The sequence below is a fragment of the Xiphophorus couchianus genome, chromosome 13 (assembly GCF_001444195.1).
Source record: "Xiphophorus couchianus chromosome 13, X_couchianus-1.0, whole genome shotgun sequence".
NCBI lineage: Eukaryota > Metazoa > Chordata > Actinopteri > Cyprinodontiformes > Poeciliidae > Xiphophorus > Xiphophorus couchianus.
Window position 1 is genome coordinate 3,349,926 of NC_040240.1, and position 137,828 is coordinate 3,487,753.

A 137,828-nucleotide genomic window follows, 5' to 3' on the forward strand; every position below is an offset into this window, starting at 1 on the left:
GAAGGGGTAATCTTGAAAGCATCACCACTTTAGTTTGAGATTGGAAAAATTGCTACTGCTAGAAAGTAATGTTTCGTTCTCGGCAGTGGTTATCTAACACGTAAGAAATAGAACTTTTACCTTGAACTTAATAAACCGCGGAGGCGCCTATTAGGTGTGAAGGTGTTTCCCCGTGTCTCCGTGTTTAAGGCCAAGAGGGTCTTTTCTGTGTTTTTTATGCGTTAGTGTTTTAAATGCAATGTGGTCTACTGAACTAAACAAGGCAGTGTTTAAAATGCCAATATGCCCCTCCTGTGCAGTAAACTTTTACAAAGGTTATAAAATGCATGCAAGTGTTAAGAGTCTCATTCTGCCCAGTTATTATGACCCTGATAAACATTTCACAAACCCTGTAATTTCCCCGGAGAGAATAAATACAGCACAGAACATTCACGTTGGTGCTGAACTTTCTGTTTTTAATGAATAGTTTTGTCACCAAATGCTTTCTACTCGTTTAAAATGATATAAATGTTGGCCATAAGATATCATTTTAGGAAATAAATCCAAACTCACAATTTCTCTCTCAGTGTACCCCTACTTAAAATATATTTTATTTCATTTTTGGCAAAACAGCTGGTACAACTGCAGATTCATTCCTTTTTAAACGTTGGTATTAATTATTTGCAAGATTCATCCAAGCCAATTATTTGTGATGTAATTTTGTTTCTTTTTTTTTTACATAAATGTAATTGGACATAATTTGACAAATTGACATTTTTAGATGAAAAAGTTTCCACATAGAATAAAACCCATTTATCATACATTTTTAATTGCATAATCTAACTCAAATGTTATATTGTTGTGTTGCTAATAAAATACAACTAATATTTTGTGGTTTAAACTTAGCATGTTTTAAGTTGCGTTGCCTTACTTTGCAGTAAGCAAAGGAAACTAACTCCAATTCACACACATACAAGCAGTAGCAAACTTATTCAGGCCAAGGCACAAAGGATTATTATATGCTGTATTAGCTTAATACAGCATATATCATATACAGCAAAAAATAATTATACTATCAAAGTCAATAAAAACAGTTTGAGATTTGAATTTCTTAGGATGTCATTTACTCGGCCATAATGTCTTGGAATGGGGGATTGCGAAAATTCAATGCAATATTCTGATTACTTGAGAATATCAGATTATATATTTTAAATTACAGGAAAAATAAAAATAAGCTCACTAATCTCACTGGAACATTTTGGAACATTTCCTAAATGTTTGAGGACATTTTGTAAATGTCCTCAAAAGGTTACAACAATAACAAAAAATAACAAGATATGAAAAACTGCAAACAGAAATTAAGATAGAAATATTTTATAAAGCAAGTAGGATATAGAAACACATCTGAGTTTGATGCAAAAGTTCATGTAAAAGATTATAGAGTACACAATTCTACACAGTTTTCAGTAGGCTGCAATTTTTGTTATAAAGCTCCTTTTTTGATCTTGTGTAACATTTTTATTTTCTAAGAACGTGAGCTTACCTGTAGATAAGTCATAAAAATCAACATTTACAGCATAGAAAACCCGCTGGGGATATATCTTTGTGTGTGGAGTTAAAATATATTTTCAAGCTTCTCAATTCAATTCCTAAAATTCTGATATTACTGAAAGAAATGACTGAAATAAAGGAACTTTTTAATGATAATTTATCGATATGCACCCGTAAAATTAACCTTTTTGTCTTGTATTTTAAATTAAAACGACTTTTTTTTTCGGTGGGGGGCAAAATAGTCTCATAAATAAACACCTTTAAATTAAGTTAAACTTCGTGGAGTTCATACTTTAGGGTAAGTTTATCCTTATATCAGAGTTTTTCCTTCAGGTCTGAACAACGCAGTTCAGAAACTGGCGGCGCTCCTTTAATACGCAGCGACGGGCTGATGACGCCATTAGAGTTCAACAAGCCGCAAAACAAGGAAGCGCACCACTGTCCGATGAAAGTCAATGTTTTCCTTGTAGCACAGGTAAGAAAGTCTCCAAAATGTTCGCTTAACCGCCTTTGGAAAATGACATTTTCTTATTTTGTAGCCGTTTTATGAAAAAAAGTGCAACACGCTTTTTTGATGAAAAAGGCACTAGTGTTTTATAGTGCCTTCAAGCTAGTTTCTAGAAGCTACAAGAGCTCCAGCTTTCACTTTAAAGCTTGTAACGCGACGGCGCTAAGCCGTAATGTATACACGTTAGGTAAACTACAATTTAAATTAAAAAGTGCGTCACCCCAGCGCTGTCAGCGGCGGCATATCAAACTAATGTGGTAGTGTTGCATTTTGGCTCTGAAACAATGTTCCCAATAAGAGTTCCTGTAAGTGTCAGGCTGAGTAACCTGCTGCAGTGTGTAGGCCCTGGCTGGATTTATTACTGGCGGCCGGAAGGAAAACTAAAATGCAGTAAAAGAAGCGAAATATTTCAGATAAATGAAAACATCTGCCCATCTACTTAACGTGTAGAGTAGAAAGTGAGGTGGAACATTTTCTGAAGGTTCTTGGCATGTTTAAACCCGTCTCATTATTCCATGATTGTAATCAGTGATGGTCAACACAGATATTTAAATCCGTGACAATGTAAAGTATAATGTGAAACAGAGGCAACATATGCATCACACCAGATTTTAGCAAATTTTCCACTGTCAACCTGCAGTTAGTGTTCTGGCGGCTTGAACAGTAAGATAGGTACGAAAATCCAATCAGTTCTGTTATTAACAAGTAGTCACAATGATGTAGTATATAAACATTTCTTCACAGGTTGCAGAAAAATAATTTATTTACCCAAAAAAACTCCTGTCACCTTCATAAATACATTTATTTAGTCACGACAAACGATAAAAAGTCTATACATGAAATTAAGTCAGGCAAGATGTGATGTAGGATTATAATCATGAGATATAAATATATATATATGTGTGTGTGTGTGTGTGTGACCTTTAAGGAGTACATTTCTGCCAAATAAATTACAGAAAATCAACATCTTTCCCTGGCAGATTTATTGCCTTTTTTGACTTAAGGCAATATTCAAGTTTTTAATTTTAAATATGTGAAATTAACATAAAATGTTTTCCTGGCTGGATAGAAGGGGATGTACTTCTCCATGGCAACAGTATATTTTATGATTATCCCACATTTTCATCTCCAGCCTCTTTCTTTCCCACCATCACAATGTCCTCAATCAGATCAATATCAGATGTGGGTATAAGACATTGGTCAAAGTCCATCCCGGTGGCCAAATATATTAATCAAAAAACAGAACTTAATGCGTAGCATTTTTCTACTGCAATTTTGCGAAATGATTATTTGATGCATTTTACAGCTGTGACCTTTAAAACAACGAGAAATGGAAATCATGATTACCGTTCAATTAGTGATTAATACATAGTAAGAGAACCGTTTATGTGTGTCTAAAGTTTTAAAGACTAAAATCCAGGGTGTTTTTTAGTTTGTTTAATGCAGAGGTGCCCAAAGTCAGTCCTCCGGGGCCGGCATCCTGCATGTTTTAGTTCTCTCTCTGGTTTAACACACCTGGATCAAATGATGGCTCGCCAGAAGAACACTGACATGCTGAAAAGGTTGTTGGTACTGCCAGGAAGAGAACTAAAACGTGCAGGATGCCGGCCCTCGAGGACCAACTTTGGGAACCCCTGGTTTAATGTAAGTGTTGGTTACCAGGACAACTGGCCTCAACGCCTTCAACTTGCTTTAACCTTATGTCATTTTGGTGGTGAAGATATTTCTGAGAAATGCGCCCAGAAACTTCAATGAAAATGAAGTTTATAAATGGAAAAAATGAAATGAAAATTAAGTTCTTGTAACAACATAAACCTGTATGTATCGATTACAATTCTGATGTCCAATATACAGAAAAAAAACACTGTCAGTTTCTTTATTTTTTTTTTATTTTTTAGTATGTCTGGCAACAACCCAGAGGGCAGGACGGTGGAGGTGCTGGAGCTTCCTGAAAACGTAGACGAGGAGCTGCTCTCCCTCTACTTCGAGAACAGGCGTCGTTCTGGAGGAGGTCCGCTCGAGTCCGTGGAGATCAAGCAGAACCGGGCCGTGTTGTGTTTCGAAGATGCAGAAGGCAAGTGAAGTTTCCTGGAAAACCTGCCTGAAATCATATAATGGCAACTGCACTAGAACTGTGTAAAAACATTCTGTGCAAAATTCATGAGCCACTCATTTAAATGTTCCTTTTCTTGTGCAATTTTTGTTTGTTCTTGGAACACTTAATGACAGATCTTGAAAGAGGATTTTCCAAATTAATATATTTTTTATATTAATCAAATATAAATAATTTTTATATTTTCATATTATAAATTTTTATACTTATATTAAAATATATTATATTTTTATGTTATATAAAAATATATCGCTTTGCACCTTAAAAATACATTAGGCAGCAGCTTTAGTTTTTACATAATGCAATCTTTGTGATGTAAAACTGAATGTGTGACAGTCATTGGAATCACTCCAGAGGATTGGTCTTTTCCATTGGAATCTTCTTAATAAGAGCTGCACAAAACATTTATTAACAATATCATTATTAATGAACTTAAAATTTTATGACAACATTTTGTGATATTGATAAAAGTGATGATTAAGAACTATTTATTACTTCTTTGCGGTCTTTTTTAAGGATAACTGTGACTCTAAGATACAGTGATTATATTAAATATAGAAAGTATTCACGTCCTTGGATATTTTACCCTTTTTATTGCTTTACAAATTAAAAATTACCAGAAAAATGTCTTCTTTGCAAGAATAAAAGACAAATGAACCTTTCAAAATCAAAGTGAAAACTGATTTTTACAGTTGGTTACCAAATAATGACAAATAAAAGCAATAATGACAAATAAAGACATGTAACATGGAATAAATGATTGGCTAAATATCCACCTGCTTTATAGGAAGACTATTTCAACAGAGGTCCAGTCAGTTGGTGCCATTAGTTTCACAATAGCTTTGTCATTATTCCTCTAATGTAAAAAAAAACACACACACAATTTTGCATTTGCATGATGTATCAATTAAATAAGAAGCGCAATTAAAGTCACACACGATGAGTCACTAAGAAGCATGCAGCTCCATTATCCTCCAACTACTTCCTGTTGTCGTCTTCTTCGTGGTTTGTGCCAGTGGCAACATCCAGTTGCTACTATACTTGCAAAAATAAGTTGTTTTCTCTCTAATAAGTTCATTAGCATTAAACATGAGCAGTCCTTACTTCTAGAACCACTTGACTTTAGGCAGTGTCTACATTTGTTACTGACTTACCGTATGCTAATTTCTTTTCCTTCTGCTTTTATCCTGTTGACAGCTGCAGCCAGAGTTCTGTCGAAAAGGCATCACGTAGTGCACAACTCTGAGCTGAGCGTGAGGAAGCCTCCGTCGAAGGACCAGAGCAGGCTTCTGCTGCGGGGGGTCAGTCCCTACACCAGCACCGAGATGATAGAGCTCTACGTGGAAAACATGATGGACCTGAACGTGACGGACTACGCTCTGATCCCATCTCCAGAAAAAGACTTCATCCTCATCCATCTCAGCCAACCCTTGTCTAAAGGTCGAATGGGAGTTTTTTTTACCTCTGTTCAGAAGACGTTTAGAGATGATGCATACAAATAACTAATCTGCAGCTGGCATTTTGTTTTGTCTTGTTTATTCATGGATGACTAAATCTACTTCTGATTTTTTGTTGTTGTTATTTTTAGATTTCCAGACTCTAAAGACCAGGATCTCCAAGAGAAACCTGGATGGGTCAGAGGTGACTCTGGAACAGATTGAGCAAACGGACTCAGTGTTGTTGGAGAACATGCACCCGGGTACATCACCAGATCTGCTCACGTTGTACTTTGAGGGCGAGCGGGGTGGGAACCAGCGGGTGAAGGAGGTCACCATGCTCTCTGAGGGAACGGCCAAGGTGACCTTTGCATATTACGAGTGTAAGTTGTACTCTGCGTCACCTTCTGATGACTATATTTTTTTTCTCACAAAACTGCTCTGTCAGGCAAAAGATTGAATTGTGCGATAACTAACTGGTATAATATGCTAGCTAGCTACCTAGCCAGGGTAAAGCAAGCTAGCTTTACCATAGCTAGTTGGCTTTACAGCTAGCTTTCTATCTAGCAGGTGTAAATTTAGCCAGTTTCCCTCTTGCCTGCTTGACAGCTAGCTAGCTGTCTGGCTAGCAGGGGTAAAGTTAACTAGCTTTTTTTTTTAAAGCTCATCATGGGTCAGTAGAAATGTCTCAAAAGTTGACTGGATGATGTTTGTTATGACCATTGGCTGACTTCTGTTACCAACCCATACGATTTAATTATTTGTGATTTTAGTTTGCACATTTCTGTCGCAACACAGGTCTTAAATTCCATTCTTACTGGTGTTTAAAATTGTCTTAAATTTGAGTTTGTGAAACCTGCAGAAACCTTGTATGAGATGGGAGAAAGTGAAGAGAGCAAGAGCATGTCTACACCCAGGATTGTTTCTGTAGCTTTTCAAATCATTCTTAGCAACGTCTTTATATGAAGTCCGACAGATGAGCAGCTTTCAAATGTTCTTTTTATTAGGATGTTCTGGACTTGCAGGGCTTTATAACATTCAGGAGGCTACATTACGGTACTTTAAGGAGAGTTATTATGTAAAGTTGACCTTTAAGTGCTTTATATCATGTTATATTTCCTCATCAAAAACCTACTTGGAGTGTTGTCTTGACTCTTTCATACATGTTTGAGCAATTCTTGTGTCTCCCATGGCAACTATTCGGGGGTGCCTAAATGCTTGGTCATACAAAGCTCCGCCTATTTAAAGTGGAATGAGTAACTCTAACTTGATGTATAAATATAATTACTATGTTCTCTTGTCAGCTGTGGACCTCGTCCTACGTCTTCAACACAAAGTGAACGACACCGAACTCATAGTGAAGGCCTACTTTGACTTCCTTCAACCTGCGACACAAGACTCTGTAGCTGAGAGCCAGGATGTCACAGACACTGACTCGGTGGTAGTGGAAAATATGGAGATGCAGACCAGTCCGCTCCCAGTTGACTCAGAGCCGTCGTCCCCTGGTGGGACGCCACACAGCAGTCAGGAGCCTCCTGCTGCCAGCGTGGTGGAAGTGGAAGAGGCAGTCATGGAGGATCAAACTGTGGAAATAGAAACACACTTGTGCCATATCCCCGTCACAGACCAAATAAAACTTGCTTGGTATCAAAAGAACAGCATTCAACAAGATGTGCGAAAGGCTCATCCGAGTTTTAGCATCCAAATCAAAGACGACGGCGTTCACGTTTCGGGACCGAACAAACTGGAACTAGAGCAGATAAAACATTCGATCTCAGGCTTTTTCGGGAGCATAGCAGAGTCTCGTTTTACCATCAGTCAGGAGGTGGCTCTGTTCCTCGAAAGAGAAGACGTGAAGAACCATTTACTACAAGCGTTGACTCAAAGGGGACTGCCCGCTTTGTTTGTCGTGTCCGATTCGACCGTGTCCGTAACCTCCCCGAGCCAAAAGGTCGCCGACCAGGCGAGTACCTTTTTAAAATCCCAGGTGTGTGAGTTCAGCGTTCCTCTGGAGTCGGAGCAGGAGGCGCTGCTGTGCTGCAAGGAGTGGTCCGACTTCCTGCAAACACTGGGCTTCACATCGACGAAGTCGCCGCAGCGCCCCAGCAGCATAGACGTCCTGACCCTGAAAGGCATGGAGAACGACAAGCAGGCCGCCATCGTGCTGTTTCTGACCACACCCATCGAAAGGGAGGCGCTCCTCATCATGGAGCCTGGCATGCTCAAGTACGTCCAGATTCACTGTCACCAGCTGCTGGCCGACATGGATCAGGTGTCCATTTTTCCACTGGAGGGCGAAGAGAATTGTGGGCTAAAGGTGCGTAGGGGAACAAGAACGTCAGTAAATTAGAAAAAAAAAAAAAAATTGTTTCATATTTCATTTCCGGTTTTGACGAATTCGCTAGATCCACGGCCAAGCGGTTGCGTGCCAAATGGCGGAGGAAGTCCTGCAGGGTGTGGTGTCGTCAATCTGCACCAGAATCATCACCGTGAACGTCCCGGGCGTGACTCGCTTTTTAGACGAGAAGGAGTGCAGGAGCATTCTGAACGAGATGGAGACGAAGTTTCAGGTGTTCATCAGCCTGAAGTACGTCCCCTGGGAGCCGCTGCCACACCAGGTAACGCCATGAAGCAAAACGTTTTGAACTGTCGTGCTTTTCAAGTTATGCAGCTCCAAGCTCTCCCCCCCCTCAACTGGCTGGTTCTACTGGTTCTCATCCATTCTAACGAGCCTGCAGTCTTTTTTTTTCATGGTACAGCCTGAGGCAACATCTTCCAGCATTCAGAATGAAGACTGCTCAGTTTTCTGAACGAGTCTCACCTTCAGCATAGTGGGTTTTTTCAGTGCAAATTAGAAACTTTGAAACTTTGCCTCTTTTAACTTGAATTGAATATTGACTATTTTTTTAATACCACAAACTGGGGCTGGGCAGTCAATTGATTTTATTGATTAATTTAAATTTTTAGTTTTTGAAGACAATTGTTTTTTAAATCTGGATATTTTTTTTCCCCCACCGGTGTTCTCCTTGGCTTTACATGGTTCAGAGTGATGTCAACTCTTTGATGGAATATTTGAGCCAGACCACATTTTCTTTTCTTGATAACAAGAATAAAGTTATGATATTGCAAAAATACAATCATTTGACAGTAAAATCACAATAATACGAGAATAAAATCATATCACCGGTTTAAGCAAGTTCTAATTCAGAAGTTTGTAATAATCCAGAGGTCTAGAATAATTAAAGCTGGCAAGAATTTTCTTTGAATGAATACCAACATACACATGTGGTGCAGCTTTGACAGTCCTGTTTTTGTGATAAAAATCAAAGTGAGGCTGACTGAACATGGAAATCACAACCAAGACGTTCTAAGAAGTATATGGACTTACCCAAAACAGCAGTTTCTACTCTGGCTTTTTAATAGCTTTACATTGACTCTGATTTTCCAAACAGATCCAATTCGTACACAGTCAGATTATTCCATAGATATCATACAGACTGAATCAAATTGTACTAATGAAGATGAAGGAGAAAATGAGTTGATGTTTCCCTTTATGTTCCAGGACATTTTTGAAAGTGCGTGGAAGATGTTATCTCAGAAAAACATTCAGAAGGGGTGTGTGAACGGCTCTGCCCCTGAGCTGAAGGCAGACTCAATGCAGACAGACTCTAATGGAGCCACAAACACAGGTACTACCTTCCTTCTTCACCAGATCATTTCTTTCACCACGGTGTCACTGAATCCATCGACCTCCTTTCAGGTCTTCTGGAGGAGGCCAAGAGAATCGTCTCAACCGTCAATAAACGCCAAGAAGATGGGATGCCCGCTCCAGACCAATTCGATGACATGGAAAATTTAGATCTGTACACTGCTGAGGAACCGAGCGTGCTAACAGATCAGGACTCTGATGTGACGGACATCCAAAGCCCCCAGCCTTTATCTGATCAAAATGTGCCGAGTGCGTTTCTGCCTAAGGGAGTTCTAGGCAGCAGCCTGGAGGAAGAGGCCCAGCTCTCCTTAGCCATCCAGTACTCTATGGAGGCGAACCAGTGGTCCCAGCAGGACGAAGAGGAACAGCTTAAAAAAGCCTTGGAGCTCTCCAAGAAAGTAATTCAAGAAGAACACTCCAATAGTACTTCAGGCAACAGCCAGCAGGTAGCTCGGCAGCAAAGCGCCGGCCTGTCCTTCGAGAACGCGCTGAAGGCGGCCAACACCCTCCAGCTCCACGTGTTTGCCGGGTACAGCTGCGACCTAATTCGGGTCGACATCGCTTTCAACAAGAAGGTGAACCAGAGGCAGGTCGAGGAGAAGGTGGAGCACAGGACCGTCAAAAACATGACCGATTACCACGCAAAGTGTTTGGAGGTGATCAAGCGTAAGCACGCGGTGGACGTTCAAGTTCAGGGAACCATCATTGCCATTTCTGGGTTTAAGGATTACGTGACCGCAGCGATTTCTGACGTGAAGCTGCTGCTGGAGAATATCTCTAACGCCGTATCGGACAGAGAAATCCTGAAGACTGTTCAGTGGGTTCATCACAACCCAATCACCTCGAAGGCAAAAGCTTACTCTACGGACGCTATAGTATTTATTGAGAATGCCTGGAGGATGAAGCTTAAGAAAGTTGACATTTTGTTCGACAATCAACCCCACATTATCAACTTTGAGAAGATGCAGGAATATAACATCGCTTCTGGGAAGTCGGTGAAAATCTCCAGGAAGCTGCTGGAGTTGGGGGACGTGACCCAGGATGTACCAGGTAACTGTGTGCTATTGTTGCGGTGTCAGGACAAGGCAACACCCAAAACATAAATATAACATTTCTTTGAGTCAAGAGAGATTAGAGAGTTGCCATTTTAAACTGGTATTAGCATTTTATATTGGTGATTAGCTAAGTTAGCATAGCTAGCATTACTAAAACAGCCGTTTTAGTCTGTGTAACCCCAATAAAATATGGTAATAATGATATGATACCTGCATTTAATAGCTCTGTGTCAAGTTCAGAGGACCCCAACATTTTATTCAGTCATTCACACACATACATTCAGACACTGATGCCAAGCTACTACATTTTAGCTGCAGCTGGCCTGAGGCAGTCTGACCCAAGGAAAACTTCCCACCTTCCTCATTTCTTCTGAATGTCTTGCTCTTTCTCGCTGTCCTGCAGCCTGAATGAACTGCAGACATCTTGTTGACGTGTCATAGTAAAGACAGTTTTCTTTTAGATACAGTTGAGCTTCGGTATTCACAGGGGTTAGGGTCCAGAGCCTCCCGTGAATAGCTGACATTCATGAATACTTGACACCCCCTCTATGAGTGCTTATGACTGTTTAATCTAATCGTTCAACACCAAATATACCTTAATATGCATTAATATAACAATGTAGTAGCCATCTTGGCACTACCACAGAAGCTAATATCTGCAGTCTTCCTGATCTCTGCTCAGTGCTAAGGAAAATAAAAAATAATCCTGGATTGGCTGGATACCTCAATATCAAATTTTGATTAAGTTCCACTGAAATGGTTGCGAATACTGAACAGACAGGGAATCTACTGCATGTTCTCCTGATTTCATTTTTAAACACCTTACAGAAACTGAAAATGGGTACGTTGTCTTCCACACTCCATAATATTGTCTACACTGAAGAGAGTTATCAGGACAGTCTCTTAACTCTTGAGTGTGCTCCGTTTGGTGATTGGAAAACAGTGGGATGTTTTTATGTCTTTCTCTAGTCAAAACAGTTTATTGGTAGGTGGTTTGAGTTGCATGTTATGGGCTTTTTTATAATTCTGGATTGATGTTGGGGATTTGAAATCTGTCCCTTTGAGAAAATAAGTAAAAAAAATAATTACTTTGCGTTTAAAGACATAAAAATGTTGTTAAAGTGAATGCTGAAAGGAGGACTGGTACTGCTACTTGTTTTCTATTTTGAACAAACTGATGAAACAACGTAACTAAAACAGCTTAAGTAATCTAATAAAAACACAGACGTATACTTTGAGGTATAATTACTTTAATAGCTTTTATTTTATGTGCTATATTGCTGACGGTAACACCCATCTGGTTGTCCTTGACTGCCTTTTGTCAGGTTTTCCAGCTTTAAGTCCTTGTTGCTAAGTGATGACGGTGATTATCATCCTAAATCTTTTTATAACAGAGGAGGAATATTCTCTCCTGTCCCACCTGCCTGATGCGACCAAAATTGACGAAGAGTCCGAGGAGTTCCAGGAGGTGGTGAAGAATTTCTACAGCACCATACAGGAGTACCACAGCAAAATCCGAATCATACAGGTGACGAAGACGACACCCTGTGGCAAATTTATGTGACGTTTCTGGAATAAAGAGGATTTTTGTTGTTGTTTTTTTTTTGGTCGTCCAGGTGGAAAAACTCATGAACCGACTGCTGTACAATCAGTACAAGCTGAAGAAGGCGAGCGTACTGCAGCATTCCACTCAGCCGGTAGTCGAACGGGTTCTGTACCACGGGACGAGCGAGGGGAGCGTGAAGGAGATCTGCGTTCATGGGTTTAACAGAAGCTTCTGCGGGAAGAACGGTAACGTTTCAAACCTTTCTCGCGATGCGTGTCTGTTCCTGAAGGTCGCACGTGTCATGTATTTTTATCATCTTCTCTTCCCCCGCCCAGCCACGGTTTACGGACAGGGAGTGTACTTCGCCGTCAACTCCGCTCTGTCCGTCCAGGATCAGTACTCGCCCCCGAACCCCGACGGATACAAGTTTATATTCGCCTCCAAGGTTCTGACCGGAGACTTCACCAAAGGCTGCCACTCGATGAAGACCGCACCACTGAAGGAGACGGGAAATATTCCCCTCCGATACGACAGCGTGACCGACGACATCACCAAGCCCACCATGTTCGTCATCTTCAACGACACGCAGGCGTTCCCAGAATACCTCATCACGTGCCAGAGAATCTACCGCTAAGCAGAGGGTGTTTTTGTTGTTTACCGTGACTTAAGAAGTGCATTTTAATGTTTAAATGGCCTTAGTTTTGGAGGTGCACAGCTTAATCAGTGACAATCAACCCTTTATCAAGTCTGAAACCCGTTTTGTTTTTGCCTTCATTGTTTCAGCGATGTATGATTTTAAAAAAAACAAAAAACAACAAGTTGCTGAAACTGAAAGACTTGTAATAATGCAATGCTGGACATGTCCTCTCTGCACACTATGGCTTATTATTGTCTGATCTTTAACGCAACCTTGCACTTATTTCAGTCCGTTTCTATGGGAACTGTTCAACTGACAATGCCGACATAGCTCACCTGAAGAAACAGGTTTCTTTAAAGAAGGGTCATTCATTACTCGCATTTTGCGCTACGAGCATGAAAGTAAAACAATGACTATTCTGAAAATAAATGAACCCAAACTGAAATCCAAGAATGAACTTGTTTCTCTTTAGGAGGTCTATTTGGGGGGAAATGGGCTCAATTGGTGCAGGTGTTTGAGTGTCTTAAATACTACTTTTTAAGTAGTTTTTTTTTTTCTTCTCTTTTATCTGTTTCTGCATCTCTGAGCACAATTCTACTGAGCATAAAGAAAATCCAAAAATTGAGATTGCAATGTTAACTGAATGGCTGAAAGTTTGGCTAAGGCCAAGCACAGTCAGGATGAATCTTTATCATAAAGACACAAATTTTTGTTTTTCAGCAGTTTTACAGGGTGGGATCTGTTCTAACTTTCTGAGCTCTTGCATCTTTTCACCTGCGATCTGAAAGAATGTCTTGATTTTAATAAAACAAAGTCAGTTGAGCTGTGCTTTTTTTTGTGTGTGAAATTAGCAGTACCGTGAATCTTCCGGTTGGCCACTTTGCAGTTCTGACTGTAGCACTGTCGGCATGATTATTACAGTGTTCAAAGTGCCTGTTTAAGGTTTTTAACTGTTCTTGACGAATGCCCTGACTGCAATTCAGATTTTTTTTTTTTAATTTTACATCAGATATTCAGTTGTACTTTTAAAATATGCAAGTGAATATTCTTTGTTCCTGTAGAGCTCTTGATTATTAATGAAAATCTTAAAATTTGAAACTACTAGGACTTTTTTTTTCAGCACTGTTTGACTTTTCTTGAGCATCTCATTTGCAAAGGAAGTCTTAAATAATTGAAGATGTAAAATTTTCATACAGTAATAGCTATAAACTATTGTCTAATAAAGTGTAATAAACTATATTAGAATGTTTTGTGCGTACATGTGTAAATCTAGGAAAAGACATATCCACCTTTTTTTCCATACTGAATTGTATCAGATCAAACTTCTGTTGTTTTACATCAGAATGATCACAAATATTTCTAATGTCACAATCATGACATTAGAAATCGTGGTTATTGCAACCCTGCCGGGACTGCGCACAGGGTAAAAGCTTGCGCGTGGTCCACTTGATCCCTCAGGATAGCAGCATTGTCATGCCAAAATCTACACAATTTTGCAATAGTTATGTTCATCATATTTGGAGGAAGAATGAGGACATGCAAACCTAGGAACATCATTTATCTTTTTTACAAAAAAAGAAATTTATTTCAATTAATTTGTATTTAAAGAAACATGTAACCAAAAACAATCAGCTCAAATGCATAGCTAATTAATGTTTAAATATTTTTCTTTAAAGAAATTCTTCAAATTTTTGGCTGTACGCTTAGAAATAGTGGACAAGTATAGTTTGATTTTCACCAAAACTGGAAAATGGTGAAGATCATATTCACAAATCCACTTTTGAGAATATGATGTTAGATGAGCTGCCAGTCTTCTGTAATTGTAACTAGATTATTATTTTTTTATTATGTCATTATTCAGAAAATGGAAGAACAGAACACAGAATATTAAAAAGTATGCCAGGGCTGCAGGGTTCTATTGTAGGTACATTGATACAAAAGTAAGAAAGCAGATATTACAGATCACAAATAAAAAGTGTTCAATAACCTACAACATTCATATGTGTTTATAGCTTTTTTGCTTGTTCTCTTGAAAATAGTGTAAATTGTGGCTAGATGTCAGATCTCGAGTTTTTTGGCGTCTCTAAAATGTTAAACTGTAGGGGGCAGCAGCGCGACTGCATGCCTTTGCTTTCTTCGCAGAACAAGAACTGGGAGCAACACAACAAAGCTAACTGCCAGGTTACCTGGCAATTAGCAAGAGCGCTGACAGTCATTTTTACACAAAAATATGACTCATTGAATGTATATTAAGAGGCAGTTAATAAAGCGTCAAGCTTAGATAACTTATCGGATATAGGTACGTTAATAAGTTTAATTCAGAATTTCCTAGATAACCTGGACGTAGCGCTGAATATGCTAGCTGCTGAGCTACACGAGCATGATGCTAGCTGAACCGACTGAAACTGTTACTTGCTTTATTTTTGTTACAGACATACTAAGCGTGTAATTATATTAAAAATATCACCAATAACCCATTATCTACTCTTTCAACTTCCTTGCACGCGCTCCTGATGTAGCTCATTGTCTGGCTGTAAATATGCTAACAGAAGAACAATTTAAATTGAACAGCGGGAAAAGAGCTGTAGAGGTGTTGACACATTTGTTGTCTGCTGTCAGATGCTGAAGGGAACCTCTCAGGATGTATGCCGTGTACAGACAGGCCCACACCCCCACCGCTGTGGAGTTTTCCGTCTTCTGCAACTTTATATCCAGTAAGGAGAAAAACCTGGTCATCGCCGGAACGTCGCAGCTTTTCGTCTACAGGATCATCCATGATGTTGAGGTAGCTGTCAGCGCGACCTGTTTGTGAATGTCTGTTGAAAGGGGTTGTTCTATGTCTTTACTTTTTTGTGTGTGACTATTGCAGAGCACGTCCAAGTCTGACAAGCCATCCGGTACGTCCGTGCGTCTGACACTCAACAATACAAGTTTTATGAATGAATAGCAGTAATTAAAGAAAACACTTACAATGATTTTCTGAATGTGTTGCAGATGCTAAAACTCGTAAGGAGAAGCTGGAGCAGGTGGCATCCTTTTCTGTCTTTGGCAACATCATGTCCATGGCCAGCGTGCAGCTAATAGGTGCCAACAGAGATGCGCTCCTTATCAGTTTTAAAGATGCAAAGGTATCTACTGTCTAAGCTAGTGACGCTCAAACAAACTGTAAGCAGCTCAGTTTCAGTGACGTGTGCATGTTTTCTCTCCAGCTGGCTGTAGTGGAGTACGACCCCGGGACTCATGACCTCAAAACCCTCTCACTGCATTACTTTGAGGAGCCAGAACTGAGAGTAAGCACAGCACCTCGCCTAAACCCACAATTTGTCACATAGCAACAATAAATATCAGTGCATTTTAGTGGGATTTAGACCAACACAGATTTGTTATAACTCTGGGGAAGATGCAGAGATTCACAGCTCAGGTGGGAAAATCTGTTGAGCAGACAACTTTTAGTTTAACACTTTGTCAAAAGAATGACTCTAAAGTAACCAGTAATACTTTTTTGTAATCTAATTTTTATGTATTTTTTTATTTTTTTGGTCAACTATGTAGAGCAAAACAGTGTGCCCAAACAATTTAAAGTAAAGAACATTTCATTACATTTTCCACAAATATCAACATCCCATAGAAGAAAATGTTCCCGTCCACTTGATTGCAAATAGGTTGCGTATTTCTTTATTTTAACATCTAAAAACAGAAATGAAATTGTGGCTTTTACACCATCATTTCATTTGGCAGATAAATTTGGTAGATAAATATCCACCAAATTTTATTTGGTGGATATTTATCAAAAATTATAAGCCATCTTTTTTCAAAAGATCATGTAACATTTGCAAGCAAGTTTTTCTTAGCTGGACTGAGTCCAAAATGGCTCTTTTAATTATAAAGGTATCAGACTAGACCAGAGTCTGTTTATAGACTTTGCTAGTAGCTGATATTAACATGTGCTAACCATCCAGTGTTGAAGAACTTAAGCTATTTTAGAAGATAATTAAATCTCTACATATACAAAGCTGATAGACATACCCCTCTACAGCCTTGCAGCTGAAATTGTGCTGGAAGGTGACTCTACAAAGTATTGACTCAAGGGGGATGAAGACAGTTGCCCGCCATGCTTTCAAAAAGAAATGAAAACTGTGCACCATTTTCTCACCAGTTTGCGATTGGTCGGTCTCGTAAATTGCCAGTTGTGTATGAGATACACAAGCTGATGGGTTTCATGTTCATCTCGTCCCGTTGTTGCGCATTTTCAGGACGGCTTCGTACAGAACGTCCACATCCCGATTGTCCGCGTCGACCCAGAGAACCGCTGCGCTGTCATGCTCGTCTACGGCACCAAGCTGGTGGTGCTACCGTTCCGGAAGGACACCCTTACCGACGAGCAGGAGAACGGAGTAGGAGAAGGGTAGGACTGAACTTCCAGCAGAATTCCTCCTCCATGTCTCCAGTTGTGCTCATTGGTTGGAATTGGTTGTGCGAACCATCTGCAGACCCAAATCGAGCTTCCTGCCCAGTTACATCATCGACGTTCGCGAGTTAGATGAGAAGCTGCTCAACATTGTCGACATGAAGTTCCTTCATGGTTACTACGAGCCGACACTGCTCATTCTGTATGAGCCCAACCAGACGTGGCCAGGGTGAGTCTGCGTTGTGACTCCTGGACGTGTTTATAATCTGTTTTTACGCAACGTTCACTTCCTGTGATGTGATCCCTCACCCAGACGCGTGGCTGTTCGTCAGGACACGTGCAGCATTGTGGCTATCTCCCTCAACATCATGCAGAAGGTCCATCCTGTCATCTGGTCTCTTAGCAACCTGCCCTTTGATTGCACACAAGTCATGGCTGTTCCCAAACCCATTGGTGAGCCTTTTCTTTTCACTCGGCTAACAGTTTGTTGTGAAGATACCTTTGTGGGTGTAGGATCTGAATTAACACATGGATGTTGCTGGTAAAGTTATTGTCGCCTATCTGTGTTCTGATCCTGTCACATCTTAGGTGGTGTTGTTGTGTTTGCTGTGAATTCACTGCTGTATCTGAACCAGAGCGTCCCACCTTACGGAGTCTCACTGAATTCTCTCACCAATGGGACCACATCCTTCCCTCTACGTAAGCAAAATCAACCAAGCCGGCCTTTTCTGTTACACAAGACCAGGAGTTCAATGTAGTCTTGTAAAATATGGAATATTTTTAAATGGGAGAAAAAAAAACAAGAGCAAAAAAAAAAATCTGTTCTATGTTATGCTTTCTAAAAAAATAAATATAATAATTAAAAAAAAGGTTGAAATAAGTTGAATACTGATGGACAAAGTCAATGACATCTTCTAGCTAACCTGCAACATCAAGCCTTAAGGTTGACATTTTAGCCATTAGCATCTCTCTTATGGAAAACCTTGAAACACTCACACACACACACAAGTAACTTAAGATGTAGTAGCGGGCACTGCTAAGTAAAAACTTAGTTGCTTTAACCCTAAAGCAGTAATCATAAACATTGGCTCCGCTAATGCTAGAGCACTACACCAACACAGTATTTAGCAACAATACGTTATCTAAGAGAAGCTAATTCTAAATTGTTAACCGACATGAATGATTGCAGAAGCTAAAGCGCTACACCAATAAGTTATTTAACAAAACCTAATTCTGTTAAATGAAGCTAAATTCAACAATTGTATTTGGCTTCAATTGTTGAACTGAAGCTAAATTGTTCAATTCAACAATTGAATATTTGGCACTCAATTGTTCAGTTGTTGACTTCGTGGTGTTTTCTCTATAACTTTGTAATTTTCTGTTTGTTATGTCTCTTATCAGCTGAAATTCCTGCTCTTCGTTTTCTTCTTTCTCTAGCTGCAGGCGGGTTAAAATCCCTTTAACTGAGCCGGAGAAACAAAGACATATTTCTTATAACTTCTCATCTATAATCCTTGACCGTTTGTTTGATCCAAGCAAATGGTCGGTTTTGTACCAACCATTGATACAAGAGATCACTGTAATGTTCTCTCTATGTATTTTTGCATGGAAGTAGAGATTTTCGTTTTCAAAAACAATTGAAAACCTGAACAATTTTAGCTTTAACATGAGTAGTCCGTATAATGCTGTAACTATACCTTTAGATATTCAGTGATTGTCTCTAAACAATGTGTTCGTTACTCACAGGTGTCCAAGAAGAAGTAAAGATCGCCCTGGACTGTTCTCAGTCTGACTTCATCGCCTATGACAAGATGGTGATCTCACTGAGAGGAGGGGAAATGTGAGTTCCCATAGACGTCTTTAGAAAGTACGCGACTTTTGGGATTCTTCACTGACTGTGGTCTCCTTGCAGCTACGTGTTGACACTCATAACAGACGGCATGAGAAGCGTGAGGGCTTTCCACTTCGACAAAGCAGCAGCCAGCGTCCTCACGACATGCGTAGGTTCTCCGGTTTAAATGCCAGCAGCGCTGATTCTCTTCTGTTCTTTTACGAAAGAAAAGGTTCCAACCATTGCGTTCTTTCCCTCGTTCAGATGGTAACCATGGAGCCCGGCTACCTCTTTCTCGGTTCCCGCCTCGGAAACTCGCTGCTGCTGAAGTACACGGAGAAGCTGCAGGAGACGCCCGCGGAGGACAGCAAAGACAAGCAGGACAAAGAGATGGAGAAAGAGGCAGAAAAGCAGGCGAGTTAGGCTTCTGTGATGCACCACGACTTCACAGCTTTCATTCTGACATTAACACTTGGCTGCTGATGACTTCCAGGAGGAACCACCAATCAAAAAGAAGCGTGTGGAGTCTTCCGCCAACTGGACAGGTGAAGCCACTGAAGCCTCGTGTGACGTTGTAGCACTGAGCACTGTACGAGCTGATCAGCTCTACGGCTGACGTCTTTGTGGTTTTCAGATGAAGTGGATGAGATCGAGGTGTACGGAAGTGAGGCCCAGTCAGGCACCCAGCTGGCCACCTACTCGTTTGAGGTGAAAAACAAACTTAATGGGTTTTTTTTGTTTTATGTATAGTAGATGCAGATTTAAACAAGATAAAAGATGGGATTTTTTTTATTTTTATTAAATCGCTCTTTTGAGTTATTAAAACAAAACAACACCCAATTATTGCAAAAAACAATAGAAAAGGCAGAAGGGAGTACAAAATGGAACCACCTAAAAAGTCACTTTCTGTTTAAGTTGGATTGTTTACAGGAAACGTGTGTATTTTCCCGCAGGTGTGTGATAGCATCCTCAACATCGGGCCTTGTGCGAACGCCTCCATGGGCGAGCCCGCCTTCCTGTCGGAGGAGGTAAACACACACTTCCTTATCCTAACGTCAAACTTCGTACTCAGACTACTTTGTAATTGACTATATTTTTTCCCCCTACAGTTTCAGAGTAACCCTGAACCTGACCTGGAGGTCGTCGTGTGCTCCGGTTACGGTAAAAACGGCGCACTGTCTGTCCTCCAGGTAAAACCCTTTGTCTGTGCGTCACTGCGTTGTCGTCGTGTACCAGACCAGCGTTGCCGCGCCGTCCTAAAACCTGCGGTGGCGAGGGCCGTCTGCCGCAGGTCCTGCAACGGTGCTAAAGGGAAGTCTGGGTTTACCAGGGCTGCCTCAGAGATCCATGGAGTAGCCTGTAAACACCCCAGATACAGCATCTATCTGCTGTTTGTTAAACCTGCTTCAATCGTCCCTTTCCTTTTGTTTCCGTTCTCTCCATAGAGGAGCATTCGACCTCAGGTGGTCACTACTTTTGAGCTGCCAGGCTGCCAAGACATGTGGACTGTTGTCTCAAGTGAGGTCAAGGAAGACAAGAAAGTAGGAGTCGTTTCAGAAGGGACTGAGGTTTTCTGGCATGTTAAATTCAGCATTGTCCTAATTTTTCCTTGCCACATTGTGTCGCTTTCCAGGCCTCAAAAAGTGAAGAGTCAGAGGACGGAGGAAAGACCGAAGGTAAAGAGGAGGGTGAGGAGGTCGAGAAAGACAAAGAAGAGCCTGAGAAAGAGGAGGAGAAGACGGAGCCTCCCATGGAGGACGATGCCAAAAAACACGGCTTCCTCATCCTGAGCAGAGAGGATTCCACCATGGTAGGAACGCAGGCTTTTGTACATACAAACCAATAAATGCCGAGGCGCCTTTTTCAAGTTATGTTCGGTTCTACTTCTTTGAGATAATTTTCAAGCAGTATGTTGTCACCTTCCTAGAATAATGACTTAGGCCGTTATTTTAGGAAAGTGACAATATATAACTAGAAAATGCTCTCAAAACAACAATATTATCATTTATTACGATAATTGCTGGGACAATTTATCATCCAGCAAAACTTGTTATTGAGACAAGGCCAGTAATCAGGTGGTATCTTACCTCCAATGCTTGCTTGTAGATCCTTCAAACGGGTCAAGAAATCATGGAGCTGGACACCAGCGGGTTTGCCACTCAAGGCCCAACGGTGTTCGCTGGAAACATCGGCGACGACCAGTACATCATCCAGGTCTCACCCATGGGCCTTCGACTTCTGGAAGGAGGTAAGATCTCCACGTGTAAAGACTCCAGTCATGAATGGAAGATCTTAAGCAAACTTTGGATCTTAATCCTTCCAGTAAAAAGGTTTTTCTCCTGCTTACTATTTTCCGACCTATTTTGCTTTCAGTGAAACAGCTCCACTTCATCCCAGTGGACCTGGGTTCCCCCATCGTGCATTGCTCCGTGGCGGACCCCTACGTGGTCATCATGACGGCCGAGGGCGTGGTCACCATGTTTGTTCTGAAGAGCGACTCCTACATGGGGAAAACTCACCGACTGGCCCTGCAGAAACCTCAGATTTCCACCGTGAGTGAAGCAGTCTCTCTTTTCAGAAGGTTATAGCTTAGAAGTATCTGATTTTTAAAAGTTGCATCAGAATTGCAGACTTCTTTTAGAGCCCTAAAAGCCCTACAACTCTGTCATATCGAAATGTTTATTTCTATTCCAAAGCAATCCCGCGTGATTGCGCTGTGCGCGTACCGAGATGTCAGCGGCATGTTCACCACAGAAAACAAAACGAGCTCCTCCACCAAAGAAGACTTCATCACCAGGAGTCATTCAGAGACAGAGACGGTTTACCAGGACCTCAGGTAGGAACTCCCATCACTTAACCCTCCTGGTTTAACAGGATGTCTGCACATCCTTAAAAAGTCTCTAAAAGTCTTAAAGTCATCTATATATAGCATTATTGGGGTATGTCAGTACCAGCAACTAGCTAGCTAGCTAGCTGGTTAGTTATTTTACACCCCATTGTGGTTATGTGCAAATCGCCACTTGGCTGGACAATATTTGTCTTCACCATTGGCTCGCTTCTGTTGCCAACCCATACAGTTTATTTATTTGCATTATTTTATGCATATTTGTCATGTTACAGGTCTTAATTTCAATTTAGAATGGTCTTAAAAAGACCTAAATTTGAAGTGCTGAAACCCCATAGAAATCCTGAGCATCTTTTTTTTTTACATGCACCCAAATTTGCATCATGGGTCAATGCAAATTTGTTGCCAGTTGGCTGGACGATGTTCAACTTCGCCATTGGCCCACTTCTATTGCCAACGATAAATACGATGTATTTATTTGCGTTTTTCTTTTCTCTCTCTGCATTTCTGTCATGCTAAATGTCTTAAATTCCATTCGCAGTGGCCTTAAAAAGTCTTAAATTTAAGTCAGCAAAACCTGCAGAAACCCTGTTCAATATCATTCGTGTTTGTGAAGCAACACCGTGGATGATGAGGAGGAAATGCTGTACGGAGAGTCCGGCACCAATGCTGCACCTGCTAAAGAGGAAACGAGCCGCGGCTCCGCCGGACCCGGAACTGGTACTAGTGAGGGAACCCCGAGCAAAGCAGAGCCATCCCACTGGTCTGTGATCATCAGGGACAACGGCGTGATGGAGGTATGCTTTTTTTCTTCCAGTTGACAGAGGGAAAGGATATTCCAGAATGCTTCAGGCATGTAGGTCTTACCTTTTAGACCCTTCTTTGGTCTTTCCAAAAACAGATTTTCCAGCTACCAGACTGGCGTTTGGTCTTCCTGGTGAAGAACTTCCCAGTAGGCCAGAGAGTACTGGTGGACAGTTCCTCTGGCCAATCGGCTACTCAGGGAGAGGGTAAAAAGGAGGAAGTGGCTCGACAGGGAGAGTTCCCACTGATCAAAGAAGTCGCTTTGGTTTCACTGGGCAACAATCGCAGCAGACCATACTTGCTGGCGAGTTCCTAACTTTGATTGCACTCAATTTTTAATTTCTAGACTAAAAGAATAACTTCAGCCTCTTTCGATTTTTCTTTTTTTAGGTCTACGTGGAGAACGAGCTTCTGATTTATGAGGCGTTCCCATACGACCAGCAGCAGCCACAAAACAACCTGAAAGTTCGCTTCAAAAAAGTACGAGCTACAAGCAGCGACCATGTCGTCTTTGTAGAAGTCGGCGTTAACAGCGACTGTGTCCGTCTGAGCAGGTTCACCACAACATCAACTTCCGAGAAAAGAAATCCAAGCTGAAGAAAGACAAGAAGACAGAGAGCGGCGGCACGGAGGAGAACCCGGCGGTGAAAAGTCGCATTTCTAGGTTTCGATACTTCGAGGACATCTCCGGTTATTCGGGGGTAGGAATCAGATGCATGAAGAATATTTAGGAACCTCACTTCACGGTGTGAAGACTCAACTTTTTGCCATCCTGGTTGGGACAGGTATTCATCTGCGGCCCGTCTCCTCACTGGATGCTCGTCACCTCACGAGGAGCACTGAGGCTCCATCCCATGAGCATCGACGGACCCATCGAGTCCTTCTCTCCCTTCCACAACATCAACTGTCCGAAAGGTTTCCTGTACTTCAACAAGCAGGTAAAGAGATTACTGTACACTTTAATTCAGCTAAGTCTCAAAGGCTAATTGAAAAGTTTATTTACCTATAAAGTCTAAATGTATGTTCTATTTGTTATTTGGGTAACTGTATTGAATCTAGCGGAATTGTAAGATGTTAGATAAAAAGCACCTTATTTTGAAGCATTATATTCTTTGCATCATATCTTTATTTCAAATGAAACATACAGGAGCAAAGTAAAACATGGATAGTAGAGGACGAGATGTAAATATTAATGCAATACCTAAGGGCATTGTTGAACATGTAAACTGTCAAAATTAAATTGGTGTTTGAGGACTGGCCTTTCAAGGGCAGATGTAATTTGAATTGAAGTTAGCACTTTAGCATAAGCTTCAGCTAAATACCTTCTTGATTTAGCATTTTACCTTTAGCTTTCACTAAATACAGTGGTGGTGTTGGTCTTTAGTATTAGCCTCTGCTAAATTCAATGGGGATTTTGCACTTTAGCATTTCTTCTTCTAAATATCACGTATTAGCTATATTGGTACTATGGTAATACTATATTGGTGTACTATGTTAGCAGAAGCTGATGCTAAAGCTCTATACCAACATAGTAGTTAGCCTAAGCATAAGCTTTGGCTAAATAAATGTGTTGGTATAGTGTTTTAGCATTAGCTTCCGCTAAAAGCTGTAGAGGAATAGTGTTTTAGCATTAGCTTCCGGCAAATACTGTTAGTGTAGTGCAATAGCAACAGCTTCCACTGAATACCGTGGTGGTGTAGCGTTTTAGCATTAGCGGCTGCTTAATATTATGATCTTGCAGTGCTTTCCACTAAATACTATCTTGGTGTTCCGCATTAGTTTTAGCCAGATATGTGTTGGTGTAGCACTTTAGCATTGGCTTCGGTTAAATACCATGTTGGTGTAGTCGTGCTTTAGTGTCAGTGTAAGTTAGTAATGTTTATTATTATTAGTGCTTTCTGGCTAGCATAACTAACGTTTTAGTTAGCAGTGCTGAACAAATGGTATTTGACAATCCTGGTACTGGTGATCCAGCACCATGTAGTTCATGATTTACTTTAGTTTTGATTTTTCCTGAACATTGTCAGAAAAGTTCCTTCAAATAGTTGAAATTGAGTGTTTCAACAGGAAAATGATCCCAAATATATCCTGCTTTTAGTAAAAATGTCACATTGAAAAAACATGTTTAAAATGTGTGTATTTTATATGGCAGTTCTGGTAGAAACAAGTTATACCACAAATGAATATGAAAACTTACATTGGAGTGAATAAAGCCGGCTGACTAATAGCTAACAGAATAAACTCAACAGTATTAACATTTGAAGAAATCTACATCAAAGCCAGGACTGTTCCAGGAAACCAACCAGTTTTTATTCTGCTGAGATGAGGAGTAAAAAATGCCAGCAGCTTATTGATGCTGACATGAGTGTGTGATTTAACAGATATAGCTGGGGGGGTATCTTGCAGCCTGTAGTTAGACTTAGACTTAGACTGACTTTATTGTCATTTTGCATGCACAGGGTGTATACAGAACAAAATTTCGTTGCATACGGCTCAGGACAGTGTTTTGAGGTTCCAATGTTGTGAGGTTACTCCAGAATAAAATAAAATACAGTATAAAATATGAATATAAATATGAATATAAAATATAAAGTGCAGGACTGACAGTAAAATGGAAGTTACTTAGTTGTGCGTGTTAAGAGAAAATCCAATCTAAATCCCAACTTGTGGATTTAATTATGTACTTTTAGCAATTAAAGGTGTTGTTTTTTCAATCGTTTGGCGTTCAAACGCATCATGTTTCACCGTTTCTCCCACAGGGCGAGCTGAGGATCAGCGTCCTCCCCACCTACCTGTCCTACGACGCCCCCTGGCCCGTCAGGAAGATCCCCCTGAGGTGCACGGTGCACTATGTCTCCTACCACGTGGAAAGCAAGGTAAGGCTCCTCAGCGTCGAGCGCTTCGTTGGTGCGCATTCAGCTCATAAAACCCTCCCCAGTCTTTCACGCCTCCGCCTCGGCAACACGAGGCAGAATAAAACCACACGGGTTGAGCTGCTTCAAAAGGTTCGACATGAAAGGCTTCTGGCCTTGACGTTTTCTTAAATCAAAAAAGGGAGGAAGAAAAAAAAAAATCAATGAGAGCGACTCTGAAGGGATTATTCTTTGATGCTACAGTTTTCTTTTTCCTTCTTCCCTTCTGTTGGATTTCAGGTGTACGCCGTGTGCACAAGTGTGAAAGAGCTGTGCACTCGCATCCCCAGGATGACAGGAGAGGAGAAGGAGTTTGAAACCATAGAGAGAGGTCGGAGAAAACACACACTTTCTATTGCTTTAATCATCCAGTGAGCTTTAAGCTTTAAGCTCTTGTGAGCTGGTGTTAAAAACAGAGGAGGAAAGTTTGGAATGTTGGGTAGAAATCAGCGTGTTGATGCGTCTCCTGCCGTTTCTCCCGATCCTCTCTGCAGACGAGCGCCACATTAACCCTCAGCAGGAGAAGTTCTCCATCCAGCTCATCTCTCCTGTTAGCTGGGAGACCATTCCCAACACAAGGTAAAAACATCTCCGCGAGGCTCTGCTGCCTCAGCCAGGCAGAGGACAATTAATTCAGTCTCACTTGGTTGCTTGTCTTTATTTCAGTCAGGGCAGCTGGAACCAGGAAGTAGTTTATCCTGGTCTCGGCTCGTTTAGAAACTCTGCCGACAGTAATTAAAACCGTGACTGCTTCACCTCAAGGTTAATGAAGTAACATTGATTTGCTGTGCCTTCACACTCTACTCTGCAAAAAAGAGGTTAAGTTACACATTTATTTCTCCAGAATCTCTTGTTTTTTATTGTTTGTTCGCTAAGTGACCGAACTTGTCACCTGTAGGTCATGTTGGCCTTGAACTATTCTCCTACGCTCTATACATAAATCCATCTTGTGATTAAACATTTGAGACTTGTAAAGCAGAAAGAAAGATTTGAGTGGTTTTGAATTATTTTCGCTTAACGATTTCTTCCTTTTTTTTTTAACGTCAGTAGCGATGTTCACATGTAAAGCAGAAATACAAAACAAAGTCGCCGCTTTTCCCACCCAACTCCAATCAAGCTGAGCCTAATGGACACCAATCAAAAAGGAGAAAAAAAAGTTTTGAACAAATGAGTGAACTCAAAAAAGAAAAACATATATATGCACATATATACAAAGTGTTTAGAGGGGGACAATGTTTGTGCTGGGCTTCAAGTAAATGTGCATGAAGGCTCTGAGTCCATAGTTTATTCATTCAAGATCACTTTTTTGTCCAAGTAATACAAAATACAGTAAACTAATAGAATGAAATAAGAATGTGAAATAGAGTGTATTTCAGGGTACAATTAGCCAAAGAGGCAGATGTGCAATCTGCCACAGACAGTGCAGTTCATTAGTTACTGACAGCTGGAGTTGTGTATTCTGATGGCTGTAAGGATAAGCAACCAAAACTACACCCTGGCTCAGCTGCTCTCATGCCCAGCCAGGACATAGTGAAGGAGGTGACTATTACAGATCGGGATGCTCTGTGCCAGCCTCCAGCAGAGCCTCTTAAAGACTATTGACGTCCAGGGTTCTCCTTCCAGCTAGTAATGCGAATAAAACTATAATCCTGTGTCTATTCCATAACCGTATGCTTTATGTGTTTTGACAACTACTACACCATATTAATGTTTACACTGTAGTATGATATATAGTATAGTAGCTGGATGATGGAAACCCCTTAAACGGCACAGTGGCCTGTCTGACACAGGGACTATGGTTGATCCTTGTCAGAGCGCCATCCTAGATGTCCTGCCCCATCTCCTCTGATCTGATTCTCAAAAAAAAACAGAATTAAAATTAATCTTTGAGATACGACACTTGGAATTGAAAGGTATTCCAAACACTTACCTTCTCATCTCCTTCAGGATTGACCTGGAGGAGTGGGAACATGTGACCTGCATGAAGACGGTGGCCTTGAGGAGTCAGGAGACGGTATCGGGACTGAAAGGCTACATCGCAGCGGGAACCTGTGTGATGCAGGGGGAGGAGGTCACCTGCAGGGGCAGGGTGAGCGGGTCGGACCTCTGCAGACTCACCTTTGATGCCGCATGGCTTTTGTTTCTCTCACAGTGTCCGTTTGTGTTCAGATCCTGATCCTGGACGTGATAGAGGTGGTCCCAGAGCCAGGCCAGCCACTCACCAAGAACAAGTTTAAAGTGCTATATGAGAAGGAGCAGAAGGGACCGGTGACGGCCCTGTGCCACTGCCATGGGTACCTGGTGTCAGCCATTGGCCAAAAGGTCACAAAAACACACACAGAGAAGAAAGAGCTGTAGAGTTTCAAATAGCAGAAACAAGGGTGACAATGGCGTCCATGTTCTCTGTAGATCTTCCTGTGGGTCCTGAAGGACAACGACCTGACAGGCATGGCCTTCATCGACACGCAGCTCTACATCCACCAGATGATCAGCATCAAGAACTTCATCCTGGCAGCAGATCTGATGAAGAGCATCTCTCTGCTGCGCTACCAGGAGGAGAGCAAGACGCTATCGCTCGTCAGCAGGGTGAGCCGAGACTCTTCCTCACAGCTCAGCTGAATAAAGACACAAAGACGACGGGTTCCAGAGCTTTATGTCTGCAGGGACTAAATCTGTCCTTTGGACCTGCTGTGATGTTTGAACTTTCCACGTAAAAAGCCTTGTGTGGTATTTTCTAAATTCATCATCAGCTTTTCTATTTCTACTTCAAGTATGATTGAGAACCCTGGATCTTCAGGTCTGAAATAGCAAAGAATTCTGAGATGAGAAATGTGTCGGAACTCTGCTTTGGCAAACCGGACAAAAATCTAAGGGATTTGTAGAGAACTTTATTTACTAGAGGGTCTGCAGCTCAACATGATGACGTAAAGTCTGTCTGCTTAGAGAGTTTGGCTTCATTGGAACTGTTAAGAGCATCTGGAACAGTAGAGAATAATTATCTGTTGCTTTGTTAAGTTGAACCCGTTTCATTTTGTCTGAACAGGACGCGAAGCCCTTGGAAGTCTACAGCATTGAATTCATGGTGGATAACAACCAGCTTGGATTCCTGGGTAAAATTCCTAATGACCTTTAGATAACAGAACCCTCAAAGGTTCCGTGTTGCAGACCTTTGATTTTTTTTTTCTTCCCCGTTTTTACAGTGTCTGATCGAGACAAGAACCTGTTTGTGTACATGTATTTACCTGAAGGTGGGTCGGTGCAATCTGATCTGAAACGCCGGGACCTCGGTGAATAAAAGTGTTAAGTTGTGACGTGTGTTTGCAGCCAAAGAAAGCTTCGGAGGAATGCGCCTGCTGAGGCGAGCTGACTTCAACGCCGGTGCGCACGTCAACACATTGTGGCGGATGCCGTGCCGCGGATCGCTGGACTCCGGCAGCAAGAAGGCCCTCACCTGGGACAACAAGCAGATCTCGTGGTTCGGTAAGACGCAACTCATTCCTCAAGGTTTTCGTATCTCATCTTCTCTTTGCTAACATGAAAACATCGGCTCCTGCAGCTACGCTGGACGGAGGGATTGGCCTGCTGCTTCCCATGCCGGAGAAGACATACCGCCGCCTGCTAATGTTGCAGAACGCCCTCAACACTTTGCTGCCTCATCATGCCGGTCTCAACCCAAAAGCCTTCAGGTTTGTGTGTTGTTGTTTTTTTCATCTTCAGCGTTCTATAACAAAAAAAAAAAATTCAGCACACATCACTTCCCCTTTCCTGCCGTTGTTTAGAATGATGCACTGTGACAGACGGAGTCTTCAGAACGCCGTGAGGAACGTCCTGGACGGAGAACTCCTCAGCAAGTACGTGTACCTCAGCACCATGGAGCGCAGCGAGCTGTCCAAGAAGATCGGCACCACGCAGGACATCGTGAGTGCGCCTGAGTTTTGATCGCTTCTCCTCAAACGGGAGGATTTCCTGTTTGTTTTTTTTACGTGTTCCTTTCGTCTCTTTTTGCAGATCATGGACGATCTTCTGGAAATCGACAGAGTAACCGCTCATTTCTGAGCGTTCTCACATTCCCGTCGGTTCCAAACGTTTGTCGTGTTCTCGGTGCGGACACCATCTTTTGTGTTTTCTTGTTATTCAGAAGTCCTCCTTGTTTTCTTAGAATATTTTGTATTAAAAAAAGGAGAAGAAAGCATTTGGTTTGAGTCGTTCTCATTTTTGATCAAAGACAACACAATGGAGAGGTAGAACATTTTATTGTCATGTTAAAAAAGCAACCATTCTATTTAGTAGATTGTTACTTTAACCTTCATTCAGAGATCTGTTGGCTCTCTAATCGGTAGAGTTTCACACTTCTTCAGCTCACAGACAAATCGGTTTAAAATGCAAAGATTGAGTTTGACTAGATGACCAGAGGCGAACCGGTAAGTCAGCCCAGATTTCCTTCATTTTGGGGGATTGGTGATCAGCTGAAAATGAAAATCATCCAGGTTGCATCTGGATGATTAGTTGTGTGATTATTATTAACAATAATCACACAACTATTATCAACTTAGCCACAAAAGAAAAAAAAATTATCAGCTAAAATCAGATTTTAAAGATCACCCCAAAAAGTAAAAGACTTTTTCAGACTGCAACTTACAGCTTTTAAAAAAAATGTCACTGTACTGCTCCTCTAAACACAAATGAACAAATACTAAAATTACCCTTAAATGCACTGAGATCATTTTCATTGGCTGTCGTATTCAGTCGTCCTGGAGCTGGGCTCAGTGCTTCACTCTTTACACAGAGCTTCTTCAGATTCTCGCCCATCCTGACGCTGAATGTGATTTGGCTAAAAATTGAAAATCAGCAGCATGTCCAGCAGTGATTTAAAACCTGGTTGCTAAGGAGACCCTGAAAGGGAGGGTCCCCCCAGTGAGCTGTATTCGCTCGTATTTGGAATGGCTCCTCCTGCTGTTGGATGTCAGCAACTACATCAGGTAACTGTAGACTTCGGCGTCCAGAGTAACGAGCCCCAAGATCTCCAGCAGCCTCAGGCAGGTGCGGGTCAGTCTCATAATGGCCATCTCAGACCTGAAGGAAGACAAAGGGCTAACGCTTAAGTCTGGACAGGCAAATAAAATTTAATAGTTTTTATGACCCTTTTAATGCCACCATGAATTAAATTTAGGACAAAACACACTATAAAAGTAAGAGATGATTAGTTGACCTTGCGGCATTATAATGAGCATAGCAAAAACTGTAATTTCGGGGGTTTATTTGCGGTTCTTGGCAGCAGCTTTTTTTTTTTCTTTCTCTCATGTTGCTTGTGGCTCTCTACAGTCTTAATCCCTGAAGTGCCTATCTTAAAAGTTTTTCTTTTTTTTCTTTTTTTTTTGCACGGACTGCGCGTAGTCTCGTAAACGAACGTCATCCAGACAAGTGACATTAATTTGGCCCTTGCCCATGATGGTCAAATCAACCGCCTGGAGTCAGAACGTGATGAAGATGTCTGTGCACGACTCAAACATTTGCCTGACAGAAAAGAAAAAAAATTGACATACCATATATGTAGTTTTTTTATACATGATATGTGAGATTAAATGGTCCTAAAGCCACAAAATGTAAGATCTGTGAGATTAACATATTAAAGGCCAACTATACACTTCTATAATATACTTACAACTTTATAAGGATGTGCAAACACACTGTTGGATGGAGTGCACATGTGAACAGCAACTTTCAACTGTTGCTGAAGATTCACCATGGTTAGATGAATTTAGGTCTGGGCTTTGACTAGGCAATTCTGAAGGCTATGACCTAAACCAGACGTCATAGAGGTGTCCCCACTGTAAATGTTGGGAACAACACAAACAGTTTTAATTATCGGGCTTGCTTTCTCTTTGTTTTGAAATGTCTCAACCACAGGTGGGTGTTGGACCGTAGACAGACAGTGTTGTTATTCATTGGTTTTTAAATTATTATTGGTGCCTGCCATAGCAATGCATAGGGAGAGCAGTGACTGACCTGCTCTCCCTATGCATTGCTATGGCAGGCACCTATTGTTCTACACCTCAAAATAACTGCCGCTTCCTACTACCGTTAATGCGGCTCGTACCGCTGCGTGCGTCCTCACAATATAACAATATATATATCAAAACGTGAGGCTCAATTCCGTGAGGGGAGCTATTACTTTTGTTGGCATTTTGAGTAACTGTGGCGACATAACTATCAAAAAACGAGCCAAATTTGGGGCGTGCTGTGGTGGCGCAGGGGGTTAGCACGTCCCACATATGGAGACGTGCTAACCCTTAGTCCTCGACGCGGACGTCGCGGGTTCGACTCCCGGTCCCGACGACCTTTGCCGCATGCCTTCCCCCTCACCCTCCTTCCTGTCTGCCTACTGTCGAAAAAATACGAGCCACTAGCGCCGCAAAAACTCTTCGGAGAAAAAAAAAAACGAGCCAAATTTAACTGAAAACAAAAGTCTAACTGACACAAAACAGTGTCAGTTAGACTCAAAATAGACATAGAATTTTGTCTGCCTCTCTGAGCTGCTCTTTAGAACCACAGTGATTGCAGAACGTCAGAACTACAGACATGGTGGAACAACTGCTATAAACTCATTGCATCTCTGAATGGTGCTGTTTATGTTATATCTTATATGCATATCATCTAGTGGTGGCAAAAGCAACAAAAGGCTACTATGCTCTGGACTTAAGATGGAGTACATGCATACATATTCATGACATACTTTGATAAAACTGATTTATCTTCGGTGTGAAAAATTAACTTTATGCCAGGTGAGTCTCTCTCACCTGAGAATGTGAATACTGGGCTGATTCTGTGCCTTCAAATCATTTTAACAATGCTCCAGGAGAAGATTCATAACTTATAACTTATAACTCTGAAACAGGAACATGTCTGAAAAACAGACTGTGTGCTACACTCAAGAGAGATTCATTTGATGCATCAAAGAGTGATGCCATCACTGCTGATGTCATTGTTACCAGTAGAACTGAACATTTTAATGTTCAATTCAATTTAATTTTAAAGCTTTGACAGGTTTTACATCATGTAATTGCTCTTTTTGACTTTATGTGACTGGTTTATCCAAAGCACTGTTACACATTGGATTAGTGTGGCCATTTAATATGAAGCTTACTGAAAATTTCAAAATAAAAGCCTCAAGATCCCCCTCAGGTTAATGCACCGCCATAGGCGGTTCAATAAGATTAGCCTGCATTATTGTTTTCTCTCAGGTTAGGGAACTGCCTTGCTGTGCATTAGACTTTTACCTTAAATAAGCTATTAGCCATTTTTATTACTTATTAGCCATGTTTAGTATACTGAATGGAGTAAGTAAAGTACAGACAACATCGTAGTGATGCCCCACATGCTAAGGACAGCATGCACATTGAATACACATTGAATTAGTGTGGCCATTTAATATGAAGCTTACTGAAGATTTCAAAATAAAAGTTCTGCATGACTCAAACTATTAACCCTTTGCAACTGCGTCACTTAATCATTCGAGGCAAATGATTAATTATGACGGACGTTGGAAGTATATGTAACCCGGATGTAAATTTTAACTTTCATTCCCTCATTGTCCGGTTTTTCCACTCCCTGTCCCCTTTATCTCGAATCTCGCGAGACTTCTACACACCCAATCGCTGTTGAGTATCAGGGTCACATGTACCAATCGCAGCCTAGCAGATAGGCTGTGATGCTAATATACCCAGCTAATGCGAGGTATATTAGCTGGAGCGGGGAAGTATGAAGGATTAGGACACGTTGGGAGGAGCAGAGCTGCAGGTTAGTTAAGCGTTGTGTCATTCATCATTTTCCTTAAATCTGTACGATGCTCACATAATGTGCTGAACTATAGCAGCCAACTACTATGAGCCAAAAAGGAGGTGAAAAAACCCGTTTGTTTGAGATAAAACTGCGGAATTGGTGAATGTTTCTGTGTGTGACTTAGCATTAGCTCATTGTCACTATTTGTTTGTGTAGCTGCTAAATTACTATGTAAACTCATTTGATGAACAATAAGGTGCCTTAAATATTTATTGAGCACTTGTTTAGATTAGGTTTTTTACATTTCATGTCAACTAATTGATATGGTGCATATTTATTGGATTATTCATGGATGTAATTTATATTGAATTTTATATTTATTGAAAATGCGTATTGACTGAAAATGATTTGGAATTATTTATAGTGCAAAGAGCGCCATTTAATGAATTTGTGTGCACACTAGAGTGTTCTACAGAGGAGGCAGGAGTTGGCAGTTAAAAAACTACAATGATGGAGGAACTCTGACTGACTACAGAAGGAGGCTGAATGTTTTGGGCATTATAGAACTGATTTAACCCAACCACTGTTATACATGGGATTAGTGTTGCCATTTAAAATGAAGCTTACTGAAAATTTAAAAATGAAAGCCTCAATATTCCTCTCAGGTTAGTGCACTGCCAAAGGCAGTGCAATAATATTAGCCTGTATTATCTTTACCTCTCAGGTTAGTGCGCTGCCTTGCACAGAAAGGCAATGCATTAGCACAAATATTAGCATTTCACTTCCTCCAACTATGATCCTTTTTCCTAACAAAAGCATTTTACCTATTTCTTATACATTAGCTATGCTTACTATACTCAATGGAGGAAGTGAATGTAAGACAACATGCTAGTGATTCCCACATGCTACTCACAGCATTCATGCTAACATTAGCATTTTGACTAATTTTAGCTTATGCATTACTTTTAACGTACTGAATGTTGCAAGTCAGTGTTAGTCAACATTCTTATGATTCTCCACGTTACTTTGTAATTTTTTTAGCTTAGCTTAGCATTGATGCTAATTTTTAGCATCAGAACTCTGTGTCCAAACCGACCCGCACACTTTGGCAGCTCCCAGTTAAATCTCTTCAGGAATTTTCTAGTTATTAATTATTATTAAAATCACCCAACAAGGGATTTTAAAGGATGAGTGACCCAAGTCTTGTTTTTGATGAGACTAAAAAGATGCTCACCTTAAAGCCACTTGAAACTTGAGGCTCTCCCATGTTGTCCTGCACCAGCTGATGATCCGTAACCTGGGCAGGATTCCTGTCTTCTCCGCCTGAATCTTCCCCCAGCCTCGCACCGCGCTTAGAAGTAAAGAAAAAAAAAGCCCCAAAGGGAATCTTTGAAAGGTAAGCTTAAAATGAAGCCATGTGTTTTTAGCTAGCACACCATCCCAAGAAGAAGAACTTGTACAACCCCCTAACTCTTACCTTTTGGCCATGACAAAGTAGCGGTCCACCGGGGCCCCCAGAGTGATGTTGATGCTCCGGACCGTGTTGATGTTCCGGAACACCAACAACATGGGCCGGGGCATGGACTTCAGCACCTGCATGATGCTCTCGAAGCGGTTGACGGCCATTTGTCGCATGTAGGCCGTCTCCTCCCGGTTCAGGATGTTGGATAGGGCTAGCGTCCGCATGTTGATGGGGCGCTGCAGCAGCATCTCGCAGAACAGGAAGTACTCTACAAACACTCTCAAGTTAATTTCTAGCTTCAGTTTAAGCACCATAAGAACTGAAAACCTTATCTTTAGTTACCTTTGACCCCCAGAGCATCGGAGTGCGTCTTCATCCCCTCCTTGTCTCTCAGGACAATAGCCCGCCACAGTTTACACACAGCCTCTCTGTCTCTGAGGTCAGAGGTCACAGTTGGAGCCACATGCGCTTTATCGAAAGCATCAGTGAAACAGAAGTATTCAGGCCTTACTTTTCGCTGAGGAACTCGTACAAGCCGTGGTCCAACAGCACCAGCTCAGCCTTCTTATCTGGACCTTGCCTCACCAGAACTGCCAGAGGGAAAACAAACGCTCAGACAGCTACCTCAGTTAGGTTTTCTTGACATCAAAGATTTTTTTTTTTTTCAAAACTAGGTTTTGAATTTATGGATATAAGTTTTATGAATTTGAGCCTGTAAAACACCCTGATAACCTGACTCTAAGAGTAATGATGACTCAACTTGTTCCAGCGTTCCTACCTACACAATAACTCCAATCCAAACGTTTCCAGACTGCTGGAAACCTTTTTCCAAAACATATCTGAAATTAAATCACTCCAAGAAGGAGTTTGTTCCGAATATTTATGTCTGGACACGTCTTGTCTGTACCACAATCCCAGTTGTGGGTTTCATTATGTCAGAAGTGATGAACGGTTCAATCAGCAACAATCGGGATGTACCAACCATTTCCAGGATGAGGGTCAGCGTGGATAAAGCCGGTGTAGAATATCTGCTCTGCAAATATTCGGATCAGCTTGTCAGCAGTCTGGAACACAAACATGTCAATATCTCAGTTACGATTGACATCAAAAACTCCTACAATCAGTATCGAGAGATCAGCTCACATCTTTCAGACTTATTCCTTGCTGCTTGATTTCTTTCACATTGTTGATTTTGCATCCGCTGCAAAACTCAGCAGTCAACACCCTCTATTCCAGAAAAAAAATTTATTAAATGAAACCGGTGATGAAGGTGGGTTTTATTTTCTTTGTGTTTGATTAAAAAGCTTACTTTACTGGTTTGCTCCCAGAAGACTTTGGGAACAACTACAAAGTGAAAATGCTTCAGCTCTTCGGCACACCTCTCTGAGTTTCTAGCTTCGTTCTCAAAGTCCAGCTCCTGAGCCAGAGTTGCCTTCAAGTCCTGCAGAAACCAAAGTGAGAACTGGTCAGCAGACATAAGCAGCAGATCTCAGAGAAATTCAACCATCTCCAGACCTTAAGGACCCATCGGAATCCAAAGCTGGGGTGCATGAATTTGATTATATCCAGCAGGATCTCCAAAGTTCTGATATCCCCGTCGAACCTGTCCCTGAGGTCAATGTACTGCACCTACGGGAGGGTAACGGGTAGTGCAAGATGTCGGGTCAGAAAGCTTACAGACAGATGACCCATAGTGTTCGTGCAGCTCACCTTCACCGCCACAGGAGTCCCGTCGTAGAGCTCCGCCTTGTGAACCTGAGCCAAGCTGGCCGCTGCGATGGGCTCGTAGTTGAAGGTCTTGAAAAGCTGCTCGGGGGTTTTGTTGAAGTCCTCCAGGAAGAGAGCATCCACCTGTTCCAGACGTACACATTAAACCCCTCTCCTGCAGAACTGGGTGTCCTGTTTGTGCTCCAGAACTCACCTCCTTGTACCTGCGGTTTAAGGCTTGGTCCTCCAAGACCTGCAGCGTGCGGATGTATTCGGGGGGCAGCAGGTGGTTGAAGGCACAAAGTCCTTGCCCCAGTTTGATGTACAGCCCTCCGTTCCTTACGGCTCCTTCCACCATGTAGTCTGCTGCCCTCTGGTGGCAGGCTGACATCTCGGACAAGTAGGATGGGCTGCTCTGGCAGGGGGGCAGGACGGAAGTCGCACATGATTGTTTGTGCCTCTTCATCTCTTCAACTGTCATTGACACTTGGCCTCTGAATAAAGACTCTTGAACCATTTCACATTATCATATTACAATGCATTAGGATCTGCGACACACCAAAACAAGGTAGAGTTTACTCCAACGTTTCTCTGCCTGGCTTTCTAACAATACGGACAGACAGAGATTGGTGGCAGAAGTAAATGAGGTGGATTAGCCCTACTTGCCAATGACAAGTAGGGCTAACTACTTATTGTACTACGTATTGGACATGTGACATGTGGAATATTATCTCTGCTGACAAGATGTTAAACTGAGACCTCTTCAGATTCATTGCTTCCACCTCACATCATCGCCATCAACATCCACAATAAAAATCTAAAATTAAATGCAACCAGTTGTCTTCAGGAGTCAATGAGAAAATAGAGTTCTCCTGTTTTGATGGAAGACTAACTAATAGACCGTCCTGATGGTGAAACATAGCGGTGGTGGATCGTGCTGTGGGTACGGCCCTTTCTATCAAACTTTATGTGAAATTGATGGAGCTAAATACATGGTAACACATAGCCTGGTAAAAACCAGCCCCATGTTTACCTTCATACAGAGGGTCTGGACCCTTGTCCATTGAGAACAGCCTGCTTACTGGAGGCGTGGACTCTATTGAAGTTTTCAACTTTACTCAGTAACTAACATTTGTCCTTGACATATATGCAATGCACCAGTTTGACGCTATGAGGTTTACCGGACATTTCCTATGCTGTAAACAACCATCCTCCACTGCGAAGAGAGAAGTGCCGAGCCGAACAAGATGACTTATTATATTATACTGATTATAATGTATTAGTTCAGTACTTGGAAGAGTTGCCAACATGGACTGAACGGCTTCGTTCCCTTCCTCCTCTACCATTGCTAAAACTACACGCAGACTACAATTCTAAAACACTGCCGAAAATAAACGTCATCGTTCACAACTTACTTCTCCTACCATTTGCTGATAGGCCCGTTTGGAATTCTACTGGAGAAATCTCACTCAAAGGGAGAAAGCCCCGACTGAGCGAGAGGGAGAGGAGAATTGAGTGGAATTGCATAGGAAAGCTATGGCCAGGCTAGCTGGAACTGGAGTCATAACTGCAATTACTGCTGGTCAGGAGCAGGATTGCTGTGTCAAGGTTTGATACAATGAAACCTGTGTCAAACAGGCAGCTTTGATATGTTTCAATGGTTCAGTACCTGATTCAATGGATTATGTAGAAGTGAATCACTAGTTAGACTTGTGGAGAGGAAACTTGTTTAAGGTATTCCCCTAATGTCTTATGCCTTATTTTTCTATCTTTCTAAAACGATAGAAAAAAAGTCTATAAAATTCTTAATTACACAATAAATATAAGATGCTAACTATCTATACATGTTCAATATAATTATCACGTTACAACGTGATAGTGCTCGAAAATGTATTTCCCTCCGTGACAGCAATATGCTTCACGTAGATACCAGACAGAATCGTCACATGGTAGTGAAGCCGAAGCTGAAGATGCCTGCTCAACAGAGAGGGGCAGGTTGTAGAGTGAAGCTGTGCGTCACATTTCTGGCCACTAGATGTCACCAAATACAAACACTTGAGCACGTTTGAAAAGCCTTATGTGGCCATCACTATCACAAAGGACCGGCGTGAAAGCCTCAAGTTACGTACTGTTGCCAATGATGCCGTTTCATTTAAATTGCTATACTGATAGTAAAAACAACATGAATAGCTGATGCAATATGTATAAAAACTGTTTTTTTTGTTTACTTTTCAAACGCTTACAGCATAAGTTGCAGGGAAGACGTGTTGGTGGTAGGAGTTTGTGTGCATGAGTTGGTGAATGACTGAATGTAGTGAGAATCTCTTAAGGGTTCTATGGACGTGATAAAATAAATACGCTTTACTATCATCAGATACTATATCGCATGATTTCGAAGGAGGATCTCAAGATCCCACAGTCCAAAGATTTGAATAACAATAATCTCCACACGGGTCTTACCTCGTCCATCCCACGCAGAGCCACGTTGGTGGTCCACCAGTAATCCATAGAGATGAAGAGCCCTACAGAGAGAGACCTGGAGGCACACGCATCAGACGGCGCTTGTAATTTGGACATGGAAATATTAAAGCAAAACAAAAAAAGAGATAGAGATAACTGCGTCTGGATTGCCTCGCTGGGTCACAAGTGTAATTTTATTTTCCTAACCGTCTACTATTACACCATAAGTCTGCTGCTGGTTCTAATACCTGTTTGGGCCCGCTGAATATTATGTTAAGCAGAATGTGGTCAAAGATGCTTTTCCCCCCCTTGAATCAAAGCTAAAAACCCACCTGGTTAGAATTGCCTTTGGTTAGTAGATAATCATATTTGATGTATATCCACTTGATGATTTTGATGATGCCATTTTACAAAATGTAACGTTTATTGCTTGTTTCATAATTAGGTTTTTGTGTTGTAAAGCACTTTGAACTGCCTCGTTGCTGAAACGTGATATACAAATAAACTAAAGTTCAGAAACGTGGAGATTGTTCCGCGCTAAATCAGACCTGGAAAATAGTAACAAAACATATTCTGTACTTTTTAAGACCGAGCAGGAAACCCTGCATGCACGCACGCAAGCAACAAACCTGCAGAAACGACCAAATCCCTCGACCACAATCCTCATCCTCCTTCTCTGCCTCGGCTCTGCAGCGGCGTACTTCACGCCTACTGCCAGGGGAAAACCCACAGAGAGACCGAGAAGGGTCTTCCAAAGCAGCCCCCTTCGCTTCCCCGGCCTGGAAACGGAGCATACTTAATCAAGGAGAAGGATATCCGTCATGGACGACCGTCCAGATTGCATAAGTAGGACTTGAAGCAGTACCTGACGACGCTGAGGGATCTGGTTGTTCGGGCATTATGTGGACGTCTTCGCAGGAGAGCCAGATGATGATTGCATAATCTAAGCTACAGTAAAAACAAAGAATTTTCATTGTATAACTAGGGTTGGTTGATAAATTGTTGTGATCAATTGATTGAATTTTTGGTTTTGAAGATTTAATTTTTGGAAAATGTGGATTCCCCTCCCCTCACACACACACATTTGGATGCATCTGGTCTTTATTCCGCTAACATTATAACCTCATTCTCGGAATTAAAGAACACTCTCTACCCTGTCTGTTGTGCAACTCACAGAAGAGATGACTGGAATAAAAGCCACTTTTAGAAAAAAATATTTACTGTCACTTTTTTGAAATTATTTTTTAGAAAAGAGAGAAAAAAATTGGAAGTCAGATCTGTCTGAGATTTTATTTTTAAGCCATATTACCAACCCTACATACAACTAAAAAGGGGGCGGGGTCTTTATAACATGCATATTATCTGGTTATTAACCAGGTGTGTGTGTGTGTGTGTGTGATTGATTGATGGCTGGCAACTGAAAGTGAACTGTGGACCCTGAGAAGGATCCAGCCTCCCACACCGGCCGCGTGTGTTTGCATGCTGGGAAGGATGCAAGGGGGGAGACGCCTACCAAGGCCAGAACTGTTGTTTTTGTTCGCTGTCTGCATGTGAGGGACAAAATGTCTCTACCGCTGACAAATTGATACCCAGATAACGGGGATGTCAATGACCTGAGCACGGACATTAATGCAACTGGGTTCCTTCTCCAACTTTAGACAGCAAGGAGGGCGATTCCGGAGGAGGATCGCGACCAACACCCAGAGGACAAGTCAGGAGTTAACTATGAAACCCTTCTGCTGCTTCGGCCATCTGCCAAACTGACGGGGAAGACTAGAAAACCACTCGAATTTTTGCATATGAAAAAACTTTGCCGCATTAATATTCTCCAGTGATTTGAATGAAAAAGTTGTCATAAGAGAAAAACATGACGGTGAGTAATGATTAGCTGTTAGTCAACTAGCTGAGATCAGGAAATAACCCTATCGGACTGTGCGAATGTGCTAAAACAAATGCTTTAATTACCACTCTCGACGTCTCCCCTGTCATGGTTCCCCACAGTGATTACAGTAGAGACGAGTAGCGGCCACAGGTTTGCCCTCCAGCCAGCCCGCAGCACCTCATTTGGCTACTAGCATACTGGTCACTCAAAGAGTAGCCTCTGCGTGAGTCCAAGATGAAGCTCGTTTGTCTACTTCCGTCTCCGTTTACTACAGAAAACTGCTCGAGGGACGTCAGGCAGCGTCAAGCTTCTCTCCTGTGAGACTCTAGGTTTCAGGTGTCGCTGACGTATTTCCGCCATCCGAAGACGCTCGCGCTAGATAACCCCGTCCAAGCTCTCTAGGATTCCAAGTAGGCAGTTCCGTTAACGCACGTAACGACTGTGAAGAAACCGACTTAAAGACAAGTTGCCTTTGTTGAAAACTTAATTGAAATATTAACTGAATATAAACTGAATAACTGAATATTAACTGAATAATATTAATTGAAATATAAATTGTAAAAACAGTAGCTCTTATTAAAAAAACGTAGCTTTATCTCATAAGCGGATCCCTTTGCTATATTTTATATTTCCTTTTCGCTGTTGTAACTGATCCTTTATTATATGTATTTGAGTGTACTTTTGCACATTTGTAAATAAATAATAATCGAAATAAAGTACGTTTTTTGAAGGAAAAAAAATGTTCCGTCAAAACTTGAAAGTCAAGCTGTTAAATCCAACTGTATGGAAAGCCATGTTAACATTTAATAACAGGACATGTGTTCCAGATCTCTTATAAATCGATTCTTCTGAGTAAAAATTTACATTTGAGACATCTTTAATAGCATTCTTGCAATCTAAAATGAACGTTCCAGTTATCTTAAATGGAGAGGTGGATATCGTAGGATAATGTTATATTCACTGCTTTAACTTATTTTTTACTCATGTAAAAAGAAGGCGTCCAAGACATTACTCAAGTGGGAGTAAAATAATGTTTCATAAAAAGGTTACGTAAGTACTCAGTAGCTGATCAGAACATTTGATTGATCATTTTAAAATGATGCCATCAGACAGACTAAAATGTAAGATTTTGTACAAATTCTGGTGTTTTAATGATTTAAATGAATTAAAAAAAACAGCAACATACAAATAAATTATAAAATAGCAAATTTAGGAAAATTGAACCGTTTTCCAAATCATTTTTTTCGATATAAACCTTATGAAACCAATACTAAGAGTAGGTGATTCATTTGATAGAACAGTGACAATGTATGGCGTTCACCTTTTATCTCTGTATGGCTCAGAAAACATCATGAGAACAACAGTAACTCCACCTATCCACCAATACATTCTTTCTATTTGGGATGACCATTGTACATTCAATTCAACTGAATTCAATTCACTAATATTTAATAATATTTAATATTAATATTATGTTATCTATTTTATTCTGTTTCTGTACACCTGGAAACAAATTGTGAATTTTTTCCTCCTAAAGTGCCTTCAGGTAACATTTGTTTTGACTATGTAAATAAAATAATTTCCATTGTGTTTTTAGTAATGAACGCCACAGTAAGTAATTACAGCCCAAAGTTTGATGTTGTCTTGAAACCAGAACACGCTCAGCTAGGATGTGACGCGATTCAGACAGGGAACTATCTTGAAAGTCAACTCTTTGGTGGGAGATTTCACAATAAAGCGTCATTAAACGGAGGTGTGTGAGGGCATGTGCCCTTGTCCCGACACTGCGATTACTTAAGGTTTATGCCTCCCTTTCCTTTTCTTCGCAAAATCAAATTTACTGAAGGTTATCATTCCCTTCAATAATAATAATTACAGTATATCAGTAATCCGCTCGAACCTCATCATGACAGGTAATTTGCACATTATTTGTATTGAACTAAGCCTAAGACAGCAAAGCAAATCTATTGAGCAACAGACCCCATGGTGGTGTAAATGAGAGAATTTAAAGATCGCAAAGATATTTATGTAGCTTCCAAATGAAAAAACAAAACAAACAAACATTAAAAACCCGGTAAAACTGTTTGTATACATTTATTAATTTAGGATTCCTTTGTCAATAACAGTATTTAGAGTTACATACTGATCAGAGGAGTGGTTTATGAAAGATAGTTTAAACGAAACCAATAATACAAGCATTCATATGTGCTTTTATTTTGAAGTTAGTGTCTTGTTTATGCCGCCTATCTACCGGAAGTTCTGCGACCAGTGTCGCTGCAGCGTTGCGCTTTCCTGTTTACGAGCGGGAAGAGCGAACGGAGCTTCATCGTGTACACTTTTAGGGGTTTATAATCGCCTGCACATTTGTTTTTAGCTGTCTTCGAGAGCGGCAGTCTGCATGTTTTAATGAGCCACTTGGCACTGTGGGGAGTTTAGATACGTTGTAGGCGGAGCGCTGGTGAAAACAAGCGGTGTTTTTGGAGCGGAGTGGGACAGATGGAGGATCCTCCAGCAGATCCTAGCGGCGGCGGCGGTGGTGCAGCGGAGGGCCCCACGGTGCAGGTGGCTGACATGCGCTGGCCAAGCGGAGCTCTTCCGCTCCGGCTCCTGGAGTGGAAGGTCAAGCCAGGGTCTCTCGTGAACGTGGATTCGGTTCTTGCCTTATGTGCTCTCATAGCTCAGGATAAGGAGACGGAGGGTGCTGCTAGGCTGCCAGAGAAGAAGGTGAAATCGGACCGTGCTGGAGTGGTGAAGGAGCTCTGCTGTCAGCCAGGACAAATAATTCCTCCCGGGTGAGTTACTGACTCTACCTGCTAATTTTAGCTCATGTTAGTTGACCTGCACGGAAAGGCTACGGGCAGTATGTCAGCTGCATCTCCCGACAACACCCTGTTAAACACGGTTGTTAGCTTAGAAGCTAACAATGCTAACTTGATTTTAGCCCATCTTTCACTGTCAAGGTGGCACAAATGAAAAGCCTTTTAACTAAAACCTTCATAGTAAAAGCAATATATTTGAGTGAAATGTCACAAAGCCTTAGTAGACATTTTAACTATTATAATTATAACTATTATATGCAGTTTAAATAGAATATACACAAGTAAGCAAACGACTGCGTTTACACTGTCGTTTGCTTACATTGCTTATATTTATTATTTATTAGTAAATTAATTCTACTAGAATATAAGTGTTCGCTTTTATTTTGAAAAGCAAACCAGATGTAGCGCTGTCTCGCTTTGTTGTGGCTTGACCTGACAACCGGGGAGCGTGTAGGAGCTGAGGAGGTTGACAGGTGGAAGGCAAGCTTAAGTCTAACTGGGCTCAGACCGGACGTTTCCCGCCGTTTTTTTATGTTACAAAATTATTCAGAATTTAACACCGTCTGCCTAAAATACCTCTGGAAAATTATTACGGGAAGAGCTTCCATTATTGAGGTTTGGAAAAAAAAAAAAAATGTTTGGAAATAAATAGCAGTAGTAATGCTTGTCACTCCTTTACATGAGGAGGATCAAGAAGTACACCCCTCAAAGTTTTACTTTAGTGAAAGTATACACATTCATGTTAAAATTTAAGGTTGTGTCAAGTAAATAAGGTAATTCATAATAAGTAATTTACAAACTGTTGACTACATGTGTCAGTATCTCACATTTTGAGTTGTAAATACTTCTCCCCACTCTACCTTGCAAAATTTCTTCAATTCTCCAAGCCATTTGAAAACGTTAATGATACTTTAGTGATATTATTCAATTAAATAAAACAAAATGCTGTTAAGTATTCCAAAGGTGGGCGTGGCGTAGGGGATAGCGCGACCCATGTTTGGAGGCCTTGAGTCCTCGACTTGGCCGTCGCGGGTTCGACTCCCGGACCTGGCGACATTTGCTGCATGTCTTCCTGCATGTCAGCCTACTTTCAAAAAATAAGGGACACTAGAGCCCACAAAAAGACCCCCTGGCGGGGTACGAAAATAAATAAATAAATAAAGTATTCCTAAGGTAAATTACATGTTGTGATAACTCAGATCATTTGTCATCAAAGAGTGACGATGTTTAGTGAGGATGATGATTACCTGGAAGGATGCGCAGTAGCAGTCAGTCTTCCAACTAATTTGAGGAAACCTCTGACTGAAGACTGTTGCTGTATGATAGTCTCATGAATCAACTTATCCATTATAAGTGAAGTTGGAGCATTGAAATCCCTCTCCATGTCCAGCTTTCTTAAACAGTTTTGGATACTTTGGACCAAAAGTTTCTAGTATTTGGGACGCCTGATAGCTCAGTTTGAGTTGAAGGACAGTAACTCCACTGTATCGCACTTCGTAAAACTGCAATGGAAACACTTCACACGAGTGATAATCCACCGGATTTTACTACTGGTGGAAAAGACGAAGATGACGACAGGAAGTGGTAGGAGGATGATGACGCAGCGTGTCTTTTAATGACTTGCCACATGAACAGATTTGGTCACCTGTGATTTTAATTGCATTTCCTATTTAATGGAAACACAAATATTGCAAAATTGCATTTTGTTGGGACATTAGAGGAATATTGACCAAGTCTTGTGCACATTTGTAATGGAAACAAAGCTTGTAAGGCCTTATGTAATATTCAAACCTTCTGAGAAGCTAAATTGTAATAAAATTTAGCAATATATTTAATTAAAATATGTGAGTTCCATGTTTTCTTGCATAAAAAACTGAAATAAATACACTTTTTGAAGATATTGTAACTTAATCTGTATTTTAGAAGTCCACAATATGCAAAAATAGCCTATTGCTTAAAAACTAAAATAATGTATGAATTTGATGCATTTTGAAAAATTAGCTGTATATTATGTACATAATACTATAGAATTCACGTTTCTTTAAAACAAACAGGAGCCGTACGAAAGCACACAGCAGATTTGACACATCTTTGTTAGTCATTAACAAAGATGAAGTGAAAATGCAAAAGTCCGGTGTGGACAAAGTAAGTACACCCACGGTGGAGAGCCACCTTCAACAGCAGGGTTTTTCTTTATCAGTCTCTTCCATTGTTGTGCAGGAATGTGGCCTCATTCGTCTTTACGAGGTTGTTTGGGTTCATCGAGGTTCGCAGACCTTTGCTGATGCAAAGCTCTGTTTAACTACCAGTACAGAGTTTGAGTCAGATTGAGGTCTGGACTTTGCACCTTTTCCATTATTTTGTGTTGCAGTCAGTTTGTTGTGGATGATGAGATTCCTTTTTCTTTATTTTACACTATGCAGCAAAGCTCAGTTTGGGGCTCCTATTAGTCCGTTTTTCACACAAACTTAAGTGAAACACAAAGACTTCTGTTTTTGAAACAAAGTTGATAACGTCAAATTCCCCCCCCCCCCAAAAAAATGTAAGTACACCCTTTCCAAATATTTTGAGCCATCTGAGTCTTAACAGTTTAGGATTGGTCTGATGAAATAAATATTCAAATGTTTAATTGGCAAATAAAGCCAGTGATCGTCAGCATTCAGACGAAAGGAAATACCCAGAGCTTTCCAGTGTTTATGCAACAAAAATGTAACTGTTTTAATCTAGATTTAACAAATTTCACACATTTGTTTTTTCCTGTGTCTAGGGGCGTCATCGTCAGAATCGAAGAATGCAGCCATCCAATAGTGATGAAGGGTCTGTGCGCCGAATGCGGCCAGGATCTGACTCAGTAAGGTTCTTATCTTTGTCTAAGAAGAAACTGGTTGCTGATTCTACAGCAGCGTAGCATTTCAGATGGCACTCGGCTAGCTCCTTAGGCTTCGGAGTGGATTGTATCACATAATGCCACGAAGTGACATCAGACATCACAGTAGAGTTAGTTGTCCTGAAATAACCTGTATTGCAGCATATTACTGTAAAATTAAAAAACTTATACTCATCATCAAGTCGTAATTATTTTTATGTGCTTAGTGGTTTAGCATTAGCTTCCGCTGATTATTACATGTGTAGCAGTTCAGCGTTAGCTTCTGCTATTTTTTTTTTTTTTTTTTGTGGTTTAACACTAGCTTTCAATCATTTCTTTTATGTGTAGCTTAAAACATCTGCTAATTTCTTTGCGTTTACTGTTAGCAGGGCTAAGATTCTTTAGCAAATTAGTAGTTAGTGGAAATAACTTTTTGGCTAGCTGTGTCCACCACTGGCAATAACTACTGGCTATGTTAGTGCGAACAAATGTTCTTCATTATAGCTGTGGTGGCTATTTTGAAAAATGTCCACCAGAAAAAGGAAGCACAAGATCAAGAAAATATATGTGGGTTTTATGGCTCAAAAAATATGTCGGCCTTGATTTGACACCAAACACGTCCACAGTTGGCGATTTTAACGCAAAACCATGACAACCATGGTGGCCATCATGAAAAATCAATAACTTGTCAGCAAATATGATTTTTATGGTATCTATTATGTATAATTGGACACCAAAAATATTAATCTGGGAAAAATATTTTCAATATTAGTTCAAAAATAGTCTTTCCCTGGCGACCGTGTTGGATGTTTTAGCTGCTCACGTTTGCTCATGAGTCATCCACTCTGCTGCATGACTATCAACTTTGAGGTTTTAGATGTTTTATGTTCTTGCAGGACAAAACAATAAAGTAACAAGTAGCTACAAACAGCCACAAGTGAACCGCTGCACGAGATGAGTTCTTGGAATAGCAACTGTTGATGATGTATCCATCCAGTCACAGTTTGTTCAAGGACATTAGAAATGCACAAATGCAGAACTCCCACTCCTATTATTTCCCTTTCAGGCTGCAGGGAACTAATGGGAACCAGCAAAGTCCCATCTCCACAGCAACAGTCTCCATGGTGCACAGTGTCCCTGAACTGATGGTCAGCTCGGAGGTGAGTCATATGACGACGATACCTTGAATGAACAACCGCTCTACTGTAAAGTTTCACTGTGTTTCTGTTTGTCACAAGCGGACTGTTTGAGGTCCTAGTTGCACCAGATGAAGAAGTTCACTGAATAAACCAGAAGAAAAACGTGAAGGAAACTGCTATGAGAGTTTGTCGTTTCTCTCCCCATAACAGCAAGCTAAACAGCTGGCCCGAGAAGACCAGCAGAGACTGCACCGTAACAAAAAGCTGGTCCTCATGGTGGACCTGGACCAGACGCTGATCCACACCACTGAGCAGCACTGCCAGCGCATGTCCAACAAGGTACCGCTCCCACCTACCGCCCCACTGTTTCACTGCTAAATCTCGTGACGACCATTTAAAAAAGAAAATGTTTCCTTCAGGGGATCTTCCACTTCCAGCTCGGTCGGGGGGAGCCCATGCTCCACACGCGGTTACGGCCGCACTGCAAGGAATTCCTGGAGAAAATCGCCAAACTCTACGAGCTGCACGTCTTCACATTCGGGAGCCGTTTATATGCACACACCATCGCTGGTAATGGACTCATTGTCATTTTCTCACAACTAAAACTATAGCATCTGCTGTACCTTGCAATAGTTTCCACACTCCGGGAACTTTTCCATGTTTTATCACGTTGCAGAATTCAGTGTACGGGGTTTCCCGTAGTGTATCATAAGCCTGGCGGGCTGCCAGGCTTAACTTGCCCCTCTGCCAGGCTAAACATCGTTTGCTTATTTACTTCAAATATTGTTTTTATACACCAGTAACAGTGATAGTAAAACTACGTCTTTAATGCAATGAACTGAAAATGGTTTATTAGGACGGTGATCTTGCAGAGGAGGTTTACCTCTACCGGCATTTGTATTGTAAGTCTAGGTCTATGTTTGGATAACGAACACGTCAAGTTTAAAAGCCTCACCACTTGCTTGGCTCGTGCACACTTAACACAAACCCATAAAAGCGCAATGATAAAGTTTGAGCCACAGTCACGCTTTCAGAGGTTGTGTTCAACGCGCGTATGATGTGAGCGCGCATGCCATTGTGGACAAAGAACGAGTTTGAGTACCGAGTACTCAATGCACATACTGGCACGCGTTTTGATCTGTGCCTGCACTTACAACTTTATAAAGTTGATATAAATGTACAACACCACCAGCCAATCACAAACTGGTATTTGTGGTCCAGAGTATTTCTTGCAAATTCTCTTTTGCTTGGATAGATAACAGCAAATCACAAGTGAGGCAGAAAAATAGCAAAACAAACCAGCTATACAGTATAGAGGAATCGCAGTCACTGCATTTTTGAGGTGACTTGCACTGGATTTTATTTAGGGGTCTCAGAATAAAGGGGGTTTAATACAAGTGCACACTGTATATTTTTTTTAGACGTTCACGTAAAAAAAATATTGAAGGAAAAAAAACTAATTTTCGAGATGCAATCAGGTCAGTTTGCACTTCCTGATAGTGTCCACCAGAGGGCGGTGTCTGCTCACGCTCTAGAGTCCAGCTCAGCTTTGCTTTTTTCTGGGGAGGGCAAAGTTTCTACAACTGATTTCCAGCAGATTTTTATTTTTTATTTTTTTTTGGATGTTTTTCTTCTTAGTATAAACATTGCGCTGCTGTATATCAGGTTTTAGATGGAGCTTTTATGCAGCATCCTTTTGGTATTCATGCTGCTGTCTTTCGTTGTGGTATAAATAATAAGAGCCGCCCCGGCCCAGTGCTTGTTTCTGCCTCCGCGATGAATGTTTAATGCAGGTTGAATTGGATTCCGCTGCTGACCTCATTGCAGAGAGTTCAGCTTGTTTCAAAGCAGTTATTATCAGCAGCAGTTGTGGAGTTTTTATTTTATTTTTCATAAAGTGCAGCATATTTCGTTTCAGAAACCCAGCAAACGTTAGATTGCATTCAAAATGAAGTTTCTGCTGATACTAATCTACTCTGTGAGAACCTACAAATGGATAATATAATTCAGACCGAACAGAAATCAAACATCTGTTCTTCTTCCTCTCTAGGCTTCTTGGATCCCGAAAAGAAACTTTTCTCTCACAGAATCCTTTCTAGAGACGAATGCATAGATCCGTTTTCCAAGACGGGGAATCTTAGGTGAGAGATGCACTCTGTCTGTTTACGCGTCAGCACACATGATGATGTTTCTGAGCTGTTGTTTAAAAAGCAGATACAGTTTAAATGAGATATTTACATCAACTGTATAGACATCAATTTCCCTTGCTTTTCCCTCTGTTGGGCATGAAATCAGACTAAATTTTCTTGTTTTAGGAGGATTACCAACATTAGGTTTGATTGTTAAATGCTGTTCTTTAAGTTTAGGCGCGTACTTTTCTTCCTCGTTTGGTAGAACTGTCTTAAAATGTATGACACGTGCCAAAGTCTTTAGCTATGCATCAACAAACATCTCACCGTAGTTTGCTGGAATTGTGACCGTTCCTCCTGACAGAACTGAGTCAGGTTTGTTTTCCTCTAACTCCGCCCACAGATTTCCTGTCTGACTGTGATCATGCCTCTGTAAAACATTGACGTTCTTGTCCTTAAGCCACTTTATCACTAATATGACCCTACAGACAAAGGCATTGTCCGTTTGGAAGACTTCCTGGCTGCTGACTTGAGATGTTTCTTTAATATCTACACATCATTTTCTTTCCTCATGATGCGTGAAGTGCACCAGTTTCTCCTGCCGCAAAAATCACCTTTGAATAGTGTTTTCAGCCTAGTGAGCTTTCCTTTTATGTTGGTCGTTGTGGCCAAATGCTTCAATTTAGGTATCATCGGACTACACTCAGAGTGCACCAATAAATCCACCCTGATTTCCTCAATTTTGGGGCAATCGGCCAATACTTTCAGGGCAATCGGCCAATACTTTCATACGAAACCAACCCAATCTACTTCCACATAGACCTGACAATCAACTACTGTGTTCATGTGCGTGGATAACTACGGTTAAGCTTGACAACTTAAAGACTTCGTCACCATATTTAGCAACTTCTCAGACAAGAAAAAATCATTACTGGCCAAAATTGGAATCAGCAGGTCAGACTTTTTAAAGATTGGTGATTGGAGCAAAATCTTGCTCCGACCACACCTGGAAAAAAAACTGCAATCGGTGCACCTTTAGACTACACACGTCCGTAAAAATGTACACCATTGTTTCCTGAGTGAGGTCTTAAAATACATCCACAGGTGTGTCTTTAACTGAAGTGTTATTAGTTTCTAAGAAATATTAAATGTAGGTCGAATGGAGTAAAAGTTATTAAAATAAATCTCATTATTCTGTTGCTTAGCAAACAGAAATAATTGTAAAAATTCTAACTGAGCTGAAACAAGAATGCTTCAGTCCGATTTAGTGTCAAACATGAAAACAAGCATATTTAAATATCTGATTTCAACAGCAGCAGATGTTTACTTTGTATTTCATAAAACATGTATATATATACAGTATATATATATTTTTCCCCCTTCTATAGGAACCTGTTCCCCTGCGGCGACTCCATGGTCTGCATCATCGACGACCGGGAAGACGTCTGGAAGTTTGCACCGAACCTCATCACTGTGAAGAAGTACATCTACTTCCAGGGCATCGGAGACATCAACGCTCCGCCGGGATCACGGGAAGCTCAGATGGCCAAGAAAGGTACAAGAAGGTTTTTTTCTTTTTCTTTTCTGAAACACTTAAAAACTACACCTTGAAATGATATTGTTAGACCTTGCCTGGTTAGACTTGGTGGATTTATTGCCTTTCTCTGGTTGACTATAAAAAGTAATTGTAGAGATTGTATTGGACAGAAACTCTGCCCCCCGTTCATGCAAGCAGTTGGCCATGGTTTAATTTACTGCTTTCGTGTTCTTAGAGCCGGTACAAACCCCAAACTGCTGTAGCGTGCCCTGTCTCCTCCGATTACTACGCCTCCATTTCTTGTCCATTCAGCCCAGTGGATTCAAAAGATACAGTATACTTACTTTGAACAAGGCAACTTTTATTTATGTATTCTTTTTTTTTTTTCCTAGTCTGCCTTGTTGACATGTTATCTCCTCACATATTTCACGCTCAAACAGAGTCGCTGGCTGCGGAGTGACTCAGCGTTCCCAGAGGAATCGGATTTGCCTTGCAGGAGTGTTCTCCTCCAAGAAGTGTTTGCCAACATGGGGCAAAGGCAGAGCTGCACTCACTGTGCTGAAACCTAAGCAGTTCTCTTTGCGGAGCGTATTAGAGGAGACCTTCAGGCAACTTTGGGCAACTAGGAAGCTGATTGATCTACTTGGAGACAAGTTTCCTAATAGGTCTGCGGTCAGACTGTCGGGGTTCCGTTATCGCAAGACATTCAGCTACCGATGGATTCATACTCCCGTACCTTCATGTTTTCTCTTGTTATAACCATAATATAGTTCAATAGGATTTTTATGATGGATGAACACAAAGCAGTGCATACTTGTAAAGTGGGAGGAAAATGATAAATGGTTTTTCCAAAATCGGAAGTTTTGAGCTTCCCTGAGTCAGCACGTTGCTGAACCACCTTTCGCTACAGGTAAAGCTGCAAGTCTTTCTGGATATTTTCCTACCAGCTTTCCACATCTAGAGACTGAATGTCTTTCCTATTTCTTTTCTTAGGTTGGATCAGGGGTCTCAAACTCCAGTCCTCGAGGGACGCAGTCCTGCAACATTTAGATGTGCCTCTGCTGCACCACACCTGAACAGAATAATTAGGTCATTAAGGCTCTGGAAAACTGATCTACACAAGGAGGAGGTCATTAAGCCATTTCATTCCAGTGGTTTGTACCTGTGGCACATCTAAAAACTGCAGGACTGCGGCCCTCGAGGCCTGGAGTTTGAGACCCCTGGGTTGGATAGAGAGCATCTGCAGGTTTCCGCAGCGTAACATAAGCCTGGCGGGCCACCAGGCTTTACTTGCAACCCCTGCCAGGCTAAACTTTGTTTTTTTAATATCATATTAATATGTTTTTCTTACACACCATTAAAAGTGATGGCAAACACAGGACTGTTTGCTATCAGGTGTGATTGCGCCACCTTTTATTAAAAATCATTTGGAAGGTGATCTTGCAGTGCAGGCTCACCTGTACCAGCGTTTATATCGTCCCTCCAAAGAACTAACTTATATGTCAAGTATAAAACATCACAGTGCGCTGAACACAAACCTCTAAAAGACTGATGTGAGCGCATATGTCTTTGTGAACAAAGAATAATGTTTGTCGTGTGTGTTTACATCTCAAACACACTTAACTGTCTCTGTGCTTGCAGCTTGAAAACGTGTATGTCAATGAGCCACACCACCAGCCAATCACAAACATGTCTTTTTCATCCAATCAGAGCCAGTTACAGCCAGCAAATCAAAATGCAGAAAAAAAAAAACTTAACACAGTAAATATTTGAAATTTTAATTTTGTATCATAAGTGTATTAAGTATTAATGATGCAAATACTTACTCACCCTTTTCCATTTTAGGTAATATTTCTTTTAATTAATTGAACTTTTTAATCAGAATTACCTGTTTTAAGATCCACCGAGGATTTAAATGACGTCCAAAAAACAGATTGAATCGTAATTGTTTGAGTTTGCTTCTTTAAGACCCCATAGTTGGTTGTCAATAATATCTTCCAATAACGTATAAATACCTTGGCATATTTTAAAATTTCCTGTCAACTTTTAACTTTTTAAACATAAATAATCGGTGGATTGGTGGTGTACTGCCTCAGCAGCCTTACCACCACTCTTAGCAAGCTTACTGGAGGAAATGCTGCAAACTGAGAACAGCAATTTTAACATTTTGACAGTCGGATTTATGTGTTAAGGTTGATTGGACCATTCAAACACGGAACATGCTTTGATTAAAAATTTATTGCAGCTCTGGATGTGTGTTTAGGGTGGTTATCCTGCTGAGATGAGACCCGCCTCAAGTCTTTTGTAGCCTCTAACAGTTTTTTTTCCTAGGTTTTAGCTTCACATATCATCCTATCAGCTGGGACCAGCTCCGCTGTATGTGGCGACATACCTCACAGCATTCTTCAAACTGTAACAGGGACTTTTTATGTTACTTTCAACAGTGACTTTCTATTGAGCCTCCTCTATAAAGGCCACATTTCTGAGCATTTTCTAAAAAGTGTCAAAAACCGTGTTTGATTTTCTTTCCGTCACACAATGAGGTTCCACGTTCCTCCAAGTTCATCAGCAGGTCTTACTTCACCCTCACATCTTGTTTGTTTGTTTTTTTGTGATCGGATTTTCATGTCTTCCAGCTGGAGGCCCTTCGAGTCGGCCGACAGAGAGCACAGAACAAGCGGAGGCGATTAGTGCTGATGAGCAAAATAATGGCCTCAGGAAGCGGTCAAAGGAGCCAGGCATTTCAGGAAAGGAAGAGCTTTCATTACCTCAGTCTTCTCAGGAAGGAGCTTCCGGTGAAAGGACACAGGGGGGTGTGGAGGAGAAGCAGGAGGAGGCAGGACGGAGTCGAGGGTCAGACGCTGGTCAAAAGGTTACAGAGTCTGGGCAGAAACCAAAGGACACTCAGGTGGAGGATAACAAAGATGTTAAAGAGGATGGTGGTAACAGGACAGAAGAGGCACAGGGAGGTGCCAACTCCTCAGCACCGAGCCATGACTTCAATAACTTGGATTTTGACCTTTCTAGTGACAGCGACAGTGAATCGGGTACAGGGAAGCCTGCCTCACCAGACGGCGGGAGTCAAAGTAGGACTCGCGCAACAAAGGAGTCTGAACAGGAAGGAGATGGACACGAGCCCTTTGATGAGGACGTGACGAAGGACGGGGACAGCAAAGGTTCTTGCGAAGTCGAGAACAGCTCGGACTCGGCAGAACACCCGGGCGTCGACCTGCCCGACCACGAGCTGGGGAACGGCTGCTTAGAGAGGAGAGAACCGGAAACCGAGTCCCAGAACAGCGAACAGTCCGGAGTCACTGTGGGAGAGGAGCTGCTGGATCAGAGCATGGAAGACGAAGAGGAAGAGACCGACAACGACCAGGACGATCATCTCATCTACCTGGAGGAGGTGCTGGAACGGATCCACGCAGAGTACTTCGCCCGTTACGAGACCTACCTGAGGAAGGAGGCGTCGGAGATGCCGGACATCCGCAGGATCGTTCCAGAGCTGAAGAGCAAGACTCTGAAGGGCACGACGGTTGTGTTCAGCGGGCTCTACCCCACTAACTACCCCATGGAGAGGACAAGGGAGTTCTACCACGCCAAAGCCCTGGGGGCCAAAATCGGCAAGAGTCTGATCCTCAACTCTCAGGACCCCAACCGGACGACACATCTAGTTGCAGCGAGGGCAGGTACGTAGACATGGATGACACAAACGGAGCACAGTTGTGTGTCGTCCAGTTAAATTCACTTTTCTTTTATGTTTTCATGAAGCTCACTGGCTCTGGTTGTCAAGGAATAAGTTGCATTTATTTTGCCCCAAATTGAAGTTTTTTAGTCACTTAGCCAACAACAGCCAAATCTACTGGTTAATATTGTAGTAAATGGATTAAAAGTGGTTTAACTCATGATTTTTACCTTACGTTAGCATTTCATACCTGAGAAAGTCGGACAATGACCAGCATCCACTGCGGCAGTAGTGTTTACCAAGCTAAAGACGTAACGTCTGTTCATTTATGTGGAAACACTTTGGATCCAGAGCCACAATCATGGATGGCAACCCCATGATGAGCAGGTTATGCTAGTTAAAGGTGTCTGCACCTTCATGTTCAAGGTGTGACTCCAGGTGGAGCAGGTACATTGTTTTTCCCAAACTCAGTGACTACGCAGCCTTACTAAGAATTTGACAGAAAGTCTTCAATATATACAGACTTTGTCGGGCAAACAATGTGCTAATGGGGGGCTAATTTTTTTGCTTAGCGCTTTTGCTAACTTTGAAAATAATAATGCACGTAGCTTCCCCTATATTTTTATTCTAAACTGTTAATTTACTTGGCTGTTTTGTAAACTTTCTCTTGAATTAAATTCGTTGTCTGTGTTGAAGTTTTGGTTTATCAGCTGTTCTTCAAGTAGACGTTTACACCCATGTTTTTATTTTGAAGTAGGTGATGACTGTTTACACAGCAGTTCTGTTTCCTCTCCTAACTTTCTCTTTTGTCCCCCCAATAACTTTACTTCAAATAAGAAACATACAAAAACAAAATAAAGAATGTACAAAATAAAACGCATATAAATTATGTCAATTAAATTAGTGCTTGTGGTCTTTCAAGGGCAGATATAATTGGCGCTTTAGCTAGATTCCATGTCAGTGTAGTGCTGTGACATTATCTAAATACCATTTTGGTGTAGCGCTTTAGAATTAGTTTTAGCTAAATATCATTTCAGTGAAGCGCATTAGATGTAGCTAAATACCATTTTCATGTTGTACTTTATCATTGGCTTTAGCTAAATGCAATGTTGGTATAGTGATTTAGCTTTAGCTAATATCATGTTGTGTAGCGCATTAGCTTTATCTATATGCAGTGTTGTGGAGCACTTTACCATTAGCTTTCGCTAATTACCACATTGGCGTGCCGCTTTAACAAAAAACCACATGCAGTGGCTTAGCATTAGCTTAAGCTAAAAACATAACATGTTTTTGTCGTGTTGTAGCTAAATACTGTTGTTTAGCACTTTACCATTAGCTTTGGGAAAATACCGTGTTTGTGGAGAGCTTTAGCATTAACGTAACTAATGTTTTTGAGTAGTTGTAGTTGAGTAATTGACACAACTGACTTTTAGTTAGCAGTGTCCACCACTGTAGACAGACATGTCCAACGTAGAATGGATTATTCTATTGAGTTTAGTGTTTGTAGCCTTTATGTGAAAACACATTATTTGTATTCCAAGTTTCCCTCAAAAAATATCATCCTTTTCTCATACAGCCCATATTTGTTCTGTCTTGTGAGCTAATGTTTCACCAAACCGCTTACAACTGTGGTTCTCGCAGGAACTGAGAAGGTACGGCAGGCGCAGGGCTGCAAGCACCTCCATGTGGTCAACCCCGACTGGCTGTGGAGCTGCCTGGAGCGCTGGGAGCGGGTGGAGGAGCAGTTGTACCCTCTGAAGGAGGATTACTCCAGGACGCCACGGTACCAGAATCATGATCTCCCAGGCTAATCTATTAGCAGCTAAATATGTACGAGCCCAAGTACGGAGTTAAACTCCCAGTTCTGTCTCTTGAAGGAGCAACAGCCCGGCCACTTTTCTCGACAATCAGGGCTGCCTGCAGAAGGCCGTCTTCCAACCAGCTCCCGTCCACCCCAGACCCCGAGGGGCATTTTCAGAGGCCCGGACCTATGACTCGGTGACAGGGAAGCTAATCCGCAGGGGCCCTCAGGCGGGGCGTCCATCAGCCTACCTCCAGGTGTCGGGACCCCTCTCCGACCGCATGGATCAGTCTGGTCTCAGGTACTGCACTCAACCCGTTATATCACTATGAACATTGATAATCATACAAATCAACGATTTCTTTTTGCAAAACGCCAATAAAGAATGATGATGGATAAAATGCTTTTTATTTTCGAATGACTTCCAAATTTCACTTAAATAAAATAAGAGCATCGCTTTTTGTCCCGTCTTTTATTGCTTTTGCCGTTCCTGATTCGCCCCAGACGGCCGCCCTCCGTCCTTAAAACATCCTCAAATTGAGCAGATCTCTGACGATGCTCTGTGATTAATCATCTGAAGTGGAAAATTGCCCTATTTTATTCATGGATTAGAGGCACAATTAAGTTTTCAGCGAGTTGCTTTAAAATGAAGAGAATCATCAAAGGAGATCCGTTCAATTAAGCAGCGCCCGGAGGAAACGGAGAAGCCGTCCCGTTCACATTTGCATATACCTCCATTAGGCTTTTCCGAGTCCTGCGTGCTTCCCACCGTCGCTCGCCTGCTTTAACCTCCCTGCTTTTGTTGTGCTGGACGGTTAAAAGCTGATTGTGTTTTGCGTTTTTGCAAATGAGTTTTGCTCCCTGGCGAGGCCCACAAAGATCTGAGTGACACAAAGAAAGAAAGGAAAAAATATAAAAGTACAAAGCGACAGAAAGCGATGCTTCTGATGTTCTGATAGATTCACTAAAATGTAGGATATTTAATTTTAATGTGCCTTTAAATGAGCTTAAAAGCAGAAAGTTGAATTTAAAATTTTTTTTTCCCAGGGATCCACGCACCTATCCACATTTTTCCACTTCTGTTACCGATACCAGTATCGGAGGTTTAGTATCGGCCAATACAATACGATACAGAAAAACTGCTGTATTGACTTAAAACGTTTCTTTTTTCAAACACAGACATAAATGCACTGAATTATAAATATATTTGATAAAGCTGCACCAGTACAGCACATGTAAATACACAAATAGCTTCACAAGCTGGGTCAAACATGTAAAAACAGCCAATATGAAATAAATAATAAAGAAATTGAAAATTATAGAAACAATAGGTTGAACATTTTGGTCAAACATAAAAAAAACAGCAGCAAACTTTCTTTCAAATGGGTCAAAAAATTCAATAAGGAATTCTAAATGTAAAATAATAAAGCATCAGAGCACAAAACAGACTTAGACTGAGTAGATTGGCCACATTGTCACCGATCTAGATGTGTTAAAGTATCAGGACTGATACAGATATCAATATTGAATTGGTGCATCTGTGCTTTATTTCCAGGATTCCTGGAAAAGTATGAAGTACCTGAGATGTGAATGTGTAAAAACCCCATTTTCCAACCGGTTCCACCATTCAGACTGGTTTTCTCATTCTCCTCTGCTCTTACGCCTCAGGGGAGTTGCACAGGGTCAGCAAGATGAGGCGGCCGGGTCCAGCCAGGACGACGAGCAGCCGGGGCCTTCCCGCCGGGAGCGGCAGCCGAGCATGTCGGAAACGATGCCGCTGTACACGCTCTGCAAGGAGGACCTGGACAGCATGGACAAAGAGGTGAGGACCACCGCCGCCCTCGGCCTGGGTAGAGTAAAGAGTGCAGAAACGCGTTCTGGAGGTTTTTACTGTGAATGCACACACAGCACATAACACAGTAGCTCAGCCGCTTTCTGGATATGTTTGAACATAGTCACCTCACAGGTGGTTGGAAGTGCATCCACCTGCAGCCTGTTCAGCTTCCTCAAAGCTAAACAGGCTTTTCCCACCCCGTATCTACATGAACAACTTCGCTTTCTAAATCTGCTGGTGAAACAAACGCATAATCCATCCTTTACATTCCCGATCCCGCTTGGTTGGAACTCCCAAAGTCCAATCTTTTTTTTTCAGTCTATAAGAAGTTATTTGAAAAGAAACTTTAGTTTCTATAGAAGTATTTTGGATGCAGGACTGCAGCTACAGATTATTGTGGTAATCGGTTATTCTGACAATTAATTGATTAAAATGTTTTTGCCACATTCTGCAGATTTTTCGGTTAGCCGCTTGGGCTTATTTTATACAATATTAGAAATGCACAGGTAAATAAATGAACAAATAATTCAATTCCTATTTTAAATAATAAAACTAAATTATTTTATTGCTTAAAATTCATACACGCTAAACAGGTGAGGCTAAAACTGTCGCTTGAGGTGAAGAACAATGTTTTTCATCTTAAATCCAGAATCTTTTGTGCAGTTTTGGCGTAATTGCTGCTCTGAGTGTGTTGTTGATTCAGCAAAATAATCTTTTTTTTTTCCATTACTCCAGTTAACAATAGCTGGAGTAATCGTTAACTATAGTTAACTGTCGCTCAGTCGAAAATAGATTTCGACTGAGCAACATATTTAGGAAGAAAAAATAAAAGTATAAATATAAGGTTATATTAAAGAATTTAAACGGTTCAGATTTAATCAGGCTGAGTTTCCACAGACTCAGACGTCTGAGTGTTTTGCTCCAGTTTCTGCATGAAGGTTCCTGATTTCCCCATAAATCCTCCCAGAATTTAGTTAACTATAGTTATCGATTAATCAGTTACCAGTTGACGATTACTTCAGCAATCAATTAATCACGATTAATCCTATTAGTTGTTTTGCTGCTCCAACAGCAGTAAAAGTATTGCAGCAAAATTTCCCTGTTTTGTTTAACATTTTGAACTTTGTCATGGACAGACTTTTGTAAATATTAGATAAGTATTAGATAAACCGCCAAGTCTGAGGGTTTGCAAACATTGTCTGCCTTTATAATTGTCTTAACGAGTGACAGTTTTCATCTTAATAACGTCTTTTCCGTGATAAGTGGTGCAATAACTGCCCGTCCTCTAATGAATAACTATTCCCTGCTCACAGCTGGAACGGTATAGCTTTAATCAGTATTGACAGGTGTATGCTTAACCAACAGCTGGAGGTCAAAGGCCAGCCACAAACCTGCCGGTTACCACTCAATCCTCCTGAAACTCTTCACATTCCTTTGATGTCCTTCTGGCCCTCCACTTCCATCATTCCCTTACTTCCGTTCCATATCCGCCGGCGTTCTGCATGTTATATCTGTGGGCCTCATGAGGCAGGTGAAGTGATTAGTAATGACGGAGAACTCGGCACCTCCTGCCTGGATAATGCTCTTTAATTGAGTCTGAGTTGTGCTAATGCTGCAGCGCGGAGAGATCTGCTCAGCAGACCCTCGAGATGTGCCAAGAACCTCTCAGTAAGTGATTATTGTACAGGAAAAAAAAGGCCCCTCTGTGGTTTGTCTAAATGGAACATGTGACGAGGCATGTTGTAAAGACATTCAGAGCCATTTTTATTGATTTGACCTTTTCATGAATTGTGGGCTTCTGATGTGACGGCTCAGCTGGGATCCTCTCGGTAGGCCTGTCACGATAACAAATTTTGCTGAGCGAAAAATTATCAAAAATTATTGCGATAAACGATAATATTGCTTGTAGACCATTTTAAACTGATGTGATGATAATGACATAATAATGCAAGCACATCCTGCCAAAGATAAATACACTTTATTTTCAAAAGAACACTTAACACTGGAACTGGTAAACAAAATAAAACAACCAAAATTAAAAATAAAATAGACTCTCAGTCTCTGTTAACAAAAAATGCACTTGAATAAAAACTAAACACAAGTTAAAACCAAAGTGGAAATAAAAACTACGTCCAACCAAAAGAGTACAGATTATGAAGTCTGTATATCATTAGATTTAAATAGAGATAGGCAACACTGCCATTTTATAAACAAATAGTACAAAGTAACAAAAGCACACTCTTAAATAAGACCAGATGCCTCAACATTCTTTAAACAGATCCGTAGCTACTTTAATCAGACAGATTCCGAGCAAGAAATACCAACATGTTGAGTTTGTGTGGCTTAAGGCAGGATCTCTCAGGAGTAGCTGTACTAAACATTCTCTCTGAACTGGTGCTTGTTGCACAAATACACATGTATTTTTGAGCCAAGTTTGCCATCAAAGGATATCGTCTTTGGTTGTCACGCCACCACATCAAGGGATCACAAGAGGCATCAATAGCATCTTCTTGAAGGAACCTGGTCAGTTCTGCATCAGCCTGCTCTCTTTTTGGGTATGTAGCCTGTGTCTGAACTGTGAGTTGAGCTCTTCTGTTTTGAAGAAAGTCACTTAGCCTCTTCTTCTTGGTGGGCGAGGCAGCCTTTGTTTCCTCCAGCAGCTCAGCTGCAGCCCTCACCACTTACACCTTCTTCACTTACTTCTGGCCCTTTTAAGTCCCGTGGCTCTTGCACCAGCTGGTGTTTGCCGTCATCCAATGACCCGGCCTCCTCCATGCTGCCACGGTACCTTGGATCCAAGATGGTGGCCTTTGTCAGGAGGGCTTGGATGTCTGTATTTTTCTGAACTGTATTTTTCAGTCAGTATCTTTGATATGTTTTGTTTAATACTGGCAGTCAGTGGGCTGTCATCAGGGCCTGGAGAGAGAAGGTCGCCTTTAATCAGTTGCAGCACAGGCTTAACAGAGGACACTGTGACGTATGTTTCTCCTGAAAGGACATCTGTAAAGTCCTTTCCGAATTTTTTCCAAATTCGGAACATTTCTAAACTTCGTAAGATGGTGACTTATGGTGAGCTTGAGATGATTGTTCATGCTTTTGTCTCATCGAGATTGGATTATTGTAACAGTCTGTTCACATGTCTTAACAAGACGGAGTTTGCGCGTCTGCAGGTTGTACAAAACTCTGCTGCACGCCTGCTCACTCGCACTCACAGGAGGGAACATATTACACCCATCCTCAAAAGTTTGCACTGGCTGCCTGTATCTTACAGGATGCACTACAAAATCCTGGTACTGACTTTTAGAGCTCTTCATGGACAGGCGCCAGACTATATTAAGAACCTCATCCAGCCTTATGTTTCGACTAGGAGCCTCAGGTCGTCCAGTCTGAACTTGCTGATGGTTCCTTGGACCCATTTTAAGACTCGAGGAGACAGATCTTTTAAAGCTGTGGCGCCTCGCCTCTGGAATGAGCTACCTTGTACCATTCGATCTTTGGATTGTATAGACACTTTTAGGAAACAACTTAAGACCCACTTTTTTAAACTTGCTTTTTAGCTTAATACTGTGTTTTATTGTTTTGTATGTTGCTTTTAATTTATTTTATTTTTTACACTTTGTGCAGCACTTTGTGACCCTGGTCTGTGAAAAGCGCTATAGAAATAAAATTTACTTACTTACTTACTAAAGTCAGCCAGTGGTTTCATTGCTGCGTTGATGGACTCCAACACAGAAATATCTTGCCAGGTTGGGTGGAGATGGCCGTGCTTTCTTTCTTGAACCAGGACTCGTCTTATGGCTGGGAGTTGCCAACACCCTCTTGACCATCTTCTGTTTAGTGCCCCATTGTGTGACAACATCCTGTGGGATATTGAAAATGTTTTTATTAGAAAAATATATATAATTATTATGTTACTCATTTAGGGACAGACTTCACCAGTTACAGGTAACATATTACTCCTCTTGTGCTGACAAGTAGAAATAACACCAAAATGGCTCTAGCAAAATATGTTATTACTGTATTAGAACAATACTATTTTTTTATTAGTCAATGTATTTTAACTTCTTCTTGTTGTTATATGTAAAATTATTGCCAGACAACAGTCTTAGTTAGATTCTACAGGTCTACATGCTACAAAAAGATAAACATGACTGAATATTTTGAGTTACAAATGAATGAATAAAAAATCACTCACCAGAATGAGATTGTGCTGAGGGAGATTAGCTTCATTCTGTGCCTTCCTCAGGTCTCTCTTTTTATGGGAGTTCAGGTTGAATGTGTTGACCAAACTTTTACAGAGTCCTATGGCACGTGCTGTCCGTCCGTTGCCACTGTCTAGACCAAGGGTGCTCAAACGTTTTGAGACAAAGATCTGCTTTTTCTCTCACCAGCCAGCTGAGATCTACTTCATGACACGAAGACATAAAAATTGTAAATGAAACTCTATTGACTTACTTTATATGCGAATATAGCAGAAATAATAAAGTGATAGAAAACCTAATGCAATTTCTTCCTCAGTGAGATTTTGTCACTGGGAGGAGGTTACGGGTTTCTCAGTCACAAGCTGGTTGCAAACCTGAGGCCAGCAGGTGTCAGTCAGTTATGGTAGATCTGAAATTTGGTTTGATGACCTCAATATGAGAAGCTACAGACTGATAGGAGGAACCAAAGAGCTCTGTAAAGGTAAAGGCAAATCTTCTGAAGTTGGGATATAATAAATTTAATTTCACATAATTACCATGGTAGAAACCATTTGTTTGTTAAAATTTAATGAAATATATTTGTCCTATTTGATGTTTGTTGTGAATGACGTATACTCACAAACGAACAAGGTAATTAGTCTAAGTTTGTCGTTTATCGAACGTTTAGAAACAGCGGTTATAATGCGTCACAGCAAAGGCAAACAAAGGTAAAATAACTACTCTTACTTTTTTACTCTCTCTGTCATTTAGCACACCTGTTGCCGTGGCAACCGCCTGCGCCCCACAAGCCGATCAAAAATTACGTTAAAAACATAACATTCAGTCCGTTACGACATCAGGTTTCCAGACTTGATATTTATTTCTCGATGATTGGTTGATTAGCTAATTTAAACTCCTGCTCTGCTAGTCAGTTGGTCTTTGAGTCGCCTTTTGTCTTTGTTAATGGAACTGAAAGGCACTGAATTGCGCAACACCTTGTTGAAACAATAATTACTGAGAATATTAATTTTAACACGTCTTGTTGATTTTTAAAAAAAATTTTATTGTTTAGTGAAGCTACAAACGTTTAGGATCTTTGTTAATATTTTGATAAGCGCGTCAGAAGAGAAAGTGCTGGTCTCAATGTCCTGGCGGCGTTCAGTTTGTCACCTACTGCCGAGATCAACTCAAAACCTTCAGTCGATCGCGATCGACGTATTGAGCACCCCTGGTCTAGACCATGGGAAACAGCAAGGTGGAGGTTGTGGCCAAAGCAGTTGAGCCATGGCCAGCCAAGATTTCTTATTGCAGCGACAATGTTAGCACCGTTGTCTGTTGTGATGCAGACCAGTTTGTGCTCATCCAGTCCCCAATCTGCTAAAGCAGATTTCAGGTTTTCTCCCAGGGTGTCAGCATTATGGTTATCTGGGACATATCTGGTCTCTAAACATTTAGAGTGCAGGGTCCAGTCAGCGGCTATATAGTGAATGGTCAAGCTCACATAAGAGGTCATATTTGAACTTGACCTCATATCTGATGTAGCAGAGTAAATTGAAATTTCTTTTATCTCCTTCAGTATGTCCTCTTTAATACTGTTGTACAGTTGTGGAATTGCCGTTTGTGAAATGTATGTTTTTCAGGGGATTTCGTACTGTCTATCAAATGTTTGCAACATTTTTTGAAATGCCGGCTTTTCAACAGTATTAAATGGGAACATCTCTTTAGCAATTAAGCGAACTACGCTGTCTGTGAGCGCACACCACTTTGCGCTGTCCATTTTGCACGCTGCCTGTCGATTAATTGCTTCAGTGATGGTGGACTGTCGCGAACTTGAAGACGGAGACGGGCCACTGATTGTACTTTTTGTCCCCAGCTGGGAAAACTTCGCTGGATGGTTGTGCTTTAGGTGCAGGTGCAAGTTGGTTCTATTGCTGCTCTTAGTTGCTACTGTTTTGTGACAAATGCGACATATTGGCTCACAAAGGTTCAGCGGTTCGCCTCAGTCATTTGGTTTGAATCCAAAACACTCTCACACTGCTGCAGTTGCATTCGGCTTTGAAACCAGTTCCATTTCGAGCTCTTTCCCCCCCCCAATATCAGATAGTGTTTCTGTACCTTGCTAACTCCTCACGGGGGTCTAAAGCTTCAGAAGTACAGAATGATGTGCGCACTGACTACCGGATGCAATAGTCCACTCTCCCCCGCCCCTTCTCATTTTTTCCCCTTCCTAACAAATGAGGAAGGGAGGGGTCAGTGGAGTGCACCGGAGTTGAGCCTTCTCATCCAGTGTCATCAATAGAAAGAGAAAAAATACAGGCAGAAACGATAAAGCCGATAAATTAAAAGAGGTCGAGGTTTTTCTCTCTCTCTCTCTCTTTATGCCAAAAACTGGATGATAAAAGTCTTCAGTTTAGTGCTTCGGTCTCAACTAGCTCTTTTTATTGAAGGACAGTTTTTATTTACACTTCAAAATGCATTTTTTTTTCTTGTTTTGTTTATTTATTTTGATTATTTAAAATGTCTTCCAGTTCCAATGTTAGATGTTCATTGGAATTTAAAGTTTATTGATCATTTAGAAATATGCTCTTGCATTATTATTTTTGCCATTACCATTATATTACCGTATTTTCCGCACTATAAGGCGCACCTAAAAACCTTCAATTTTCTCAAAAGCCGACAGTGCGCCTTATAATCTGGTGCGCCTTATATACGGACCAATATTGAGTCACAACAGGTCTCGCAACTACGGTAAGCAGCCGCCGACTTCATTTTCCCACGTAGAAGAAGAAGCGCGCGGTGCACGCTGGGTTTTGTGTAAAGACCCCAAAATGGCTCCTATTAAGACGCAGAGTTTAAGCTCAAGGCGATCAGTCACGCAGTAGAACACGGGAACAGAGCAGCAGCGAGAGAATTTAACATGAACGAATCAATGGTGCGGAAGTGGAGGAAGCAACAAGATGACCTGCGCCAAGTAAAGAAGACGAAACAGTTTCCGAGGGAGCAAAGTGAGATGGCTACAGTTGGAGGACAAACTCGAACAGTGGGTTGTTGAACAGAGAGCAGCAAGTAGAACTGTCAGTACAATCACTATTCGAATGAAGGCAACAGTGCTAGCACGCGAACTTAATATCAATGAATTTAGAGGCGGTCCTTCTTGGTGCTTTCGGTTTATGAAAAGACGTAATCTCTCCATCCGCACACGAACGAATACCACGTCACTTACTTGACCTCGGGGAAAAAAGTAAAACAGCTGCTTATTCATTTTGGGAATGAACGGAGTTTTCAGAACGCTGATTTGTAATCTATTAATAAAATTTGACTGACCTATCTGACTATTTTGTTGACATTCCCTTTAGCGCAGTACCATCTAATGGATGCATAACATAACCCCAGCCTCTACTGTAGCGTCTATTCTATGCGCCTTATAATGTGGTGCGCCTTAAAGTGCGGAAAATAAGGTACTTTTAAAATATTGTCAAAACAACAATATTATCATTTATCGCAATAACTTCTGGAAAGGTTTATCGTTCAGCAAAATTTGTTATTGTGACAAGCCTAATCGTTGGACTGCTTTTATTGATGTTGTTTCAAGCTAATAGTTTAATTTCCTTCTTCTTTGCTCTGAGATTCTCTAAATTGACTAAAAACTATTGATAAATGGGATCGGTCAAAGTTCATCCGAGTTGCTGCTATTGGTCAGACAGGAAGGAAATGCAGAAAAACGTTGAAGTGATTGATCAGAATTGCAGGAAAGTTACAATGTCCAGTAAAAATTGGAAATCTGCACAAAAGTTTCAAACATATGAATTAATTAATTAATAGCTGCGATCACAACTTCCTGGGTGGACGGTGAATACGCTGCAGTTGGTGTTTCCTTTGGGCGAACATTTGCTCCTCGAAGCACAACTAAATCCCTCTTTAACATCATTTGTTTTTTTTGTTTGTTTTTTTTTTTTTACAAAAACATAAATTGACTCAAAAGCACAATACCTTTTCCAACACCGTTTCAAATGCCACGTTCCTGGCGTACGCCTCGGCGAAAGGGCAGTCTTTGACATTCTTAAACGCTGTAGATCTTCAGGGCCACCGGGGGGACAGTAGCACTCTTAATTGGCCAGAGCGAGGCAGAACGTCTGAATCAGGTGGACAGCCTCGCATTTAAATGTCACCGACGGTTACACGACGCTCTGTCAGTTTATCTGGAGCAACATGTACAAAGAACGGCGGGCGGAGAAAAGCAGCAGTGTACCAGCTGTGTGACCTTTTCCTGAAGCCTTGTTGGCCATTTGATGGCTTGGAGAATGTGTGTCCGTTTTTTGTTCAATACATCAGTATTCAGTCGAGTCCAGTTGTTTGCTTTTAGGCGCATATCTTGGAGCAAATTCTACTTGGATTTCAGTTTTCTGTATTTTAAAACTGATTTGAAGTAATCACAAAGGGAAGGAAAAAAATTGGATCAGTATTGACCAATACTCGGATATCGGAACAGGAAGTGATAAAAGTGGATCGGTGCATCTTTGTTTTGAAGGCCGCTCCCTATGAAGACAGGAATCATCCCCAAATCTATCTGTAATTTCCCCATCTACCGCTGTCAAATCTAGACACCGAGGCCCATTACCAGAACTCAGCATGCTTACCTGCCACTCGCATTAAAGTAGGATAATCTTTTTAGTTCACTGAATAACACCAGGTCGACATGACCTGAGTGTGTCAGATGGACCTATTTTTAGCTATGCCTGCAGTTTCACCAGGATACAATCAGTTTTTGGAATCAGCGGATCTCAGAAAGACATTAGGCCGCTGCAGGGCAAGAGCAACAGGGAGATTTGTATGACAATTTCTTCTGAGAATTACTGAGACATCTCTGACATTTAAGCACAGCCATTTAAAAACTACTCTTAAAGGTTGTGAATGGTAAATATGAACAATTCTGCCAAAAAAATGAAACATGTTAATTGTGATTAATCGGATTAGTTGTGACTAATTGGAATAGTCAAATTCATTGGATTAATTGTGATTAATCAGATTAGTTGTGATTACTTGATTATAGAAACAGTTGTCAGCTAATATAGTAATTTATTAATCGTCAGAGCAGTAACTAAGCCAAAATTGTACAAAAAATATATAAATTTTGCATTTTATATATGCATATATACATATAAATTTGTGATTATGTTTTACCCAAAACTCAAGTGGAAGTTTTAGCTTCACCTGATTCAAATTCTTTACAAAATAAAAAATTCTTTTAGGCACCTTTTGCCATCCAGTTATTAATGTTTTAATCCAAAAATAGTCAACAGATTATCCCTGCATTGTATTGATGGTAAGTCAGGCAGAAAGTGCTGAGCTTTTCACTTGTTAATGTTAGAAATATTTTTTATTCTTTGCTACAAATGGTCAAATATACACTAAATAAATGCCATTTTATTGCATTTCAGGCTACAGAATATTTTTCTTATTTAGAAAAGGAATTGAATTATTTATTTGCATCTTTTAATGTATGTCTAATATTGCATAAAAAGTCTGAATTGGGTCATTTTCTTTTTATCCGATTAATCGTCAAAATGATTGAGATGAATAAATAACTAAAATAATTTAGTTGCAGCCCTAAAATTGACTTATCAAATCGCTGTGAATTTGACACCTTTAATCCCAAACCACTTGTCTTCTTCAGAACAGAAGTGCCTCAAACTGTGCGCATACATCAAATATGCGAAGAGTTAATGCTCCACAAAAACCCCCATTCGGTTCCTTTTCATGTGTTTCTCCATACATCTGCATAAAAAACAATAACATCAGTCTAGGATTAAAACTGTAACATCCTAATAGATTGCACGTGATTAAAGTGGCTTTAAATGAGAACTATATGCTTAAGAAAAACAGTGCTAAAGGGATTCTGTTGTGAGTTCAAGCCGGGTTACTATACCCACTTGAGAATTGGTTGAAGTGTTTAGTTTTTTTTTCTTTCCTCACAGACCTCTAAACAGGAACACAGAATTCTCCTCGGAGTTGTGAATAAAGCAGAGTTTCTGCATGTGTGAGGAATGTGAACATGCGCCTGCATAAGTCCAGGACGCTGACTCTGTCAGACAGAAGCTGAGTGGGCGAAGTCACGTGTTTCTTCGATAGTTAAATGCAAGGTCAATCAACTTTTACTCTCAGAGCTCGAGTCGTTCCACAGCCCATCGGTTCCCAGGCTCTCGCAGTTTCTGTCGTGCGTTATAGCAGCTTATGCTTTCCAGCAACACCTCCTAACAGTCTTTGTCAAACTAGTCTCACTGATTTTTGGGGGGGGTTATGCTGCTTGTTTAGGGCTGCAACCAACAATTATTTTGGTAATTGATTAATCAATCAATTATTATCACGATTAATCAGATACAAAAATTGGCATTTTCTACAATTTTTTCATTTAACCACTTAAACCTTTTTGTGCAGTATTAGAAATAGATTAAAATATGCAAGTAAACAAACAATATAACTCATTTATTAAGTAAGAAAATAAACAATGCATTGCCTAAAATCAATAGCATAACATTCCTTTAGTACATCTGAACTGTGTGAAGCCTAAACATATTTACATGAAAAATTTACATGTATTCGTGGTGCAGTTTTGACTCAATTACTTTTCTGAATATGTTTTTTTTTAAATTAATTTATTTTTTTACCCAAATGACTTTTTCTTAGTCAGCAAACTAAGGTTAAATATTATTCGATTACTACATTAATTTGACGATTATTTCATATCAATTAGTACGATTAATCGTTTCAGCCTTGCACCCTTAAGGCTGAAACTTTGTGATGCATCACTAAGTCATCAATAGTGACTCTGCATACTTTAGTTAGTAATTAATCACTCACTAAATAAGTTGATTATTTCGATAGTTGATTAGCTACGATTTATCTGATTAATCGTTTCAGACCTGCTACATTAAGTTACACTTTAACCATTTTTCTTGACAACATTGCTGTTCTCAGGCGCTCTACATTCCAGTCAGACTAAGTTTGAGCTTTTTGACAAAGCAGGATGAGTCAACAGGTAAATACACATTTATTTTGGTAGGTGAAACAAATATCAAATACATTTATAAAAAGGCAAATTTGGTTAAAATGGAGTAACTACATAAAACCAGTAACTCTCGCTCTCTGTCTCTCCACCTTTAGATCATTCTCATATTTTGATGAACTAAACATGGGTTTCAGAACAAAGGTGAAAGTGTGAAATGATGGGCGTGCCGTGGTGGCATAGGGCGTGGCGCGACCCGTATTTGGAGGTCTTGAGTCCTCGACGCGGCCGTCGCGGGTTCGACTCCCGGACCCGACGATATTTGCCGCATGTCTTCCCCCCTCTCCTTCCCTGTTTCCTGTCGACCCGCTATCATATAGGGGACACTAGGACACTAGAGCCCACAAAAAATACCCCCTGGAGGGGTTAAAAAAAAAGAAAAGAAAAAAAGAAAGTGTGAAATGATATAAAACCAATAAGCTGCAGAATCTCTGTAAGTTACGGGGAAAATCTTTCACACATATGCTGCATAAGTGAATACTGAGTTGCTGGCCGTGCCCTCTATTCCAAAAACGCCCCATAGCTTCATGATCTGAAACTACAAACAGCCCCCCTCATCTCCACACATTGACTTGCCTGATCAATGAAAATTTCCTCCAAAAACAGATTAAAGTTTGAGGTCATAATGTGAGAAAATACTCCCACAACCTCCCCAAAAAGCCTTCCAAGAGCTATTAATACTGCAGATCTTCCATCTGTTTTCCAAAATCCAGTTTTCTGCGAGTGTAAAACAACCCCAAGCTATGCTCTGTTCGGAGTTGTGCATCGTTTGCAAAGCGATGCGTCTTTGCAGTGAGAAGTTTTCACACCTCTACTGTACTGTGTCAGCAAAGCTGATGAGTCATCCTGTAGCTCGCCAAGCGGATCTGTCAGGGTTTTATGGGCCTCTCCTTAGTTATCATCGACTCGCTCATGACTTATTTGCGGGAGCGTAAACACAAGTTATGATGTCGGAATGGCACAATTAAATTCATCTAGCGAGTCTGTCGGATCGTTCAGTTTTGCTGTGATGGAGAGGAACCTGAAGGAGAGTCTTTTTTTTTAACCCTCTCCATGCTAAGAAAGTTAAACTTTTTCATGCAGTCGCTTCATTGCTGTCCAGACAAACTGACTTTCCTGAAATGTGAAACTTTCAGGACGTTGAAAGAGGATTTAAAAAAAATTAAACTGATCACTTTTACCTCTTCATTTCTGAATCAAATGCCTCGACAGCATTTGGTCAATTGTCAAATTTGGCAACTAAAAACAGAACAAACTGAAATAAGGAACTGGTGATAATGGTCTATCATTAAGGTGAGGTTTGGACTGTGCAGTTTGACATGGAGGCCATTACAGACAAGATTCATTAAGTGCTGGATCGTAGGAGGATTTTACACAGCAGGTCCTCTGTTACCATGATCACGGCTCGCACTTAGTAGCCTGCAGATATTGATCTCTTACCTCCTTTGTGAGATGTACGAGCTTTTTGGTGTTACTGGGAGCCAAGAGTTTCTGCATGAATTTGCAGTAAATTAATTTTCTAGGAATCTGTCTATAATGATAAATGTTTATATTATCATTTTTTTCTTATTTGCTCTACTGTTCAGCCATAAAGTCTGTATTTTGTCTGCTCTGGTGGTGTACTCGACATACTTTTTGTTGAGAGTAAACTTGTCTATAGTGACGCAGCATTAATATCTGTTCGCCAGTGAGATGAATAGAGATCATCGCAATGATGAATTTCTTGTGGAAATATTATGAGAATTAGTCCATTTGGTCCAAATTGAAAAGAATTCCACCAATCAAACTCAAATATTTGATAGCTGTTTTTTTTTTTAACTAGTCTTTTCACCGTAACTAAAAGCTATGAGATCGAGCTAACGGCAACACTTTTCGGTGAGTTTCTGAAACACTCAGACTAGGGATGTCACAATAAAAAATAAATCAATTAATTGCATGATAAATTAAAACAGACTCAGTAATTTCCATTGGCATGATTTATTGTGTGTCTTTTTCTCTCTCTTTCTACCAAAAACTGGACGAAAGAAGTCTTCAGTTTGGTGCTTTGGTCACAACTAGCCCTTTTTTATGAAGGACAATTTTGTTTACAAAGACTTCAAAATTCATTTTATTTGATGTTTTTTATTTATTTATTTTGGATATTTAAAATGTCTTTTAGTTCCACTGTTAAATGTCCACTAAAGATTTTAAGTTTACTGATGTTTTAGAATGTGTTCTTTCATTATTACTTTGCGATTACTGTTATGATACTTAAGAATATAATGGTAACTTCTGGAACAATTTATTGTCCAGCAAAATTTGTTATTGTGACAGGCCTAACTCAGACCGGACTTTGTGGAACCAAGAACCCCGTCACATTCAAAGTTATGCTTTCCGCTCAGTTCAGATGCTCGGTTTGAACTTAAGCAAGTCGTATTGGCGCATCTTAACGCCTAAAGCTAGCTTTAAGATTGACGTACTGATCAGCTAAATGGATCAGCATTTGCGCCGTTCTCCACCCCGGTTTGCCCGTCTCAGTGTTACGGGACTTGGTCGTGCTTCAACAAATTTTTGTAATTCGGCGCGGATCGTGCGCACCACCTTTCACTCAAAATGGACGATTCAGAAGATGCTCTTGCAGAACAGGTTCACCTGTACCGCTATCCGCCTATGAGGGCTTATTTTCTGAAAACACCCCATCAACAGACAGTTCAAGTATAAAAGCAAACCTCTAAATGAATTAAGTTGCCAACATGTTTTTGGCTAATTCTTGCGCAAGAAAGAACAGTTGTACAGGTGATAAAGTGGCCTGTGAGTGTTCAGCTTTGTAAATTTTGCTTGAGATTCAGATTCTTAAATAATGTCCTTTTTTATTATTAGTAGGCCTGTCGCGATAAACGATAAATCAATTAATCGTACAATAAATTAAAACTATCGACGTCATTTTAATTATCGGCATTATCGTCTCTTCCGACCTTTTCCTCTTTCTGTTAATGACACTGAATGAAAAAAGGCTCAACTCTGGTGCTCTCCACTGACCCTGCTTTACTACAATCTACCTGCAATGCATGTAGCTAGTGTTAGCATAAAGTCCTGACTGAATGAAAATTATTAGAACCTATTTATGTCACGTTAACGAAGAACAGCTTAAAAGTTACTGGGTTTATCAACTGCTGTAGCAATTTCGCTCCAACTCCTCCCCTTGTTATTTCTATATTCTTTGCATGTTGAATAAACATTAACGTTGTTTCCACGTATCATCTCCAATGTCCGCTGGACTTCGGGTTGCCGTGTCAGCTGTTTGGGATTCCCCGATGTAATTTCCCCTCAGAAAGCAAGGAGGGAATCTGCGCTTTCTGATTGGCTACCTGTCACATTCAACAGGCTGGTTAAGGCTCCCAGTCGGGGAAAACCCCTGATTTAGATCGGAGGGCAATGACGATCTACCGTAACACACCACACAATCTTAGAAAGACCAACGTTCTAAGATAGTAATAAGGGGAAAAATAGGAGCAAAAAATTCATGTAGTGTGAACTATTGCATCAGGTAGTCGGATGTGCCCGTCTTCTCTATTTAAATCTAATTATTACTTAAGGGTAATATAATATACAGACTTCATAATCTGCAATGCAGTACTTATTTCCACTTTGGCTTTATGTTGTTTAGTTTTTTTTTCAAGTGCGTTTTTTGTTAATGGAGACTGAGAATCTATTTTATTTTTGTTTCTGGTTGTTTTGTTTATTTTGTTTATCAGTGTTAGAACAGTGTTAAGTGTTCTTTTGAAAATAAAGTGTATCTATCTTTGGCAAGAAATCGCATGCATTATTACATCATTTTCATTAAATCAGTGTAAAAAGGTCTTCAAACAATATTATCGTTTATCGCAATAATTTTTGAGACAATTAATCGTTCAGCAAAATTTGCTATCGTGACGGGTCTAATTATTATTATTATTATTATTATTATTATTATTATTATTATTATTAAATCTCCATCTGCTTCTTCTCATTGCCTCTCCTCTGAGGCACTGCTGCTCATTCCTAGAAGTAAGATAAACTCTTGGGGAAATTGGTTACTTTTGGAGGAAATTGTAAAAATTAAATGAAAACAAAAACCTCACAGAGGAAGAAGCCGTTGCCTCATGTGGTTGCTCGAGCTTTACACCATATTTGAAAAGCAGCGCAAGGCTGACTTATATAAAGAGATGCCATGTAGACGAGATGTAACATCCTTCCAAGACTCACAACATCAAGTTAATCCCCCCAGAGGGATGTTTACTGCCAGGTAGACACCTGCTATCCTCTGCTAATTCTTTTTCCTGATTCTATTCCCAGTTCAGAGAAATTAGCAACCCTTCTAATTAGCTGTAATTTGTTCAGAAACATTTTCAAACTAAGCAGTTTTTACTTATCTAAGAACTCTCTGGAATCTGATTTTTCACCCAAGGCTGTGCTCTCTATCTTTCTCCTTCTTATTTTATTTTATTTTTATATTATTTCATCCTTATGTAACTGGCCTCAGCTCACCCTCAGCTGCAAGTGTGGCTCTTCTTTTACTGAGTTGGTGTTGGAGAGAGAAAGAAGAAGAAGAAAAAAAGCCGGTATCCTGTTTGCACATCATCTTAAGAAGTCTCATTCTGAAACAGAATTGGAGCGTTCTCCACGTTTGAGCGCAGGAGCTTTTTCTGCACGTAGGAGGAAGCGGGGGGAGAGAAAATGTGAATCGGAGCTGGGATTGTTCCCGGCGGAGCGGCCTTCCATTAGGACGTGGATTTGGCCTGTGAGCTTACAGAGCAGCTCAGGTGGATTTAAGCTCATTTCCTTTCCCATCAGGATCTCAAGCAACCTTTTTGCTCCGTCGAAACAAAGTCCTTTTACTCCCACTTTGGGTTGTCTTTGGGCCTACCTCCTGCATAGTTTCGTCAGATTTTGACGCTATACCATGGCTGTAACAAACAGGGAGAAGAGAACTAGCATGGACCGCACACATCAGGAAAAAAAAACAAAAAAAACCACAGCCTCCAACAACCTGGAGGTATGGATGTAGAAATTTTCCAGAGTTTCATGCCTCTGGTATGACATTGACACACCAGTGCATGGGAAAATTAGTCAAGTCAGGACTTACTCTGCAAATGTTTCCATTTCCCCGTTAGTGGATTTTTTGTTTTGTGTGTGCGAACTTGCGGAAATTATTTAGAATTTTGACGTTTCCCTCTACTTTTTCTAATCCGATACTTCAAAAGATTGATGAGATTCCACCTAACTAGTTGCGTTTTCATTGTCCATAAATTGGCGCAAATTGGAATCTCAAACAAATTGGCTTAACGATGGTAACTCATGATCTTTGCTTAAGTTTTTGCGGTAGGATCAGGTGGTTGAAATTTGTGTATTCCACAAAACTGCAATGGAAACAGTTTTCCCCCCATCCTGCGAGTTTGTATTCTACGTGTTTAGTTGTAGGCATTGGCGTTCTTGAACAACGCACGGCTTTCTTCACCACAGGTCTCACGGCATCGCACAGTTCATCTGAAGTCGAGTTTTCTCATTCAGACATGTTGAATCCACAGATCTTCTGTAAAATAACCGACTACCATTTCCACAATACGGCACTCATTGTGACTTTTCGACTTTCACTGAATATCAAAATAATCTTTGCACACATTTGTAATGGAAAAGCAGCTACAATTATGCACCACTTTTTGTTTTTTGTTTTTTTTTATCCCAAGAAATCCCAGTAATGTACACCAAGGTTTGTGCTTTGACGTTTGATAAATGCTGGAGAAGTTCAAGAGGTTTTAAACATTTTCATGGAACTGTAAAAGCATTATGTACAAAAGCAGGAGTCAGGAGTTTGAACAATAAATGCTAATTAGATTTAGAAAGAGGCTCTTGCTGAGATTTCCTGCCTCATCTGTTCTGCCGCAGGACATTAATCCAGATTTATCATTCCTGCCTCCCGTTGGCCACCGTGATTTACAGAAACACTCGTGTTTTCATTAATAGTCAGACCTCGGCTATTAAAATCACCTTCAGATTACATGCAACTTGTTTTGGTCGCAGGTGAGATGAATCAGTTTGGTAGAAATGTCGCCCTAATTTTTTTTTTTTACCGCTTCTCTTTTTCCGCCTCAGTCAGTGTGAGCTAACGGCAAAACAAAATGACAACACTTTCCCATTGTTGCATAGCATTCTCAGAATTTGCGCCTGAATTATAAAACTCGTTAATTAATAATGTAGCTTAGCTGCGTGCCTACATAGGTTATTACTTTATCACGACTCACTCACGTCGAATGGGAAAGCTTCTAAACTACATTAATTTCACCAGACTACAGCCTGGCCAGCGATATCAAAAGATATTAAGTGGAAAAGTAACACAGAAGAACAGAAAGTTATTCAAAGTTCAGCGTTGGCCAGTAATTTCCTTCAAGTTGGCCCGCGCTCAGCTCCGAACGCTTTTGCTCTGGGCAACAGCCGCTCACTCCTCTGACTGTTCCAGCTATTCCTAATTGCCGGCTTACATTCCAAAGTAATTGACTGTCATCTACTTCTCCAGTAGATGAATCTCTGCCTGCCACAGTTTCCACCTCCAGCTGAATTTCATGCATAAGTTTTAAACACCGGGTTTGCAAAGATTTTAGGTGAGTGTTTGGTGGATCTGCTTCTATCACATTTTGACGCTGTTTCATGTCTGCCCTGCTTTACGTTACCTATCAAGAATCAGTCTAGGCACACACAGATGGGCGATGAATTCACGAGATGAGAGGACACTGGCTTCACAAGATTGAACTGAAATGTTAGACCTTTAAGGCGTCTTGACTTAGATTGAGAACTGAGAATACTTTATACCAGACCTTAAATTGCGGTTTTGAGCTTCTCTGTTCCTTTTCTTGGAACGCCTTGCAAGCTGAACAAAAACAGTCAGAACAATTTTCACTGAAGGCTTTACGCAAAATAAAACGAGAAAAAAAAAACGACAATGGATATTCTGTCAACAGTGCTTGTGTCTTAAATTGCTACTGTTTTTCTAAGTTTATTACTGTCTGAACTACTGCTCTTTACTGCCAAATTAATTGTGTTTTATATATTTCTAATCTTTTTGTTATATCTTGTCTATGATGGTGTCTACTGCTGTCTGTCTTGGCCAGGTCACCTTTGGTGAAGAGGTTTTGTTCTCAATGAGTTTTTATCTGGGTAGTGAAGGCTTAATAAAAATGAAAGTCATAAGACATGGAAACAAAATCACAAAGTAGAGTCACTTGACTTTATATACATTTCCAAGGCCGAAATCTTCTTCATCACAGACATGCGGTGACGTCTTATGAAAAGCTTTGCTGGACAGATTTCTCCTAACAAAAGGAAAGCTAGTCCTTCAAAAACGAATCAAGTCTACATCATAGAACTAAAAGAGGCTTAGAGTGTAGCATAGCAGAGTGTTTTGCATAAAATAAGTGTCCAGAAACCCATAAGGGGATAAACACATTCGTGGCGTTTGACCAAAAGTCCTCTGATCTGGTGTGTCACTGTGTTTCCATTACAAATGTGCGCAAAATATTCCGCTAATGTCGAAAAAGGCCCACACAATTTCACTGTTGTGGTGTTCCCATTAAATCAGAAGCGCAATTAAAATCACACGTAAATAAGTTTACTCACACGATAAGTCATTAAAAAAAAAACATGCCGCACAATCATCGTCCACCACTTTCTGTCGTCGCCTTTGTCTTTTCTTCCAATAGTAGCATCTGGTTGTTGATCTTTTGACTCATGATACAAAAACAAGTGTTCCAGTCACAGTTTTGCAAAATACGCTAATATGGCGGGAAAAAACAACTTATCCTAGCACAAAAACGTTTCATGGAAAAAACTTTTTTTTTTCTTTACAAAATCGCCGTGTTTCTATTAAGCAAATTTACTTTCGGAATTAGAATTTGCCAATTATGTGATGTGGTGTCTGTGTGCTCTTTGCCTTAAATCCCCTGGTCATTTGCCACACAGATGGTCTTTAATTGCTACACACGTCGCTAGTCAGCCGATACAGGGTCGTCACCAATCTGGTTGGGTGAACTTGCGTTTCTCATGTAAAATTTTCCGGCTGTAAGGCATTCGAGGAAATATCGAAAACAAAGACCCGATTGAGTCAGAAAACAGCCGTTCAGCCTCGTCTGAATCGCAAAACTTCTTGGCTCAAACTCAAAGGCAGTGATGGACCTTCTGACCGCAAACAAATATCAGTTCCATCTAACTTTGCTCTCCACCTGTAGATAGACTCAGTGAGCCGCCGGGTAGTTTAAAAAAAGATCTCTGCCACAATCGTGGGCCTAAAGTAGCTTGTGTGTCCTGGAATCACTCCTGACATTAGAGCTTTCAGTCTCAAGATGAAAAGCCTGCCTTCAAGCTGCTTTGAGGGCATGACATACTTTCCTTTAACAAGTTTTAGTTTCTCTTGTGTTTGGCCTTTGATGGTAGCAAGGACAAATAATTCTGCTGGAGGTTTGCTTCATTGTTTGTGGAGATTAATAGATTAATTTGTTTTTAAAGACTAGTAACCACAGACAGAGCGTGCTTCACCGGCTGTGTAGTTAATTATGTTGTCTTGAAGGTACATGTAAGAGAAAAACGAGATCTTTTCTGAATGCGTGGACTATCAGCTTAATAGATTTTTTTTTGTTGCATTTAAATTTGGGTTTTATCCTCAAAGAACCTGAATACTTAAGGACTAGATGCCAGTTCACTGTTGGAGTTTGTCCAAAGCCAAGATAAATGGGGAGTGTTGCATTAGAAAGGGCACAAAATTGATCATTTGTAGCACATCTCAAAATTGCTATTCACAAATGCTTTACAAAGAACAGCAGAAGCTTTTAAACTCTAGATTAAAACTCTAATCTGGTAAATACAGAAGGGGCTGGTGCTCACTGATCACTTTTAAGCTTTTGTTGTACAAATTTCTCAACGCCATCTGTGTCTTCATCAGAGTCGGAAGAGTGATACCCCAAAAGACCTTAAAAAAAGAATTAATTTCAGAGTGTTCCTACATTGCCTAAATAAATATTATGGGCTATTAATCTGCTGCTCTCTTCAAAACAACATGTTTATTTTTCAGTCTTAGTTTTCTCTTTGTTCAGACCTCAACCATCTCCAGCTGCATTTCAGTTGAACATTTCGGTGGGAAAAATTTGCTCAATGGAAACAAGCCAATTTTGAAAAAAACATGTTTTTTTTCTTCTATAAACAGTTTTTGCAGTAGGATTAGGAGTTTTTTTTGTTCTGTTTTTTGGAAACTGCAATGGAAGCTTTTTTCGCATCACAAGAGTCACATGACTCCTGTGATGTCTTCTTCATGTTGCCATTGGCGCAAACCATGAAGAAGACAACAGGAAGTAGTTGAATGGTCATGTTTTTGAATGTCTTAAAGCATTAACAAATTTTTCCATGTGCGATTTTAATTTCATTTCTTAATTAATGGAAACACAATAGTGAAGTTGTGCTTTTTCAACATTAGTGGGATATCGATACATTTTTGCACGCATGTGTAATGGAAACACAGCTACTGAGCAACTTAAAGTACAAGAGTCAGAGCACCCAAAGTAAAATGTTATATATATATATATATATATATATATATATATATATATATATATATATATATATATATATATGTATGTATATATAGGCCTGTCGCGATAAACGATAAATCAATTAATCGCAAGATAAATTAAAACTATCGACGTTATTTTAATTATCGGCATTATCGTCTCATCCGGCCCTTTTCTCTTTCTGTTAATGACACTGAATGAAAAAAGGCTCAACTCCGGTGCTCTCCATAGACTCCCCCCTTTCTCATTTTCTTAGTGTAAAGCCCAGCGCACACTACACGATCTTCAAGCTGTCGGCCGATTGTCGGCCCATTTTTAAAACCTGAGACCACACATTAGCCGACAGAAATCCTAGGTATAACCGTTCGATCGGGTTCGTGTCCAACAATGGGCACAAAATAATGGCTACAAGTTCAGTTAACTAATTTTAAAACCGTGCATTAATCAATGCTTTACTACAATCTACTTGCAATGCATGTAGCTAGTGTCAGTTCTACTGAATGAAAATCATTAGAACCTATTTACGTCACGTTAACAAAGAACAGCTGAAAAGTTACCGGGTTTATCAACTGCGGTAGCAATTTTGCTCCAACTCCTCCCCTTGTCATTTCTATATTCTTTGCATGTTGAATAAACATTAACGTTGTTTCCACATATTATCTCCGATGTCCGCTGGACTTCGGGTTGCGCCGTGTCAGCTGTTTGGGATTCCCCGACGTAATTTCCCCTCAGAAAACACGGAGGAGAATCCATGCTTTCTGATTGGCTACCTGTCACATTCAACAGGTTGCGTTAAACTCCCAGTGGGGGAAAACCCTGATTTGGATCAGAGCGGCAACGACGATCTACCGTAACACACCACAATTTTAGAAAGACCAACGTTCTAAGATTGTTGTAAGGGGAAAAATAGGAGCAAAAAATCATGTAGTGTGAACTATTGCATCAGGTAGTCGGATGTGCCCATTTTCTCTATTTAAATCTAATTATTACTGAAGGGCAACATAGTACACAGACTTCATAATCTGCACTCTTTTGATTGAATGCAATATTTATTTCCACTTTGACTTTATGGTGTTTAGTTTTTTTTCAAGTGCGTTTTTTGTTAATGGAGACTGAGAATCTATTTTATCTTTGTTTTTGGTTGTTTTGTTTATTTTGTTTATCATTTCCAGTGTTAAATATTCTTTTGAAAATAAAGTGTATCTATCTTTGGCAGGAAATCGCATGCATTATTACATCATTTCCATTAAATCAGTGTAAAAATGTTTTCAAACAATATTATCGTTTATTGCAATAATGTTTGAGACAATTAATCGTTCAGCAAAATTTGCTATCGTGACAGGCCTGTATATATAAAATGCAATTAATTGCATAAAAAAACCCTCAAAGTTAAGGCCCTGGCCCTAAAAGTATCACAGATGTTTCTTTTGTCCTGACACAATGCACGAAGCAAAAGAGTCCACCGCCGCCTATTTATAGCTGTAATCCGCAATCGTTTGAGACCCTTCTAAAAGATGACTATAAGTGCCTAGTTTAATAGTTCAAATACCAAATATACCTTAATATGCATTAATACACACAGTGGAAACCATCTTGGCACAACCACAGAAGCTAGCATCAGCAGATTTTCCGCTGAAAATACAATGCTGTCCTGGATTGGCCACTTTGCAAACGCCAGCCAACATGTTGTGTTGAAGTTTCTCAGCTTTCCAAGCTGGATTTTCCTTCAATGTATTTCAGATGTGCCCTACGAAAAATTAGGTGAATGGAAAAAGTTTTTTTGGAGTTTGGAGTTGCGTTCCACAGACAAATACACAAATTCTGAACCGCCCATAAGTGGTGGTCCAATGTATATGTTCTTTGCTCTCGTTAATCCTGCCAAATAACCTACACACACCTTTTGTACTGTTGATTTACTGGATATATGACGAGCATCATTCCAAAAAGAAATGACACACCTGTTTCAGCCACAGTATCGTGGGTCCCCGAACTTCAAGAAGTTCACAAGACACATCTCAGACTAGTTGAGTTATTTAGTTACATCGGGGTTGTAGAAAACAGAAGACAGTCGAGATTTGTGTTCAATGTGTTAATGGTGGTATTACTAAGGTCTGCGAAAAAACCCAAACTAAACAAAAGCTCCCCATCCAAAACCAAACCCAATTCAGGTGGACGATATTTTAGGAGAGGAGAGCGACAACGAGAGCGAGGGTCGAGGGAAGGAGAAGCCGGGCAACGAGGATATTGCTGAGGAAGAGGAGGAGGAGCAACAGCAGCAGCAGCCAGAAGCTGGAGAGTTGACAACATCAGGGCCCCCCTCTAAGCCAGACGGAGTGGAGGAAAGACTTCAGACCACACCTCCCAGTGACTCCAGTTTGTCAGAGAATGTCCCAAGGTGAGGAACAAATGTTATGCGCCAGTTGTCCTCGCCAAACTGGATCTTATAGTGTCTTAAACCAACAGTTGTTATCCAGTAAAACATGTTCATAGATAAAATGGAGGGTGTCCAGGCATCCTTAAAAAGTCTTAAATTCATGTATTTAAAGCTAAGGCCTTAAAATGTATTAAATTCATGAGAAAATATGTAAGGTTGTCTTAAATATGTTAATCACAGGTCTTAAATTTTGTTGTGGCTGGACTATTTAACCTAGAATATACTATATAGTTTATTTTTTCCGTGGGACTTGTCTGCCAGGTAAAAGACCAAGTCACACGCAGACATCTTCATTAGTTTCTGTGACGTGGAAGTGGTTGAGCTACCGCTAACTGACTTCCAATAAACCCTTATAGCTAGCTAGCTTTTTTGCTCCCATCAGTGATAAGTGTAAATTTATTGCCAGTTGGTTTGTCTTTGCCTTTACCTCACCTCTGTTGCCGACCCGTATGATGCTACATCCACTCTATGCAAAGAAGCTTTGCACTTCCACTGTATAAAATATGCAATTTTCATCTATCCATCCATCCATCCATTTTCTGTGTACCTTTGTCCCTAGTGGGGTCAGGAGGGGTGCTGGTGCCTGTCTCCAGCTAAAATTCCAGGTGAGAGGCGGGGTCACCCTGGACAGGTCGCCAGTCTGTCACAGATATGCGATTTTCTTTTGTATATTTCTGTCGTGGTACAGGTCTTAAATTTCATTCCTAATTATTTTTTTAAAAGGTTTTAATAGTATTAAATTTGAGTTGGCGAAACCTGCAGAAACTCGGGAATAAAATCAATCAGTAGCTTCCGGTCACACACTGTTGTAGCTGATGTTGACGCTCACCACAGACCCCCCGCTGGGCGGTGGGCAGGGAGGTAAAACATGGCTCATTGTGTGCCCACCTTCCAAATCGGCTGCATGTTTCCAGGTCCATCGTCTCGGTAAGTGACAATTATCATAACGCACCACTTCATCAGCGTGTCTGTGCCGCAGCCAGACGGTCTGGTCCGTTGCCATGGAGACAAATTCTAAACAGACAGCAGGCATTTGAAGATTTCAGAACATAATTATGAGAATCTCCTGTTGCTGAAGGACAGGCCGGGCCGTCAGTCTGCCACAGCAGATGATTTTCGCTGTCTCTGCTGCGTTCTGAGCAAGAGAGAGATCTTTTCTCTTAAATTTAAAAACTCCTCGGTGACGGACAGCACTGGATGGTTTTTGTAAAGCTGTACTGCTGTAACTTTGACTAGAGGGGTAGGAGTTTGCCCGTTTTATGTTTTTTTAGGGGTGTAGCAAAATGTCACACCAGGAGATATTGAAACTTCTTGAACAATCTTGGGCCAGTTTTATATTCTCACTGAATGATCAGCTTGTATTTTACCATGATAAAAATGAAAATGATCCAGTCTAGCTTGTTAAAGGTAACTATGTGTACTTATTGAACCAAATTTGATTAATTTTCCCCCTATTGTTTGTATTGGCTGTTCTCAAAATTACATCAGCAATAACCAAATATTGTCATAAAAAATACACAGAAGGGTGTACGTGAGTCGGCTCTGTCTTGTCCTCATCTGTTCGTGAAGACAAAATATAGTTCTGAGGACAAATTTATGAGGACACATAAATTTATCCTTTTATAATAATAATAATAATAATTCCTGAGGAAATTGTTGTTTATGTTTTTTTTTTTACATCACCAGATGAGTAGTTGAATTAGATCTAGTTTTAAGATAATACTATTTTTTAAACACCTAATTGTGTCTCTTGGAAACTTAAGCGGCTTGAAAAGATTGTCTTCACCCCCGGATATAAATCAAAATGTAAAAAACTAGGCAATAGATGTAATTTCATTGTTTCACACTATACAGCAACATTCATTAATAGGTCTTTATAACCTAGAAACATTGTGAACTTTTTAAAAACTTAAGCAACACGTCTAATTGTGCCCATGTCTAATTGTGATACTTCTTTCCTGGATGTAGTCTCTCCATTTGTTGTTCTGATGTCTGTTTGATTAAATTAACTTTGAAGATGGAAGGAATATTGGATTTTATAAATTAAAGATTTTTACCAAAATGTTAAGAAAAACCTGCACTGACTAACTGCATACTCTCCATCCCCTGCAGTTGACACAATCAGGTGTAAAGTGAACCTTATTATGATTAACTTAAACTAACAAAATAACAAAAACTGAAATTTCATCAACTTAAATAAATAGAAACTGTAATTAATAGGAAAAATTATTTTAAAATAACCGTGACAATCTAAAACATATAGATATATCCTTTGTTTACATGTCAGTCTTTCTATTAGCCTTTTGAACTGATGTGAAATTGATTCCCCTTCCAACACACAAGCAGTTTATGGCATTTCATGCAGGTTCAATGTGACTACAGGCAGTTGAAGTAGGACCTTAGCTAATTAGTAATTCGTTCACTCTCCATCATCACTGTAGCTCAATAAGAGTCCTTGGCTTTTCTTAAATGACAGACTTTAGTGATTCTGTCTTTCTTTCTTCACATTGACACTGAGAACTCTGTCTGCTAGCTGTGGTTCAGTATCCAAGGTAGTTCAGACATGTCACACCATCCATCACCTGGTCTGGCACCTTTGGCTGTGGCTAATGAGTCGGGCCTGAGATGCACCGTCCACAGTGTTGCTTACATGCTATTTGAACTCTCTGGAAGTCCGCCTCTGGACTGCTCGGAGACAGAGAGGAGCAGCTCTTGATTAAATGCCCTGACACACCGGGGGAGAGGTGTGGATCTGATTTGGGGATAGCGGCGCAGACACAAATTGGCGGGTGGGTGTTTGGGTTCTGTATAGAAATACACCGGTGTCATGGGCTCATCATATGAACCAGAGCTAAACCCCCCGCTAAGCCTGTAATGTTCTGATTGTAGAAACTTGATGTTTAGACAATAACTTTCCAAAATTGTTCTAAGGTTTGGATTACGCAATATAAATTCAGCTGTCAATAAACACCAGCTGAAGTTAGATTATAATGATTTACTTTCAATCTAAATAGAAGCCCGTCACGTTAATAAGTTTTGCTGGACGATAAATTGTCCCAATAATTATTGCAATAAACAATAATATTGTCATTTTGAGACCATTTTCAAGAAATGTATTGATTGTGGAATATGCGAGTTCACTCTAAGATTAACAAAGTTCACTGTTATGTAGAACATTTAATATCCAAAATAAAAACAACCACCAAAAACAATAAACCAAACGGAATAAACCAAACAACACATAACCGAAACCATAAACAAAATGTATTATGAGGTCTCTGTAAACAAACTTGCCCTTCAAAAAATATTAATTGCCGGATTAGAAATTGTCATGATCATTTTAATTTATTATTTGATTAATTGATTATTGCAAAAGGCTTGCATACCATTGCTGGCCAGTGTCATGTCTTCATTATATTATTGTCAAATAAAACACTTAAACTCTCATCTGACAGTCTCATTGAATGCCAAAAAGTACTTTGTTTCCTGCTGGCTAAACAGAATTTTGAACTTAAACTAGAGGCAAAAGAAACTCCCAGAAGTCGCTAATTTAAGTGGACTCTGACACACGGAGCTGTCCCGTCGTCCCGGTGTCCAGTGAGCCGTCAGTCAGTTGAACGTCTCTCCATGCATCCACATTCGGCTCCTTTCTGCCTCAGTCCTCCAGCCGGCCCTAATGGTCACCATTCTGTCGGTCTCCATGCCCAGCTCGATCGCTTCCTTTTATTTGCTACAAAACAGAGCTCACATCTGTTGCTAAGAGACCGCGGCGATGTGAATGTCTCCGTTTTGTTCTCGCCACCATTCAGGTTCTGCCGGGGCCAGCCGCAGGGGAAAACGGAGCGCTGGTTTCCACTGCTCTTTTCTCACCGCCGCCCGTCTAACCGCCAACACGCTGGAGGCATTCGGTTTACGCTGCTGATGGCAAAACGACGCTAATGGCCAGCATTAAATTCACTTTGTAAATTTGTCTCATTGATGAGAAATTTAGTGCTACAGTGGAAGAAAGTCTTCAACCTACTTACTATTTCTCTTTAAGAACTATAAATGACACAATCCATGTTTAAAGGTTAGATTTTTTTAAGGAAGGATGATATGATTATGAAGTCAACATTTTATTCTGTTGTAACGTCCAATATTAGCGGTTAGCACTGCTAAAAATATCAGTTTCTTAGTGTTTTTTTCCCCTGTGAAGTAAGAAGATTTGTACCTTAGGAGGAAGAATCCTGTAATACTGTCATTATTACCTGATCCATCATGTTCCTTGACAGACATCACGGGACTCTTCAACAGGAAAAAGCAGTTTACTGAAATAGTCTGAAGCCAAAGCACCTACATATTTGATGCTTTCTCTGACTTCAGGTTTCAACGCCTCATAAGCTGCGTTTCCATTGACCGTAAAATCACACAAACTGAAATTACGGAAATAAATGTGCTCAATGGAAACACAGTGATTTCTGACAAACATTCCCCAGTAGGTTTTGGCGCTAGGAGGTTGTGGTTTTTCGACTGATTCGAAATTGGTGAATTTTGCAAAACTGCAATGAAACCACTTTTTTTCCGCATCACACGAGTCGCATGAGCAGCAACTCGATGTCACTTCTGCCGAAAAAGACAAAGAAGATGACAGAAAGTGGTAGGAGGAGGATGACGCAGCATGTTTTTTTAAATGACTTACCACGTAAACAAACTTATTCACATGTGATTTAAATTGTATTTCTTGTATAATGGAAACATCACAATATTGCAAAATTGTGTTGTTTTTTTTTTCAACAAAGATTGGTGCAAAATTGTAACAGAAGTGCACCAATATATGCTAAAAACACCTAAGGTTCTCTTTGTAGTAACTTCCACACCAAAGTGTTGTTGGCGCTGTCTGGTAGCACTTAGGTAGTTTGTGTTGACCAATTGAGGGGAAATCTCCAACCTTAATTGAATCTGATAACAAAGCTCTTCATTCTACTGAAAAGCAAAAAACAACTGTAATAATGTCAATGTAGCTATTCTCCCTTTAGCCGTTCTTTAAACAACACAGATTCACTGGGTTAAACAGAGGTTACTTTTTAAGTGGGTGAAATGTAAGATTTCCTCTAAAAAGTTAACAGTGAACACAGAGATAAATGTCCAGCCCTGTGTGCGCTTTTTGTAGAGCAGGATGCTCAGCCTGGTTAGTAACAATGTCTGGTTTTACCTGAGAGTCTGCCGCTAAAGCGCTGAATGAATATGTTTGCATTAACACGTACTAAGCTGTTGTCCATTTCCTCTGTAGAACAGTGACAACGTTTAAGTGGGTTCACTGCTAATACACTTTATATTTCTCCTAATAAACATTTAAGGCATAATCTAAAGTCAAGCATAAAGTGCTTTTAAAGTGCATCCTGCACTTGTCCTGCGTGCTGCTGCTAGAGCCAAGTCTCTGAATGACTTATAAACACACTGAGTGCATTTAGGAATTCACTATGATGCATGGCAGAGTCACAGCTAATGTACTTTGAGCATAAACACTTCCATTACTGTCTCCTGTAATTAAATGCGGTGCAAAAAACGCCAAGTCTGTACAACTTTTTTCCAATCAAAACTAACCTTGAACCGGCTCAGCCTGGGCTGCCTTGAACTTCCTGTCTTCATATCGGCTCTGTCTGTGTCTTTAAAACCGCGGATGTGGAATCCTCCACATTTATTGGCACCTGTGGTTAATGATGTGTGAAACGCTGCAAAATGAATTCATCTTCATAAGCTCACACTGAAATATTTAGAGAAATGACACATCTAATTTGGGTGTGATGCTGTATATTCAGTTGCAGATTTAGGATGACCATTGGTGAAATTGTTGGTTGGCCAAACTTCCACCCATCCATCCATTGTCTTTGCTTATTAGTTCTCATAGGGCTTAGAATATTTTGACTAGTATTTCATGACTTTGTTTCTCTATGGCTACCTGTTCATTTTATCATTTCTTACCCTGGCAGTTTGGCTCCTTTCAGACCCTTCGAACATAAACTGCTTCCCTCCGCTGTGAGACTTTGTTTAGCAGGGAGAGATTTTGTACCAACTTTGACAATTGATTATTTTAAGGGTTTGTTTGATTATTTTACCAATCGTTTACCATAAAGAAATGTAATTTTGTTACTCCAATAACTATTATAACACTGGGAAGTTTTTGGTTTGATATTGGGTCAAAATATGTCAATTTTGATGATCCAGCTGGTCCTAATGGGGACCAAAACCAGAACAATTGAGAATGAAGGCCAATGCAAGATTTTCAGATAATCATATACGAGTGTATTTCAATTATTTGAGTTTCAAGGTATTTCATGGAAATACCTTACTACAAAGAAATGTGAGCTCCTTCAAAATGGTTAGTTTGTGTTGTAAATCTTAGTTTCTTTCATTTTTTTTGAGCTTGATAATCAGCTGATACACGTCAAACTGTTCTTATTCATCAATCTTTTCTAACTTTACGAAGGTCAGAAAATCCACTGTCACATTTTGCTCTGCCATAATGGAAATCTTACTGACAAACCTGCCCACCAGGTCATTTCTGTACATGCGCATTTAATAATAGTCACCCCCACTGTTGCCAACATAGCAACTTTTGTCGCTATTTTTAGCAACTTTTCTGATAAACAATAATCTGCTTTGGCCAAAATTGGAATTGGCAGGTGAAGCTTTTTATAATTGTTGCATTAAATCCCTAAAATTCTGAGATAGGGAAAAGGAAACAAACTGATTTTATATCATTCAGTTATAAACATGTTCAAATATTGAGTATTTAGATCAAAAGACATTGTGTTTTTAAGATTGTGGGTTTCATTTAGACCTCTGGCATTCTTCAAATCAAATGTTGGAACTGTAACAGTGAGGGCATGGCTGGCTTGTTTCCCTTAAAACCTTCATGGCAGATACAGGTTTGGTAGCCAGATACCATAAAAACATATTTAGTTCAAATTGTTTCCATATAGTTTGTTACATTTTCAGCTGGCTTCAGCCATCTGCTTAAAAAGGAGGGGATACAAAAAAAATAATTTTTACTCAGCTGCCATTTATATTCACACTCCTTTTTTTTTCCCTCATTCAAACCTGACAGGACTTTTATTAAATGGGCTGAATGCTCGCACATTACGGGGCATATAAAGTAAAACTGCACTCATTGAAGCCACCATTTCACTTCGGTTTCATCATCCTAGTTTGATGTATCGAAGAGCACATGAGCCGAGCACCGACTGCTGAGGCATTTGGTTCGCACTCAACTTCTTGAATTTGTTCACAAGCTGTTGAGATGCTTCTCTCTTTCCATTCTGTGTTGCATGTTTGCTTAGATGGACAGAATTCTCCAAAGATTTCTTTTTACCTTTTTTTTTTTTTTTTTTTTTTTTACTCTTAGCTTGTTGAAACGTTGCAGCTCTGTTACACAGTTTATGTTGTTGGGACTTGTGAGGAAAAGCATATCTGTAAATATTGCTTCATTGGTTGAAATTGAAGTCACCAGGGTAGTTTCTAAATTTACAAACCAAAATATGCTAAATGTGACCTTTTTTTATCTTCCTGTTTTTACATTGCCTATAACTGCCATGTTCTCCATTACAGCTGATTCAAGAGTTGTTCTACTGCCGTGTTTCTCAAACCTTTCCAGGCTGAGGACCATTTAGCATTTAACAAACACTCAACTAACTGGAAACTGCCCTGGAAATAACGCAACATTTCAATATATACAACTTAAAATGAAAATATTATTCTCTTAACTCACTTATTTGTTCATCCTAATGAGAACGGTGGTGCTGTTTGGTAATTTAACTGGCCATGACAAAACCATGACCAAATCTACTTTGAGTTATTTACAGATTCTGAAAGTGTGGATTTTGGGCTTTTCAGTGATTGAGAACAAATGGAAATCAAAAAAGAAGTTAGTTCTTTACTTCTACTTGTAATTTAGAAGCATAATATAAAATAGCGTAGAGTTGCTTTGGCAGACACAAAACTTTCTTTCAGCCTGAAGAAATCCTTACGTAAATAAGGTGTTGAGATGCAGTTAGTCAGCGTGGGGCGCAGCGCCGCTCCCTGGTGGCATGATGTGTATCATAATAGTGTTCTACAAACAAGAGTTCTCCAACTCACCCAGAGAAACGTTCACACATGAATTCCTCCGATCTTGTTGAGAAATACCTTTCTATTGTATGAATTTTCACTATAATTAATCAATGTTTGTGGCTGTAAGGCAGTGTTTCTCAAACTTTTTCAGCCTGAGGACCAATACCAAGAACAGTTCTTACCAACTGGAGCTATTCCTACTGCTCACCGCATAGAGCCGCTCAAAGGAATCCAATCGCTATAATTATAGTTGTAGAAGCTATAACTTAGCTTCCTCTGATAATATCCTGAAATTGTTTTCTTGCCACCGGTATCTGCAGCTTTTCTTTTGAGTGACCTGACTATAAGCCAGTTTTCCATCATTATCATTATTTAGCTTACCAAAATCTTTTGGTAAGCTAAATGTAGCGTCTTACTTTTAGCTCACGTAACGTCAAATAAACGGTTGTTTACATGCAGTACCTCGCGAACCACTAGGGGGCGCGCATGGACCACAGTTTGAGAGAGACTGATCTAAGGTGATGAAAAATGGAGAAGTTCATAAGTTGCATAAATGGTTTCCTTCAACCTGTTGCTAACACACAGACCTTGGTTGAGCATTTGGATTGATGCAGGTGTAAGACAAAAATGTTTGATCGTTTAGCACACATTTTTGTTTTTTTGCTGATTGTTACTTTTCAGACCTTTTAAATGGCACCGGGCTTTTGAAACATCACCATGCCAGGTCTTTAGAGGGCAGCAGCAGCTTCAGACATTGGTGTTGCAGAGCCTGAAGGCTCCAAGCTGCTTACATGGGAGCCAAAATCCTATCCTGACAGTTTTACTCAGATTTTTTTTTTTTACTTGGTTAATTTCGGCATTTAGCTCAACTGAAGGCATTAGTGTTTTCAGATGTCTCCAGTGAACTGGTCTTGGATAAATCTGTCTTTTGTTCACATTTTTCCCCAACATAAACATGGGATTGCTCATGTTTTTACTCTGCGGTTTTACTTAATTTAAGATGGATCTAAAATTACGTAGATTGCAATTTTAGATCTATCTAAAAGATATTAGAACATTGCAGACTATTGCCAGGCCGGGTTTTCTAGTGGAGAGTCTCATCTCCTGCAACTTCACCCACAAATTAGACCAATCTCATGAGTTCTCCAGTCTGCTTTTGGAGTTTATTGAGCCAACTAGTTGAGAGATGGATAATTTTCCCCCTTCTCTCCATGGACCCTGTCAGATTGGATTTTATTAAAAGGAGATGAGGAAATTTTAATATTAGCTGCCCCTAGTCACCGGGTTTTTTTTAAGCCCGGCGTTATAGGTGAATCATTTTTCAAACACTCCTGACTGCTTATCACAGCTGAAATTACATCCTGTTTTTCACCAAAGCCGCTGCTGCCCCCATCGTTTAAAACCCATCCTGGGATTCAGGCACACAATCTCAGAAGATGTTGTTTTCTCTGCTGATTTTTTAGCAGCGCAGTGTGAAAATTGGCGTCAGCGTGAGACCAGGGAAGGTTGAAGGAAGGCAACGCCATTATATATGCCCGTTTAAAAATAAGGAATAAAGAGCCAGATGATTTTTGTTTTCATATTTTTTTGGAGGGCTGGAGGGAATAAATGTTCATATAGTTTCACTGATTTCAGTGTAAATGTAAAATATTCCAGATTTTTCTCCCTGCTGTTTTGCAAAATAAACTAACCTAAACAGCTAAAGTTGTTTTCTTTTAAATTTGGCTTGTTTCCATTAAGTGGGTTTGTTTTTGACATGTCAAATAGCGCAGTTACTTGTTCAATGGAATTAAGCACTCCCTGCTCCTAACGATCAGATAGCCTGATTGTCAGTCTATCGGATTAGGCCTTTCGCTTTGCAGCAATTGAGTATGTGGCCCCATGAGGAAGTATGAATGTTTTCCAATAATAAGGTAAGATTGTGTTCACTAGATGGGATTTGAACCAGATGTGTAAGATGGTAAAATATTGTAATTTTTTTTTCATCAATTGCTTCCTCCGTTGACTGCTGAATTTTTTCCGTCATCTTCCTTTTTTTTTAGTCCCAACCTCAGATCAGTTTGTTGCACTTTCACACATGTGCTATCAATCCTCCTCGCTTTTTAATTTCCTGTCTCTTTAGGTGTTGTAGAATCACTCATGCACCCAGCCTCTCCCCTTTTGTCTCCCCATACCGTGTTCCTCCGGAGAGCATTTTGTTTTTCTCCGCGTGAAAATGAAAGTGTGAAACTTGCTGGCTCAAGTGAGCATGTTATTACAACGTCGTCAGGACGGAGGAGACGGACGGAGGCAAGTGGGTTGTAAAGTTTTCCATTAAGGTTGTCAGACACTAAAGAGTGAAATTTGAAATGCGTTTCGTCTTTGGAGGAGCTAATATTTGGAAAATCTTCCGGACCTCGGTTCTCCTGGGCTGCTGGCTTTATTTGTTGTTGCTGTATCAGGTTTTTGAAGGTTTGCACAACTTGTCTGTTCTGGCCTTTTTTGTCACATTGTCCTCTGGGGATATATATATATGTATGGGGATATAACTCACTCTGGAGCCCTCAGACTCATCAAAAGATTATTTTTGCAATGAATAAAAGTAGTTGGTCATTGACTCTGATAAAAAAAGATGATCTGAACACTGAGTGAAAAGGCAAATGATCCTCAATTTTAAATAATTGAAATTTTATAGTTTTACTTACATAACTGAAACTTTTTGATTGATTTATTTTACACTTTAAACACCTAGTAATGGCTGGAAAACATAATGATATAAATGTTTCATATCAGTCCATATGGATAATTATATCTAAGATGATAAATTTGATCTTTCCTGTTTCCTCTCATTTTCTCTCTTCATTCCCCACCGCCATTTTGTACATTTTAACAAAATTTAAGCCATGGTAACAAAAGACTAGAGCGCTGTGCTAATTGGTAGCTTAAAAAAATAAGTTGGTAAGCTAGCTGGTTGATGGTGTCATCAACCAGCTAGTGAGTTGGTTGATGACATCAACTTTGCTCAGCTGGCCATGGGAGACTTAAAGCCTTTTCTCTGCCTACATCCCCCAGAATGCTGTGTGATTATTTTCAGACAGTGAGAAGAAAAAAAAAAACATTTTCATATGCTGTAAGTAAACTTCTGGTGTCAATTGTAAATGGCTGAATTGCCTCCTTTAGTTTGCAGTCAAGTTCTCCAGAGTCCTGCTAATGCTAATGCTGCGCTGGTATGAACTTTTCAGTGTTTGGATTAGCATTATGTTTTGCTTGCACACAGACCAATGTGGTAATTCTCTCTTAGTTTCACTTGAACTGTTTGTGCTGAAATCAATAGACCAGTGCCAGAATTTATAACGCTTTAGGTGTTAATGTGAATCCTCATAATTAGCACATTTAATCCTCTCCATCTGAATGTGCAACCTCGGCGTAAGCCTCAGATGAAGTTCAGTCATCGTTAAATTGATAATTTAGTGGTTAAATGGCGTCCTGCGTCGTTAATCACAGCTCAGATCTGCAGAGGTGCAGCGGAGCATTAAGTCATGTCTTCCCTCTGGGTGCACACATTGTCTGATTTCAAAGGGTCGCTACAGTCGGAAAGCTGATTAAACATGAATGAAACACAGAAGTTTAAAAACAAAAACCCCTCAGACCAAAGAATCAAGTTCGTTTTCCCTCTCGGTGTGTTGCCCTCCAATCTGTGTGCTTTCTCTCTCATCAAACATTTCATCTCGCTGCGTGTCAGTGGATGATAAGTCTTATGAAATGAGTTTTGACTCCTTTGAGTGATAAGAAGCTCAAAGGAGCTTACTTTTCTTACATTTTAAAGCTTATTTAACACCTCCTGGCCTCTGCTCTCATGTTAGCTTGAAGGTATTGGAATCAGCATTGCAGCACTTATCTGTTAGTAAATCTGATGTTAAGAATGTATTATAGTGAATAATTTCAGCTGTAGATCATTACAAACGCACAGACATACCTTCAGGATGTTTGCTAAGCCTCTTTGAAGGCCTCCTATAATTAAACATGCATTCTCTGCTTTAGAAGAGCACAATGACTCTGCGGTTTGCTTGCTTCTGCTGATGTTCTGCTGACCATATAATTGTGCAAATAGGTAATATGAATATAAATGAGCTTAATGGAAACACAGCATTTTTGATAAAGTTTTGGCGCTGGAACAATGTGGGGGATTTTTTTTGGCCGTATAGAAAATAGTGTGTTCCACAGAACTGTGACGGAAACACTTCTGTCGCATCGCACAAAAGTGTCGTTTCTGCTACTACTGGTAGAAACGACAAAGAAGACGACAGGAAGAGGTATGTCTCTTTGACATTAGCAAAACATTGACAAAGTTATATTTATTGTATATTTTGGGCCGACATACTGTAGTATGTCACCTGTGATGGCAGATGAGGAGACATTTGTAATACATTTCAACCCGTCAGCCATTCACTGTCCCTTACGTAACAATGAAGAGTTTCAGCACAAAGTCTTTCATGTAGCTTTTACATCCTCCTTTCCAACTTGTTTGGATTATAACGGAGAAGTTATTTCCCAGTAATGGCCATTATTAATCGATAGGTATTTCTCAAACCTACATAAAAAGAGAACCACAGACAACGTTTATGAGTTTTCAGCCAAGCTTCTGCAGAATGAGAAGACCCAGCAAACCACTTCTCCAAGGTGTTTACCATGCGTTCTGACTCCCTGCAGCAGAGCCTGTCTTCTTATTAAGCAGGAGAAAAGAAGGGAGTCGAGAGTGAAATGTGGGAAAGTGATAAATCAAAGAATGGCTATTCTGAAACAAGGAAGAACTACATTCTACACACATGAAGTTTAAGGAGTATCACAGGATAAGAAGCAGCTGCACCTTCAAGGTTTAGGGAAAAAGCAAGTTTTGTCTTTCACATGATTTAACAAATTCCTCCTCTCTGGGGTGTGAATACTAAACCTATGAATGAAAAGCAAACTGGTAACTACTTATGTAAGAATGATAACAAAACTTAATTATTCTAACATTAATATTTAATTCTGCTCTGTAAACTTAGGTTGCTGCTGTGTCTTTGAGTACATTTCTTTAGGAAGCAGATCCTAAGTACCGCGTCAGTGAGAGCCACTCTGGAAGTTTCACGTTATTATGGAAGCCCGTTTTTCTTTGCAGAAGACTTTTAACGACCATCGATCTGAGTGGCTACATTAACGCGAGTCGATCTAAACGTAGTGTTCTGGAAGTGGTGTTACAAATACAGTAAAGTCACTATTTAAGTTCTGGGTTAGTTGTGTCTAGATGCATAATGTTTTCCACGTAGATGATTGTACTCCAAGTTGTGGCTTTTCATTTTCTCGAGTGCACTGAGCCATTCGTTTCTGGTTTCCTCCTCCACTCAAATATGTCTCTCCTTCAGTTCAGCTCAGCAAACATAATCTGGGGGAAGATTCAGATTTTTAAAGGAAAACTTTTTAAGATTTAAAAGCTTTTTTAAAACCAGTTTCTATGTACAAGATATAGTGTGAACGATGAGTTATCGCAGTTGCAACATTTGTACAGCATCATTTTGACTGTTGCAGCTGTTTCAGCTAATGCTAATATAAAGCTAATGCTATAAGCGTTACAGTAAAGCTAATGCTACAGCCATTAGCTTCTATATTGTTTGGATTATATTCTTAATGATGGTCATTATTAATATTTTTATTCTGCTCTATAGAGCAGAATATTATACCCTATTATACTATTATATATATATAATTAGGTTGCCACTGTACTGAGGATCTTTGAGTAAATGTCTTTAGAAAACGGATCCTAATGGTTAAACAGAATAGAATAGAAGTACTTTATTCATCCCAGCAGGGAAATTACTTCGCAGTTACAGCGTAGAGACAAGAGAAGACAAGAGACAAGACACAATAACAACGTCCGGGTGTTGAGTCTGGAGTTTGGCTGTGGCAGAGCTGATGACGTCACAGGCCACCGCTGCATCAGCTGATGGGGGAATGTAAACAGTGATCAAAATGGCGGACGTAAACTCCCTCGGTAAATAACACGGCTGCATTCCCACAGCCAGAAGTTCAATGTCCGGGCTACAAATCTGTTCCTTCACGTTAACATGACCGGAATTACACCACCTCTCACTCACATAAAGTGCAATCCCGCCGCCCCTCTTCTTCCGACTCTTGGAAAAGTCCCTGTCCCCACGCACCAAGGAAAATCCAGGGACCTCCACGCTGTATTCCGTGAAGCAGAGATACTGCACTCCCTGTACTCTTTCTGGGTCCTAACCAGCGCCGTGAGTTCGTCTGACCTATTTCCCAAAGACCTCATGTTCCCCACGATAATCGCCGGTACCGCTGGCCTGCGCCGTCTGCTCTTCTACCTCCGTTTAACTCCAGACCCGCAGCCCCGTCGTCCCTCCGTAACTCCTCCGGGACCACAGGCCCGTCTCCGGGCAGCAGCAGAGGCCCACACAGCGCAATCAGCCGTTCACGCAAGCAAACAATGCCGCTACTCCGCTCGGCGAGGTTCTCCGCAACCAAGAGTATAAAAAGTAGCAGAAGAACGCGGAGAACATCGACAGGACCACATCCTGCCATTGTAGAAAGCCCAACTGATGATCCATGGGTTCTTCAAGCACGGATCCTTAATCGGTTACAGCAAATATACACAGACAAACACACACGACGGGAGCTGCGTCTGCAGGCAGCCAGCTGCGCCGGCGCCATCTTGACGAGTGCTACAGGCATTAGCTTTGCATCACTAGATTTAGGAAATGTATAAAAAAGATGTTTTTTAAAGTTTCATACTGCTGCTTTAGCAACACATTTGCAACATTTAGGCTGGAATGTTTTCCATTTTGTTGGTCCAAAAAGTGTTAGTTTATTAAATACTTTATCCACAGGATGTTTGATTGTCTTCTTATGATGACAGCAAATGAAAGCAAGAAAACAATGGCCAATGTTTCCCCAACATTTTTTTATTTGGGATACTAAATAGCATAACAGATTAATAGTGTAATTTGTGGAACTCTTAAATTTTCTGTTGTTTTAGTATTTAGTGTTTTAGTAACAACTAAGCGCCACTTCTATTTTTTTTTTCAGGTGTCGTCAGCTTTGTTTTAGAAATCCCTTTATTAAACTGCCAATTCCGCTAAATCATTACAGTCTGTAGCTCCTCGATGAAGCATGAATCATTTAGGTTGTGATGTTTGAACAGTGTCATAAACGCTGGACTGTGGCCTATATAAAACCCGCTCCGTACGCTTTGTAACGTAACAGGACTCAGGGTAGAAGTGCAACGCTTGCACTTTGTTGGGTTTATAAATAAACTGCAGTGGAAGTGAGAAAACGGAGATGATGGCGAGAAATGCAGCTCACCTTGATGAACGGCACTCAGTGTGGAAGTAATATTTCTGCTCTGACTTTAACCAGAATAACCGCTCTCTTCCTCTTCCCAAGATGCATTTGTCACCCCCGCCCCGATTCTTTCCAGCAGCATTCAGTGCGGTCTCCATTTCTTCACAGGTAGAATTCATTAGTGCAAAACCGCTGCTAATGTTGGACAATTTGTCACAATTAGAAAGATGAAATCCACACTGTTTCCTAAAGAGTTCACGTCTGAAACGTCTGAGTAACTCTCTCTTCTCTCTCTCTCATTATAAAGAAAAGTGAATTCTATTTTGTTCGAGTCTCACTTGAAAAGTCCTGAACTGGCCTGTTCAAAGGGATCCTACGCATTCTGGAAAAGTACTGAATTTCATTTAAGTATGAAAAAAAGAGTATTCCTGCACAACAAAAAAAACATATCAGATTAAGGAGAACTTACTGACATTTCAAGAACTTTGTGCACTAAGGGAAAACCATGAAAAACATAACATCAGGTCTTCATTCCTGTTAATTATGATGAAAACACAACATTTAAGATTAGATTACATCAGATTAATAAAAAAAAAACATTTTAATACATAAATGAACACTTAATCAACAGTGCATTTAATACCTGCTTTAAGGTTATTTTAAGAAGGTACTTTGAATCTGACAAAGAGCCTCATTGGAACCCATAAACTTAACTCCCTCCTAGACACGGCTCAATGTTCATTGATTTTTTTTTTTCTCTTTTTGTGGAATATAATTGCAAATTATTCAGGGAAAGCTTGCCTATTTGCAGATTTTCCCATTGCATAAATTTAAATACAGTTTAGGAAGCTGAAATACCTCGGCACGATACTACTTGACACGCTGTCAGCTGGTATTTCCTAAGCAGCCAATCCAGGAGGGTCATTTATTTTCCTTGGCACTGATTGGCTGTATCCGCAACAGAGGAGATGAGGAAGACTGTAACTCACAGGTGTCAAACTCCAGTCCTCAAGGCCGGTGTCCTCCAGTTTTTAGATGTGCCACAGGTACAAAACACTGGAATGAAATGGCTTAATTACCTCCTCCTTGTGTAGATCAGTTCTCCAGAGCCTTAATGGCCGAATTATTCTATGCAGGAGGTGCAGCAGACGCAGGACAGCGGCCCTGCCTCTTTGTTTTTGAAAGGTGAAACATCATACAATTTGATTAGATTTGACTGCATAATGCACCGGTATGTTAGTGTTTTTAAAGACGTTCTCCTTTTTGATTTATAAAACAGCAGAGGCAGGACAACGGCCCTTGAGGACTGGAGTTTGGCCCCCCTGCTGTAGATGTTAGCTTCCACCTTCACATCAAGATGGTTTCCACTATGTGTATTAATGTGTATTAATTAAAATAGACGGATACATGCGCTTTTAGACTAGACATCCAGTCTAAAGTATTTACAGATTTCAGCCATTCACAGTTAGCTCTGATCCACTGTTTTCTAATATACTGAATATTCTTGAAAACGCCATTATATCCAGACTTTGTTCTTTTGCTCTTTCTTGCTCTCTCATCCCTCTTTCAATTTTATTTCTCCCTTTCTCTCTTCATCTGCATCTCTCTCCACCCAGTCTTCCACTTCATATTGTTTCCAAGATATTTGACACCAATCCACTCTAGAAATGTCATAAATTCACAGTGAACTAAAGTTTTTTTTTTTTTACATTGTAAAACTGAATGTAAAGAAGTAACAACTGCAAATTTATATCTTTAGAAACTAAAAATTTCCACATCTGAATTATGTAGGAACCTGCTTTAAATAAGCAACATTGGGTGGTGATTTATATTACATTAGAGTGGGTTAGCACTCATTAGCACTGCTCTGTCCCTCTCTGTAAGGTTTTTGTCAGAATTAGTCAAATGGACCTTCTGGACAGATGACAGCACCTAATATTTAAAGGATCCTGGCCGTCTGCCCGTCAGGCTGGGTGTAGATAAACCGTCCGCTGCGTCGGGTCAGCGACCCGATGTCAGCACTTCCAAGCCACATTGTTGTTCCCACCAACTGTCCATCAACGACGGCGTGTTTGTCGTTGCCCGCGGACCCTGACCACCCACCAGAACGCAAACCTCCCTAAATAAATAATAGCTGCTTTAGCCGGTGCTGTTGCTCACCGGCGCTCCTTTTCCTTCAATAAACAGATTGTGCAGCCAGACCAAATTACCATACTTGACATTCATCACCTTATCAAATTGCAGAGCAGCTGCCCCCTCACAGCTCAGAGCCCACTGCTGGGGCTGATTCTGGTTGTGGGCTGTACATAAGTGCTACTTGTACATAAGATTAAATGAGCAATCCGCACTCAGAGGCCAAGATTCATTATTTGAGAATTCATCTCAGAAAGGCATATTTTCCCTTCCTGCACGCACTCAGACGTTCATAATTACAGCAGAGCGGTGGGTTATACATCTGTGCCTGATCACATCACATATTTAACAGGACGTTGTCCTTGTCCTTAAAAGGCCCTCCTGTTGTGTTCATCTAGAATAAATATGTTACATTGCAGACAAAGCCGATTCTGTCATCTTCCTTCTCTTCAAATAGGAGAAAACCAGAAACAACCTAGTCAGGCTGGTGGTTCTCATGTGTTTTTGCTGCGTTTTTGTTCACTGTTTGCTTCAGTGGAGATGAAAGTGGATTTCTTGGTATCCGGTGAATTGGCCTAACTGTGCTCCTTTTTCCTCTAACTCTCTGTCTTGCCTTGCCTTCTCTCCCACCTCGCTACCTTTTTTTGCGCCACTTCTTCAGGCTGTGGTTCTGTGTGATTTGGGTCTGTTTGTTCTGCCTGACTGAATGAGAGCCGCAGATTCTAAGCAGCGGTCTGTTCTTCCATGTTTCTGAATGGTAATTCAGTGTGAATCTTTATCCCTTCTGAGTCATTATGTAATTACAGCTCCTCTTGTTTACCACTGTCCTACACGGCTTAATTTGGCGAACATAATAACGAAAGACACGTAGCAGCAACTACTTTTTGAAGTTCGGATATGATGCTTTTTAGACGCACCTATCAGAATAGTCTGGCTATTCTTTTAACCCACAGTATTTGTAAAGCTGTGAACTGCCATTCATAGATATGAGGCAATTTATTTCTTTTTAAGAGCTATAATAGGGGAACATAAAGTTATGGTAATTATAATATTTAGCCATCTGCTGAATTGGAAACCTCAATCGGAACCCAACTTCACCATATACCCGTTTACTTGCTTGGTATATGTTGTGAAGTTGGATTACAATAAACTCTGTCAAAAGAACACGTTTATCCAACTTATGTAGCTTACAGATATTGTATGTCTACCATTTTTCTTGATAATGTTAAAGAAAGTGCAAGGTGATCAGTTAGTTGCCAGTCTATTCAAGGTTGAAGCCAGCTAACACTAGCCTAGCTATGCTAATAACCACCAGAGGAAGAAGGCAATCCAGTAGGTGACTGTCCCAGGCATGCTAGGTTCTACTATCTCCAAGGCTAACGCTAGCAAATCCAATGGTGTCACTAGCCTATCCATGCTAATCACATGGATAGGCTATGAATAGATGAAGAAGACAAAAGAACACGCTAATACTTCTAATGTATGTAGCTTACAAATATTGTATGCCAACCGTTCTTCTTGTTAAAGTTTTCTTAAAGAAGAAATGCGAGGCGACCAATAAGTATCCAGTATATCCGAGGCTAACGTCAACAAATTGAATTCTGACTAGCCTATCCATGCTAAGGGGTAGCAGAGTGGGTGACCATCCTACATGTGCTAGTCACCAGCCTCTGTAAAACCAACAGGTCGATAGTCTCCATAGCATTTGCCAGCTCCAACTACTCAGTTACCGGTGGCAGCCTGCTGCTAATCACATCAGTAGCTAATTCAGAATAGATTTAGCCTCCTGCAATATAGAAGTAAACACCATTGGGTGCGCAATAGTCTTAATGTCGGCGCTGAAATTGTCTTTATATTCTACCCATGCAAGTACTTACCTTAAGTCAGGTTTACAAAATGTCAACATTTCTAAATCCGTCATGTTCCTTAACAGACAGAGGCTGAAATCTCGAAAGGATAAGACAGAATAATGTTGCTGTAGTTAACTTGTTTCCTGCTCAAAGTCTTGCTCTCGTTCACTTTATCACAGCCTAAGTACTCCATAAAATAGCAGTGGAACACTTTAACTTAATTTTCGTGTACAGACAAATAAAATCTTAAAACAAAAGCAGGGTAGGCTGCTCCCACCTACTGATTAATACGGTAAGTACTTCAAAAGAAAGAGCTACCCATGTCCCATTGTTGTAGCTGAGCTTATATTAAAAGATTCTTCTAACCCAAAACCTGAAAATAATCAAAAATTTGAAAACTGTATGCCAATTTTCTAATAACTCAACCGTGCTAGGCCCTTTATGGGTTTTGAATCTATAATAATTTTGGATCACTTTTTAACCAAAATCTTACTAAGGACATAAAGAAAAAGGTACAAGAAATGAATTTTACTTCGATTAAAGTATTTAATCTTCACAGTTAAAATCAATACATTTCCAAATTCTTCTTTTCTTTCTTAGTTGCCCAAATTACCGTTTAACAGCCCATAAAACCGAGACCGCCTGCAGGTAGAACAGTCCTGTTTTTATTGTTTACTTTAAGTCAGCAGTTCACTCTTTAATCTAGCAGAACTGCTGTGTAGCAGTTCAGCACATCCGCCCCGTTAAAGTGAGTAAACGTTCTGGCGCTGCTGTAAAACCTGAGGGGGGGGGTGAAGTTGTCTCCTTTCAGTCCGACTGGCTGCTGTTTGAACAGCTCAGTCCCGATTTCCTAATGAAGAAGAAGATTGGGAAAGTTACGGGAAAGATAAGGCCGTTATCTGCTTGGTATATAGAAAGTTTGGCTCAGACTGCTTTCCAATTAGTAAGTCTGAGCCCCGGGGGTCCCATTGAGAATAATTGTTTTCAAGGATCGGCCGATACCCCAAAGACTGCAGTAATGGCGCTGTATTTCTCCAGTGCGGGGCTCACATTACTGTCGGTTCTTACTGAACATGTTTCCTCTGAGATGATAGACCCGGCTTTGTTGCTGTACTCGTCCTGCTCTTTTCCTCCGATGAAGATGCGGAGCTCTTGGCGCTATCCACCCGCTGCAGATTAATTAAACCTCTGCAACGTGTGTGTTGCTTTCTGCCGTTCAGGGCCAAAAAAGCAAATAAACAGCCTTACCGAAGTCAGCCTTTCTCCGTCAAACCGTTTCGCTCTTTTCACAGCTCCACAAAGCGGACTGTTTTTTGCCTTTGCGTGCGATCGGAGTCCCTTCCGTTTGATGAGACCCGGGTAATACGATCGGTCAGATACAAACAAATGAATCCAAACGCTCTTTGTTTGAGTGAACAATGCCTTATTTTCCTGCCACTGTCAGAAAGGTGAAGGAGTTTGCTGCAGATGCCATGAAGGCAGCTGAGAGATTTAGTGTCTCTGTTTGCCTGACACATTACAGATCTGTAACAAAAAGTGCAAAACCTCAATGTTAAAAATACAAACCTCAGTGTATTTTATTGGAATTGCATTATTGTAAATAAGGACTAACATCAGTATAGTCATTTTTTAAATTTTTATGTATTGGTCTGATATACAGGTGGGCATTTATTGTATCGCTTATCATTTATTATGAAAAATCTCCCCTAAGAATCTTGATTTATCATTGTTTTGATGAATTCCAATGAATTACAATAAATAAATAAAAAATTACAATATTCTCAGAATTACTGTGGGCCCTTTAGTGATATAAATCACCCTTCTTTAAGAAAGTGGTGTCTTGAAGAAGCCTTTTTCAAATGGTAATATTTGTGTAGCGTTTGTGATGCTATCAGTGATGTACCATGCATTCATTGCCATACAGTTACTTAAAAAAGAAGTAATACATAGTTTTTTCTGATCTTAATTTGTATCATTATCACAATGTTACCGCACAATATTGCAATGAAATTCAACCTTCATAGTCTGATAGATAAAACTGTAAACTGAGCCGATATTAACAACTGATTTTTTTTCAAGGTCTTGATAAGGTATATATCAGTTATCTGCCAATAACGGCTATATTAATATCAGATATTGGCCCAGATTTTTAGATCGGCGCATCCCTAATTGTGAAGCGTAAGAAAATAGATGCTATAAATCTGATCTATGTTTGTATTATGTCAAATAATAAAAGAAGAGAAAAGTTTGTCAAGAAAAGTTTGGTCTAATTTAACTTCAGACAGGGAAGAAAAATAGTTCAGTGAATGTAAACTTTAGGTTTCAATTGTACATCATTCTCCTTTGTGTTGATTTTTTGCAACCCAGATTTCAAGGGGCATCAATACTTTTGTTAAGCCACTTTAATACTCCAAAAATCCCTTTTATATTTAAGAGCAGTGAGCAAGGAAAGCTAATAATGTGATCGTCTCTTTTCTGCAGTCTTAGATGCTGACTTTTCCCATAAATGCTCAGCTGGTTTGCTTACTTCTAAGGAGACAGTCAGACAGACTCTGATCTCTTAAAAGCTATTTTTGAGGCAGAATTTTTCCTCTAAATGTATGCCTCATATCTCCAGGAAAAGGTCGATTCTAAAGGTAGCGCTCTACTGCATTTACTATATGAAATGAAAGGTGAAACATCATACGTTCTCCTTTTTGATTTATAAAACATCCATCAGCCCATACACTATAATGCATACAAACTCATATGTGTGAACATTTACATTGAAAATTTAAATGCCACAAACATGAATCATAGAAGCAAAAATGGGTTGCAGGCAGTTTTTTTTTATCCAACAGAAAACATTACATAATTCTCCCTTTGGTATCCACAAATATGACAAACTTTTATCAGATAAAATTTGCTCCAATTCTGATGTTTGTTCTCACCATTGACTCATTGTCAACCCATGAAATGTAATTTTTTTGGGTACACTTCTGTCATGTTACAGGTCTTCAAAAGTCTTAAATTTGAGTTGGTGCAACTTACAGAAACCTTTCAAGTGCCATATCTCCCTCTTTTATGTCTTTTTATAACTTTTAACATTTTACTTGCCTCTCTAACCCCCCTAAAATGCCTCTGAATAACAGCTTGGATTTAATTATGATGACAAAATGAATGATGGTGTACAAATGTATTAATATTGAGGGGCCACAGGATACCACCACTATCCTGGTCTGTAATTGGATTCAGGTAAAAATGTTATTGTTTTGCTGATGAATCATCAGAAAAAAGCAACAGACTCGGTTTGGGACGGATAGAAAGCGCTGCTCGTATTCTCCAAAGGTTCCCACTGAGACTCACAAACGCGACGTGCTCCAGTGGCGCCTTCTGCTGAGATGTTGATTAAACATTGACATTTCGCTTCCGTTTAATCGGGATTTGCAGGAGGAGAAAGACGGATGTCCCGAGGGATCGAGTAATTTCCCACAAACTACATCTCAATAACCTACTGAGCAAACCCCCCGCCATCCTTGAGATTTATATTCCTGGTTCCTGAAACGGTAGATGACGTCGTCTTTTATGGCGGCGGATGCTCCAATCCTAAAATCTTGCCTCTTTTACATATTTAACATTATGTTTCAGATTTATGTTTGCATTTTCCACATTACGATTACTATTATGATACAGATTTAAAGAGCCCCGTTAGCGTTCCACCCCTCTGGAGTCCGACTAACTCGTCAGTGTGTGTGCTGTTAGCGCAGCGGCGATGAGAAACGGCGCCGTGATCCTCGTGCTCAGCTGGGTGAGAGGAGGCGGCAGGCTTCGAGGAATATGAGTGCTGACTCAGGCTTTTCACATATATGAGAAGAGGAAGACGGAGGGGGGAAAAAAGAGAATACAATCTGACCTGGTTTCTTTATTGGTTGCTGATGGGGCAGGAAGAGGTTTTTTTTGTGTGTGTGATTTTGCTATAGAATGGTTTCACTACTCAGCAAAGATCTGTTTCTGAGGGAGCAGCTTGCGTTGCGATATCCGTTGTTTATCATAACCCACACACACATTCATAAATCAGTTATTCAGTTCATTGAATTTACAGTACAGGTGTATCAGTTTCAGTTTTCAGCTGTTTTAATTCTAACTGAACTGACTTAACAAATTAAAGTTGTTTTTACATGTTTGACAAACCTTTAGAAGCTACTGGCAGTATTCAAGTGTGCTGTACTGGTGCAGAGTTATCAAATGAATATGTAATTCAGTACATTTATGTCTGTTTAGATATGAATAAATATTTTCAGTCAGTTCAGACGTTTTTCTATATCGGTCGATACTAATCCTCAGATATCAGAAGTGGATCGGTGCATCCACATATCTGGCCGACGTAGGAAGCCATTGTTGAAAGAAAGCCATAAGAAGTAGGGATACACTGATATATCGGCCCTGATTTCCTTAATTTGGGGAGATTGGTACTTGCATGAGAAACCGATCTTATAAACCTCAGCAAATTTCTGAAAGTCAGCCACTGTCCCCTTTTTGTCAACCACACATGCACGGTTAACAATAGTCACCCTACTGTTGTAACTTTGACTTTTTAGACAAAAGAAATTCTGCAATGGCGAAAGTCGTCTCTTTAAAGATCAGTGATCGGCCAGAAAACTGCCTTCAGTGCAGCCCTAAAAATAAGCTCTGCTTGCAGTTTGCCACAAGCCATGTAGGGAAGACTGTAAAAATGTGAAAGCAGGTGGTCAGAGGGACGTAATCTTAAAGTTAAGAGCCTCATTTTACATCAGAGAGATTCAAACAAGTAGACGAGATTGAAACTGATGCAAAAAGTAGCAAATGAAAGTCAGCCCAGAAGGTTAAAATGATTACGACTATCCTGAGATAAAACTGGTAAATTAAAATACAATTATATGATTGAGCCATTAGTAATTTACTCTGGTGTTAGGAAGGCTAACGGAGGTGTAAACAAAGCTTCAATCGTCCTTAATACTGATGATCAGTAGCAGCCTGAGGGAAGAAGCTTGTAGTGTTGAGTTTATCTATGTGGGATCAGACGCTGTCTGAAGTCTTTTCTCTCTGCTGGGTCATTTGTTGTCGATACCAGCGAGTGGATCCAAGGACAAACCACTGGCTTTGCCGAACAGTTTGATAACTTTATGAAGAGTTATTTTGTTCTGTGGATTTTGTTCAGAGTTCCAAACAAAGTTGTAATGTTAAAGTCTCACTAAAGACACACAGAAGACACAGAGTTGACTGACGTACCTGGAGTTTGTAGGATATTTTAAAAATAAATTACTGTTGGTAGCATAATTTTGTCTCTTTTCATAAAATAAAATAAAGGCACTTTAGCAGAAAGTCAAACTTTGCTGTGCGTAAACTCATCTGTTAGAGTTGTAACAATCCTATTGTGTGATATGTTAACATGCTAATGGTAAAGAAAATTGCCATACGCAGAATATTTTTTAGAACATGGAGAACTGCTCTAGTAACACTCGCATGCCTGTCCAACAAAAATAATAAAAAACAGAGCAAGTGATCAAACTGCATCTTTTCAGCAAGTTAGATTTTAAATCTTAAGGAGAAAAAGAATACTTTTCTACAGCTGTAGAGTGCATTTCTTTGTTTTTATTCATATTAACGCTACACATTATGGCGTTAAAATAATTTCATCTAAGCATCACATCTCTGTAAAAAATGAGGTGAGAGCAGAATGCTCAGGAAGATGTAAGCCTCTATAAGGTCTTACATCTCTGAGTCTTTCTGTTGTTTTCGTGCTACATTTTTCATTGAAGCTCCGTGTTGAAAATAAAATGTTTTCATCTCATTTTAACTATTTTTTGAACCAGAGCTTCATAGGAAGCCTCCATTATTTTCTCATCTACCATATTCTTATGAACAAATTGTACAACAGAATCTGCTAAAAATAGATAGGTATTTTTGTTTTTCACTTAATCTGCTTGCATAGATTCATTTATTAGTTTGTCTGTTTGGGAAAAGAATTTAAAATACTAAGTGAAAACACATTTGTTGTGCTTTAACAGTAATGTTTGGTTCTTGTTGCTGAGCTCATTCAGTGATTCTGCCTTTTGCACTCATTTGGATCAACATCACGTTTAGATTAAATATGGTATTTAATCTAAATATGGTATTCCTAATAATACAACTGTTTATGTCTAATGCTGGCTGAAACCTGCAACCAAATTCTTGCAGTTTGTAGTTTTGTCTAAAATATTTTTTTTAATTATTGCTTTTGTTTTTGTTCTCTTGTTTTTTTTTTCATATTTTACACAAACTCGAGGTTTTTCCTTGGTTGTTTCCACATTTGTGTCCCAGGTCATATGTCCTCGCTAAAACAGAACACGGATCAGGTAAACAATTCTCTCAAATTGAATCGCAATGCTCTTCTTAGAATACTAATGTAACCTATTCTACAAGGAAGTTAAAGAAAAGCTCATGCATGACTGGGGGGGGGATCGCTTTCTTACAGAGCGATCAAAACACCCAACAGATCAGCGCAGTTCTGACGTCTTTTGAAGAAGTCTAGAGCTTTTGTAGCCTAGTTGCTGTCACTTTCAACTTGAACTGAGAGCTGTAAAGGGTTATGAAGGTTTATTTGAAAACTTAAGTTATATTTAAAAGAAAATAAAAACTAAGCTCCTATATTGTATACGCAATCATTCTGTGCTGTGTTTCTGTCCAGAAAACTATCATGATTCGCCTTAAAGGGGCAGTATTGAGTGTTCTCTGGCACATGGTGCCATTTTATAGCACAATCAAGTAACTGTTAACGTCATTTGTTGTAACAGTGCTGTATATACTGTATATCAAATACTACTTAAAAAAGATTTTACTTAGTAAATTAATGGTAAAATTTCAAAGGTGGAGTTTTGTTCTGAAGTCATCACAACATTGCTCTTCTATTAACCCTTTAACAACATTTCTACCAGTTTTTCACTGAATGAGCTAATGAGTTCAGCAGATGTGCAGTTCCACCAGGGGTTTGCTAATTACTGTTGGCTAGTCTGAAGGAGCTGAGTGGGAGAGTCGCAGGGGGAAGCTGCTCTGTGAGGCAGAAGCTGCAACTTAGAGGAGGAGCTTCGTCCTCGAAGGCGGAGCTAGGTCCAACCAGGTGTTTTATTCAGCTGAATGGTTGCCACGGGAGATTAATGGATTTCTCAAACATGCATGAAAGAATCAAAGCAACACTCCAGATATGTTTTTGATGAGGGGATAACTTTATAACAAATCCAAATCTCCAAAGAAAGAATTTTGGCAACACTGCCCCTTTAAAACACATCTCTATTTGTCATAAAGTCATCTCTAGTGGAGGAACTTTAAGTTTTGAGAAAAGTCAGTTATGTAAGCATAATAATAAAGTCTAAATGTGTCCTTCTTATACAGTCAAATGCTTTTAAACAAACTGAAGTGAAACACAGTCACTGCTAGAAAAACAACAAATGTATAAAGAACAGCGTTGAACCCAAAGCTTCTATTTTTCCCCGCATATGTTTACCTGCTTGCCCCTATCCGTCGCCCCATGAGGGGCAGGATAATCCATCTCAGGCTCCTGTGAAAAGATCTTTGCAGTCTTGTCAAAAGCTTGAGCAGCAGCATTGCAGGCTGAGAGGAGGGGGGGTGAGTAATACTTCTGAAAAGATGCCTGAGGGCTTAAATCTGATTCCACTGCCTGTAGCTGTGCCAGAGAGAAAGATGATGTGATGCAGACATCGGTGACTGGGGAGATATAAATGACAGTGAAATAAGTGTCAGTGAATTGCGCAGTTGACTCCTAGAGTCATACCTCCGTCCCACTTGTTACAGTTAGACATTACAGTCAGACTTCCTTTGGTCGGGTCTAGAGACGTTTTTCTGAGGGAGAATGCCAGCGGTTTTCTTTAATATCGTCAGAAAGTGGAACTATATTTCAGTCTGTCTGAGATGTTGTTTTTTGTGATTACTGGTTCATGAGCGAAACGGTCATCCGTGTCTACAGCAACACACAGCTTCATTTCTTTTTTTCTTTTATTTGGAGCCCCAAAAAGGCCTAAAAAATATCCAAATGCAAAGGCCAAAGATCAAAACAAATGATTTTTATTATGAAAAACATTCTACAAAAGGACAATGGTTTCAATATATTAAAATTGTTTGAAACCGATTCTTCTGATGTGTCTCCAATGTATTTTTTGGTAAGGTGTTCCATGTGAACATGTCGCTATAGGAGGTGGACATATTGAAAACAAGCCAAGTGCAAACCGGGCTGCTTTATTTTGAACTGTTTGTAGTTTCTGTGCCAACGAACAATAATCCGAGACAAAGATTTAGAGATTAAATCTAAACTATTCTCTGTCAAAACTGCAAACATCTTTTATCACAGCCAAACTTCTACCCAATTGGCTCACCAATTTATCGATATGCTCTTTTCATGATAAATCACTTTCCAACACAACGCCTAGTAACTTAACTAGGTTTAACTCTGGATTATCGATAAGATATTTAGACCCTATTATTATAGATCTTGTTTCTGCAGGATGCCAAGTGGCCAAAGGGGATACTTGGTCCACCCTCAACTTTCTTGGGGTCTTTCTTCAGATGCCCTATCCATCTCAGCGAATTCCTTTAGACGCAGAGGAGCAGCATCTCAAAGAAGTCCAAGAGAAGGCTACATTCTCTGGAATAATGGGAATCTCATTATTTCAATTTTGACCGATTGAGTCGGGATGGTAGTCTGATGGGTTCAAGTTGATACATCAGTAAACCAAGCGCTTTACTTTTTGGGTTTAGCCCTTTTTCCTATCATGATAGGATAGAGCAGTGCCTCCATAGGCCCAGATATCTCCCTCTTTACCATAAACAAGGCATAAAGATACTTGAACTCATTTTACCTGAAGCACAATCTAACCACCAACCCAGAGAGAGCTGTACAATTTTAGAAAGTACACGACCATAAATAATATTTCAACAAGTTTTTACCTTGAGCACAAAACTATAAATTCTCCACTTTTCATTTTCAGTATTAATTTACCAAGGTCACAAAGTGTAGAAAAACACAAGTCAAGGGAGCTGTGTATTAAGAGTGCTTGACAGGCATGTTTGAAAGCACACTCCGTACCAAGAAACAGAAGGCCAAAGGTAGTGAGGTTCCACTGATTACGTTCAATAAAAGTCTAGAAGCGTGAAGCCTATGTAGAAAAATAGCTGTGGTGATTAAAGTTGCATGATAGACTCCCCTGTTGCTTGTTTTTGAGCCACACCATGCAGCTGAAATAAAAAGAAGTTAGTATCACAAGTTTGATTTAAAAAAAACAACAAAAAAAAACAGTGGCTTTTCTCATCAATGTTGCAAAACATGTACACAATTTGATGGTTTTTTTTTTTTTTTTTTAGAATTTGCTTAGGCAAATTTGAAAAAGTCTGTTCGCTTGACAAATTACGTTTATTGTAATCTGCTGAAGTAAGTCATCCTTGCCCGAAAAAATTCCTCGTTTGTGTCCAGACAGATGGTGTTGTTGCTTCGAGCAACACCAGAGGGATGACAACACAAACCAGGATGGTTTAAAGAAGGAGAGGGTGGGTTAGTTATAAACCTATTTTATGTGTAACTCCAAGTGAGAAAATTAATTTAAACCTCAGATATGTTCTCACAGAGAGAGAAAGCAGTTTGTGGTTATTGTCTTCATCTCTGGCTTGCTGTTGGGAAGAAACCCAAATTCAGAATGAAAACTGGGTTCAATTTATTGTGACAAGAAGTTACAACTGTCTCATGAAAAAAAAGATAGAAAAAACATCACACTTAAACATTTGTCAAAGCTTATATCTCAATGTCAATGCTGACATTTAGCGTACCCTGTCTTAAAGGAACCTAAATTTACACTTGTACTGACCAAATATGACTCACCTTGGGAACATTTCATATAGACCGTATATTCATACTACCTTAGGGAATATTTCATACAAATCATGTATGAATTTGTACTTCCTCGTGGTCTTCTCGTACCAACCATTCCTACCTCTTTAGAGACTTTTACTGACGTCCACATCACAGTTTAGCCCCTCCAGGGACTTTCTATACCAACCATGCCTGAATTCAAACCGCACTGCTTTCTGTATCAACGACGCCTTAATGCAATCTCTCCTTCAGGACTCTTCATACCAACTTTACGTCAATTTGTAAACCCCTTGGGGACGTCTGTGTACCAAATATTTCTCAATTTATACCCAATTTGTTCCCCACTTTCAGGATGTTTGTACCGACCTTGTGTTAATTCTTATGCCCTTTGTGAATACAGTGAACCCTCGCTATATCGCGGTTCACCTTTCGCGCTCTTTCTGCTTCACGGATTTGCATCGTGCATTGTGTTCTTCATTCTGATTGGCTTAACAGTTTCTCCGCTTCTTCTCTACCTGTGTGTCAACAACGTTGCGGTTTAATATGTACACGTATGTAAAACAGCTTGCCAAATTTAACATAATCTATGGTGGCAGGTCGGTTTATAAGAATCTTTTTGCCCAGAAGAAAAAAGAGCGACAACAGCGACCGATAACTATGTTCTTCTCTCAAAAAAACACACCTGCACCGCGGGCTTTAGAAGAAAAAAAAAAACCCGCCACATTTTTTATTTTGTCCCGTTCTAATCCAATGACTTGGGTTGCGGTGGGGCGGTTGCTGATCTCCTCTGTTCGGGCACGGGAATCTGCCTCCAGTTCGTATTAAAATTATTATTTTACAGTACAGTAGTTATTTGTAAAACAAAATAAATAAAAAAATATATACAGTACTTTTTATTTGTTAAACAAATGTTTGGACCTGTAAAAAGGTTTTGTTCTTTGGTTTCAATGTATTATGGAGTATTTCATTGTATAATAATTGTAAAAAAGTAAAGGTTTCTACTTCGTGGATTTCGCCTATCACGGGTTCTTTTTGGAACGTAACCCCCGCAAAAAACGAGGGTTCACTGCATTTCAAACCAACCGTTGCTTAATTCCTCCTCCCTTTGTCGACATTTCATACAATTCTTGGGAACGTTTCCTACCAACTGTGCATAATTAATAGCCCACTTTGGGACATTTCTGGTGTGCTATGCTTCATTTCATACTAAAACCTCACCAAATATTAAATTGCAACCTCAAAGAGAAGCTTAAACGCTATTCACACTTCCCATTTCAATAATGTATTTTACCTGTTTGAACATTTTGACGACTTGTCTTCATAATTCATAAAAAGTATTCTTTTTTTCTATCGGTAGCTACATGAGTTTGAAATGATTTGTATATGGGTAGAAAACGAAGATCACAGTTAATGAATCTATGAATTTACTCGGAACTGGCTTTTAAGAGTTAAAACAGTTAGAGATGTCAGTCGGACTTTCCTGACAGCCAATAATCATCTTAGTATAAAAAAGCAATTTGACTTCTAAAAGCAGATTCTTCTTCCAGATAAATCAAAACATCAATCCACCTCTTTTATGCAGTTCTACCAATACCAATAAAAACAGCTACAACATGCACTGAAAGGCAGATCTGCCATCCTGTTGTCTGAACCTTTCTGACACCCCTTGAGAAAGAGGAGAACTAACAGATTTCTGCTTTGTTGATTGACAACTGCCTCCAAGCATACTGAACTCCTCTACTGTGAGCTCCCTGCTCTGGATCCTTGTCACCATGTATATTTCACAAGTGGGTTGCTTAGAAGCTTGTGGTTTCAGAGATGACTCAGTCACTCTCTGAGTGCTTGTTGTTGGGCCATTATTCTTCCAGTGGATTTATCTTTTCATTGCACCACTGCCTTCATGCGCCATTGTTCTTCAATTAAACCCAAACAAAGCTGACACATTGCCTCTGAACTGAAAACAGGGGTCTACCTCCAGCTTATCAGTTTTCAGCTTGCGAGGCAGGAGGGGAATCTATAAGTGCCTCTGTAGTTAACATGGATGCAGTAGATGATGTGGGGATTAATGGAGGAAGGGGAAGCAAAACGACTGACTACTATCCCTCCTGCCCTCGTTGGACTCCTTTGGGGACTTGTTAACGTTGAAGGTCTGTTGTGTTGTGTGCGTCATGGTAACTAAATGAAGGCTGAAGAAGCCTTTGTAGCTCCTGGAAGCGGCCCGTTTGAGTAAAAGAAAAAAGCAAAGCGGTTGGAGTTCAAGGAAAGATGGTATCTTGATCTTTAGTTCTCCCTGTCTTTGTTCAAGTTTGTTGGAAGTCTTATCTAACTCTTTGCTTAAAGAAACCTGTCAGGATTGGTTTCAGTCACAGACGTTGCGTGAATATTAAAGTTAATTACTTTATCCTGTTTTTGCCATCAGTCTCCTTTCCTTTGTATATTTTTTTTCTGTTTGCCTCTTCCACCTCTCAGGGACGTATTTAGAATTTTTATTTAACCAAACAAAACACATGGATCCGTTCAGAGTGGGAAAACCATGCTAATTTAACTGTATATAACTCTGTATAACACAGTTATATAGTGGAGTAATATAACTCTGTTATTAGGCCTGTCGCAATAAATCAATTAATCGCCCATAAATGAAAGTTATCGACCTAGTTTTAATTTATCGGCTTCATCGTTTCTTCCAGCTTTTTTCTCTTTCTATTGATGACACTGGATGAAAAAAGGCTCAACTCCGGTGCTCTCTACTAACTTCTCCCTTCCTCATTTCCTTAGTTCACACTACATGATTTTAGAATCCGCGGGTCTTAAAACCTGAGACCCACTAGCAGACAAAAAACCGTAGGTGTAACGGGTTCGATTGGGTTCGACCATGCAGAGTTTCCAGCCACACAGCAAGAGCAACACACCACACACGGACCAATTTCTCTCACCGACATTCAGATTTCAGACAGAAAATCCCGTATATAACTGCACTATATATCACACGTGAATTTAGTGTAAACAAACACGGCCGACGACGTAGAAGCAATAGCGATAGTTTGTGAGCTTATTTTAAGTGATAAAAGATGTAAGAAAAGGTGTTGTATAAAAGAGTGGAGGACGGGGCTTTATTTGCTGCACTATGATGTGGAGGTGAGTTATTCTGTTTTGTCGTCTTTGCCATTTGTGTATTTAAGCTTCATTGGTAAATTAGTATTTACCGTTTTAATCTTTAAAATTACATTGAGAACAATGGTTGGGTCCCAGGGCAGTCATTCACCCAGCAGCCCATCGTATTTTTGAGTAAAAAAATTAAATTAGTTTAAAGTTGACAGAAAATTTGAAAGTATCACTTGATATTTATGTGTTATTGAAAGATTGGAAGGTTAATACCTGAACAGCATTTATAAAGTCTTAAAAAATGCAAACATTTTAAAAATACTTAAATAAATAAGAAATGCTTAGCCTGGTGGGTCACAAGTAAAGCCTGGTGGCCCTCCAGGCTTATAATAAACTGATATCAGGGAAACCCTGATATACATCAACTTGTCAATGGGACTACAGGTTGAAATTAGCCACTGGGTTATAATCTCAAGTACTTTCATGTAAATTTTAATTAATAAACAATCAACAACAAAAAGTTGTTGATTGTTAGTGGCAGTTAATCTCTGTGTGGTATGATATGAACAAATTGACCACTCTAGTGGGGTGGCCAGGCAGGGCCACCGGGGTGGCAGTGGCATGGCCACGCCTCATCTGTTCTACTTCCAAAGATCAGAGCTGTGAAAACCATTTGAAGGGATTTTTACAAACGGATGCCTTGGTTGTCTTGGACCCAGATAAGAGGACGATTAGTTCTTGTACCCTGTCTATGAAGTCGTTCCCAGTCCACGTCCCTCTAAACGCTCCCCCTAGGCGACATTCCTGCTGTCTGAGTTTGGAGTAGATGCTTTTTTTCCTGTCCTACATCAGTCATTGTGGGTCCCTAATACAGCTCTAATGATGTGCTGAGGCTTGTGAAGCTGCAGGCTGTTTGTTTACCAGCAGACACTCTGTAGTACATTCTCCTGACACCCCTAATGCAATCAGACTCCCATAAAATGTACACATAACGATATTGCCGAGTAATGGCTTCAACATTACATCTGAGGAGCAACACGCCGCACCGAGTTACTCGTTGGACCCTCCTAGCTGTAAAGAAGAGGTAAAGAAGAGAATGCACAACTGTTTTTGTTCCATTCATAGGTCAGGTTTGTAAAAAATGTCTTTACGTTGGACAATTTCTTTGCACACTTTCAAATTATGACCCAAATTATGGCATTAAAATCAGAACTAAGTTTATTTCTTTATTTATTTCTTTATTTATTTATTTCACATTTACATCAACCTCCACATTAAGTGGCTTAATTTTGTAAAGATGTGTGAAATCTCTTAAATTAAGTGTAGTTATTTATTATTGGCTTTTGAGGAGAAAAAGGAATTTTCACGTCGTGATGCAAACAACAAATTGGGCCTGCATGATTTTTACAACGTACCTTTTAAGAAAAGTACATTATCTGGTTGAAAATCCAAGATGGACGCAAGTGTTCAAGATGGCTGCCTCGTCAAATCCAAAGAAATGGTTTCCGTAGTAGAACCTGAATAAACATAAATGTGTAAATTCATGTTAAACTGAGTGTATTCTGACTGGAAAAATTAAATGGTGTTTGTTGAATTCCAATATGGCCACCTGTTTTCAAGATGGCGGCCGTTACGTGACTCAAAATGAGCATTCTTCCATTGCTTTTTAAATTTTGTAGTTTCCACATTTGATTACTTAGTCAAATTACCTTCTTGCTACATTCCTGTCTTGTGAGTATATGTATGCTTGTTTTTTTTTTTACAGTGTCTTTTCCCCTTTTGCATTTGCCAATTGATTTTTAGGGTATTGTTCAGAATATACTCAAAATTGTTACATTCTTAAAAAACTAAATCAAATTTATCACTACCCTGTATATCAACTAAGTGTAATGACCATTGTATCATAATATTAAGTCATTTAGATTTTTTAGAATACAGAATTGGATTTCTCAGATTCAAAAACATATATTTTTGACGCATAGGCCATCAAAATAGGATTATTCAATCAGAATATAGCTCGAACACTGTTTAAAACTGCTTTGAATGGCAGCCATCTTGACAGAAGGTGGCCATTTTGTGTTTTCAAGTGGATGACATACTTTTATGAGAAAGCTATTTCTGTATGCCAAATATGATGCTTGTATCAGTAGCATCATATTTGGCATAGTGAAAGATTGTTCCAGCAATCTGCCCACTAACCCGGAAACCTAACCTCAGAGGTTTTCTTACTTCCTATATCGTTATACTTACTCTTAAACTAAGTAGTAATAACTTTTGATTAAATTAAGTATTATGAATCACAAAAGTCCTTCAGTTAAACTTATTTTTATAGAGATTATTGTAAACACACACACACCATGTACTCAGATCTCTTCAGTTAATTGCCGACAAGAGTTTTAAGAAGTTGGCGGCCTTTCACTCCACTGCTCAGCACCATACGGATCCAGTAATGAGGAAATTTAGGAGGTTGTATCCAAAGACGAAACCGTCTGAACTCTTGCTAACTTTTCAAGATCTAACACCTAATAATGAGCTACCTCTCCATCACCAAGCACACCTCCTTCCACAACTCTTGTCGTCTCAGGCTGACCGAGCCTTTCTGGTTCAGCTCAGTCTAAAACTCTTCATTTAATACCAGACTCTTTTTGACTTTTCCATCTGAACTGCCTGTAAAGACTCTGTTCCGAGTCTTGACTTTTTTTTTTGTGGCATATATGTTACAAATAGTTTAAAACAAGATTTCTCTTTAGTAAGTTTTCCTGCTAACGGAACTCGAAACTAAAAACTGATTTGCAGTTTCCTGGAAGTTTGTTCCAGGTTTGAGGCACATAGAAGCTGAAATGGTTGCAGAATTCAGTCAAACAAGAAAAAAATTAGCCCTGCGACAGACTGGCGAGCCCTGCGACAGACTGGCGAGCCCTGCGACAGACTGGCGAGCCCTGCGACAGACTGGCGACCTGTCCAGGGTGTACCCCGCCTCCCGCCTGGAACGTAGCTGGAGATAGGCACCAGCAACCCTCCCGACCCCATTAGGGACAAGGGTGCACAGAAAATGGATGGATGGATGGATGGAAGAAAAGAATTAGCAGCATCCAGTAAGCTTTCGCTTCATGTTGACTCCTACCATTTTGCCAAGTGTTTTTTGTTGAATGCTAGGCTGCTACCTTTAATAAGTACCAACTTCTTTAGAATAAAAGTAATAGTGTGGTAGTATGCAACTTCCATTCTGGTTTAAATGTAACCATGTGAAAAAATAACTATGGCTTGGAGCTTCTTTTTTTTTTAGTTAGCATAATAACTGTAAAGTTTGAAACAGTTACAACTTTTCAGAGTGTTTTCTAGTGACAATTTATAAGTGTAATTGCTGCTACTGAATCATTAGTGTGCATGTCAGGAGCAGGAACCTGTTGCTAAAATATAACCATTAATTTTAAAAAAGTCTCACCAAAACAGATGGGTTTATTACTCCCTCTAACTAAATGTATTGTGTAAAACGTTGTATAAAAAATAGTTAAGATTGATTTCCCTCAACATTATTTATTTTCACCTGGCAACAAAAAACATTTAATGCAGCAAATTGTGAGATTAGCCCATCACTTACAGCTCACTCTAGGAGTCTCATGTTTGTAAAATGCCTCAAATTTGAATAATTTTGTAAACGGCAACATTCCACCTTTATTACAATGTAGTTTAACAGCTGAAATAGAGAACAGAAATCACATAAAAGTAGATTACATCTGAAACTTGGTTAACAGTTGACATGAATGAACATGGGGGAAGCGTCTGCAGTGTGTGTGTGTGTGTGTGTGTGTGTGCATCGGTGGGGGGTCGGATTAATAGCAGAGGACAGAGATTGGATGAAATGATCCAAAGCTAAAAGCAGCAGGAGGGAACTCACCCCTAAAACCCCGCTGTCTCCACTATTGATATTTGCAAACAGAAGAAGAAGAATGGAGTTATGTGCGTACACACTCAAGCAGCCTCTCCAACCGGCTCAGGTTGCAAAAAATAAACAAATAAAATTGTTTGGAAGTCGAAACTAGAAGCATGACTCACAGCAGCCGCTCAGCCTCAGAAATGAAAACTTGTTAGCTTGAAGGATCAGCGTAGCTCTTCTGCTGAGCTTTTCCTCCCACGGTAACCTGTAACTGGCATGTCAGCTGCCCTCTTCGCTCATATTAGTCGACATCTGACCTTTAACGAACAGAGAGCCGGAGCCTAGCCGCCACCGCTGGAGGTTAGCGAGGCCTAATGAGAGAGAGAGGGATGGGGGCTGGGGGTGGGCTCTGTGTCTGACCTCCACAATAACCAAGCAGACCCTCATTAGCATGACGCTAACAAGCCACTCGGCAGAGGATGTCACGGAGAAAGCTGGAGTGGAGCGAGAGATGGCATGTTCACTCAGAGCACATCAAAGGATTCTCCAGCCACCTACAAATGTGTGTTTTCCTTTTTTTTTTGTTTCCTCCTCTCTTCCAGCTTCATCATTATCCATAAGTGGCTGGTTTGCAGCAACACAGCTGGCATCGCTTGTTTTCGTTGTACAACATGTTTCGCCGTATGTACGTTTTTAAATAATGTACATATTTTGGACAGCTTTGCTACAATGTCGTATCCATGCCCACAAAATGCTTTTGTGGGCATGGTTTTGTTTTGCAGGTTTCTAAAGCATGTGGAAGTTTTATTTCATACTTTCAATGTCTGAATGCCCAGATATTGTAACTACAACTCAGATCTCACTGCTGTAGAAATTGGTTGTATTTAATAAATTAGCGCTTTGCGGTTATAGCTCCAGTCTTCATTTTCTGGACTTCATATTTTCCTTTGTGCTAAGCTACCTAGCTAGCTTAAGCTGTCAGATTTTATTGTAAACTGTTATTTGGTCTCAATCAATAGTTTTCCAGGTTATCTGAAAGCTTTTTTATTTATTAATACCAACAGATGGATGTTTTGTCTTCACAAAGCAGGAAAAACTCAAAGCAAAGTCATATTCTTAGAGGAAATCATCCTAAAGTCTGTAAGGTTTTTAGCAAGAATTAGCTACATCACTCATGGCTTCTTTTAAATGTTTCTCAGTAACATAAAATCCTTTTTGGCGGTTTTATCAGTGTAGTTAGCGTAAGAGCAACTCTTCCCAATATAAACCCCATCATATGTGAACTTTATCAAATTATTAGCCTATTTCTACTCAAACATGGAGTTGATAATATCTCAAAAATAATATGTAAAAGTTCAAATCTCAAGAATTAAAATCTTTTATGGACATAAAATGTTAAATATTTGTCTCCACTCATTACAGTGTAGGTGTCTCTCTGGCTGTCAACTCGACATGAAGCTAACCTCGTAATTCATTCTCTGTTTAGCCAACTTGCTCTTTATTCAAAGTTTTTTTTCCCTTCAGTTATGTTTAATGAAAACAGAAGTTGTCATTTCCCCGTTTTTTGTCTTGTGGATTATTGATGAGTGCAGGAGAAAAGTGAAGAGAGAATTTGCAAAATAGTTTATTTCTAAAAAAAACTAAATATTCACATTTTGTCTTAAATTTGGGCTTTCAGGTTGATTTTAAACACAACAAAATGGAAATCATTCTCATATGTCATGGATTAGTTTTACGTTGACGTCAAACCTCAGTTTAACTTTTTTTTAAGTATAAAAATATTTTATTTTATAATTTATTCAGATATTTTGAACAAACAGAAATTGGCCGTTCCGTCAAAATCACTCACAATATAAAAGGTGTTATTTTTTTAAATTTTTTTTTCTTTCTCTACTTTCCTGAACCATTCAGGGTGTGTTAGGGAAACAGTTATAGACATTATATAATATTTTAGTGTACCTGTTCTGGCGAATGCAGAATACTATCAAAAGTTACAATTAATAACAGCAATAAATTAAATAAAACTGTGAATTGAAACTTCCTCTTTAGTTCATTTGTATTGTTTTTAATCTCCAAAGTGTGACGATGGAAAAGTTTGAAAACGTACCTTGAAGATGCTTGAATAGACTCGACCTATCCGTCCACCTCTTGGGGAAACGAGGACTAAAAACCGAAAACCTGCTGGGCTGCAGTTTGCTGTCCAATCAGCAAGCTCAAAACCTTAAGACTCTAGTGATTTAACATATGGAAAGCAATCTTCAAGTTCTGTTGTTTTTTTTTGTCCAGGGGTCAAAAACGGAAGTACGATGACGCCGGAGAGGATGAGGAGGATGCTGATGTGGAGAGCAAGCAGGAAGGGCGGGACTCCGCCGACGAGTCGTTTAAAGACTCCAACGAGGAAGAGGAGGGCAGCAGCTCGGAGGCAGACGAGATGGCCGCCGCCCTGGAGGCGGAGCTAAACGACTTTATGTGAGAGGGGAAAAAAACCGACTGAAAGCCAGCCCTTACCGACGTCACACACGGTACCCACACATCGCTCTCCCGCCCCCGTAATCCGGAGTCGCCGTGGTTACGGCGTGGGGAGCGATGAATGTGTGTCGTAATAAAAACCTGAATGTCCTGTACAGAACCAGCGCCTTTCTGCGGAAATGAAGGCTTGGACTTTTGTAGCACTGGTATATATAAATATATATATATATATAAATATAAATGGATATAAATGTAAATCGCCTTTTTGTGGCATAAATCCTTTGACGTTAACATTTTATTGTGAGGAAAGCTCTTGGACTTATGAAATTTGATACTTTTGTTGTTTTTCTATTTGGATTTTTATATTGTTGAAAAGATGAATGAAAAAAAAAACATCAGTGTATATTTTGCTGATGGTTCTTGCCAAAGAGTTTTGAAATAGGTTTGCCAAGTTGTGCAGCTAAAAAAATATTTTAATCCCAACTTCCACTTTTTAAGATTTTTCTTTTAAATTTTTATAATTATTCTTTGATCGCAGCAGGTTGTTAGGGTCAACTAGTTTATTCAGACATTTGAATGTGTTTCTTCCATTAGTTTTTTTGTCATTTGTATATTTTGTAAACATTTTGTGTGCTAACAGAAGATCTTTTGTTAATGACGAATAAAAGTTAACAACAGTAACAGGAAGCGGATCTGACTCTGCCAATGATGACTTCCTGTTGACGGGAATCAGAACACAGGAAAGAAAACAGATTGTATGGGGGCAGACATTTTGAGTTCAACTGAAAATAAAGGTATTATAAGATTGTCCAAAACCGCTATCTGATGTGAACTAATGAGAAAGTTGGTCGTGTTAGTTGTTGAATTTTGTTTTGCCTGTGCTGCCGTTTACACATTCCTGAACTATTCTTTAGATTAGTGCAACTTGAAACAAACATTTTTACAAACCAACCCACCAATTTCTCTTATTATTTGGAACTGATCGGGGAACTATGATGAGTAAAAGCAAGGCAAGTAATTTGAGTAAATCACAAGTAATTTCTTTTTTAGCTACAAATGCACAATTTCTGGACAATACCAATCTCCATTTTGACAGTTTTTTTTTTGCTCATAACTGCATCACACAGAAGATAAAAATGCACCACATCAAATTGATGAAAACATTTCAGAATTAGCTAGGTTCATTTTTTTTATCAAATAAAAAAATGTAGGAAAGTATGAGTTGGTTGATGCATTTATAAAACAAAACTGGTGGGAATCTTAAGTTTTGATGAGTGCAGGGAAAAAAACGATTTTCAGAATGTGTCCCACATATCAATCAGAACTGATCAAAAGGAATATTGAGTCTTTAGGCAAAATCTTTCATTTTCATGGTTTGTGTTTTAAATTGGCAGTTTTCATCTAAAGAGTCAAACTGTCTTTTGCCTGTTCTGTGCCCTTCAGATTTCAGAGCAGCTTAATATTTTATATCCCACTATTCTATATATGTTGCGTTCTTATCTAGGATTAAAGCTGGAGGGACATAAAAAAGAATGTCAGTTTGAAGTAAAATTGTCAAATTTCATTTTAGCCGACTTGTAGCAAACGACAACCAATCAAAGCAGCCCTTGGAAAATTTTTTTTGCTTCAAAATAGGGATGCACCGATATAAAATTCTAGGCTAATATTTACATCCGATATTAATATTGCTGTTTTGGTCAATAACCAATATTTGCAGATATTTATTTTTCTCTACTGTCTTGATGACCCAAAAAAACTGTACAGTACAGTTTCTTTATAACTGCACCATGCTGCATACTTGTTCGTGTTGGATTAAAATTTCTAGACAAAATCACAAATATTTATTTTTATAGCGTTTTTTTCCTTTTTGATGTTTTGCAGACTATATTTTTTAACGTTTTATTACTATTATTATTTTGAGTGAAATCAGATTTTATTTTACTGAGATTTTAGGATGGAATATGGAAATAAATATCGGTTGTTAATATCTGTTCTGTTTTATTTATTGGGTGATATCAATATGCAAAAAACAAAACAAAAGACTAATATCAGCCCATACTGGTGCCGATGTGCCGTGCGTCCCTATTTCAGAATTCCAGTTGTGGATCCTCTTTCTGCATATAAAACGACTTAATACATCTAATTCTAAATAATAGAGTTGCTGCTTGAAGGGTTTTCTTCCACTTATGTTCACCAGACCAAGTCTGGCCCCGTTTACAGACTTCGTGCTAAGCTAACTAGCTAGCCGCAGTGCTCGGGATTAGCACAGCATTTCTCGGGGTAAAAAACATGTAAAAAATAATTTTAAAAAGTGGATTTACTCTGAATTTTCCTGGTGAAAAGAGAAACCGTCTGCAGACGATTAACGGAGAGCTGGAATAGTTCACCTGAAACATCCACACCCCGCACAACGTGGGCTTTTAGAGCCTAAGTCTGCAGCCGCTTCCTCTCCACGACGAGCTTCAGATATGAAACCAGAGTGTCTCCAGTCTCCCTCTTGACTGGTTGGATTAATGTTATTTCTAGGAAACAGTTCGGTTAGTCATGTTTTATTCTCCACTTGTGTTGTGTTTGTATTATCTTGGAGATGGGTGGGGTAAGGGGGGGCAACTAACCTCAGAGCTCTTGGCGGAATACTTGAGTTTGCATCGTTGCGATATTTCTACAAAAAATTGATTTTTGCTTATCAAATCAAATTTTTCAGTTTTGCTCCTGCTCTTCTCACGGGAAGCTTTAAACGTGAGCTCCCAGAACTGAGTAAAGGATTTCACCAGCACTTCTTCACCTGTGGTGGCGTCACCCAGCTTTGCTGCTGCGGATTTCATCCGTGACGCAAAGCGCTAATGGTGGCTGTTTACCTCTGGTTCCGTCTGCTCATACTGAAACCCACAGCTCTGCTTTTCCTCCTGTGTTTCTTTTCATTCTCGTCTTGAAGTCGGCATCTTTTCTGTTTGAGCTGCGGAGCTAAATCACTGTAATTATTGTCTGAAGGCTGACGTCTCAGCGTGATTTGTGTTCAGCGACTGTTTTGCCATCAGATTCTTTCTTTTTTTTCCCTCCCCTGCTAACTCCCACACGTTCTCCTTTTATTTCCCCTTTCACTGTGTTTCTGTGCTCTCTGCTTGTGGTTTTTATCAATAGGTTTTCACCACATCAAACAGATATCATGTAAGGTACTTGTAAAGTCTATTTCCTACTTGAAAGAGATGCTTTCATTAAATAAAGATATTTCTGAAGGAATGTATTTGCCTTTGTTTGAAACTGACTCGCGTAGACTTCAATGTATTTTCAGGATCAGAATCCGCTTTATTCTGAGCGCCAACAAGGAATTTAGTTTTCAAGCTTACTCTTTATAACCACTAAATCTTATCAAGCTTCTTTTTTTTTTTTGTGGAGTTTCTTGTGGAAATCTCTTAGTACGCAAGTAAATTTTCAGCCAGATATAGGAGCTTGTTTTAAGTCAATAATTTGTTAATATTTATGAAAACGTACCAGCTCCTTTGGCAGATTATTTCTCTTATGGAATAAAATGTCTTGTAAAAGGAAAGAAAAAATGTGACTGTGCACATATGCTTTTGTTTCACAGGGAAGTAGTTGACTATGTTGGCTGTAAAGTGTCCATTGTGTCCATCAGAGAGACAACCTGGGGGGGAAGAAACTGTCTCTGAAGCGCCGAGCCAAAGGTAAGGACTTAAACTGTCTGTGTCCAGGATGTGTGGGATCTGCCGAACGTGTCATAGCATCTCCTTCTCCTGACCGTAGGCTCTGTACAAGGTTTTATTGGGGTTTTATGTAACAGACCAATACAAAGTACTGCCTGGAATGTTTTGGTGTGCATTTTTACTCGACCCCCTTTACTCGGACACTTGGAAATAAAACGGACTGGGACCGATTTCCGTCACGACGGTCAAAGACCACTGCAGACGAATCAGAGAAGTTTAAAGCAGGTGTTAGGTTATTAGTTGCTACACCAACAGCTCATTTCAATACAATATGAGAATTAGGAAAGAGTTTGATATGGCTGCAAAACCTACAAAATCATTCTGACATAAGAGATTTCAGCTTCAGGCAGTAAAATCCTGATGCGTATGAGGCCACCTTCCCTTAGGCTTCATCCATGTTCGGTTAGCTTGTGTCCTCTACACATTTCCCTAATGTTACCCTGGTTATTGCTTCAGAACTCCTCAATTTGCAGTTGGACATGCGGAGAGGAGCGATGGAGTCGCTGGTGCATGAAAGCAAAACCGTTCCCGAAACGTCTTCCTTGTGGCGTGAAAATGTCAGCTCCACTGGGGGCCACAGAGCCGTCAGTGACATTACTCTGTCATCTCGTCATCCAGCCGAGGTAACGGGTCCTCAACTGAGATGTTGGTTATACGGCAGGAAAAATGACAGACGTAAAGTCTAGTCAAAGCACATGGTTCCTGATGGACTTCGATGGGTTTTCTTTCTCTCTTGAACGCCTCGTGATTGGCTTTCTGAAAAGCCTCAGCAAACGGACAGTGATAGGTCGAGCTTTCATATTCACAGAGATGCTGTCTTACAGTTTAATACATATTAGTTTAATATTGACTAATGCATTCCTCACATGGATTTAACAGATAGACAAAATCTCAAAGAACAGCGAGGTAATGTAAAAAAAACAAAACAAGCTTTTCTCATACTTGCTTTTGTATTTTTGTATTATAATCCTAGCTCGCACTTCTTTTTATGCCCGATCTAAAATGCATCGGAAGACGCAGATTTTCCTACATTTAAACGTCAGAAGGGTTCAAGAGCTCCATTTCCTTTCATCCGTCGGTGAACCCCCCGATGTCACTTTTTGTGAGTTTCTCCATCCCGAGTCGTGTAAGTGAACCTCCAGAGGTGAAACAGGCCAAAGACAAAAAAACAAGGTTTACATCAGAGGCTGTTCAGAGCTTCGACCCCTTTAGATGCAAGAGACAGCAGTTAAAGTACAGAACAGAACAAAAGGCCTGGATGTAAAACGCGAGGATCTCCAGGCTATCTGGTTAACTTTTACATCATTTAGTGCTGTGCTTCCTATTCTCAGCAACATGGAGGTTCCTACTTCCAAATGCATGTCATAAAAGTACAAAAAAAACCCAAATGGCTCCTATCCAAATCTCTAGAGTGGAAGAGGCTGTAAATCTATCAGAAGTTGCAAATATTAAGTAACTGAAAGTATTAATAAGGTTATTAGAAGGTAGATTATTAGCAGCCATTGCTTCAGTTTGAAATGAACTGTTGGAAGAGTTGCATCAAGAGACTTTATATCTTACCTACCTATTTTTAATATTTTGAAAATGAAAAAAAAAGCTCTTACCACTCCTAAAATGTTTCGCTCTTCATTGCCTTCACTCACAGTTTGAGTGGCCTCATTTTCTAACTTACATCAAAGTTAAATAGATTAATTAACACAGTAACACAGTACTGTACAAATTGCTACACTTTGAAAAGCAACAAAATGAAAATAGCCATAAAACATAGTCTAAAGCCATTTTACAAAATAAATATCCAGTTTTATAAACAGAAATAAAAAATCCAATCCAAAATCCAATCATTCCGACAGATGATTGGACTTTGAGTCACTTTGAGCCTCCCATTTTACTTTTAGAGATTCTAGGGCCCAGCAGTAAACCCGAAGTATGAGAGCAAAACGCTTTGTTAGGAACATTTAGACCAATCAGATTGCTGGTGTATGATGGAGCTTCACTGTTAAGGGCTTTAAATATGAGAGGATATTTATCCATTCTGCTCTGGATTAACTCAGGACGAACAATTTAACGAAGCAGGTAAAATCTCCCCCAGAAGGTTGCTTCAGCAATGAAGGCACAAGTTAAATGAAGTCCAGTGAATTATGTAATGCATAAGGAGATAGAAAACACACAATTTTAAGCCTTCAGGAATTGTTCAGTTTCAAAATGATTTCAAGAAATTTGAATATTCACAACACATTTTAGAGAAATGTGAAACAAACTTAATCTGACAGAAATAAAAATAACTGGATTGTACATTTTATCTCACAAGACAGGAAGTGAAATCATGGCTAATGGATGTTATGAGCTTTCTTGACAGGTCTCGGTGTTAAGGGGTAAGGTGTTTAAATGACACCTTATTAGATGAAATGCATAAGTCTAAAACGCAAAGAGGTTAATTTAGGTTCACATCTGTAATGTAATATTCATATATGAGAGGTAAGCGGTGTTAGTCATGGGTCAGAGGTAACCTCTACAGGGTCAGGTTGTGATAATAATAATAAAGGAAAAACAGGATCAGGGAAAATGTAGAATCAGCAAAAAAAAATCCACATCTCTACAGAAAATGATTTATTTATCATCACTGACAAACATAAGACGTATTAATCAGAAATGACATAAATTTGAGATTTCTACATTTAAAAAATGGGCATCAGGGAAGCTAATCAATATGCCAGATTACTAATTTTCATGCTTGACTGGATGTACCAGCTTCACATTTTCTCCTTGAGAGTTTTATTGATCTTCTTGTAAATCATTACAGAAAAAACAATACGGCACTACTTTTGTGGGACATTTGTCTGGATAAGAATCACAAATTTAAAAAAAAGCTGCCTGATTGGTCCTGCACCAAACTGAAGGAGACCTTTAGGTGGTACGCTCAGATTTCTTTCCGAACACGACCGAGACGTTCAAACATTCTTGTCCATGAAAACGGTAGCAAGCTTCATTTTGTTAAAAAACTGGAGGGAATTTTCAGGAACGTTTTTGCTTTGTAGTTCTTTTTGTTGCCATGGTTTGTTCTTTGTTTCAGGCTTTTTTTTCCCTTTTGAATGCTTCCACTTCGGTGTGAGGAAACTAACTCGTTGTTCCTCAGTGGGGTATGGCTCTTTTCTAGGCCAAGGTTCTGTTGTGCTCTCTCAAGTTTTCCAACATCGTCCGTAATATGCTGATTTGGACATCTTTTTGGGTGAATTTCTTCTAAATCTATGTGTCTTTATGACACAGTTTGTCTTTAAAAGGTGTTTTTAACAACCACTCACTTCAGAACAGCAGAACCTTTAGCTAATCCCTTTTCCATCTTTTTTCTCTTTAAGTAGGGTTTATGAGAGATTACCAGAGTTTAGCCCAAACCTGAAATAAACCGCTTACAGAGCAAAAACATCCACATCAGCTTGACTACTTGTCCTGAGATAAACCAGTTATTTATTTTACTCAAAAGATGTCTCTCTCTTGTTCTTGAGAGTGAGAAGGAGGATTCTGAGTAAAGATGCAGTTTGCATGAAACTCTCTAAATGTCGGTGACAACAGATCCAATTCCACAAATCAGAGCCCAGAAACGGGGGTAGGGATGACTGAACACGTTTACTAAAATTTATTTAATGGCTCATACAAAGCCCTTTGTAGGTGATGGCAGCTTTAAGGCATCTCCTGTAAAGAGAAACTAGTTACGGCCATTGATCAGGTTTGGTTCTGGCCTGTTATTCTACACAAACAGTCACCATCTCACCATTTGGAAGAAGTTCTGTGAAGATCAGGGTGTCATGCATTTCAATCTGATGATTTATGAAGAATTACGGCACCGGCTTCTCTACCCAAACAAACTGGGACACGATTTTGCGACCCAATGATTGGTCAATTTCTGCGGCACAAGCATAAGTACAACATTTGGGTTGAAGAACTGACCCGGCAGTTTTGCAATGGCAAACTGTATACATTCCACATCAACCCCATCTTGATATTTCCTGCAGCAGACGGAGCCGAGCACAATGCTCCTAAACCCATGCAGCCAAAAAGGAAGCGCTGGGTGCAGGATGTTTTATGGGATGTGTGTCTGGCGGTGAAATGTCATCGTGTCCGTTGCTGTAGACAAAGCGCTCTGTTAACAGCTTTATGACCAGCACGGTGTTATCTCCCGTGATCTTGTTGTCGAGCGGATATGAGACTCATCCCGTATCATCTCAGCCCTCTACACGTTTCCTTGTGACCTTTAGGTCCAAAACTTTCATTACAGGTATCAGCAGTCTTCTGGGTGATATCCACTCCAATAAACCAAAAGTCCACACCGATTGCTCTCTCAAATAAAGAATGTAAGCGAAAGCTACAACCAAAAGACTCGCAATAAGGACAACAGAACTTAGATTTACATAAGAACTGTTGAGACGCTTATCAAGGACACACACTCATAAGCTTTTACACACCTGGCATGTTTCACTTTCACACAAAGGCCTTTGTAGAAATGGAAACTTAAGCTGACGTAACACATCAGGTGACCAATAGGCGTGTCTTAGATATAGGGAACGGATCGTCCGTTTTTGATCAGATGCTGTATAATTTTGGTTATAATTACTTCACAACAAATTAGCCTGTGAGGGTAAGCGTCTCTCTTTTCTAGCGCTAAAAAAGAATAAAAAAAGTAAACTGATTATTCTGTGTGGCTGGTTTCCTGTTCGTGTGCTCACACGCTTTGGGTCCGTCGAGTTTAAATCACAACAGAACTTTTTATTTTCATGGTTACTAGTTAACCATTCTTCCCATGACAACACGAGCAATATTACTTGATTATTTAGCTTGTACTTAATGAGATAATTATATTGCAGGGAGTATAGAAAATGCGAATCGTGATTTCAGACCGCAGCTGGGGTGCCAACCTTGATTACGGGGATAATTGTATTATTTGCATCATTACCATTAGTGAATTTTAAGCGCTATTCATTGCTCTCTTGCAGTGGGGATTCGTTCTTTTCTTCTGCTATGTTAATGGAAACTTGTAATTCTTGGGTCTCTCGGATGCAGTCCCCGCGCCGCTTTGATTTACAGAGCTAATAAAAAGCGGCGGCCCCGGGCTTCAGAGGGAGCCACGCAGAGGCCACCTTGCGTCGCGGCCAAATATAGAACGCTACAGAGGCTGGGATTCTTGAATTTGGAAGTGTGGTTATCGGAGTCGGAGCAGATCTTTACAAGGTTATGATTGCTTCATCAATTCAAGTCATGCCCGGTGCTTAAACCCGGCTGCTTCAGCGCCAGCAGGGGTTATTGGTTTGCTGTGAAAAAGCATTTTACGTCTAGTTAAAGCAGCAGCAACAGACCATCCAGACAAAAACACAGACTCATCACACATAAGTTGTCTTGATGAGCTCTTTTTCTTATTTCGTTACTCTTTCTGGAAACACATTTAGCCACTGTGCGCTCGGAAAGTATTCAGTCTGATTTGTGACATCACCACCTGGAGTCACACAGGTGTAAGGTGGGTGCTGTTCAACGGTCGCGGTTTCCCCCAAAAGGTTACGGACAGCTTCCTGAAAAGAGCCAACAGGACGGACATTGAAAAATCCACAGCTGTGTAAAAGTAGAGGAGTGTCGGGTGGAATTGGAACGTGCTTTGTGTGGATTCTGAAGAGTCCAGAGGAAGTCGATGTTCATCGCCATTAACAACTGTCTGCTGAGTCACAGGCAGATGTCAAATTAGCATGTTTTTTCTCTTACCGGCTGAATAGTGCAATACCAGACGCAAACATATGATTGTATTGAGTTACTCGTTTAAGAAACATTTTGATTTATTTGGACGTGATTTGGGAAGAGTAAAACTAATAGACTCTCCTACCTGAGCAGAGGATCTCTGTCGCTCCTTTAGAAATATGGCCATGTCTTGGCGCACTACAAAAACATGAAATCTTACCAAGTATTTTTTTTATATTATCGTTCAAACTTCTTAGTACATTTGAAACAAGACAAGATATAGGATTTTGGTATAAGTTTAAAAAAAATCATTAATAATTTTAAGAAGTACTAGTTCCACATATTCCAAGACATTTTCTCATGTTATAAATGAAATAATCTCAGTGGAACTTTTTTTTAATCAATATTAAAACAAGCTCCTATATTTTGCTGAAAACTTACTTAGAAGTTATTTATTTCTTACTTTAAGTGTACTAGGATATTTGCAGTAGAAGCAAATATCTTCTAATCTGCTTTGTCAGATTTTGTAGGAATGTGCAGGTACGTCCTGCTCTTTTATTGGACACTTCTCCATGAGAAACTAGAGGCTTTTTTATTGTTTTATCACAAACTCTGCTTTAAACTTCTCTTCTCTTTCTGCCGTGTTCCTTCACTCCTTCCGCTCTGAAGACATTTTGTTGCTCTGTATTTTATTTAGGGCTTTCTGGACATTTATTTGTGCAGACTTTTGAATGTTTTCTTTTTTCTTTCAGCTTCACCATTATGCGGTATTTCGTGTTGCTCTGTCGCACAAAATCCTCTAAAGCAGTGGTTCTCAAACTTTTTTCAGTGATGTACCCCCTTAAAAATATATTTTTAGTCAAGTACCCCCTGACACGGGCAAAACATTTTTGGAATAAAAAAGAGGTACAGTGCTGTAAATACCCTGTAAATACTGAATATAAAATTCAGTGCATGAACACACATTTATATTTTATTGAACTTTTTACAAAATCATTTTTCCCAAGACTTATTATGAGGAGCCTACTGATTTTTTAAAGATATTTTGAAAAGCTTCACATACCCTCTGCAGTACCTCCACGTACCCCCAGGGGTACGCGTACCCCCATTTGAGAACCACTGCTCTAAAGTACACTGAAGGTTATGGAAAAGCAGAAGGAGTGTGGAAACGTTTGTTTACCCTTCAGAATTGCTGGGGTGCCGTGGTGGTGTAGCGGTTAAGCACAACCCACATAAGCAGGCCTCAGTCTTTGGTGCTGGTGTTGTAGGTTTGATTCCTGGCCTGATGACCTTTGCCGCATGTTTTCCCTCTCTCTCTTTACCTTCTTTCCTGTCAGCACTTTCAAATAAAGGCCACTAAAGCCAAAAAAGAGTTTCTAAATGATCTTGTTGGACTTATTGCTGCTTAGTGCCACCGCTAAGTAGTGAAAGAATCAGTGTAGATGGAAAGAATGCAGGTGGATGTTGGTACCAGCAGACCCTCTCCTCCCCCCCTCTGCCCTCCTGAATATCACTGTTTGACAAGACTCAGGTCCTCTGACAACCACGGCCCACTCCTATCACGGGAATATCTCCTGCTGCTGGTGACAGGAGTAACAAATGTGGCAGGAAGTGCCATCCCATGAATCTGTCCAGCACACTGCTGCTGCTGCTGCCTGTGTGTGGCAGCACTGGTGTGCCAGCGAGGAGGAGACTGAGAACAGATGTTCTGGCAGCTCTGAAGTGAAACCCCCCCTCCCAAAAAAACCCCAAAACTTAGCCTCCCGAGTGAATCCAAACTTTTTCCACTTTCAAAAAACAAATCTCATATTGAAACAGTTACAGTTTAAGTAACAACAATCAAAGGTGACGACATGTAAAAAAAAAAAATTATTTTATTTTTATCATAGCTGAAAAATAAAAGCTGAGGATTTTCTTGCTGCCCTTCCAGATACAGCAAATTCCTCCCACAGTTTGAAAAAATAACTTTTAGGTTAATTTGTCTCTTTGATTGGAGTGTGTGACAATGCTTGTTTGTTCTGTGTGTCTCCGTGTTGGCCTGAGATGACCTAGCGACCATATCTGACAAGTCTCTCTGGCTGGGAGACTACCGATTTTCACCCCCCTTTCCCGCCATGCTCCTGTATTATTATTTTTCTCGTAAATATCCCGTATTGTACCCCCGTTCCTCCCCTTAGTTTCTCTCCCTCCTTGCTCTAGTATATACCTAGTATCAGTACGGTACAGTAACACCGGACGGCGACATTTCCCATATTCTCAAGTCCAAAATTTGATAGGTATGCTAGCAACCCATCCAGGGTGTGTGCCCCCATGTCTCACCCAATGACAGATGGAGATATGGACCAGCCTACAGATTTGTGTGCACCCATGTCTGTTTGTGATGAAAAGACACTGGATGTTTGCAGCCCTGTTTACTTATGAGTTAAAAGACAGAAGAAAGTAGCACTAATAGTTGTTAAAGGATGAATACTTTGTGTTGTACCTAACGTTTTCTGTTTTAGGAAGATTTCAATTTGTCAATAAAACAACAACACAAAGATCTCCATCTGCATCAACCGCCAGCAGAGATGATATTCCTCAGTACCGTGCCATAGATGACATCATCAGTCAGTGGTAAACATCCACTGTAAATCTGTACAGTTAGAACGTTGCACAGAGGAGGTAACATTGAGGGGATGGGGGGGAATCAGATGCCTCTTTGCTGCCAAATGATGCTGCTTTCAGCTAATCGCTCAGCTCATACTCTCTGCACCTGAGAGGCAAAGCGAAGTGGAGACAGCTGTGGCCGGTACTGCTGCTGAGAGAAACACACACCAACAACCACGGGTAAAAAACAAGCTCATGGCCTGTAACAGCGCTGAGATTGCAGAACTAAAAAGGTCAACCTGAACTGGTGTATGAAATCCTCCGATCATCAGAAATTGCACGTATTTGATTGATTTTTATTGTGGCACCAAACAGGTTGACCTGAAATCTGAATATTGATTGTTGCAGCTTTAAATGGTTTGAATATAAATGCTGATAACAACCACCATGAAATGTGCGGCTGTAGACTTTCAGTGTTCTCTCTGCCATTACGTCTGCTGTTGATTAGTACTTCTCGCTCCTACCTGCTGTGACGGCCAAGTGACATTTAAGATTTGAAATAAAAAGCTGGTAAAAAAAGGGGGGGGGGAAGCGATCAAAATGAAATGCATTTATGCAATAGTTTCAGTTCTAAAGTGCTTTTTCTTGTTCTGCTGATTTGACCATTAGGCCTCATTAGCTCGGAACGATGACAGGATGTCGGCGAGGTGGACGTCTGACGGGCCGATCAGCCCACATTACGTGGAATGTAGGCTGGAAGACGACTGAAAATGAGCTCCGTTGAGACTTCACTTACCTCTTTTTTCCCCCCCTCAAATATCACCTCAGTGCCTCATCATGGCTTTCTAAAAGAAGACATGTCAGAACAAAACAGTTTTATTATGTCTGAAATATTATATCTGCATGACTACAGGAGTGTTTGTTTCCTGCTGTGCTGCATTGTACCGATCTAAATGACTCAGTTGCTGATTGAGTCAGAGAAATTAAGTACAATGAGGTTGTTTTTTTTCCATTTGTAATTGTTAATTAACAGAAGAAGTGCTGCATGATTGAGCAAATTGCCTTTGGAAGTCAACCTCTCCACCTCCAACTCAACGTCCACCAAAGCAAAGGTACATTTTTAAGGCGTATGAGTACTTGGTGTTCTAAAACCTTGGATGCCTGGATCCAAGGGAAAGATACCCAAAGCGGTAATTCTTTTGAGGAGGAAGTTATCAGACTAAAGACTCTGTTGGATGCAGAAAGAGCTAAATTCAACAAGGAAAACCAGAGAGCAAATGACTTTCAAGAGGAACTGCACAACGCGAAACTCAGAGATCTTACGATTGTGTGCATGTTGCCATTCAATTTCAGCAGTCGATGGATCCAGCTCTTCTTTATATTTTACCTCATTTAAGAAGAGCTTGCGTTTATCTTCCTCCAGTTCCTTCTGTAGCAGGTTCTTCTCAGCATGGAGGAATTTGGCTCTCTTACTGTTGCGTATCTCTACCTCCGCATGACGATATCGTTCACCTCTGTGTTCCTGCTCCATTGTTCGTATTTCCTCTCTAAGGGCTAAAATACTTCATATTTCTGGACCATTTCTAGATTCACGTCTTTGACTTGGTTCAGCTCTTTCTGGATGCATCTCTGCCTCTCTGCAAGCGTCTTGCATTGAAGCCATTTTTTGATGAAGCGTTTCACTTTCAGCTTGTAGCTCTGCGTAAAGCATTTTGTTAATTTTCGCCATCTCAGCATGAGACTCTTTGTTGTCCTTCAGCTCCCGCTCCAGTGAACACACCCGTTTTTTAAGGATTAGAACATCTGTTTTGAATTTGTTGGTCATTTCCGGGTTTGCCTCTTTGATTTGGTCCAACTCACTCTGGAGACATGTCTCTGTCTCTCTAGTGGCGTTTTGCAGAGATGACAATTGTTGACGTAGAGTCTCATTCTCTCCTTCTAAGTCTGCATAAAGTATCCGGTTCATTTTCAACTTCTCAGCATGAGCTTCTTCGTCGTCACTAAGCTTCTTCTGTAACGACTCCGCTTGTTGTCCCAGGACTTTAACAGAAGTTTGATAGTTGCATTGTAATTCCTGGTAGGACTCTGTCATCTTTTTCAGCTCTTCCTTTAGATGCCTCTCCTTCTCTGCAGACGTCTTCCTCAGCTCTGCCATGGCCTTCTTCATTTCTGTGCTCATCCCTGAGCTGTGTCGTCACCTTTCAGGATCTTAAAAAAATTCTTGTGTGTATTTGTTAGAGTGTTAGCAGTTTTTTCTATTTCCAGCTCTTCCTGTAACATTTCCACCTGTGCTAATAGATTATTAATATCATTTTCAAGCTTGGCAAGGAGTTTTTGGAGGGCTTTATTTTCCACGAGAAGTTCATTCAATCCTTTTTTTGGCTCACTGCATACGCCAACGTTGGAGTTTGCATGTTCTCCCTGTGCAGGCGTGGGTTCTCTCCGGGTACTCCGGCTTCCTCCCACAGTCCACAAACATGAGTGTCAGGTTAATTGGTCTCTCTAAATTCTCCTTAGGTCTGTGTGTGTGTGTGAGTGTGTGTGCATGATTGTTTGTCATGTTTGAAGGGGATGAAGGGACGATCTAAACCCTAGTGGTGTTCTGGACTTCTGTGCTCGTCATAAATTATCTGTGACAAACATGTTCAATCATAAGCATTGAACATGATGTCATATGTGCTCTTGACAACAGGACACCCCAGGCTGCAGTTGGATGAGTGACCTTTTTGTGGTCCCATCTGATCCGGGGCTGCAGGTCTTGGACAATCGGAGCATTGCCAAACAGAAATTATGCCAACACCCTTAACAGACCATAAAGCAATTGTACTAACTTTAAATTGATCACCAAAACAAAAAAACAGATGAATATAATTTCATAGCTAAACTTCCTCTTCCTCCATTTTGCAGAGAGCTTCATCATGTTTTTCAGGAAACTCAACATGATTTTATGGTTGGAAGCCATATAATTGATAGTATAACACTTGTCTTACTACTCAGATTTAATATCAGAAAGTAGTTTTATTCTCTTTCTTGACTTCCATGACGTTTTTCATTCACTTGATCAGGAGTCTTCAACTCCAGGACACAAGACCTGATATCCTGCAACTCTTAGATATGTTTCTGCTTCAATTAATTTTAATATAATCTAAAAACATCAATTTGATAAAATTAAAGACTTCCTTTGTATCTTATCTGCTTCCTTTGTTTTACATTTAAAAGTCAAGAGTTGAAATATGGGGGAATTTTTCTGCCATAATCCGAGAGCACACATTTTGAGTTTGAAAGCAGGACCTCATGTCTTTCTCCTCAGAACTTGTAATGCTTGTACTCAAAACTTCTGCTGTCTTTCAAATATTCACTGTGCTTTCTCAAACCTTTCTCCTTGCACTCAAAACTTGTCCCTGCCCGGATCAAATCTCCGCTCGCTAACCTCTCTGCTCGCTTGTGAATCATTTTGTGCTTGAAATAAAAAAGTGCAGTAGCCTGGCAACCTCTGAACCACATTTGGACGATGTTTAAAAGAGAGCAGAAATTTTGAGTATGAGCATTACAATTTTCAGAAGAAAGACACAAAGTCCTGCTTTCAAACTCAAAATGTAAGCACAAGTATTAAAAGTTTTGAGAACAACCATGTCGGTCCAGGACACTTACCATGGGGACAATGAATTCCTGCTTTCAGACTGAAAATGTGTTCTCTCGAATTATGGCAGAAAAATTCCCCCATAAAAATTTTAAACTAGAGCAGGCCCCCCGACCCCCCCAAAAAAAACATTAAAAAAAACTGCACTAAAGTAAGAGTAGCATTACTTCAAAGTGTTTCCATTGAAGCAGAAGTAACATCTGATAGGGGTTTGATCACATGTGAAGAGCAGCTGCATACAGAGCCCCAGTGGACCTGATGGGATGAAACACATCAGCTTGTGTGTGTGTCATTAATATTGAAACCCTGTGCAGGTCTTGCATCACGACGGCGTCTTGCAGAAGGTGAGCATCGCGTTTTGTCAGCAGGGCATAATCTCAAGGCCAAACTGGTGTTATCTGATTCATAATTTACTTTGTTAGAGGCTGCATATGCTCACGTTGAAGAAATGAATTAACGTCTCCAGGATGACCGTGATTATCGTTGAATTAATTCTTAATTGAAAAAAAAAAGCCATCATTAGACGTCGTCATGAGAGACGGGTGAATCCAGAAATTTACTTACATCAAATAAAAAGAGACGCACCATTTTCTGTCACTGTCTGAAGTTAAATCAGAGCAAACTTCTTACGTTTTAGTTCAGTTAGAAGTTCTAAATGTATTTCGTTTGCTAAAAGCCACAATAATAAAAAATAAAGAGTGTCATGATTGATTAATGTCTTCCCAGTCAGAAGTTTACATACATTTCCTCAGTACTTTGTAGCATTACCTTTAAACTTTATAATTTGGACCAAATATTTTGGGAATCATTTCACACTTTTCCAACAAGAGATTGCTGGAATTTTGGTCCATCCCTCCTGTAACGCTGGTCATTATGGCCAAACAGTTCTGTTTTGGTTTCATCTCCAAAAATGAAGTTCTTTGTCCCGGTGTGGGTTTGTGCTTCTGGAGTAATGGCTTCCTCCTTGCTGAGTGGCTTTTCAGCACCATGTCGGTCCAGGACATTTCCCATGGGGATGATTACTCCATCCTATCAGCTTCAGCATCATCTTCAGTGGGAGTACATTCTGGTACAGCTTTGGCCGTTCAACAAATGAAGCAAATTCCCATCAATTCAGAGCACGTATACATATTTTCTCACTTTATCAGGAGTAAACAAGGCTTTGTGTTTTCTCTGCTCCTTTCATGTTGAGGATGTAACCTAAGAAACATGTTGGGACCATAATTACAGGTTTAACAGCTTGCCATATCTAGCAAAGTCACTTCATCCTCCCATAGAGGGAGCAGGAAGAGATTAGAGATGCATGATTTGATATTATTAGGGGCCACTGTAGAATCAACTCATCCCAACAATTATTTTTACTTTGCTGTCATTTGCTGCTTAAGTTATGCAGGTGTAGGACCAAATCCACCGGTATGTGCCTCATTAAGTGACATAATCTCGCTAAATCTGCAGATATGAATATCCATCATATCTAAAATCACTTTCTAAATTAGCACTCTGTTTGCAGAGTTGAGGTTTTTTATTATTACTACACTGTAAATTATTTTATCCTCAAGCTAGCTCACAAGTAGCATGAGCTTAGAAAAGTGGCAAAACAACAGAAGATTAGAGAAAAGCTCTTGACCTCAAAGGTTAACACAGTTGCTTTAATGAGTTCATTTTAAAGTAAATCTTGTTATTTTTCTAAGAGCAAAGCAAATCAGAAGGCTTCTCTGTCTAAACATAAACGCACTGCAATTAAAAATGTGTTTGAACATCAAGGAGTTCA

The 137,828-nt window shown here is 40.0% G+C and overlaps 4 protein-coding genes and 1 long non-coding RNA gene across 7 annotated transcripts; 4 read left to right on the top strand and 1 right to left on the bottom strand.

Moving 5' to 3' along the window:
* The first annotated feature begins 1,893 nt into the window (after window positions 1-1,893).
* parp10 (poly(ADP-ribose) polymerase family member 10) lies at window positions 1,894-13,771 on the top strand. Its single transcript, XM_028036359.1, has 11 exons — window positions 1,894-2,005; window positions 3,937-4,112; window positions 5,349-5,591; window positions 5,740-5,970; window positions 6,892-7,904; window positions 7,993-8,205; window positions 9,150-9,276; window positions 9,348-10,346; window positions 11,746-11,879; window positions 11,968-12,142; window positions 12,233-13,771. The coding sequence occupies exons 2-11, from the start codon at window positions 3,938-3,940 to the stop codon at window positions 12,529-12,531; spliced, it is 3,609 nt and encodes a 1,202-aa protein (XP_027892160.1). The 5' UTR covers window positions 1,894-2,005; window position 3,937; the 3' UTR covers window positions 12,532-13,771.
* An 888-nt stretch (window positions 13,772-14,659) lies between these two features.
* On the top strand, window positions 14,660-29,526 carry cpsf1 (cleavage and polyadenylation specific factor 1). Its single transcript, XM_028036358.1, has 38 exons — window positions 14,660-14,833; window positions 15,154-15,319; window positions 15,404-15,431; window positions 15,529-15,662; window positions 15,744-15,824; window positions 16,788-16,939; window positions 17,025-17,171; window positions 17,256-17,395; window positions 17,531-17,641; window positions 18,689-18,782; window positions 18,855-18,942; window positions 19,038-19,187; window positions 19,267-19,318; window positions 19,408-19,481; window positions 19,727-19,801; window positions 19,883-19,963; window positions 20,219-20,314; window positions 20,407-20,583; window positions 20,880-21,021; window positions 21,147-21,325; window positions 21,470-21,609; window positions 22,235-22,415; window positions 22,520-22,726; window positions 22,813-22,902; window positions 22,977-23,123; window positions 23,208-23,360; window positions 25,182-25,298; window positions 25,575-25,665; window positions 25,829-25,913; window positions 27,282-27,423; window positions 27,504-27,656; window positions 27,744-27,920; window positions 28,378-28,444; window positions 28,535-28,582; window positions 28,659-28,814; window positions 28,891-29,020; window positions 29,114-29,252; window positions 29,343-29,526. The coding sequence occupies exons 2-38, from the start codon at window positions 15,176-15,178 to the stop codon at window positions 29,388-29,390; spliced, it is 4,416 nt and encodes a 1,471-aa protein (XP_027892159.1). The 5' UTR covers window positions 14,660-14,833; window positions 15,154-15,175; the 3' UTR covers window positions 29,391-29,526.
* Window positions 29,527-29,570: 44 nt separating this feature from the next.
* Window positions 29,571-40,835, bottom strand: adck5 (aarF domain containing kinase 5). 2 transcript variants are annotated; one of them, XM_028036364.1, is made up of 15 exons: window positions 40,708-40,835; window positions 39,608-39,690; window positions 39,372-39,521; window positions 38,743-38,818; window positions 36,507-36,692; window positions 36,286-36,426; window positions 36,091-36,204; window positions 35,885-36,016; window positions 35,719-35,802; window positions 35,558-35,639; window positions 35,087-35,165; window positions 34,918-35,009; window positions 34,591-34,843; window positions 34,348-34,464; window positions 29,571-30,407 (listed from the first exon to the last, which is right to left on the bottom strand). In XM_028036364.1, exons 1-15 carry the CDS (start codon window positions 40,729-40,731, stop codon window positions 30,305-30,307), a joined length of 1,716 nt encoding a protein of 571 aa, XP_027892165.1. In that variant the 5' UTR covers window positions 40,732-40,835; the 3' UTR covers window positions 29,571-30,304. The 2 variants fall into 2 exon arrangements, with proteins under 2 accessions (XP_027892165.1, XP_027892164.1); XM_028036363.1 differs by having other exon boundaries at window positions 36,497-36,697.
* Window positions 40,836-42,721: 1,886 nt separating this feature from the next.
* On the top strand, window positions 42,722-121,209 carry ctdp1 (CTD (carboxy-terminal domain, RNA polymerase II, polypeptide A) phosphatase, subunit 1). 2 transcript variants are annotated; one of them, XM_028036360.1, is made up of 13 exons: window positions 42,732-43,416; window positions 46,211-46,294; window positions 47,376-47,469; window positions 47,659-47,787; window positions 47,868-48,018; window positions 49,499-49,589; window positions 50,966-51,132; window positions 53,751-54,803; window positions 56,441-56,582; window positions 56,677-56,901; window positions 58,269-58,422; window positions 81,416-81,642; window positions 120,212-121,209. In XM_028036360.1, exons 1-13 carry the CDS (start codon window positions 43,121-43,123, stop codon window positions 120,396-120,398), a joined length of 3,000 nt encoding a protein of 999 aa, XP_027892161.1. In that variant the 5' UTR covers window positions 42,732-43,120; the 3' UTR covers window positions 120,399-121,209. The 2 variants fall into 2 exon arrangements, with proteins under 2 accessions (XP_027892162.1, XP_027892161.1); XM_028036361.1 differs by lacking the exon at window positions 81,416-81,642 and having other exon boundaries at window positions 42,722-43,416; window positions 120,212-120,383.
* Window positions 69,589-70,050, top strand: LOC114156123 (uncharacterized). The gene is made up of 2 exons (XR_003597909.1): window positions 69,589-69,651; window positions 69,777-70,050. It is a non-coding gene; the product is annotated as an uncharacterized LOC114156123 (long non-coding RNA).
* Window positions 121,210-137,828: the final 16,619 nt, after the last annotated feature.

Bases quoted from the DNA above. Each gene is read 5' to 3' on its own strand.
- ctdp1 (XM_028036360.1), top strand. From the start codon at position 43,121: ATGGAGGATCCTCCAGCAGATCCTAGCGGCGGCGGCGGTGGTGCAGCG. The intron at 47,470-47,658 runs GTGAGTCATATG...TCCCCATAACAG, and splicing joins AACTGATGGTCAGCTCGGAG to CAAGCTAAACAGCTGGCCCG. The intron at 58,423-81,415 runs GTGAGGACCACC...AACCCAATTCAG, and splicing joins TGGACAGCATGGACAAAGAG to GTGGACGATATTTTAGGAGA.
- cpsf1 (XM_028036358.1), top strand. From the start codon at position 15,176: ATGTATGCCGTGTACAGACAGGCCCACACCCCCACCGCTGTGGAGTTT. The intron at 21,022-21,146 runs GTAAGATCTCCA...TTTTGCTTTCAG, and splicing joins CCTTCGACTTCTGGAAGGAG to TGAAACAGCTCCACTTCATC. The intron at 21,326-21,469 runs GTGAGTGAAGCA...TCTATTCCAAAG, and splicing joins AGAAACCTCAGATTTCCACC to CAATCCCGCGTGATTGCGCT.
- parp10 (XM_028036359.1), top strand. From the start codon at position 3,938: ATGTCTGGCAACAACCCAGAGGGCAGGACGGTGGAGGTGCTGGAGCTT. The intron at 5,592-5,739 runs GTCGAATGGGAG...TGTTATTTTTAG, and splicing joins CAGCCAACCCTTGTCTAAAG to ATTTCCAGACTCTAAAGACC. The intron at 9,277-9,347 runs GTACTACCTTCC...ACCTCCTTTCAG, and splicing joins TAATGGAGCCACAAACACAG to GTCTTCTGGAGGAGGCCAAG.
- adck5 (XM_028036363.1), bottom strand. From the start codon at position 40,731: ATGACAGGGGAGACGTCGAGAGTG. The intron at 39,691-40,707 runs GTAATTAAAGCA...TTTTTACTGTAG, and splicing joins CAGGGGAGACGTCGAGAGTG to CTTAGATTATGCAATCATCA. The intron at 36,017-36,090 runs GTCTGGAGATGG...TGGTTTCTGCAG, and splicing joins GATTCCGATGGGTCCTTAAG to GACTTGAAGGCAACTCTGGC.